This window comes from Pongo abelii, chromosome 4 (genome assembly GCF_028885655.2).
Source record: "Pongo abelii isolate AG06213 chromosome 4, NHGRI_mPonAbe1-v2.0_pri, whole genome shotgun sequence".
Classification (NCBI taxonomy): domain Eukaryota; kingdom Metazoa; phylum Chordata; class Mammalia; order Primates; family Hominidae; genus Pongo; species Pongo abelii.
In genome coordinates, this window is record NC_071989.2 from 157,977,315 (window position 1) to 158,119,095 (window position 141,781).

The following is a 141,781-nucleotide window of genomic DNA, read 5'->3' on the forward strand; positions in this document are numbered from 1 at the left end:
TAAACATGTAAAGCCTTTGTCACATGTTCCCTGTCAACCTAAAATAATTTAAAAGGTCAGAATCTAGTTTAAAGAGAGTTTATTCAAGCACAAAGGTTGAGGATAGCCTGCCCAGGAAGCACAGAATGGAAAAATATGTCTGTCTTATAAAGGATGGAAGTCAGTGTTCCAAAGTGTAAAAGTTTCGGTTCAGTGAGGTTTAACAGAATTTCAACATATTCCTCTGCAAGGCTTAATGCATAGTTACAACGATCTGAGTAGTTAAGGTGGTCTTTTTGCTTCAAGAAAGGTATATTTAACATCACACCCTGCAGATGTAACTGTCATGGGGTCAGTTCAGTTCAGGGCACCATCTGGTCTGAGTTAGGTACAGGACAGTAAAGGAGGCCGTCTATTACAAACATCAGTAATTGAGAGGGAAGAAATCTGGTCTCTGCTGTTTCCTAGTCATTACAGAACAAGAACAATGAGGAAGAGAGTTAAGCTATAATTCTAAGAAGCAGAACTACAAAACATGCTACATGGACTCAAACCACAGCCACATCTGTCTCAAAGCTTAAAGTATTTGGGAGGTTCCAACAGCTTTGAGGTTTTATTTATTTTCACATTCCATTGCAATCAGAATCAGACTAAATTGCATTCAGCAAAAAAGTTTTTTGAAGCTGGGGGCGGTGGCTTATGCCTGTAATCCCAGCACTTTGGAAGGCTGAGGAAGGCAGATCACCTGAGGTCAGGAGTTCAAGCCCAGCCTAACCAACATGGTGAAACCCCGTCTCTGCTAAAAACACAAAAATTAGCCGGGCGTAGTGGGCGCCTGTAATCCCAGCTACTGAGGAGGCTGAGGCAGGAGAATCACTTGAACCTGGGAGGCAGAGGTTGCAGTGAGCCGAGATGGTGCCACTGCACTCCAGCCTGGGTGACAGAGTGAAACTCCATCTCAAAAAAATAATTTTGAACACCTACATTAGGGCACTGCTCAATGGGAATGAATAGACAATGTCTCTGCCTTAAAAGAGCTTAGATTTTAGTGAGAGAAAATGAGAAAATACACACCATTTAAAAAACAAGTCGATAAGAAGGACATTAGAGAAAAAGACTGGGAGGAGTGATGGGCAATGGTTCAGGCTGCAATGTTTTAAACCGCTCACGTGATCTAGCCCTGCCTAACCACTAGTCCTGTTGCCCTCCCGCCTCTGTATATTTCAGTCCCTTACATGCAATACTCTTCTCTCTTTATTAGGCTTCTGCAGATGTTTCCCTCTGCCTGAACCCTTTCCTCAGCTCAGCTCAAATACCCCCTTCCTCTGGGAAAACTTCCCACACGGCTAGATTTCTATTCTAGGCTTCCGCAACACCTGCCCCTCACCTTTAAACACCGCTCATATTCTGACTTTACATCCCGCTTGTATCTGTTTATCGCTCATAACATCAAGTAAGCTCCATGCGGGCACAGCTATGATCTGCTTTGTTTGCTGCCGACCCTGCGCCCAGCACGGAGACTCCGTAGTTACTACTAGGACCTCGCCTACCCGCGGAACACACTGAGAGCCGGAAGTGTTGCGTTCGCTCCGGACGACCGGATGGGGAACTGCGCGGCCCACCGGGCAACCGGAAGCATAGCGTTCCTGTCCGGAAGTCCTGAAAGGGAAACGCCCGCAAAGGCTAGTTTTTAAGCGGGAGCGTCTCTTCACTCGCAGCAAGTGCGCGTGCGCTGCCTCTCTCATCCCAAATCGGGAACATGGCCGTAAGGTCGCTGTGGGCCTGCCGGCTGCGGGTGCAGCGCCTACTGGCCTGGAGTGCCGCGTGGGAGAGCAAGTAAGCATTGCAGGCGGGGGGTCGGGAGCGTGAGGACTCTGCGGGGCTAGCGAGCCAGCCGGGGTGGTTGTGGGCTGGAAGGCGAGAGCTATCTGAGCGTAGGCAAGGGGACCAAGCTTCTCGGCCTTTACGACCATGCACTCACGGCCCCATTTTACAGACGAGGAAACTGAGGCCCCCAGCCGTGCCTCTTTCTTAGGCCGAGGAAGGTAGGGAAATCCGAGGTCATGCATGGCCTGGAAGGTGAGAAGTCTCTTAAGCCCCCAAGGAAGGGATGTACCTCTCTCCCGGCCTCTTCTCCCAGCCTGTGGTACATGTGGGTAAATTTGGGTTCTCTCCCCTCACTCCGTGTGACCTTAGGCCAGTCCTTTCTCCGTTATCCGGGCACTGTTGTACCTGTCAGTAAAAGGAGGCCGCTGAACTTGTTTCTCCAAACGGCCATTGCATCAGCCTTCGGAAGACAAGTTCCATCGGCAGCTTTTATTGGTCGCTTACGAGGCCGACTGCAGAATTATGGGTGGTTCTTTTTATTATTCCCCATTTAGCAGTTAAGGAAACTGAGGTTTAGAAAAGTTGAGTAACTTCCAAACTTAAATATTTGGGAAGTGGTGGAACCCGGGCTGGAAACCAGTCAGGGCGTTAGAATCGGCGCTTTTATTTAATGAGCGATGTTAGTTAATTTTCTCAGAGACTGTTGCCCCTACACTGTTTCTTCCTGGGATAGAGAATAAAAATAGTTGAGTACGAGGTAGGGTTGGACCTCTGAATTGTAAAGTAAGCTACGGGAGAATCTGGTAAATGTGCTTATCTACATATGTCACCCTTTTTATCTTAACACACCTGACCCAACATCCTACCCTAGCACCTAAGTGAGAGGTTGCATTCAGGGTTTCGGGACTTGGTTTTGCTTACCTTTCTCAAGTCTTTTTGGCAGCTTGTTGGTGATGTAAGGAAATGACCAGAAGAAAAATGGTTCCTTCTGATAAGCTGTCTCCCTACTCCAGTTCTGAAGCAATAGGAATTGAGATTGGCCACAACTCCTCACCCCTATTTCTTGGTCTAAGCTTTGGCCATTTTCCCTTTGAACTGGCCCTGAGAATTTTTTTTTTTTTTTTTTTTTTTTGAGACGGAGTCTCGCCCTGTCGCCCAGGCTGGAGTGCAGTGGCGCAATCTCGGCTCACAAGCTCCGCCTCCCGGGTTCATGCCATTCTCCTGCCTCAGCCTCCCGAGTAGCTGGGACTACAGGCGCCCGCCACTACGCCCAGCTAATTTTTTGTATTTTTAGTAGAGACGCGGTTTCACCGTGGTCTCTATCTCCTGACCTCGTGATCCGCCCGCCTCGGCCTCCCAAAATGCTGGGATTACAGGCGTGAGCCACCGCGCCCGGCCCCTGAGAATATTTTGACCTGCTTTTTCAGGTGGATAAATGTGGTTTTTTTAGGGAGAAGATGTTTCACCGTGTGTGATTAGCCCCAGATCTACGGTGACCATATTTTCTGACCCCAAAATGTGGAACTGTCTATAAAATCACACACCAGATTATAATAATTGAATTTAAGATCAGCTTGGAAAGTAGGAGAGATAAAAGTCCTCTTGCTTACTTACACCTTTAAACTAGCTATTTGCTCTGCCCAAGATGCTCTTCCCTTTTTTAAAGCTGATTCCTTTACCCTCTTTAAGCCTTTGCTCAGCTGTCTCCGTGAGGACCACTACGGTATATGCCAGTCCATATAAATTGTTTTAAAGAACTCGTGTATTCACAGATTGATTTTCAGGATAATTTTACTTAAAGTCAAATTACAAAGATCCAGGAGTTGCAATGGAAACTTCCTTGAACTGGGGGGTCAGGACTGCCACAGCCCAAGATTTGCTGTAAACTAGCCCCTAGTCTAAATTTATTTCTGTGTAAACTGAACTAAATGTCAAAACAGTTTAGCTGTACAAAATTCTAGATTACATAACTAGTTGAATGCAAAGATCTATTTTCACCTGTGTCTATAGTTCATCAGCAGTAACATATAGTATTGTATAAGTATTTCATTGAATTGATCTTATACATAGGTGGGAATTTCTTTCTCAGCACAGGTCTCCTAAAAGCCTTATAGCTTGTGGTGAGGAAGGCTTAGAATTCTAAGCCTTAAGGTCCCTTTACTGGACTTAATTTCCCTCATCTGTAAGTTAGAAGGTTGAACCAGAACTATATGACTTTTTGAATGCCCGCTTCTGATAATGCTCCTCTGGTTCTGGGTACTAGCATTTGGTTTCCTTCTGCTGACTTTTGTATACCTAGTTCTGGCTATTTCTGCCGCCTGGTTCTTAGTGTCCTGACCCAGCGGAATACCAAGTATGTGATCTTGAGCAGGCCATTATGCCTTAAGCCTCTCAGCATCAGTTTTCTCATCTGTAAAATAGGGATAATGATAGGACTTATCTCACATATTGTTGTGAGAGGAAAAGATGACTCAAGTAAAACAGTGTCTGGTACATGGTAAGGACTTCATAAGTGTTCATTTGTTACTATAACTGAAAACGCTTTCTCCAGAGATTCCATCTGGGAAGATCTCTGGTCTCTAAACTTGGTTGTAATTTTGGCTTATGAAGGCATTTCTTCATTATGCGCCACCTCCTTCCTGTTTTAGGGGATGGCCGCTTCCATTCAGCACTGCCACCCAGAGAACTGCTGGTGAGGACTGCCGTTCTGAGGACCCTCCTGATGAGCTTGGGCCCCCTCTTGCTGAACGAGCCTTAAGGGTAAAAGCTGTCAAACTGGAGAAAGAAGTCCAGGATTTAACAGTGAGTCGATTTTATATTTCTTCTTCATCTCTCTCGTTTAAATATCCACATAAAGTTTTTTATGTCAATTTTTAAAATGAAGTTTTCTTTAATTGGCTCTTTATCTGCTACCCCTCATCCCTCCTCCACTCCTTGCTAGGTATACTGGGCAGAAAAAAACGGTAGTAGTTCAAAAACACCACTGGCTAAAGATAGTCATCTCTTTTCGGTTTCCTATTATGTCACAGCACTTAGATATCTGATGTTTCGGCAGATTAAAGAAGGGGTACAGTGCCTGGAATATAGTAGACAATAAATATTTGTTGAATGAGTGAGGTCAGTGACCATTGTTCTTTGCTGATGAGACCATGTCTGGCATACCGGACCCAGTCCTGGGTTGATAGACATACTTAGAGGGAGATAGATGAACTAGAGGAATTCCAAAGCAAAACCACCTAGATAGAATGGTGAGGAGGCTGGAAAGCATACCTTATGACAGCAATTGAAAGAACCAAGAATTGTCTTAAGAATGAGAGAGAAAAGGACTAAAGAGGGTAAAATAACTGCCTCCAAATAGATGACATACTTTTTTTTTTTTTTTTAATGAGACGTAGTTTCACTCTTGTTGTCCAGGCTGGATTACAATGGCATGATCTCAGCTCACTGCAACGTCTGCCTCCCGGGTTCAAGTGCTTCTTCTGCCTCCCGAATAGCTGGGATTACAGGTGCCTGACACCATGCCAGGTTGATTTTTGTATTTTTAGTAGAGACAGGGTTTTACCATGTTGGCCAGGCTGGTCTCAAACTCCTGACCTCAGGTGATTCGCCCATCTCAGCCTCCCAAAGTGCTAGGATTACAGGCGTGAGCCACCGCACCCTGCCTAGATGGCATACTTTTAAAACTTATTCTCAGTTATCCTTAAGTTCAAGTCAATGAAAGAAGTTGGAGGTTGGCAGTGTTGGCTGAATATGAAAAAGAAAGCTTTTTCTGAAGATAATGAACTTGAAACTGTTAGGAGTTTGAACTGTCAGGCTAAATGACTACCTAGCAGTGCTGCTAAAGAGTGGGTTTCTGCGTTGACTGGGAATTTGGAGTAGCTGATCTAAGATTTCTGTAACTCCTAGTTTGTTTTATAAAAACGTATCAAAAGGGTGAAATTTGTAAAGTAAGCAAAAACATTCTCTTCCACCAATAAGTATTTGTTTTCTCATCCTTTTGATTTTGCTTTTGATATTCAGGTGAGATACCAGAGAGCTGTAGCTGATTGTGAAAACATAAGGAGGCGAACCCAGAGATGTGTGGAAGACGCCAAGATATTTGGTGAGAGATTTATTTACAATAAAAATGTCTTTGGCTGGGCGCAGTGGCTTATGCCTGTAATCCCAGCACTTTGAGAGTCTAAGGCTGTCAGATCACATGAGATCAGGATTCAAGACCAGTCTGGCCAACATGACACCTTGTCTCTACTGAAAATACAAACTAGCTAGGCATGGTGGCGGGCGCCTGTAATCCCAGCCACTCTGGAGGCTGAGGCACGAGAATCACTTGAACCCAGGAGGCAGAGGTTGCAGTAAGCCAGGATCATGCCCCTACACTCCAGCCTGGTCAACAGAATGAGACTCAGTCTCAAAAAAAAAAAAGAAAAAAAAGTCTTTGACTTCAAAGACTTCAAAGTCAAAGACCTAGCCTGTTTTGACACAAGGCCTTAAGCCTGTCCCTGGATTAAAGTCAGATTAACAAAGTCCTTGCCTCTCACCAGCCCCCACTGGAGCTTTGGTATTGTCATAGACCTCTCTAATGATGACTTTCTTGTCCTCATTTCCGTAAGAAAAATCAAGTTTTAGAATTGAGTGTAATGGGATTTCTCAGCAACTGAATTTACTTTTGTCTTGCAACAGTTCATATGACTCTTTTAAAAAATCAGACAAGTTTTGTGGGTCCATCTCTGGCAACTTCATAGCCACCTTAACCTCATCTATGGCTGTGTCTTACTTTCGTGTTCCTATTTAGCCAGTCCTCAAGAATAAACCATTCATGACACCCCTTAGCATAGTGTTGTTGACTTTCTTTTTTTATTGTTACTGCCCTTATGAAATATTAATGTCTTGTCCCTGTTGAGAATGTATGCCCTAGCACAACTGGGACAGGCAGGAATTTTCAAAATGTACATAATACTACAAGCAAATAGCAACAAAAATTCATGTACATAAAAATAGTTGTTTTTAAAGAACAGGTTTAAGCCTGTTGTGTATAGTCTTACCTAGTTCTTGGGTTCTGTCTTTTCCATTTCCTAGTCAGGTTCCTAGTCATATATGCCTTCTGAGAGAGACACTGACTTGTCAGTTGGGTTGGGGTGGTAATCAGTGATGATCTCTGAGTCCTGTGTGGCAACCTTTCTACTTGCTGGACTACTCAGCACACTAGCCGTCTATCTAGGCCTTAACCAAACTCTATGCCCAAGGGCAGAGTGATTTCCTCACAAACAATAAAAATATCTGGCTTCTCTGCAGGAATCCAGAGTTTCTGTAAGGACTTGGTGGAGGTGGCTGACATTTTGGAGAAGACTACAGAGTGCATTTCTGAAGAATCAGAGCCTGAGGACCAAAAGCTCACTCTGGAGAAGGTCTTCCGAGGGTTGTTGCTTTTAGAAGCAAAGCTGAAAAGTGTATTTGCCAAGCATGGTCTGGAGAAGCTGACACCCATTGGTGACAAATATGACCCCCATGAGCATGAACTCATCTGTCATGTGCCAGCTGGTGTTGGGGTGCAGCCTGGCACTGTGGCATTAGTAAGACAAGATGGCTACAAACTTCATGGCCGCACCATTAGGCTTGCCCGAGTGGAAGTGGCAGTGGAGTCTCAGAGAAGACTGTGAAGAGGCCATCAGGAACTGGATGTTCTCCCAGAGCACAGTCACCTATGTTTCTTTTATTTATTAAACTAGGTTTGTATTGTACATGAGGTACTTCATGTGATATGTTTTGGATTTAGTCATATTGGCTTTATTTCTAAGATATTCTATTGATTTAATGTGACCTGTTTGGTCTCATCAGAAGTCTTACCATTGGGCATTTGAACAGTGTGACAGGTGTTCCAATGGCCTTTATCAAAACATGTTTAGGAAAATTGGTACTGTGATAAATTTGAATCCAAAATCCTTTTAACTATGGGTTTTCAACTACATGTTTCTTCCTAGTGGTCCCTATAGCAGGAATTGTGTAGTATCTTGTATTTTGTGGAAAAAGGAGATGGTAGAGATTGGTTCAACATTTGGGTACTTAGAGGATAAAGCTTCATGGTTGTATAAATTTAGATCATTTGATTGATTTTTATACACATAGATTTTCAGGACTTTACCTTTTGTTTTGTTTTTTCCTTTTAGCCATCTTTTGTTCTTGTAATCCCAACTAGATAGGCTTTATGCTCACATCATTGTCCCATACCACCCCTTTCTCATCCCCATTTGCAGGGGTTAGAGGTCTAGATGAGACTTGGAAGGCAGGGAGCATCGAAATTTGAGATACCCAGGACCCTTTCAAGCAAGAATGGCCAAAAAGCCTTGTGCTGTCTTTGCTCTTCAAATTATTTTCAGCCTCCCTGTCATATAATCATTTCAGGCAAACTGAGGCAGCACTAACAGCTAATGACCCAGATGGCTCTATTTGGGTAATTTACCTACAACTTATTCCACCAGCCTTTACTCCTCTGCCCCTTTGCCAATTTTACCTTATAATCCTTTATTAAATGATGGGAGGTGGTGATCAGGACAAAAGTGTTAGGTTCCCATGATTTCTCATTTCATTTATTAATAGTTATGCTGAATTTTTTTTTAAGTTTCCTCCGGCTCTATTTATGGTATTTTTTCTGATAAGAACACTTAACATAAGTATTCTCTCCTCTTAGCAATTTTTTTTTTCCTGTGTTGCCCAGGCTGACCTCCAACTCCTGGGCCCAAGCAATCCTGCCTCAGCCTGCCAAGTAGCTAGGACTACAGGTGTTCACCACTGCACCCGCAAAGTTTTTTTTTTTTTTTTTTAAGTTGGTACTCACAAATCACTACCTCTGTTATATTGACAAGCTTTATTTCCTATTCTTTGTATCTGTTAAGTCACATTTGTGTAAACATTGAGCTCACCTTTTATATATTAGCCTCTAGAATTAATGGGCCTGTGTGGTTTTTTTCAGTCTTATAGCTGGTATTCTGTAAAAGATTTGTCCAATAAATGACTTAATGAATGATACATCAGTCAGATTTTAGGAAGGCAGTCAGTTATGGATATTTTAATGTTGGAAGAGGCCTTAATGATCAAATCTCACCCTTTCTGCTTCTGAAGTATGAAAATCTAGTCTTTTTAGGACCGGACACAAGGAAAATAATCTCTAAACTATTGACTAAATTCCAGTGAGAATATGAATGAAGAACAACTAGATATTAATGTTAATCATTTAAGATTAATGGGCATGCAATTAAGTCTCCAGCAGACAATCAGATGTTGTTGGATGTCTAGATTATATAGGTTTAGGTTGAAGTTATAAAATAAATCCATTTTCCACTGGAACTCTCTGACATTCAGTGGAGTGGTGGAAAGTTATCCTCTTATACATTAGGATAATTCTAAGACAGCACACAAACTTATCAATAAAGCCATCTCCTTGTGGGTCCTACCATCTTCATCAGATTTAGACCCTTAAAAAACAAGTAAATATGCACTTTTAAAATGCAATCAAAAGACTGGTGGTTAAGCTTGTAAAACCAGAACATCTTTTGGCATTCCGCTAAGTGTATATTGTAAATTTAATGAACAATCAAGGTTCACAATAGGAAGTTGTCTTTTTTTGCCTTCCATTCTATGAGATTGACAGATGGTGACAATAAGAAAATGAGCTGATTGTAATTACTCTCTGTATGTTTTTTTATTGCTAGCTATCATCACCAGTTAGAATTAACATTAATTACAATTAACAATAATTTTAGGTATGGAATGTTATGATTACCTAAAGAGATGTCTCTACCTAACGAGCTCAAGTGATCCTCCCACCTCAGCCTACCAAGTAGCCAGGACTACAGGCAAGTGCACCACCATGCCTGGCTAGTTGTTTTTTTTTTTCTTTTTTTTTTGGTTGGTGGTTTGTTTTTTACAGGCGGGGTCTCACTATATTGCCCAGTCTAGAAGAATTTTCTAATGCTCTATTACATCTCCCATTTTGGCAAGTAAATTGAGAATAATTTTAGGTTCTTTTGTTATTCAGTAGTTTTGCAGACTTAAAAGTGTAAATTTAGAATTAGAAGATGAAGCTATAGTAGTAAGAATCTCAAGTTGAAGGGCTTTGGGGAGCCAAAGCAGCATATTAGAGCATAGGCTTGAACTTAAATCCCAGCTCAGTCACCTGCATGACTTTAGGCACCAGTGATTTCACCCTTCTGAGCCTGTTTCTTTATTCGTAAAATGATTATAATAGTTCTTTCACAGCATTGTGAGGATTAAGTGAAATGTGTTAAATGCCTACTACAGTAGGTGCTCAGCTATTTATTTTTATTTTTTTATTATGCACATTGTTTTTCCTGCCTTTTTATGGCTGTCTAAAGTCTAGGGAAAAGGGAAGACTGGTTAATGATGAGTAGAAAAAACTTGTAAGCTAATCATTCACTGACTTATTTTCCTTCCATTTTCTGGTTTTTAAAATTAGCCACACCACAAGAAACCCACATTTTTAGATGGAAAGAGCAAGAAAATTGTGTCAGTGCTCTTAGTTATTTTCATCTTAATGGTATACTGAAAAGACATTGGCTTGAGGTGATACTAAGGAAGCTTTGGCTCACTCTCACTTGAAGAGGGGATCTTGGTGTTTTAGTACTTGGATTGTACAAATGTTTTACTGACTTTTACTGCTGTAAAGGAATCAGGCAGTTGGGTATTGATATGTTATTTGGTGCTCTCATTCATGGCAAAGGATTTGATAAATAAAAGTTCTTAAAACACTAAAGCAAAATCAAATGAGCAAAACTAAGGATGAAATGTAATATTCATCAGAACAAGGGTCACTGAGAAAAAATATTCAGAAACAACTTTAATAAAACCTGAATTGAAATAACTGCAGCTCAGGTGTTTAGAGTTTTTGTCTGCCTATTCATATGGTATATGGAACATTATGGTCACTTCATGACTGCTGACCTGCCTCGTTGATGCTCTGGAGAGGTACCTTGAGATCTCATAGCAGCATAGTCAAGTGGATGCAGTGTGGGCTTTCCCCACCCTGCCTCCGTGTTGAAGTCTTGTCTGTTTTATTCCTCCTTGACTTGCCTCTTTCTGATTGTTATGTATGTCTTAGATCTGGATTCCTATTTCTGCCTTTTTTTTTTTTTTTTTTTTTTTTGAGATGGAGTTTTGCTCTTGTTGCCCAGGCTGGAGTGCAACGGCGCGATCTCAGCTCAGTGCAACCTCCACCTCCCAGGTTCAAGCAATTCTCCTGCCTCAGCCTCAGCTGGGACTACAGGCACCTGCCACCACGCCTAATTTTTTGTATTTTTAGTAGAGACAGTTTCACCACGTCGGCCAGGCTAGTCTCGAACTCCTGACCTCAGGCGATCCACCTGCCTCGGCTTCCCAAAGTGCTGGGATCACAGGCCTGAGCCACTGCTCCCAGCCCTATTTCTGCCTTCTTTTCTGGCATTGACTTGTTTTCTTGGGTTCGCCTTTTGGTTCTAGGTGTCTTATTTCCTTTGACTACTGCTGACTATTCTCCTAACCAGATTACAGACACTTGGCCTTGTTCTGACCTTCAGCTTCCCCATGTCCTTCCCACCTTGTGACTGCCTGGCCTTGTCTTTACCTCTGCTTCTCAGCTAGCTTCCATATACCTAGACTCCTGGCTGAATGGCCCTCTGTTGGGCCAGCCTTCCCTGGGATTTGGTCTTGCATTTTCATTATCTTTCCAATCCTGTCTGTACACTGTAGCTCCATAAACCATTTGTCCCATATTCCCAGTGCTAGTCAATGAGTATATTCTTATTCCTATCCACTCAGATGTCCATGCTCTCAAGTTCACTGTGGTTTTAAAACATGGCTCCAGAATTTCTTGACACCTTTATTGAGTAGGGCCCATGTCCATTCTTGAGTTTCCTTGGAGCTTTGTGATTGCTTGACCAATAGAATACAGTGGAAGTGACACTGCCATTTTCTGGACCCAGATCTTAAGAAACTGGTATCCCCACTTCCTGTCTTGGGATGCTCACCCTTGGAACCTTACCATCGTGCCAAGAGCAAGCTGAAGTAGCCTGTGGAATGGAACTGAGGGCCCTGGTTGAGCTTTCAGCTGAGCCAGCACTGTCTTGCCAGCCAGTGAGCCATCTTGAAGGTGGATCCTCCCACACCCAGTGGAGCAGCCCCAAATGATACCACATGGAACAGATGAGCTGATCTCACTGAGTCCTGCCTAAGGTGCAGTGTGAGCAAAATAGATGACTGTTACTTTAAGCCACTAAATTTTTTAATGGTTACACAACAGCAGATAAAATGATACAGTCACCCCACTGCATTCCCAGTCTGGCACCTTTGTGCCACAAGAATTGTGCCTACTTGCTTTTCCCTTATCAGCTCTTTCGAACCTCTCTTTTAATGTTGATGAGCGCACACATTGTCAATGGGCTAGTAGGGTTGGAAGGGCTTCCTAACAGAAGAAAACAGCTCTAGATTTAAGAGTTACAAAAGACCCTAAAATTACAAGCAAAGTATAGTCAAGAAGATGAATTTGAACACTAACATGATTTACCCTACAAAAAAATGACAAGAATCAGAATAAGTTCATAAGAGAATTTGGCACATAGTGGTCAATGAGTGCTTGTTTTAAAAACTGCTTAAGGGAGTATCTTGAATCTCTGGAAACGAACTTAAAAGGTGTTGCATCCTGACACAAACATTGCCAAAAAAAAAGTTTAAGATTATGACAAATGCATGATTATTCATCTACCAGTTTACTAGCAGTAATCCAGTTTGGCTCAAGTAGATTAAGTCTCAGTGCTGACTTAGAACCCCAGCTATAAGCTCTTTGACCATTCTCTGAATCACTTCAGTTTTTTTTGTTTTTGTCTGAGTCAGAGTCTCGCTCTGTCACCCAGGCTGGAGTGCAGTGGTACGATCTCGGCTCACTGCAACATCTGCCTCCCAGGTTCAAGCGATTCTCCTGCCCCAGCCTTCCGAGTAGCTGGGATTACAGGCGCACACCACCAAGCCCAGCTAATTTTTGCATTTTAGCAGAGATGAGGTTTCACCATGATGGCCAAGCTGGTCTCGAACTCCTGACCTCAAGTGATCTGCCCACCTCGGCCTCCCAAACTGCTGGGATTACAGACATGAGCCACTGTGCCTGGCCCAGTTTCTTATTTTAGCCATAATCTCACTGAGTAAATACGGATTTCATTTATTTTTATATATTTATTTATTTTTAAAGACAGGGACTCTGTCACTCGGGCTGGAGTGCAGTGGCACAATCATAGAACACTGTAACCTCAAACTACCGGTCTCAAGCCTCCCACCTCTGCCTCCTGAATAGCTAGGACTACAGGTGTGCACCACCACTCCTGGCGAATTTTTTTTTTTTAAGAGGCGGGGTCTCAGAGTCTCACTATGTTGCCCAGGCTGGTCTCAAACTCCTGGCCTAAGCAATCCTCCCGCCTGACCTTCCAAAATGCTGGGATTACAGGCTTGAGCCACCCCCAGCCTCCGGATTTTATTCTGAAACTCATTCCTAACTTTATTTTCTGCCAGAGGAAATCTGTTTTTCACAGCGTGATAAACTAGCAAGTCTGAGCTGCTGCTCTTGTCTTCTTAGAGGATGAAAATGGGAGTTTATCCCTCCTTTTCTCCTTTCTGAAAAGAGAGTAGATGAAACCCTCCCCCGCCTTTTGGTTTTTAGGAAGCAGAAAGCAGAGATATTAACTATATAAAAACTGCAAACACATAAATAACAGCAGTATCGAAAGCATAGGGCTTGTGTCAGCATATGAATAGGGTAGCGTCTTACCACCCTGGCCGCATGCTTAGTCAGCAATTTCCAGCACTTGCAGACGCTGCAAACGGCTTCCCTTATCTCATAAGATGGTTACAACCACCTAGAAAGGTGGAGCAGGATTCTTCGTCTGTGTTATAAAAGAGGGAACAGTGAGACACAGAGAAGATATAGAACTAATAACGCAGAGGCTGGACATAACCGAGGTCTTCAAAGCTTCACTTTGGTCTCTTTCATCCGTCTCCCGCAGCTGGGCCCTGGTCCTGATGCTGAGGACCCGAGACGGGCACACCTGCGCCGGGCAAGAATGAACCCAGCCAATGAGGAGCCCGCATGCAGGGGGCGGAACGGGGAAGCTGCCAATGAGAGAGCCTACCCCGAGAGAGATGGAGCTAATGAGGGCCTCGTGCTGGAGAGGGACGGCGGCTCGGCCAATGCGGGGCTGGGTCTGGCGCGGCAGGAAGGCGGGACTGCCAGTGGGGAGCCGGGGCGGGGCGGAGAGCCGAGCGCCAACCCGCTAGCGCCCGAACCCGGCGTGCTGCCCGCTCGCCGCCCGCCATGGCCCGCGTATCCCCGCTGCTCGCCGCGTTGACCGCGCTCCTCGCCGCCGCCGCTGCTGGCGGAGATGCCCCGCCGGGCAAAATCGGTGCGGGAAGGACGCGGTGGGGTTCCCAGCTGGGGAGGGCCGGCGGGTAAAGGGTTCTCAGTTCTCAGCTAGGTGGGGGTAGAGGAGGGCAGCTGGGTGAGGGAGGGGTCCTCGGGAAAAGAGCTGGGTGGAGGAGAGGCGCCGAAGGGGACGCGGCAGGGAAGGTCCTGATGGGGCCGGGGCATGGCATGTGAAGAGGGCCACCTAGGACGGGAAAGAGGCCTGGGCAGGACTGGCCGCGGATCTCACCGGGAGGTCCAGGGTCGTTGAGCATCTGCCGTGGTCCTGGCTGTTGGCTAGGCGCCCGGGTGACAGAGGACAGAGAGGCTGGGCGATGGCATTCACAGAGGTTGGTTGAGGGCTGTCTGTGTAGCAGACGTGGTGCTGTAGTTCCTGCTGGGGGGAGAGCCCTCACAGTACAGGGAAGTCCGTGCTGAGCTGAGGAAGTACGGTGCATGCAGAGGAGGGGCGCTTCACCCTGTCTTTGCGGCCCTGGGAGGGCTTCCTGGAAGTAACATCTAAGCCAAACCACCCCCAGGTCGATAGGAGACAGTCCTGGCAGAGACAGAACACTAGATCTGCTGGAGATTTGCTGACAGAACGGGGAACTTTTAACAACAGTCTTTTTGTTTATTGTGTGTGGTTTCCCCAATACTTTATTTTGAAAATGTTCAGATGTACAGCAAGAATTTTATAGTGGTCATCTGTATACCCACCACCTACATTCTGCCATTAACTGCTGCTATACTTGCTGTGTCACATAACTATCACGCACTGTTCTAGACATCCACGAATCCAGCCTACATTTTGATGCATCTCCAAATAAATTGCAGACATCAGGACACCTCACTAAATACTTCATCGTGCATATCATTGACTAGAGTTTCATGTGTGTTTACAGTTGCTTTTTTTTTCCTCCCTCAACAACTGTCACTTTAACTACATGACTCGTGAAGATTTTCAAGTCCCTCACACATGATATTCCCACAGGCAGAGATCCTGGGCTTCGGGGTGGGAGGACAAAGACCCTATTCCACTAGGCCACTCTCCATGCACCCCAGTTGGCAGGAGTGCCTGGAACATCTGATAGAAGCATCACAAACTTACAGGGTCCAGTGCAATGCTAAAGCTTCTTGTGTAGCAGAACCACAGCCCAGGCCATACAGGGTTAAGAAGACTGAAGCATGCCAGAAACCAGTTTGAGGCTGAGAGTTTAGTGCTTGCCAAGAAAAGAGAATCCTGAGGCTAGAGTAGCCAGAGAAGCCCTCATGGAGAAGGTGGAGTTTGAGCCAGGATTTGAAGGATGTGGAAGAGTTAGGCAGGCAGTATCCATGAGTGACCATGTGTTCTCTCTCTGTCCTTAAATCATTTGAATACGGTGTGGCTAGGAGTAAGCAGAGTGTGCTGTGGGAATATGCAGGGCACTCCCCGTTTTCTTAGCAACAGGCAACAGGACAGGACATTTCTCACCATTGGGGAAGGAGCAGGACCTCCACCCAGCAGAATTGCTGCATTGTGGCAACATGGAGCTCTCTGCCTGCTTCCTCCCAGCTGGCCCTTCTGGCCCCACCCAAGAGCCATCCAGAACAGGACACTTGGCAATGCCACACTGCCCTTCAGCTTTCTAGATTTTCCTCAGCCCTCTGACAGGAGCCTCTGTTCATCCTTGGTGGTTTGGACTCTACCCACAACAAGAATGCGGATTCCTGTTAGGATGGCTTAATCCTTGTGCTTCTGCAGGATCAAATCTGAGAACCCCCATGTGGCATCAGGACCCTCTAAACCCACCCATATAGTTCCATATGCAGCCCTTCTCATGCTGGTCTCTTTGCAGAGTGTGCATGTCCTCTCACTGACATAGCTGATTGTCCTCCAGCATCTTGCATGAAATCTTATTTCCCCAAGAAGGCTGTGTCCCCACACCCTCTGGGGAAGAATTCACTGCTTCCCCTTCAGGACTCCCTGGAACCCTGTTGTACTTCATCATGGGTTGTCATTGCTAATTGTGCAGGAGTCTGTCTGCCCATTCCATGCTGGGGTCCTGGGGGACAGAAGCCTGTTTGATTTTTCTTTGTGCCCCAGGACATCTTACTGTAAATTAGAGAATTGGTGTCCGTTGTGTTAAATGAGCTGGTTCACAATGAAGTGGTGTCTTCTGCTTCCTGATCTTGGGCAGCTTCTAGGCCTTAATATCAGTTTCTCTGGAAAAATGGGTAATTTGTGACTCTTCACACATGGAGGGGATGGGAGCACAGTGGTTAAAATAAAATCCAAAGCTGTCTTGGAAGTGGCTTTGTAAGTACTGAGAGAGGAAATGGTTTATTCTTTCAACACAGAAAAAATACTTACTTCATGAACTCTACTGTCCGCCAGGATCTGGGGACATAGTGACCATGGGTTCTCTGTCCTTAAATAACTTGACTACAGTACGGCTAAGCAGAGTGTGCTGTGGGAATATGCAGGAAGAACACCTGACTCACCTCAGGTGGATCAGTCAAGCCAAGTTATAGGTGACATCTGAGGGCTGTTGAAGCCAGTGAGACACAGGGTGATGGCACTCCTATCAAAGGGAACAGCTCTGGCAAAGGCCCAGGCATGAGAGAACAAAGCTATGCGCCCACAATAAGAGAAGCCTAGACAGACAAGAAGGTGACATCTTGGGAGGGTAAAGCAGGAAGTGGAATAAGTAAGCAGAGGCCAGATCATAGAGAACCTGGTGCTGTCTGAGGATTGCCTGTGACTTCCTGGCAGGAGCTGGTACTCTGTGGGTCCAAATGGGTCCAGTAAGGACAAATTACACCAGATTTATTTCATTTTCTTTTTGGGTAAGGCCTCTGGACTGTCTGATGAGAGGAGAGTGGTGTTTCAGATACATGGTGGGCAAAAATTATAGGTAGAGTGGTAGTCCAGTTCAGTAGCTTCATTGCTGGTTTACGGTTCTCTCACAGGACTGTTTAATGATTAGTGTCAGGCCAGGCACAGTGGCTAATGCCTGTAATTCCAGCACTTGGGGAGGCCAAGGCGGGAGGATCACTTGAGCTCAGGAGTTCAAGACCAGCCTGGGCAACATGGTGAAACCTCATCTCTACAAAAAATATGTCGGGCATGGTGGCATGTGCCTGTAGTCTCAGCTACTTGGGAGCCTGGGAGATTTGCAGTGAGCCGATATCACGCCACTGCACTCCAGCCTGGACAACAGAGCCAGATCCTGTTTCAAAAAAAAAATGATTGATGTCTGTCCAGGCAGTGGTTTCCTAGCAGCACCTCCAAGCCCTGTCCCAGGAAACATTCTTATCAGTGACGGATGAGAATACTAATGGCATGTAAACCAAGTTTACAAATAACAGGAAGGCAGGAGGTACAGTAAAGACAGTGTATGATAAGACCCAAAAAAGCTGAAACTTTGTAACAAGATTTCAAACTGGAATATAGTGTCCTGTAGGGTAATGAGCAATCCATCATAGGGTACATTCCAGTCTTTTTTTTTTTTTGAGATGGAGTTTTGCTCTTGTTTCCCAGGCTAGAGTGCAATGGCACGATCTCGGCTCACCACAACCTCCGCCTGCCAGGTTCAAGCGATTCTCCTGCCTCAGCCTCCTGAGTAGCTGGGACTGCAGACATGCGCCACCACACCCAGCTAATTTTGTATTTTTAGTAGAGACAGAGTTTCACCATGTTGGTCAGGCTGGTCTCGAACTCCTGACTTCAGGTGATCTGCCCCACCTAGGCCTCCCAAAGTGTTGTGATTACAGGTGTGAGCCACCACGCCTGGCAGATACATTCCAGTCTTGACAAACACAGACATAGGGATGATTTAGGTGTCCGATAGTAGGTTGGACTAGACCAGGAGTTGGCATACTTTTTCTGTAAATGGCCAGAAAGTAAATATTTTAGGCTTTTCAGGCCATGCAGTCTTTGTTGCAGCTACTCAACTCTGCCTAAAATGAAAACAGTCATAGACAATAATTGAAAGAAAGGCTGTGTTTCAATAAAACTCTAGTTTGCAAAAACAGACATCTGTCTGGATTTGGCCTGCAGGCTGTAGTTTGCCAATCCCTGGATTAAGGCATGGTTTCCAAACGCTGATCACTGAACAGAACTGGTCAGTAACTTTTAACAATTCATAGTGAAATAAGAAAATTAGAAGCAAGGTAGTGAGTTTTATATAAAACTAAATTTATTCTCTTTAATTGATCATCCCGACTTTCAGTATTCTTTCCTGGTCTTTTGCTACTAAAATACCTTTTTCTTTATGAAATGAAGGTATAGTAGGCGGCAGTTTTCAGGTTTGCCTTTGCTTATTGATAGCTCTACTGACAACTCAGTCTGCAGATTTCCTTTTGGAAATGTTATAAGCCTATGAAATTTAAGCACCTGGGAACCACCAGCGCAGGAGGATACAAAGTGTGAACTGCAGCCTCTCACTCTCATGTTCTGTCTCGCTTCTTCCCTACCTCCCGGGCCTGCTGACAGCGGTGGTTGGGGCCGGGATTGGGGGCTCTGCTGTGGCCCATTTTCTCCAGCAGCACTTTGGACCTCGGGTGCAGATCGACGTGTACGAGAAGGGAACCGTGGGTGGCCGCCTGGCCACCATCTCAGTCAACAAGCAGCACTACGAGAGCGGGGCTGCCTCCTTCCACTCCCTGAGCCTGCACATGCAGGACTTCGTCAAGCTGCTGGGTGAGTGGTCTGTCCTGGGGCTCCAGTGCCCAGTGCCCTGGGGCTGGTGACAGCAGTGGGCCCTTCTCAGACTTCCCAGACCGTCAAGGCCGGAAGGTCATGTGGCCCAATCTCATTTTACAGATGGAGCAACGGAGACAAGAGAGGGGAAGGAACTTGCCTAAGGTTACACAGTGAGTTAGTTGCAGAGCCGGGATTAGAACTCAGGTTTGACTCCTAGGCCAGTTTCTTTCCCTTTCAATTTGCTGCCTCTAAACAGTCGTGATTATATCACCTTCCACATGCTGGTGCTTGCCAGGCACCTTCTGGGTGGTATGTAGGCATTACCTCAGCTCCCCTCTACCAACCTGCAAGATGAGTGTTATATCTCCTCTTAAGGCAACTGAGGCTCAGAAAATGTATAGATTTAAGCTAAAGCCATTACAGCGAGAGGTGGGATTCAAACCCAGCAGCATCTGTCCCATACACATTCTGTTTGATGCAGAAACTCCACTTCTCAGAAGTGATGCTACAGGTGGTCTTACAGATGTGCAAAGTAGCATGGATACCAAATTATTCATTACAGCATTGTTTGTAATAGCAAAAGGCTGAAAGTATCCTAGCTGCCTATCCACTAGGACCTGGGGTTAAACAAATTATTGTATAACTACACAATAGGCTGTTCAGCAGTCAGAATGGGGAAGTCTTTATGCCCAGATATAGGACAATCTCCAAGATACAGTGTATTGTTAAAGTGGAGAGCAGTGTGTGTAGTATGTGGGGGTGGGGAAGGAACAAGTCATAGCAGCTCTATCTGTATTTAGGAGTCCACTGCTCTGTCAAGTTGCAGAGTGCAGGATGGCTGTAAGGAGCTAGGATAACTTCGAAGTGATCTCAGTGCCCAAGGCCACCATCTCCAAACAAGCCCAGTGGCTCCCACCCCCTGGATATTCTGGGATGAAATCTGAATTTCCCTCACTTGTGGATCCTCCTGGGGAAAAAAAAACGTAAAATGTTACATTATTTTCATTTTCATTTTTTTATTGACTAGGTAGTCCAAACATTTTCCCAGTGCATCTGTTTACTGTTTATAAACAAGCAGCACAAATGAACAAACCATAGCATTTGTGTTTCCTTTAATGGACCAGTCCATTTGCATCAAGAGGGCCCCAAGTCTTGGAGGGGACCTGAGGGGCTCCTCTTTGTCTCTGCAGGGCTGAGGCACCGGCGCGAGGTTGTGGGCAGGAGCGCCATCTTCGGTGGGGAGCACTTCGTGCTGGAGGAGACTGACTGGTACCTGCTGAATCTTTTCCGCCTCTGGTGGCACTACGGCATCAGCTTCCTGAGGCTGCAGATGTGGGTGGAGGAGGTCATGGAGAAGTTCATGAGGTAGGGCTGGCGGAGCTGTGGGGATGGCGTTCCAGGGGGACCAAGAAGAGGTGGAGGAGGAACCAGCTTGACTGTACATTGTGAAAAAGGAAAAGGTCCTTGCTGAATTGAGCCAGCACAATTCAGTGCAGGCTCAGAGCAAGCCCCTGCCACGAGGAATGGCCATATTTGGTCCAGTAATGGTCTCCCTAGTATTGTCACATTGACACTCATTTTCTTACCCTCTACTACACTGATGCTAATAAAAGCATGGGTCGCAAACTCAGTCGCTTAACAAAGGCTGAACTGGGGTGTGAGTCAGTGAATCAGCAGGTGGAAGAGAGCAGAACAAGGCCCCCTCTGAAGGAAGCAGCCAGCCCTCCACCGCAGCCATCTGCAGCCAGCCGTGTACAATGCCCACCTCATGTGGCTAGATCTACTCGCTTTTCAGAAGAAGCTAGAAATCCAGAGTCGTGTGTGAAATCTTTCAGTTTTTCAACATTTGCAACCAATTCCTCTTGTAAGCCAAATGAAACACTTCTGTAGGGCAGATGCAGCCTGTGGACCACTCATTTGTGAACTTTGTTGTCCTCATTTTTCCATCTAGAATAAACACCTTTCTTCACTACTCCTCCTATCGTTGGGCTCCAGCCCCCTCCCCATCACCTTTGGTCCCAGATATGGAGGGCAAGTGGTCTGTTCCCTCCCTATTCACCAAGCTGTCACTCCACCTTTCCCCAAAGTCCCTCCCGATGGTGCTCCTTGCTTCCAGCCTAAGGCGCAGGGGCTGCTCCCCGGACCCCATCACTGTCTGCCTCCCTTCAGTGTCACTCAGATGTGGCCTATGCCCTCCTGCCCTGGTTCCTGGCACTTCTCCACTCCCTTCCCATTCTGTAACTCTGCTGTTTATAGCACTTCTTCCTTATATTCTCCAGATGTCACCCAAAGCTTATTTCCTTACCTCTCTTTCTGATATTTTTCTCCCTTATCAATTATATCCAAACCAATAATGTTGACTTCTACATTTTATGGGAAATGACTTCTCCCTCTCAGCCCTCGTTTCCTCTTCACTTCCAGACCCACATTTCTACTTTCTGGACACCTCCATCTGGTGTCCTATTGATAACCAAACTCAACATGTTTACAAAAGAAGCCCTAGAATGGGCAACATTTCAAAGGCCAGCCAGTCGGGAAATCCATCAATGGTTCCAATCCATGCTGGTGAGATTGCATGAGTGATAGAGCGACAGGACATGAGCCTGGGGGTGAGTGGGAGCCCTGTCAGATCAAGCCAGAGGAGAGGACAGGCTGGACTGGCAGAGAAGGTGACAGTATCAGCATGAAGTTGCAGCGTGCCATCAGGTCCTAGAAGCTGTGGCAGAGCTGACACTGTTGAAGAAGGAGATGTGTCAGCAGGGGTGGGCTGTAGCCCCAGCTGGGTGAAGAAAGGGTTATGAACTATGACCTCAGGCAGGGAGTGGCTCAGAGCAGTGATACAGTTGTTATTCAGCACAGCCGTGATGTGAAGCCAGGCCTAGAAGGATTCCATACCTTCACTCTCCCTTTAGGTGGAACAGACCCACCACAGTCAGAGAACAGGTGCCAGGGAACATAACCAGCCTCCTCTCCCACCACTCCATGTAGAGGAAGTGATGGGTTCCTGGTGGGCCTCCCAGGCACTATAACCCAGGGGCAGGTGGTCAGGCAAAAAGCCTTCCTGCACAAGGACTCCAGCTCTATGTGTCTTCTAGGATCTACAAGTACCAGGCCCACGGCTATGCCTTCTCGGGTGTGGAGGAGCTGCTCTACTCACTGGGGGAGTCCACCTTTGTTAACATGACCCAGCACTCTGTGGCCGAGTCCCTGCTGCAGGTGGGCGTCACGCAGCGCTTTATTGATGACGTCGTTTCTGCTGTCCTGCGGGCCAGCTATGGCCAGTCAGCAGCGATGCCCGCCTTTGCAGGTGAGCGTCCAGCCCTTGGCCTGCCCACCTGCCCCTCCTCCACCCAAGGTGCTCAGAATGGGCTGGGGGTCCCCACAATAACCTCACCTTTATCCAGCTCATTACAGTCACATAGGCACTCTGCTGCCCCATCCTGCCTGATTCTGGCACTGGCCATGAGTTGGCAGGAGATAGTATCACCCCACTTCACAGACAGTGAAAGCAAGGCTCAGATCACAGGTCCACTGTGTTTCTACCACTCCCATTTGCCTCATAATCCCTTGCATGTGTATAAATGTTAGAGCTGAGATAATGCTCTGCTCTCTACACTTTGGTTTCAAGAACTGCCCTGTTGAGGCCTTTGAGCCACTCTTAGAGCACCTCCTCTTCCCAGCTCTTCATGGGGGTGGCTGGGCCTGTGTGTAGCTCACTGTCTGCTAGCACAGACCACAGGAGTGGAGAATGTAGGCTTCACAAGAGCAGGAATCCTTGTCTATTGTTCCCTGATACATTGCAAACACAGAACAGTGCCTAGGTCATACTAGGCACTCGGTATATTTTTGTTAAATAAATGAATGCAAAGGTTTACAATAACAAGCACCTCCCTTGTACCCTCGATACTGTTCATCTGGCTCTGCACATGCTGGCTCCTTCGCAGCCTTCAGGCCCTGCCTCAGTGTCCCCTCATTGTTCCCTGCTCACTCTTTCAGTATCTTGTGTGTCACCTTCATAGCATTTTTGTGTAGAGATATATAGAATTCACATACCATATAATTCACCCATTTAAATTGCACAATTCAGTGGTTTTTAGCACATTCAGAGTTCTGAAACCATCACCACAATCAATTTTAGGACATTTTTATCACCCCAGAAAGAAACCCCTTGCCCTTTAGCCCTCACCTCCCCAACACCCCCCAGCCTCCCAGCCCTGGGTGGCTACAGATCTGCTTTCTGGTTCTGTGGATTTGCCTAGTCTGGGCATTCTGCATAATATAGACCTCACAATATGTGGTCTCTGGGAGCTGGCCCTTTTGTTGAGCACAGTGTCTTCCCCGCATAGCGTTGTGCACTTTGTTGTACTTACTTATATGTTTGCCATCTCCCCATGCCCATGGTTGGGAGAGTTTTGCTCGGGCAGGGAGGCCCAGTCGAATAGTACTGGACTCTGCAGCCCTCCTGCCCCACGGCCCTGACAACCTGTCAGCACCCACTTCCCGCTTTGCCCAGGAGCCATGTCACTAGCCGGGGCCCAAGGCAGCCTATGGTCTGTGGAAGGAGGCAATAAGCTGGTTTGTTCCGGTTTGCTGAAGCTCACCAAGGCCAATGTGATCCATGCCACAGTGACCTCTGTGACCCTGCACAGCACAGGTGAGTAGACAGGGCGGGAGTGGGCAGGCATGCCATTCCCAGCCAGTGGACAGACACTTCCTCCTTTGTACCTCAGCCCTGGTCTGCGATCCCCCTGGGGAGTATTTCCGAAAAAGCATTGAGAAGCCCCAACCCTGCCAGGTGACACTAGAGGGTGCTGTTTCCCCAATTCACATGTCAGCCAGAAAGCTGAGACTTCTATCAACCCAGCCTTTTTCTGTTGACCGATGAGGACTTTGAATGACATCCTTGCCCACGCTCCCCCAACTGGCCAGCGGCGGACGCAGAGCAGAAACTGAGTCTCCTGACTCCATGCCCCTTGCTTCATCTGCAGCCGCATGAAGAGGCCAGAACCCACCATTTAGACGGCCCTGCTGCACCCTGAGCACCAGGGTCTCGTTGTACCTCAGTGCTGGACCCCAGTAGGGAGTTCAGTGGGTAGAAGCCGAGGGAAAGTTGACTTTTCTGCTCTTTTCTTTCCAGAGGGGAAAGCCCTGTACCAGGTGGCATATGAGAATGAGGTAGGCAACAGCTCTGACTTATATGACATCGTGGTCATCGCCACCCCCCTGCACCTGGACAACAGCAGCAGCAACTTAACCTTTGCAGGCTTCCACCCGCCCATTGATGACGTGCAGGGCTCTTTCCAGCCCACCGTCGTCTCCTTGGTCCACGGCTACCTCAACTCTTCCTACTTCGGTTTCCCAGACCCTAAGCTTTTCCCCTTTGCCAACATCCTCACCACAGATTTCCCCAGCTTCTTCTGCACTCTGGACAACATCTGCCCTGTCAACATCTCTGCCAGCTTCCGGCGAAAGCAGCCCCAGGAGGCAGCTGTTTGGCGAGTCCAGTCCCCCAAGCCCCTCTTTCGGACCCAGCTAAAGACCCTCTTCCGTTCCTATTACTCAGTGCAGACAGCTGAGTGGCAGGCCCATCCCCTCTATGGCTCCCGCCCCACGCTCCCGAGATTTGCACTCCATGACCAGCTCTTCTACCTCAATGCCCTGGAGTGGGCGGCCAGCTCTGTGGAGGTGATGGCCGTGGCTGCCAAGAATGTGGCCTTGCTGGCTTACAACCGCTGGTACCAGGACCTAGACAAGATTGATCAAAAAGATTTGATGCACAAGGTCAAGACTGAACTATGAGGGCTCTGGGGAGAGCCCGGGAACTTTCATCCCCCACTGAAGATGGATCACCCCACAGCAGCCCAGGACTGAATAAGCCATGCTCGCCCACCAGGCTTCTTTCTGACCCCTCATGTATCAAGCATCTCCAGGTGACCTACTGTCTGCCTATATTAAGGGTCCACACAGTGGCTGCTGCTTTTTTTTTAAGGGGGAAAGTAAGAAAAGAGAAGGAAATCCAAGCCAGTATATTTGTTTTATTTATTTTTTTTAAGAAGAAAAAAGTTCATCTTCACAAGGTGCTTCAGACTTGGTTTCTTAGCTAGAAACCAGAAGACTACAGGAGGGAATATAAGGCAGAGAACTATGAGTCCTATTTTATTACTGTTTTTCACTACCTACTCCCACAATGGACAATCAATTGAGGCAACCTACAAGAAAACATTTACAACCGGATGGTTACAAATAAAGTAGAAGGGAAGATCAGAAAACCTAAGAAATGATCATAGCTCCTGGTTACTGTGGACTTGCTAGGTTTGAGGTACCTAGTTCAGAACTCCCTAGTCACCATCTCCAGGCCTGTCAACATCACTGCATATTGGAGGAGATGACTGTGGTAGGACCCAAGGAAGAGATGTGTGCCTGAACAGTCGTCACCATATCTCCAAGCTTCCTGGCAACCAGTGGGAAAAGAGAAACATGCGAGGCTGTAGGAAGAGGGAAGCTTTTCCTTGGCACCTAGAGGAATTAGCCATTCTCTTCCTTATGCAAAGATTGAGAAATGCAACGATATAAAGAAGAGAAGTCCCCAGATGGTAGAGAGCAGTCATATCTCACCCCTAGATGTTCATCCCAGCAGAAGAAAAAGAAAAGAAGGTGTTGGGGTAGGATTCTTCAGAGGTTAGCCTGGTACCTTCTCATCAGACACTAGCTTGAAGTAAGAGGAGAATTATGCTTTTCTTTGCTTTTTCTACAAACCCTTAAAAATCACTTGTTTTAAAAAGAAAGTAAAAGCCCTTTTCATTCCTTTTGGACCTGTTCTTTTCTGTAATGGAAGAACTAAGTCTTAGGTGCCCAGGGACCAACCACTACATTAGTATCTCCTGGGGAAGGGGAGGGAGCCTTGAGGAAGATGCAGATGCCAAAGCCCTACCAGCCTTGCTAAATCAGGCTTTAGGGAAAGGGCCTGGGTGCCCAGAGTAACAACACTGCCAAATGCATGGGCAAAATACCCTTCCAGTTGGTGGAGGCCCAAACTGGCTCTGAGGTGGTTTTTACTGTGCCAGGGTGATGGTAATGGCAGTGAAAGAAAGTACAAGTAGCATGCACTTATAGATAACTATAGAAATTATGAAACTGACACATCAGTAAGAAGGCTTTTTTTTTTTTTTAAGCGTTTCATTCTTGTTGCCCAGGCCATAGTGCAATGGTGTGATCTTGGCTCACTGCAGTCTTCGCCTCCTGGGTTCAAGCAATTCTTGTGCCTCAGCCTCCCAAGTAGCTGGGATTACAGGCACCTGCCACCATGCCTGGCTAGTTTTTTGTATTTTTAGTAGAGATGGGGTTTCGCCATGTTGGCTGGGCTGGTCTCAAACTCCTAGCCTCGGTGGTCCACGCGCCTTGGCCTCCCAAAGTGCTGGGATTAAAAACCCAAGGTGGTGAGCCACCACCCCCAGCCAAGTAAGAAGGCTTTTGATGAAGCAGTAGAAAACCAAATTCAAATTGACTTAAGCAATAAAAAGTTTTTATTAGTTATCGTGGCTTTAAAGTCTAGGCATAGAGCACTATGCAATCTTACAGTTCCATGATTTCTCTCGTGGTCAAAGATGGCTGCCAACAGCTCCCAGGAAGAGAAGGTCTTCTCTCATAAGCACTGAACCAAATTTTGGGCTCTGGGCCAGTTGGACCACCCCTGAACCAATTCCTGTGGTTCAAGGGAATGCCACATGCTGATTGGCTTGGGATTCAGATACGAGACCAGTAACCATGATGCAGGCAGGGAGGGTGTGAGATTACGCTGATTGGCTTAGAGCAGTCAGGTCCTATCCCTGGAGCAGAAGTGGTCTCATCCAAACTTCAAGGTCAAAGGGGGAAAGGGTATTGGAGAGAGAGTCACAATGTTAGCCACACGCAAATGGGGCTCTCAAGTCCAGTGAACTCGAAGTGTGTAATAGCATCTTTTCATGGTCTGTTTGAAATGAAGATGGCATGCGCTGTCATGGTGTAATTAATAATTGGTATTGGCCCAGCACTGGACAATACAAAACTTATCCCTGGTAACCACCCCTCCCTTGCATCCCTGCAGAGAATTTGTGCACAGAAGACACAAACCAAGGCATTTACATTTGATCCTCAGTCCTTGTCTGGGCTTTGGCTCCATGCCCAAGCATGACTGCATTGGAACTGGCTATGTCCTTCAGAAACCTTCTTTACCTGGGTAGGCCCAAACAGCTCAGAACCAAAGCCAGCCAAAATGCCCACAATCCCTGCCTCCCCAAGCCCAAACCTGATTCCTTGGAGGCAGGGAGGAAAGGACAGATTCCAGAAATAAGAACCAACAGGACGCCTTTGCCCCAGGGCTCACCCCAACCTTCTCAGGCCTGGACAGAAGCCCCCAGCAGCTCACGGAGCCCTGGAAGAAGAGGGCATTTGCAAAGACAGCCAAACAAAACAGGAAAAGGGCCACACATCCTCAGTCCTGGATGCAGTGTAGTAGACATTTAATACCCTTCGTGGGAACTCTGCCTCCTGGAGCAGGTGACCCAAGCAAAATTTAAGGACTTTGGGGGATAAGCGGCAGCTGTAGAGGGTAGAATAGGGGTGGGTGATTGGCAGTGGGGGACCGGGGAGGTTGGTAAGGAATTCTTTGTTCTGACCCACCTATGAAGGCATAATAGAGGGAGGCAGGAGGCAGATCTTGGGCTCCCCCTAGAGGCGTCTCTGCACTCATTCACCAAACATGGCGCCCCTATCCGCTCTGGACACTGACAGGTGCTGGAGGTGCAGTGCTGAACAAGGGATGAGGCCCCTGTCTCATGGAGTGCGAGCTTCTCGCTAGAGGAGGCAAACATGAAACACACTTAGACTCAGACCAAAGGAAGTTCCAGGATGCTGTGTAGAGCCAGCTCTCCAAAGGACCTGAGCTCCCTGCTGGTGCCTTTAAACTGGGAGCCTGGGAAGAGCCAGCTGGGACTCGGAGCTACGCCAGTGGTCAGCCCAGCCACCAAGGCCAAGCTTCTAAGTCACAGAATGGTAAGCCTGGAAAAGACCCTAGAGATCCCCAAATCCCATTTGTTCATTTCACAGATGAGGAATCTAAAGCCCAGAAAGAGGAAAAGGCATCATCCGTATGAAACTAGCTGGTGTTTATGGAGCATCTGGGGGGCTCCTGATGCTTGGGTAGAAGTAAGACACCCCCCTCCTACCACAATGAGGGGTTTCCCCACCAGCCCGTATGCCCCAGAGCACCTAGGGTCTCCCAGGACTACAAGCAACCCTCTTGCAGCTCAATTCTTCCCACACCCTCACCCCACAGAAAGGGCTTGGAAGCTGTGGGCCCTTCATGGGGGGCTGAAGTCTTAAGACCTGGAGAGTAGCCCCAAGGGTGGAGAAGCGGCTGCTGAAGGGATCAGCATGCGCTGGCACAGGAAGTCTGTTTTCCATGTGTCTGGAACCCAGCCGAAGCTTCCTGGGGTAATTTTAACCAGTATCCACTCTAGAACAATACCAAAAAAGGTAAGTTACTTACCACCCCAGGCAGGCACATACCTAATCACTGGCCTTTCATGAATTAGACCCTTAAGACATTCAGAGCTAAAGCTGCTTTAAGCACTAAAGTTAGAGCAGCCAAGCCAAATATTCCTGTCCTGGGCGGTTGGCCCTTTTATTAAAATTAACTCTAAAGTGCTAGCTATTCTTACCCTCAGAATATAGTCTGAGCCCCTCAGCTGTCTTGTGGGAGGGAAGGTATTTTTAGACCCTAGAGCAGCTGATTTGGGATTTGCTGCAGGGGTTAGAGGGCCCAACGGGAGGATTGAATTGCTAGGGGACAAAGGGAGAAGTGGGGAGTTACATCCAGGGGTCAAGAGTCAGCATGGACTTTAGGATATATTAGTCCACACTGCTGTTTTTGGCTTTTTTTTTTGACAGTCTCCCTCTGTCACCTAGGGTGGAGTGCAGTGGCACAGTCATGGCTAACTGCAGCCTTAACCTCCCTAGGCTCAAGTGATCCTTCCACCTCAGCCTCTCTAACACCTGGGATTACAGGCGCGTGCCACCATGCTGGGCTATTTTTTGTATTTTTTTTTTCTTTTTTTTGTAGAAATGAGGTTTTGCCATATTTCTCAGACTGGTCTCAAATTCCTGAGGCTCAAGAAATCTGCCTGCCTCAGCTTCCCAAAGTGCTGGTATTACAGGAGTAAGCCAACACACTGCCATTTTTGATCAGCAAAGTATCTTAATATAAGCCAGTGGTTCTCAAAGTGCAGTGCCCAGACCAGCAGCACCAGCATCACCTGGGAACAACTGTTTATATATTAGAAATGCAAGAAAAACACTGCAAAAAAAATGCAAAGTATCAGCCTCCACCTGAATCAGAACCTCTAGATGTGGGGCCCCGCAAGCTGTTTTAACAATCCGTCCAGGAGATTCTGATGCTCACTAAAGTTTGAGAATCACTGATATCAGCAAACCATCTAATAAGATCCCCTTTTGGACAGGGCTGGAAGAAAGAATGATCTACATTGACACTTCTCAACTTATGAGTGTCTGTTCAAAACCAGGAATCCTCAGCTCAGAAAAAGTACATACATAAAAATTTCAGGGATGCACTATCCCAAGTTAAAAGCACCTGCTCTTTGGCAACCTGGAGGCCTTTCTTTGGGTCTAAGTCTGCTCTGCAGAGAATCTCAGAGCTGAAAAAGACTTTTTAGATCATCTACTCCAACCAGAGCAGGGGTCTGCTCCATAATACCTTTGAGAAGCCTGGCTTTAAGTTAACACTTTCAGAGATGGGGAGCTCCCCGCCTCAAAAGAGCTTGTTTCCAGTGACCCTTAAGTGGGTAGCGTTAACTCTTGTTAACGCCTATGTTGGTTTATAGCAACCAAGCTACATTAACATGGCTGAAATATAGACTTATAAACCCAAATTAAAGGAAACACATGGGCCAGGTGTGGCGGCTCACACCTGTAATCCCAACACTTCGGGAGGCCGAGGTGGGCAGAAGTCTGATCTGCAGAGAGGCCCAGGAGTTGAAGATCAGCCTAGGCAACATGGTGAAACCCCGTATCTACAAAAAATACAAAAATTAGCTTGGTGTAGTGGCGTGTGCCACTACACCTGTAGTCCCAGCTACTTGAGTGGCTGAGGCGGGAGTATCACTTGAGCCTGGGGAGGCTGATGCTGCAGTAAGCTGTGACTGGGCCACTTCCACCCTGGGCGACAGAGTGAGACCCTGTCTCAAAATAAATAAAGGAAACACATGATGGCCCTAGGTGGTAGAGGTGAACACATTATTTTCTAATAGGCCACCTCAGTGTTGGAGAACTCAGAGTGATGAAAAATCCTCCTTTATATTAATCTGAAATCTACCTCCCAGGAACCTCCTACCCTTCCCCTGTTTTGACTTCGAAGCCACAGAAAGCAAACCCAAAGTCTTGCTTTCAAAAGTCAGTGTTTACTTTTGATAGGCCTTTCTTGGCACAAAGGTGCAGGGAGGATGGTCTCGGGCTGCTGGCCTGGCTTCTGGGCCAGGTGGTTCAGAAGATGCAGGTGCAGCCCACAGCGATGGTCTCCATGACCGCGCGCCGGCGGCAAGGCCCTGTGCGGGGCGGTGGCGGGCAGAGGCGGCGGCGCACAGGCACCTGGCTGAACACTGGCACGCTCACCATGCTGCGGTCCTCCTGCATGGTGAAGGGGTTCACACAGCCCAGACACAGGCACCGTGCCTCCGGCAGGTCCGCAGGGATACGGCTGGGGTCGTGGTTTATGCTACAGGGAGCAGGAGAAAGAGCAGAGCGGAAGGTGATCAGGAAAGGGCCAGTCAGCACCCATACCCCACACCCCTGCCTTTCCTAATCGGAGTTTTAATTTCTGCAGCAAGACTGTGTTGGGCTAGAGGAAAGGCAGTAATCAACTCCGTGTTCCACGTGAGGAAACAAGATCATAGAAGGCAAGTCGAGAGCCCCAAGGTTATCCAGCTTCAAGGTCACCAGTCACCTAGCTTCCTTCTTTCCTGCAGCCAGATGCCCATCCCAGTACCAGGTTGCGCTGTGGGGATCGTGGAGTAGCTTAAGGCCTCCCTCTGCCTGCCCCACCCCCACTGTGTTTATATTGTTGGGAAACTTAATCCACGGAAATAAAGTGTGGATTATTTTTATTGATGTCTAATTTCCACTGGCAAAGAAGTCAGGAGGTCTGGGTTCTATTTTGACTTAATCTCCATTCATTCAACACTTACATGCTCACCACATGAGCAGTTCTGTCCTAGATTTTAGGTGTTCATTGATGAACAAAGCAGACAAGTTCCCTCCTGGTGCTCTCATGGAGCCTTGCATACAGGGACTTGCTCTGTGACCTCTCCTTTTCTGCACCTCGGTTTCCCCATCTGCTAAATACGGGACAAGGAAGTGGGTGAACTGGACCTGTGGACATGTAGAATTAGCATCACCTTATGCTTGGGAGCTTGCTAGAAATGCAGAACCTAAATCTGAAGCTGCATTTTTATCAGATCCCTGAGTGATTCATTGGCACAATCAGATGTGAAAAGCTCCAATCTGGAGGATCTTTACCGACCCTTCCAATGGTCACATTCTGGAGCTGCACTGTCCAATGCAGTAGCCACTAGGTTCATGTGTCAAATTAATCAGGCTGAGCATGGTGGCTTACGCCTGTAATCTCAGCACTTTGTGAGGGGCCAAGGCAGGTGGATTGCTTGAGCTTAGCAGTCTGAGCTTAGGAGTGTGAGACCAGCCTGGGCAACATATTAAGATCCTGTCTCTACAAAAAAATATAAAAAATTAGCCAGGTATGCCTGTGGTCCCAGCTACTTGGGAGGCTGAGGTAGAAAGATTGCTTGAGCCCAGGAGGCAGAGGCTGCAGTGAGCCGAGACCATGCCACTGTACTCCAGCCTGGGTAACAGAGTGAGACCCTGTCTCAATCAAAAAATAAACAAATTAATCAAAGTTAATCCCTCAGTCACAGTAGCCACATGTCAAGTGCTCAGTAGCTGCATGAGGCTAGTGGCTACCATACTGGACTTTACATCATCACAGAAAGTTCTGGTGAACAGTGCTATTCTAGAGTATCAGGGTATATGTCATGTGGCTGAAAAATCTCTGGCCTGGGTTTGTGAGTGAGGACCTCAGGGTCAGCCCTTTCCTTCATCTTTGATCCTTACTATGGGTTAGGCACTGAGCAAGGAAGTGGAGCTACAACCAAGAGAGGACGCTGCTGCCATCGTTATCCAGGGCAATGGGTCTTGATTCCCATTGCCTGCTGTGCGCCCTGATCACGTGGAGCTATAGGAAATAGCACTTCCCGTGCCTCACCGCTGGAGGTTTGGATTGGGCATGGGAATCCCTAGGTGATTCTGATGCTGGCACTGGGAAGGCGCAGGTCCAGCATGAGAGACAGACTGGGACACCGCATGGAAGCACCACACCTGAGAAGGGCGTCCGAGGCCCACAGAGCAGAGGAAGTGACATCTGGGGAAAGCCTTGCAGGCACTTCCACGGAGACTCGAAGAACAATAAGGGCAGTGCTCTGCATGGATATCTCATTTAACAAGACTCTGAAGTAGGTACTACTATTGTCTCCATTTACATTGAGGAAACTGAGGCCCAGAAAGGCTAATCCATTTGCCCAAAGCCTCACAGGCAAGTAAGAGGCAGAGATAGGATTCAAACCCAAGCACCTAGACCTCTGAATCTGAGATCTTAACCATTACAATGACTGGGGCATGGGAAAGGTCCCCACACCCCAAAGACAGCTTGCCACCACTGCCCAGCCTACCTGTAGCCCCAGGGAGACAGGCTCCTCTTGTTGGACATCCACAGCTGCAAGTTGACCTCACACTTTCTCTGGGCCAGCTCTGAGCTGTTCCTCAGCTGGGCCACCATCTCCTCGATGTTCCTCTCATACTCCTCCATGCGGGCATACGGTTTCATCCGTGACACCAGGTCCAGTGGCACCTGGTGAGGGCCAGGGGCCAGGGGCCCAGGCCGCCCTTGTCCCTTCCTCTTGCTTTTGGGGCTCCTGGGCTGGCCCAGCGCCAGGAAGATGGAAATGGTAAGAAGAAACAGCTGGGGAGGAAAGCCACAGGTCAAAGGTGGGAGAGCCAAGTCTCTTTCTGGGCCAAGACTTGGGGTCCATGGTCCTTTCCCATTGCTTTTAGGGGTCTCCCAGGCTTAGGTCTGACTCTGCCCACCATCCCCCAGCTCTCCCTCCTCAAATTACCCCGTTTCCTCTCTCTTGTGTGCTCCAGCCTCTGGTCTTCTCTCAGTCTTACTCTCAGCATGCTCCTTCCTGCCACAGGGACTTTGCACAGCCTCTGCCTGCAGCATTCTGCCTCTTCACCTCCTGGACACCTTCCCACCCCTCATGTCAGCTTTAGCGTCGCTTTCTTCGGGATGCCTCTGGACTTTCTTGGGCTCTCACAACCCACACACCTCTTGCATGACTTCAATCTTAAAAGTTTGTGTGTACAATTATTTTATGTGTCTGCCCCCAACTCAGCATGGACTCCGTGGGGGCACGTGTCAGTTCCCACACACTGTCATATCTCCCGTGTCTGCGTGGTGCATTCAGTGAACACTCGCTGAGTAAATGAATGGCTGTCCCCATCGCTGCCCTTCTGTCATTTATGTCTAAGAAGGAAGACAGTGAACAAGAAGACAAACACCCAAGTCTCCCTAGTGACAAGTCCAGGATGGGCCCATTCAGGGTGTGGCTGGAGAAGAGTGGGGCCTCCTGCTTAGCTGTGCTGGGACAATGGCCTGGGAAACTTTTCTGGGGAAGGGACATGTCAGGTGAGGCATGGCAGGCATGGGCTGAGGGAGTTGAAGTCTTGCAGGTGTGGGACGGGTGGGTTGGGGGAAGATGATAGAGGAGGTTTGAACTGGTTAAGAACTTTGCTGAGGCCGGGCGCGGTGGCTCACACCTGTAATGCCAGCACTTTGGGAGGCCGAGGCAGGCGGATCACAAGGTCAGGAGATCGAGACCATCCTGGCTAACACTGTGAAACCCCATCTCTACTAAAAATACAAAAAAATTAGCCGGGCGTGGTGGCGGGTGCCTGTAGTCCTAGCTACTTGGGAGGCTGAGGCAGGAGAATGGCCTGAACCCGGGAGGCGGAGCTTGCAGTGAGCCGAGATCACACCACTGCACTCCAGCCTGGGTGACAGAGCGAGACTCCTCTCAAAAAAAAGAAAAAAGAACTTTGCTGAATGGAATGAAATGTTGATTAAGAGTGGGTGGGAGGAAGAGGGGATGAGATGAAGTTGGGGAGATGGGCAAGTTGTGGGCTAAGGATGTGCTGTCCGCCTGCACTGCCCTTCTCCCCTGAGCCTTCCCTCTTCCAGCCATCCCCCAAGCCCTCCTCACACACACACACCCTCACCCATTGCCATCCACTTCTCCTTCCCAGCACCAGAGTATCAGGAAAGCCTTTGGCTCACAAGGAAGAGGACTCAGGCCTGGCAGAAGCCAGACTCCCCAGGAATCCAGAGAGAGAAGGGACAGTGCCTGCGTGTGAGGCAGAGCTCCCAGGATGGAGGCACCTCTGACTCCTCTTAAATTGAGATAGGCTCCATATATTCCCTGTATGCCTCACCTCACAGCCCCACAGCCCCATGGCCCATGCCTGCTTTATCCAGGCTACCCAGCAAGTCTTGACCCTAGGAAACAAGTTTCAGCAGAGCCCCTCTTGGCAGAGGTATTCGCTGGCACAAAATCTGCAACAGAGATTCAAGTTGCTAAATTCTTCCTTTTTGGTCCTAGATTCTAGTGCAGAAAAAATGTCTCCCTAACAATAGGCTCTCTCTTCAGAGTTTCTCCCAGGGCATTCTTAAACTCTGGCTCTCCACTTGGAGAAACATAGAATTGAATCAAAGTCCCCCTCCCTCACTCTCCAGATGGGACACTGAGAAACAGAAGGACTTGCCCAAGGTCAGACAGCCAGGACCTCAGAAGCTGGGTCTCTTTGGAAAAACCCCAATGGCTGAGTTTGCCGGGATCTCCCCAGATGCCTCTGGTCTGAAAAGACTTCAGTGTGCCCCGGCTGAGCCCTGTTCAGGAGGCTGCACTGCTGCCCATGGCTACAGTGACCAGTCTCTGTTTCTTTCTAGTCCTGGGGGAGAAGACAGAGAAGTTGCCTCTGTAGATTCCAAACCAAACAGAGGCAGCCATTAATCAATAGGAAAGAAAAACTGACATATTTGGGCTCTAAAAAGGGGTGGGGGTGCGGCAGGGAAGCGCCACGTACCAGGTTGTGAGGCCAGTCCATTCCGCCAAGCTGCAAGGTCAGCCTGCAGCTGCTGCCCGCCTGGAACCCCAGATGCCGCCGAGAGAATGGCAGCAACAGGATGGAGCGAAGCAATTATAGCTCAACTGGGGGTTGCTGGGGGAGTGAGTGGGTGGGCTCGTCATCAGCAGGGAGCCTTGGGCCCCCAGCTGGCTGAGCCTAGCGCAGTGGCAGGCGGTGAGGGGCGTGGGGGCAGGCCAGGAGCGGGGCTGAGGTGCCCAGGGGCTGTTGACCGAGGGACAATGCCTTGTGTGTCTGGTGGGGCTCTGGCCGGTGGCATCTCCGCCTGTGGCCTGCGGCCGGCCGCCCAGCCAGCACCCACAGGGCCAGCTAAGACAATCAGCTTCGTTTGCTTTGGGGATGGCAAGGGGTTGAGGGTGGAGGAGGGATGGGCCGTTGGTTGGTCGGGAGAGCAAATGTTCTCAGATTGTGCTGGCCAGGAGTGGGACACAGGCCCCATCTCCCAGGGAAACAGCCTCAGGCACTCCAGCCTCTGCCGGCCTCAGGTGAGTTCAGCAGCCCTAGGAGACCAAAGCCCCACCCTTCTAGATCACAGTCAAGGAAACTGAGCCTGGAGCCAGAAAGGGACTTGTCATTATTAACAGTGAGTTAGAGGTGTCAGAGCTGCTATTCCCACCCTGTCCCCATCCAGGGCTCTATCCACCACCCCATGTTGTTTTTCTTGGGATATTTTCCGCACAATTTCAGCCTGCTGTGAACATATTTCTGAAGCTGTATGCCCTCACTCTGGCCAAGTTTCAGATCCATGAGGACTTACGGCTGATTGTCCTGGCCTTCCTGACACAGCACTCTCCCTCCTGGGGTGGTCTCCGCTCTCAGAGACTGTGTGGCTGCATGTGAGCTTTACTGTCAGCCTCAGTTCCCTCCTCTGTAAAATGGTGGGTGTATCCAGAAATAGACGGTGGCCTGGCCCATTCCCTCCTGAAATCTTTCTGAGCCTCAGTTCCCACATCTCTAGAATGGGAAGAATCATGGCACCCTCTTAAAACTGCTATAAGGAATACAGGAAATCACCTATGTTAAATAGCTGGCAACAGTACCTGGCACATAGTAAGTGCTCAATAAACACTTAGCTATTTATTATAGAGATTATTATAAAATAATTGTATAATGATTATTATAAACTTTAGCTGTTCTAATTAGCATTAGAGGTGGCACTGTTCTCATTTCTCTACTGACTCTCCCTTCAACCCCCTCAGGCCCACCCTCCCGGCTGCTGAGAGAGGTCTAGGCCTCCAAGACTCAGGCCTCAAGTTTGTGAGGTCAGATGACCTCAGGGTCCAAAGGTCCTGGAATCACACGCTCAACTGACCAGCTCCTCTGGCCAATGTCTCTCACCTCAGGTGAACAGCCCAGCCCAATGTGAGCGGGCACATCCACCCAGGGAGGCAGGATGTGAGGGAATGTGAGGAGGACAGAGGAGGGGCATTGTGAACAGATACTGAGGACGGCCTTGTCGTGCTGAGGGCCGGTCTTGGCCATTTACAGGAATCGTCCGAGGGGAAGAACGCAGGGTGAGAGGCGCTCCTGAATGTCACAAGATTAATCTGTCCGGGGCAGGCTTCCACAGCATAACTGAGACGCTGGCTGGGGCTCGAGCATGAGAGATGCCACCATATTTGGTCAAATACTAGACAGGGCTCTATTCTACCGTTGGAAACTCCAGAGGGAGGGGCACTCTGAAAATACCTCCTCAGGCAACAAGGGCCCCGCCCCCACCGCAGGCTGTCCCGGCCCCAGCCCCACTGGCCGGGCGGCCTGGCTGGGTTCTGTGCTGGTTCTCTGCACACACTCTGCTGCTGCTAGCAGTGGGGTCCCACGGACATGCAACTGGGGTGACCCTCCCATATCCACAGAACAGTGGCAAACTAAAAGATGGATACTGGGGTATGGGGGACCCCTGAAACCAACACATTCTCCTTATCTGCTGGCAATACACACCCCTCACTTCTGCCTCCCCAAGCCAGGACTGACTTGTCAGCTTCCCCTACTCCAGCTGCAGTGCTTGCTACTTTAGATTTCAGGGTCCCAGCCCCAGAGATGCTGAAGTAGCGGCGCAAAAATCTGCATCTTAGCACGAGCCCAGTTTGGGAGCTACACGGGTCCTCACCCATCATCTGGCCCCCTCCTCCCACCCATTTTACTACAAGGAGACTTGGATAAGGGAGGGTCCTACCCCAGCTCACACAGTGCGTTTGTGCCAGAGCTGGGAGCAGAACTCTGTCTCCTAAGTCATTCATTGTTCTTCCCTCAGACTTTATACAAACAGCCCTGGGCCAGGCTGGGCCTCCTTGCTGGTCTGGCGGAGACCAAAGAGCCAGGCCAGTCCTTGTGGGGGCCCCAGATCCTTCACAGTGGGGAGGGGAGCTTTAGGTTCCCCTGGCAGGTGCTGTGAGGAGTCAGGCATGGGCCCAGCAACGGTCATTTGGGTTTCCCATTCCTGGACCATCTCAGACCAGGAGGGAGACCCCTTCTTCCAGTCTTGGTTTCTAGAAACCCCTGGAGGGTCATCTGTCCTTTTTGATGTCCTGAGTGCAAACCCAGGTAGGCTTGTGGGACCCAGCCCCAGGACTCAGTGCCGGGCCTGAGAGGGAGGTGCAGGAACTGGGCTTCCAGGGCTCCCACCCCACAAGCGAGGCTGGGATCCTTGGGTCTTAACACGCAGAGGGTGGTCAGCACGCGTGAATGAAGGACTGGGCAGATGAGCTACAGGGGAAGGGGCAGTGGGTGGCCGCGGTCCCGCTCAGAGCCCTCTGCAGCAGGCCCCACCAGGAGCAGTGCTGCACTCACCAGCAGATGGCGCCACTAGAAAGCCAGCCAACCCCGAAAAATGTGCCGACCCTGAGGGAACTTGCACTCTGCCACCTCTTTCTCCAGGAGCGGCCTGGGACTGAGAATGAGGGGATGGGGCGAGTGGGTGGGGCCCTGCGCCTGTGCCTGGCTTCCAGAGTGACCCTATTGTTGATGAGGACCAGAGCCTAGGAGACATCAGAGCCGGCCAGGAATGACACAGCTGGCCAGGGGTCGGGTGGGGGCTTCTGTCTGCTGAGTGAGTGATTGCCTTTACTTTGAGCACCTGCTGTGTGCCAGGCCTCAGGCATTTGGCACCTGGACACCTTAATTCACAGAAAATAACAGTAACAATAATAGCTGCTGCTTAATATCCACTTACTGACTGCCAGGCCATAAGCTAAATGCTTCATGAAATCCTCCAAATAACACTGGGTGAGGTCCTAGTTTTATTCTGAATTACAGATGGGGAAACTGAGGCTCAGAGTGGTCAGCCACTTGCCCGAAGTCACAGAAGATTCACAGCCAGTTTGTCTGACTCTTGCACACGCTGCTCCCTGCGGTGGACTAAGGAGAGGGGCGGCAGCCAGGGGTGGAGGGGGAATGTCCAGGTGGTCAGCTGGTCATTGAGCACAGTCTGTGATGGCCTCAGCCTTGACCCGCAGCCTCAAACAACCTGAACCCAGTAGGTTCGGGTGCTCACTAAACCCACGCCCAAGCCCAAGTCATCAAGGGGATCCGAGAGCTCCCAGGGTGCTCTTGGGGCACCCTACAGCATTCCTGGTATGTGAACTAAAATATTGATACATTGAATCAAACTGACTATAATACAGGGAGGCCATGCTGGGACAGAGGAGGAGGCCAGAGCAGAGGGACCTGGAGAAGGAAGTGCAGCCGGGAGGGCAGAGGTCAGACACCACAGATGGGCTGGCCTGAGTTTCAGCCCTGCCTCTGCCCCTTCACCGCTGTGTCATCATGGGAATGTTGATTGACTTCTCTGAGCCTTAGTTTCTTCTGCAAAGTGAAGATAATAATAACTTGGCTCTCAGTGGATTGTTGTGAGGATCAAATGAGATAATGCACGTTAAAGCGCTTAGCACAGTCCCTGGCAAAAGTAAGTACCCCATTAATGGTAGCTGCAACTGTCATTCCTACAGTTAAAATGAGTTTTGAGTTGGGCCTTCAAGAATGTTTCTAGTATGTTCCTAGGTAGGAAGGGCATTACGAAGTGGGGACAAGGCTAGAACCAGCAGAAGAACGCAAAGGTGCCTATTTCCAGTGGGCCCACCCTAGAGCGTTGGCAAGACCAGGGGGACCTGAAGGCTTTGGTCTAAGAACTTGCCCAAGTGGACCCAGTGAGGTCAGGGAAGGTGGGAAGAGGCTAGCCGGCGCCTTTGCTGGCTGCGACCAGGAGGGTGCAGCCCCCTGGGGAGGTCCTGGCTCTCCTGCCATGCTGCCCTCCCCTCCCTCCCTGGTAGGAGTCCTTCTCCCAGGCCCATATTTGCACAAATGCTTGCCTCGCTGCTCACTCCAGAGCCCCAGCCAAGAGGTGCTATTTTAAGATCCCTGGACGGGAACATTGTTGGTGGGAACAGCCCCAGCCAGCAAGCTCCCAGTTCTCAAAAAAGGGAAAGGCCTGGGTGAATGGGCGGCCCCTGGGGTGTGCAGAGGGGCTGCCATGTCAACATGACCCTCTGCCCAGGCCAGGTGCCAGCATCTCCTCCCCACAGGGGGAAGTCAAAGAAATGTGAGTTGGGGTAGGACTCTAAGAGGTGGTCTTGTTCACTGGAGACTAGGTCGCCTAGGCCTCTCTTCTGCACAGCATCCAGACTTGAAAACACCAAGTTTGTGTTTCTGGGTTGCAAATTGACTCTACACTGTACCAAGTCTCTTGTTAGCACTCACCACCCCAGGCCGTTGGAGGTAGAGGATACCTCATCCAGCCCTTACCAAAGCGGGAACCCTTTCAAAGTGCCTTTGCTGGGTACCATCTCTCTAGGAATATCATTTCTCTCTGAGGATGCACAGTTCATTTTTTAAAACTCTGGTTGTTGAAAATAATTATAATTATAAAAGCTTTCTTTTTTATTTTGCAGAAGCCCTCCTCCTGTGGGGAAAAGATGGCAGACTTCAGGCAATGGTGGTTGGACATTTGCCCTGCCCCTTATTATATGGTCATGTCCACCCCCCTCACTTCACTGGGCCTTCGTTTCCTCACGGGGTTGTTAAAATGCATTAATCATTAAAATTATTGTGTGCCTGGCACATAATGGTACTTAATATTTGGCAAGTTCGGGCTGATATTTTGTAATGTGGTTTGGTTTTATATGTGCCTGAGTTTGATGTATAGTGTGTTTGTAGGTGTATGTGCTATTTTTGCTTTTTGATTATGAAGAGCCAGTATAGATTAATATTTAAAGCACAGACGTTGAACCAGAGTGCTCTGAACCTCATCCCTGCTATGTAGCAGCTAAGTCACCTTGGGCAAGTGACCTAACCTCCCTGAGCCTATGTCCTTGAAAGGGAGGTGGGGGGTTAACAAGATTATATGTGGCAAGTGCCTGGCACAGGGAACGGCCCTGCTATTATTTTGTTGTATGCATTGTCCTTAGTTCTTCCGACTCAGGTGGCACAGAGCAATTCTAGTCAGCTCAATTCTAGCACTTTCTAACTGCCAGAGAGTCCCAGAAATAAAATGGACTGCCCTGGAAAAGAGTGATCTCTCTATCAGCAGAGAGCAGAACACTAGCCAGGAGATTCTAGAAGAGGAAGGAGTGGCCCAGGTGTGTGTTGCGGGGTGGAGGGGTTGTTGAGCTTTTCTTTTTTTCTTTTTTTTTTTTTTTTTTGAGATGGAGTCTCGCTCTGTAGCCCAGGCTGGAGTGCAGTGGCATGATCTCAGCTCACTGCAGCCTCCGCCTCCCAGGTCCCTGTTAGGCAATTCTCCTGCCTTAGCCTCCCAAGTAGCTAGGATTACAGGCATGCGCCACCATGCCCAGCTAATTTTTGTATTTTTAGTAGAAACAGGGTTTCACCATGTTGGACAGACTGGTCTTAAATTCCTGACCTCGAGTTCAAGACCAGCCTGACCAACGTGGAGAAACCCCGTCTCTACTAAAAATACAAAATTAGCCAGACGTGGTGGCGCATGCCTGTAATCCCAGCTACTCAGGAGGCTGAGGCAGGAGAATCGCTTGAACCTGGGAGGCAGAGGTTGCAGTGAGCCAAGATCGTGCCATTGCACTCCAGCCTGGGCAACAAGAATGAAACTCCATCTCAAAAAAAACAAAAAAAATTCCTGACCTCGTGATCCGCCTCGGCCTCCCAAAGTGCTGGGATTACAGGCTTGAGCCACCGTACGCGGCCAGTTTTTGAGCTTTGAAAGTTCCCTTCTAGCCTTGAGAGGTCCAGATCTGATGTCCAAGGCCTCAGGCCCCCACGTGGGGCTGTCAGGCCTGCTGTAACTCACCCAGACCTGGGGCAGGAAGGAGTGCAAGAGAGCCTGTGGGGGATGTGGAATAAACAGCCTGTCTCTAGGGCAGACAGAGGCGCCAGGCCCCCTGCCCACTGGAGTGTCCTCCCCTCAGTCCCGGGGGATGTTTATCCTCTGCTCAGAGTTTACAGGACGTCTGGATTCACAAGATCTGGAATTCTGACTTTTCCCCCAAAGCTGTCAGCGTCTCCTCTGGCTGGGTGGGTCTGGGTCTGTTTTGGGTAGAAGGCCCCAACCCTGCCCTCAGCAGAAGCAGGAAATGGGTACAGAACAAGAAATGTCCTCTTCAGCCCCCAAGAGCCGCTTCTGGCAGAGGAAGAGGCCACATCTGTGGGGACGTGAGAAGAAAACGTCAACATCTCCCAGCAGCTGCATAGGGAGAGGAGTCCTGGGGGCTCATGGGTAGGACAGAAAGGACTTCTTTTGCAGGTTGGGTTCAAAGGCTTGCACCCCGAACATTAAGCTACAAACCGATGGTACTTATCAAAGTCTGCCTTGCGTATTGGCTTCTGTTATTGGGTCAGAGAGTGCTGTTTTTATTGTGGTTGTTTTGGTGTATTGTGTGAGTGCAAATTTGTGGGTGGTGTCTTGTATGTGTTTTGTTATTGTTTTAAGAGCCATCAGGTAGGAGCTGTTCACAGACAGCAAGCATGTCTCACTCACAGATGCGGCTCTCAGCACCTGGCTCAGGGAGCTTGGGGCCAGCTTGCTGATTAGGGCAGGATTAGCAGAGGAATGTCCTAAGAGCTGCACACAACACAATGCTTACAGCACAGGCAGCAACTCTGAGACACATCACATCACCCTTGATGGCCATAGCCAAGGCCTCTATCCTCATCCTCCTGACCCCTAGAAAACTCACAAGCTCGAATCTCCCCCTGGCCTCCCTGCAGAAGCTTATCTCTGTGGCCTGAACTGTTAGGAGGCAATGTTGAGAAGCTGCTTCTGGTGGAGGTTTAAATATCTTGCCTAGGATGTTCTGTAAGTTTCTATGAGCTGTGACCTTCAAGGAATTAGCCTATAGACGATGAAGGGCCTTTGAGAGTTATTGAGGAGGGTTCATTCCGTTCATTTCACAAATATATATTGAACACCTACTATGTGCCAGGCACTGGGGATATAGTGGTGAACAACTAAAACAGTTCTTGTGTCACCAGGCTGGAGTGCACGGTGGTGCAACCTTGGCTCACTGCAACCTCTGCCTCCCGGGTTCAAGCGATGCTCATGCCTCAGCCTCCCGAGTAGCTGAGGTTACAGGCATGCACCACCATGCCTGGCTAATTTTTGAATTTTTAGTACAGATAGGGTTTCATCATGTTGGCCAGGCTGGTCTTGAACTCCTGAACTCAAGTGATCTACCCGCCTCAGCGTCCCAAAGTGCTGGGATTACAGACATGAGCCACTGTGCCTGGCCTATTCCTGAGCTTAGGTTCTAATGCAGGATGGGGAATCTAACAGTATCGATATTTTAGGACCAGCCCACAGCTCAGGGGCTCTTGCTGGGCCCCTCTCCTCTCAGTCCTGTGCACCTCCTGCATGCATGGGAACTGCTGGATCTTCTGGGAAGCCCACGACCTCAGCCCTCAGGGCATGTGGAGGAAGGTACAATGTCTCCAGAATGTGAAATCTTGCCAAATTTCCATTGGAAGGTCAGTTCTCATAAATATTGTGAGGAAAGAGGAAGAAATGGCTAGTGTGGAATCTGACCATTTCCAAAGTCTGGTTCCCAGGAAAGAAGCCTCGGTAATTGCTCTAATGTGAGAAGGCAGCTTCAAGGTTTATGGCTGTGGGAGATGGAAGGTGTCCAGCCAAGGACCCACGCAGATGCTGATGACAATTGCGTGATGGTAAAAGGGTTACCCCTGAAGCACTCTACAATTTGAAAAACACTTTTAGCTCAGGCGCCGTGGCTTATGCCTGTCATTTCAACACTTTGAGAGGCTGAGGCAGGAGAATTGCTTGAGGTCAGGAGTTCAAGATGAGTTCTGGCAACATAGCGAGATCCTCCTCTCTATAAAAAATAATTTAAAAATTAGCCAGGCGTGGTGGCATGCATCTGTAGTCCCAGCTACTCAGGAGGCTGAGAGGTGAGAGGATCACTTGATCCCGATAGGTGAAGGCTGCAGTGAGCCGAGATCACACCACAGCACTCCAGCCTGGGTGACAAAGCATGACCCTGTCTCAAAAAAAAAAAAAAAAAGAAAAAAAAAGGAAAGAAAAAGAACACTTTTACATCCATGACTTTATTTACTTCCTGCATCAACACGTGAATGTAAATATTTTACAAAAAAAGAAATTGAGGCCATACAGTGAAGAGAAAAGGGACAGAGCTTGGGATGTAAGTTGGGCCCCTGAGGTCCCTTTAACGGTCAGCTACCCTAACCTTCGCCCCAGCTTAGGGAAAGTGAATGAGCACTGGAACCAGAAGCAGTTAGAGGTGGGTGCCTGTCATTAGGCAGCAGACACAGAGCACCAAAGGCTATCCAAGTTATTTCTGCCATGGTCAGCTGTGCTTTATGGACAAATCTACATTGGAGAGAAATGTGTCTGGTGAGAGGGCTCCATGCCAGAGGGATAAGTTTTCTGAGTCAGCTCTGGAGAGAATTCAGGGGTCAGGCTGACCCTGATCTTTCTCTCCCCAGTAGTGTACTCTTAGAAAAACCTAGGATTGTTTGGCCTTTCAGTCTGGCCAGCACATGGCTATGTTCATAAATTCTTGTCTTCCATATTGGGATTCCCTTGTATTCTATCCCATTATCTCAACCACAGAGCTAGCTCTGACCCTGGCATTCCAGAATCACCTACAAATCTTCTCATTTTTTAGTCAATTTCTTAGACTCTCAAGCTCAACAGGACCATCAGGATCATTGTGCTGGCTTCTCAATGATACTATCGTATATGCTCCCCAGCCTTTTATTAGTTGTTTTAAATGTCTGTCTCCCTGCTTCTTCCATCTGCTGACTGCAAACTGGCTCTTTGCGAATATACAGAGCAAAACTGTTCCCTCGGCCCCAAGGCAAGCAGTATCAGTCAGTATAGGCCAAGTTGCACTGCAGTAACAAGCAACCCCCAAATCTAAGAGGCTTGGCCCAGCAAAAGTGTCCTTATCACCTATGCTAAATAGCCTGTGCAGGCTAGCAGGGCATGCTGTGCTTATCAGAATCATGCAGAGACATGGTGATGGAAACTTCATCACAACACTTGCTTCCACAAGTGCAAAAACAGAGTCAGAGGTCTGTGGACAACAGATCTGCAGAGGTCAAAAATCAGGTTCTGGGGTCTCTGCCCCAGCCACATATTTCCTTGGAGCAAATTCATCTCCTTAATTGTCAGTTCCTCATCTGTTAAATGAGGACAATGAGAAAGTACTGCCTTCACAGGTTTGCTATGAGGCTGAGAGGATGGATGTAAGCCCATAACATAAAGTCTAGTTCACAGGAAGAACTCAATAAATGTCAGCTGATAGGAAGTTGGCAGAATATTCTGTTCACTTAATTGTGGCTACCATCTCCAGAGAGAACAACCCTGGTTCTTTCCACTGTTCCTTGCTTTAACCAGTTTAATTTCTTTGAAGAGTTAAGGAATTGTCTCTTCCTAATTGTCATTGTCGTATTATTTTTGACGCATTTTTATCCCATCAGAGAGATTCAAAGCTGAGGCAGAAAAAGGTCTATGTGTCTTGCTAACCCCAAACTAGATTTATCCAGTTCAACTTTCATTACCAAGTCTTTTTGAGAAGTCCAAAGAAGGAAGATCAAATTTGGAAAAGAATCTTTGCTTGATATAAAACTCAATGGCCGAGAGACAGAGAAATCAAACTGGAATGTCAGAATTGGAGGGGACTTTTAGAACAAGACCCATCATCTCCTCTCTTTTACAGATGGGAAAACAGAAGTCCAGAGAGGAAAAGAGACTGATACAGTGTCACAGAGCAATTCAGTGTCAGAGTTGGGACCAGAATCTACTTCCTTTAATCTGACTCATGAGGCTTTTCATGTACTACATAAGGGGACAACATTCTTCAGCACTGGGATGGGGAGGAGGGGATCTCCTGGAATTATGGCTTGTCCTCATTTCACAGAGTTGTACTCCAGCAGAGCTGTAAAGTTAAGAGTCCTATAAACATTACCTTATTAAGGCTTCTTGGAAACCCAAGGTCACAAATCCTCTGGATCATGGGACATGAGCTGAGCATCCAGTGAACAAACAGATGTTAATGTTACATTTTTCACTTCGTTAATGCAACCTGGCTTCTAATTATAGGATTTGTTTAACGGTCCTGGGTGGTTTACAAAGGCTTGGAGTCAGCCTGCAGCCCTGAGCGTGGCTGAGGAGTATCAGACCGGGAGACACAGGCAGGGGTTGGGGCCTCAAGGCAGGGAGGGGAGACGAGGACAAACAGAGTCAACTTCAGCCAAGGCCTGGAAGGGGATATATAAGTAATTTTCCCTAATCCCACTAACCGAGTTGCTCCCAGTTGGAAATCATTTCTGATAACATCTCTGGTGCCATAACCCTTTCATACATGGGTGGCGAATATGAATTTGTTCTACGAGAAGCAGCTGAAATAATTATCATATTACTCTAGTCATTCATGTCAAATTGAATTCCCCTGCAATGGTGGTATTAGTGACCCCCTCCCTGTCCCTGGGGAAAGATGGGTCAGGGGCCTGTCTCCATCTCTTTGTCCATCACTATAGGTAAGCTCATGATCTAAGGAGGCAACAGGTGGGGAATGGTCGGGGGCAGAATGGGATCATTATGAAGATGAAAGGCTCCCAGTCTCATGCAGCCCATCTGGGATACAAGGGTCTTGTGAAGACTCTCCCACACCCAGATGCTTAAGGTCCAGCCCAGCTACCACGTAGTCACACCCCACTCTTCATTCAGGGCTCTGTTGCAAGCTCAGCCTGGGCCCCCACCACTTAAGGAAACCCCCCCAAACCCTCATCATGTCCCAAGTTTTCCAAATCTCACAGCACCTCCATCCCTGAGTTACACACACACACACACACACACACACACACACACATACACACACAGAGATACACAAGGCCCTCCAAGTTCCTTCGCCAACCCAGCTCTGTAAACGCTTAAAGCTAGGTAAGTGATTTGCAAAGTAGGGTGTCATTTGAGGCTTAGGAAGACTATCAGGTCTTCTATTTTTACCTCTGTCTTTTCTCATTTCTATCTTTTATTTGTGTTAAAGGAACATATTAGTATAATAGCTCTTTATCGAATTTATAAATAAAGATTTATTTTTAAAAATAACTTTAAATTAAATTTTTTTTTAATAAACTGTTATTTATTGTTAGGCATTTATGATCAAAAAGGGTTGGGACCCCTGGACCAGGATTTTGGTTTCTTGTGGGGAGTTTTTTCTTTGTGTTTTTTTTTTTGGTTGGTTTGGTTTTGAGAGACTCTGATTCTGTCACCCAGGCTGGAGTACAATGGCACTATCTCAGCTCACTGCAATCTCCACCTCCCGGGTTCAAGCCTCCCACCTCAGCCTCCTGAGTAGCTGGGTTTACAGGCACCTGCCATCATCCCCGCCTAATTTTTGTATTTTTGTAGAGATGAGATTTCACCATGTTGGCCAGACTGGTCTTGAACTCCTGACCTCGGGTGATCTGCTCGTCTTGGCCTCCCAAACTGCTGGGATTACAGACGTGAGTCACTGTGCCCAGCGTTGGACCAGGATTTTGAACACAAAGCCTCTTAACTCTGGGTGGGATGGTCCCAGCCTGTCGGGACTGGGAAGAGCAGGGAGAAAGACACCCAGGCTTAGAGGCATGGAGAACCTCAGCCACGGGGGTGTCACCAAGCGACTGTCTGCCCCAGGCCCAAAGTCTCTTTCCTTCAACACCAGGATAAAATGGCTTCAGTTCCCAACCCACACAATCAGAGAATGCAGGGAATTCTTCCCAATTTTCGAGTTTTAGGGGGCTTAAGTTTCTCCTAAATTAGTCCTTGGCACAGCCTACTGTTTCACAGTGCTGGCTCCTGATTGGGGCTCCTGTCTCTGAGGCTACTACCCATTCCTCCACCCACTGGGCCCCCTAAGCACCTCTCGTTCATCTCTCAAGTGTCATTCCTGGGAATGCAATGCTGGAAGCATGGCAGGCCCATCACTGAGCTGTCAGTGGAGGAGGGTGATTGACCGGTGTGCAATAGAGGAGGGCGACTGGCCGGTGTGCACGACTTCACCATTGGCTATAAGCTCTATAAGCCTAAAGGTCACTGTCATGACCCCAGGAACTTCTCCTCGGCTTTGTCTCACATTAGTCCTCAGCCTCCTACAGTTCCCAGGCCTCCTCCTTCAAAGGATGTCTTCCTTTCTCCCCATGCCCTGCCCTCTTCCCCAGCTTCTCATCTCCTTACTCTCTCTCCCAGGCTGCCTGGAGAAACTCAAAATTTCTGTGACACAGGCCTCTTGTACATTGCAAGTGGGAGTACACAATGGTTACAACCTCCATGAAGGAGGTGGGTAACAGGGGATAGAGCAATATCTATAAGAATCACAAATGCACAAGGACTTTGATGCAACAATCGCTCTTCTACGCCTTTGTCCAACAGAGGAAGCCCCATGTGGAAACGACACAAAGACCAGGACAGGCTTTGCAGCATTGTTTGTAATCGCAAAGGACTTTTACTTCTATCTTTTCTAATTCTATCTTTTATTTGTGTTAAAGGAATCTATTAGCACAATAGCATCCTCAAAGTGCTCATGAGGCAGCCCGCTGTAGAATGATACACTCCAATAGCCAATAGCTGTTATTAAGCAAATGAAGTAAGGTGCATAAGAATGTGAATAGTACACTCCAATCTGTACCCCAAAAATGCAGGGACTGTACATATGGGTACTTGTAAGGGTATGTGCTTGCATTTGCATAGACTCTCTGGAAGTCTATATAAAAAGTTTAGAGTGATTTTCTCTGGGGAGGGGAATTGGGTTGATAAGGGAGTGGGGATAGAAGGGAAGTTACTCTTCACAGAACACCCTTTGTACCTCTGTGATGCTGACAGTGTATAGATATTATCTATTCAAACAATAAATACTATTTTTAGATGAAAACATAAATTGCTGTTACTGTATGCTGTGGATCATTTCATTCTCTCACTTTCTCTCCCTCTGGAGGCTGGGCCCAAGAGGCCTTACCTTTGAGTCAATAAGGTCACCTAGAAGTGAGTCGTGTCTTACCCCTCTAAGGCTGAAACAACCACAGTCTCTGCATCTGTGTACGTGTGTGTACGTGTGTGTGCACGTGTGTGTGCGTGTGTGTGTGTCTGTGTGTGTGTCTGCGTGTGTGTGCATGTGTGTCTGCGTGTGTGTGTGCATGTGTGTGCTGCGTGTGTGCGTGAGCGTGTGTGTGTGCGTGTGTGTCTGCGTGCGTGAGAGATTGTTTTCCCCTTTCCTTCCTCAGCAGCAAGTTACCTAACCCCTTTATTGTACAAATAGAAAAACTGAGGCCCAATCATCCACCCAATGTCACCCAGTAAGTCATCCTCTGCGTGGCTCTGAATCCAGCCTCTGGGCTTTGACTTATGCTGTTCCCTTTGCTTCAATGCCCTTCTCTGCCGTTTTTACTCTTCAGGTCGCAGTGCACGCGTCCAAGAAGCTTCCCAGATCCCTCAGTAGGAAATGAGCTTTCAGTGTGCCCTGTGCATCCCTGTGGCTCCGTACAAATTAGCAATTGGCTCTTTACCTACCTGCCTTCCCCAACAGAGGGTGGACATTCCCTGAAAGCAAGGACTTGGTCTTCATCTCTGGAGCCCCAGGCCTAGTTCAGTGTGAAGCTTAGAACTTCAGTGTTTAAGACCTGAATAAATAAATGAATAAACACATGAGTGCATTAATTCCTCCATCTTCCAAAAACCTCGTTTCACTGAGCCCTCTCATATCACTTAACACTGTCTTCCTTATAGTGTAATTATTTCTGGGCATATCTGCAGTGGACACCTTCTTCCTACCTCCCTCCCTCTCTTCCTCCTTTCCTTCCTTCCTTCTTTTTTTCCTTCCTTCCTCCAGAACGTATCCTCAGACAGACAGATTCTGAGAACGTTATTTGAGCCCCTGGATCCAGCCATACCTAAAACTGAACTACCCATGGACTTTTCAGTCACATGAGCCAATGAACTCCCTTTTGTTTTGAAGCCACTAAGAGTTGAGTTTCCATTCTTCTCTGAAAAAGAATGTTGAGGAATGTAGTGAATTGGGAACTAATCATAATCCTGCAAGACACAACACCAAATGCCATAACTCGGAATGTTGAAATCCTGAAAAATCAAAATCCTGAAAATAGAATTCTGAAAAAATCATTTTAAAATTCGTTAAAAGACATTTATTTATAGATTTAGAGGGAGTTTAATTGAGAGACATATCAAAACATGTCAGGACACTTTACAGGTCACTTTCCACAGTAAGATAGGCAATAAAAATGTACACATTTTTGCAGGGATTACCAACCCGACTGTACAGGTGCAGAAAACAGGGCTCCCAGACCTCTATTAATAGAGTGGGGTAAATGATAGAGCCGAGATTTAGCTAGAAATTCTGCTGACTCCAAGCCCCATGCTTTTCCAACCGCCTTGGTGATGTTTCACATTTGTGGCAAAGCCATCACCTGTAGAAAAGTGTTCTCTGTCTGAGACATTTGTGAAAATGATGTTTTGTTCTCAGAAAAAAAAAAATGTACACATTTTTGCAAGCATAAACACTCAGGTACACTAACGACAGTCGCGCGAGTGTAACAGTTGTGCGCAGATGAACTGCATTCATGAAGAAATAGGTCAAAAAGGGAAATGTACAAATGCATATCACTAGGTTGTTAATTGTGTGCACCCAGCTTTCTAACTGCAGCCATCTGAAATACCACGACAGACAATCTGACTCTTTTGACAAGATCAATAGAAACTGCAATGGGTCACCACTGCATATACGGTCACCCAAAGAACCGAGATCTTGAGAAATTTTATCTTTCACAGATGCACATGTACAAAAAGGACTTCTCTTCATTTATTGAGGAAGTTTCAATGCTTTTACATACACGCATTATGCTTACAAAGTCCACGTTGTGATAATGCACTTTTGTGGAGTCAGATTTGCAAAAACGCATGAAACTAATTAGGACTCTCTAAAAGTCTCCACACAATTCCAGTATTGGAAATGATGTGAAGATGATATGAAAACTGTATTACAGGGATAGATTATGGGCAATTACACAGAGATAGTCCGTAAGAGCTGGCCAACTTTCACAATCATTCACTATATTTTGACGTCTTGCGTGAAAATGAAAAGCTGTTTTTTTCTTTCTTTTAGCGTATGGCTCTGCTTGGAGAATACATCACACTCATTTCCTATGTGGCACTGCTCTTTCTGAAACTCTTCTGTGATTCTATATACATGGCTATGAACCTTCCCTATTAAATGTTCCCATCTTTTTTTAACTTTTATTTTAGGTTTAGGGGTACCTGTGCAGGTTTGTTATACAGGTAAATTTCGTGTCACAGGGGTCTGGTGTGCACATTATTTCATCACCCAGGTAACAATCATAATACCTGATAGATACATTTTTTACCCTCTCGCTCCTCCCTCAGGCAGGCCCCAGTGTTTATTGTTCCCTTCTTTGTGTCCATGTGTTCTCAGTGTTTAGCTCCCACTTATAAGTGAGAACATGTGGTATTTGATTTTCTATTCCTGCATTGGTTCACTTAAGATAACAACCTCCAGCTCCATCCATGATGCTGCAAAGGACATGATCTCTTTTTTTTTTTAAATGGCTGTATAGTATTCCGTGGTGTATATGTGCTACATCTCCTTTATCCAGTCTGCCATTGATGGGCATTTAGGTTGATACCATGTCCTTGCTATTGTGAATAGTGCTGCAATGACACTGCAATGACACGTGCATGTGTCTTTATGGTAGAACTATTTATATTCCAAATTTTCCCATCTTCTCTGCCATGTTTTTTTGGGGTTTTGGACTCACAGAAATTCATTCCACACCCACTCATATACAGACCACAGATCTGGTAGAAATAATGCTGGTGATTAAACAGCAACACCATTGTGTAAGTGTCTTCTTATCCTACTGTGCACATAATTACTTTTGAACAGGTCAGTGATTTCACTGGCTTCTTCAGGCAAATGCAACTTTAATTCATGAAACGCTCCTAAAATGTCATCAACTGGAAGGAATGCCAATGCAGTCAAATGATGCTTTTTTATTTTTTTATTATTTTTTATTTTTATTCTTTTGAGAAGGAGTCTTGCTCTGTTGCCCAGGCTGGAATGCAATGGTGCAATCTCGGCTCACTGCAACTTCTGCCTCCCAGGTTCAAGCAATTCTCGTACCTCAGCCTCCTGAGTAGCTGGGACGACAGGTACATGCCACCATGCCCAGCTAATTTTTGATTTTTACCATAGATGGGGTTTCACCTTGTTGGCCAGGCTGGTCTTGAACTCCTGGCCTCAAGTGATCCACCCACCTCGGCTTCCCCAGAGTACTCGGATTACAAGTACTGGGATTACTGGGCCACCACACCTGGCCCGCATTTTTAAACTGAAGTTGTCGTTGTTGCCATATCTTGTGGCCAATCCACTCATCTGAATTTTCTGCCAAATGCAGTGGGCTGAATGAAAAAAATAAACTATATTGCTAATACCTTGAAATTCACTTTTAGAAGCTTGATCACACCTAATTCCAAATCTGTCAGTATGGTTTGAGGATTCAGTTGAAATCCATTTTCTTTTGCAAAGTCCACTGAATCTTCAAATCAGCATTGATAAAGTGCTTCACTTTTTCCAGTCATTAATGTACACATAAGTAGATACATTCTAGAAATTTCAGATCTAACAGGGACATGAATTGTATATAGTTTATCTTTTTTAAAAAACAGTCAGGACATTTTGAAAGTGCCATTCATTGGCGAAAGTAAAGCATGTGCTAGTTTTTCTGTTCGATTTAGAGTTAATGTAAGAAGTCTATCTTCTTTGACAGTCAAACCCCTTATCGAGAATAGCTCAGCTGGGTGCAGTGGCTCTGTCATTTCAGCAGTTTAGGAGGCGAGGCAGGTGGAATGCTTGAGTCCAGGAGTTTGAGACCAGCCTGGGCAACATGGAGAAGTCCCATCTCTACAAAAAATACAAAAAATACAGCCAGGCGCAGTGGTGTACGCTTATACTTCCAGCCTATAGTCCCGGAAGGCAGAGGCGGGAGGATCACCTGAGCCTGGGAAGTTGAGACTGCAGTGTGCCATGATCGCACCATTGAACTCCAGCCTGAGCGACAGAGCGAAACCCTGACTCAAAAAAAAAATAAAAATAAAAGAAAGAATAGTTCACCATGTAATGTGTTTTATAACACTGGAGGAAAAGACATCTCAATATCAGCAAGTGCCTTTGGTTCAGAAGGTCGCTGAACTGGTCGAACTCTTCTCATTCTCTGACGAAGGGCGTTTTTTTAAGGCAAGCATGGCGCTATATGGGAAGGGGCAGAAGTTGTACACAATTGAATAATTTGGCAGGAGAGCGTTCTTGTATTTTTTGCCTGTGTCTTCACTTCTTTGATATTTGAAATACTCTCTGCACTTGTACTTGGAGAGTGGTTGTGGTCTACACATTCTGCAAGTATATGTTGTCCATTTGAGTGGTTATTGCCCAGCCATTGCAATTAAGTGATATTCTGCTTTTGCAGCACCAATAATAACTCATTTTTAATCTTTTTTTTTTCTTTTGAGATGGAGTTTTGCTCTTTCACCCAGGCTGGAGTGAAGTAGTGCGATCTCTGTTCATTGCAACCTCCACCCCTTGGGTTCAAGCAATTCTCCCACCTCAGCCTCCCGAGTAGCTAGGATTATAGATGCCTGCCATCAGGCCCAGCTAATTTTTGTATTTTTAGTAGAGACAGGGTTTTGCCATGTTGGCCAGGCTGGTTTCAAACTCCTGACCTCAGGTGATCCGCCCACCTTGGCCTCCCAAAGTGGTAGGATTACAGGCGTGAACCACCGCAGCTGGCCCATTTTTAAACTTTTATCTTTTACCTTAAGTAGCCTTATACACTTCACTACCACGGCCTTTTTGAGAGGGAACAATTTCACAGATCCCTTCCACTGTGTTGTAAGAAACACAATAAAAACAAATGCTATTCTGTTTCCCTAATACCAAATCTGTATTAGTCAGCATTCTCTAGAGAGATAGAATCCATTGGATGCGCATGTAGACATATGAGAGATTTGTTAGGGGGATCGACTCACATGACTACGGTGGCTGAGAAGTCTTGCAACAGGCCGTCTACAAGCTGGAGACCCTGGGAGGCTGGTGCCATGACTCAGGCAGAAAGACCCAGGACCCAGGGGCCACTGGTGTAAGTCCTAGAGTCCAAAGGCTGGCAAGCCTGGAGTTCTGATGCTCAAGGCAGCAGAAAACTCTGTTCCAGCTCTCAGAGAGAGACCAATTGCCTTCTGTATTTGTTTTCTCCTGGCCCCCTGCCTATTAGATGATGCCCACCAACATTGAGGGCAGATCTTCCCCACCTATTCCACTCAGACCCACACACAGATCTCCTCTAGAAACATCCTCACATATACACACCCAAAATAATGCTGTACTAGGTTTCTAGATAGCCCTTCATCCAGTCAAGTCGATACCTAAAATTAAGTCCATAAGTCCACCCCTTGTCAACTTGGCACCAAGACACATCTCCAGAAACCATACCTAATTTCCAAATAAAGACAACAACAAGGTAATAGTTTTGTCTAACATCATGCAACCATCCCGTGATTGTGATTTTAGGGACTTTAGATATTAGAGATTTAGACTTCAGGGATTTTAATCTTTTGGGACTTTAACATTCAGGATTATCATGTTTGAGATTGTATCTTGCAAGATGATGATCCAAACTCCAGTGAATGAACACTTCCCCTTAACTGTATCGGAAAGGGTCTGATTTCCCTTCCTAGCCACCACGGTGCTGAGCACAGCATTTTGTACACAATAAACACTCATACGTTTTTGAAAAAAGAGAGCGGCAGACGCAGACACAGCCCTTACAGAGCTAGTGATGGAGGTGGGCAGACCCAAGCAGCACAATTCTTTACTGTATTAGTCCATTTTCATGCTGTGATAAAGACATACCCGAGACTGGGCAATTTACAAAACAAAGAGGTTATTGGGGCTGGGCCCAGTGGCTCACACCTGTAATCCCAGCACTTTGGGAGGTCGAGGTGGGCAGTTCATCTGAGGTCAGGAGTTCGAGACCAGCATGGCCAACATGGAGAAACCCCATCTCTACTAAAAATACAAAAATTAGCCGGGCATGATGGCAGGCACCTGTAATCCCAGCTACTCAGGAGGCTGAGGCAGGAGAATCTCTTGAACCAGGGAGGCAGAGTTTGCAGCCCAGATGTCGCCACTATACTCCAGCCTGGGTGACAGAGCAAAACTCTCCCTCAAAAAAGAAGTTATTGGACTCACAGTTCCACATGGCTGGGGAGGCCTCACAATCATGGCAGAAGGTGAAAGGCACTTCTTACATGGCAGCAGCAAGAGAGAAGAGTGCTTGTGCAGGGAAACTCCCCTTTTTAAAACTAACAGATCTCGCAAGACTCATTTGCTATCATGAGAACAGCATGGGAAAGACCTGGCCCCATGATTCAATTATCTCCCACCAGGTCCTTCCCACAACACATGGGAACTATGTGAGCTACAAGACGAGATTTGCGTGGGGACGCAGCCAAACCATATCACTCCGCTAACATTTTCCAGGGCCCTGCCCGGGTGCTGTCAGGTGGGCAGAGAGTAGCAACCCTGTTCACAGCTGGGGCATCAGGGATCTCAGCCACACAGCAAGTTAGTGGCACAACCTCGCCAAAAGCTTGGCCTCCTGGTTCAGTTCCCTTCTAAATCCTTTACCTATCATCCAGGAAGAACGCTGGGTTTGGACTGAGCATGCACACAATTGCACACAATACTCTGGACATAAACAAGAAAAATGGTAGTGGCGGGAAGTTGGTCATGGTTGGGAGAAGACAATTATCTTTTTTTTTAATCTCTGTAAGAAATAATAAAGAAACAAATTTGGATGGGTGGGACAGCCTTGTGGAACAAATTTACGAAGTTAGTTCCCAGCATGTGGCACAAGGTTCCTGAGTGTGTTAATGACTGTGAGCACTGCTGTGTTTGTTGAGTGAATTTTGGATGGTGGGATTTTGTGTCAGGGGTTTGATTAGCTGTGGCTGTCACCCTGTGAGTTAATAATAGGGCCGGGGCTCCCCCAGTCCTCACCTCCTGGTTTCTGAGGACAGTGTTGTTTCTGATACCCCAGGTGCATGTGCTCAGTGGCAGGAATTTTTGCCAGCTGTAAAATGACCAGGGTTGGGTGGCAGACAGAGGATGTTGGATTTAGGTCAGGGATTTGGTGGATTGGTGCTGCATCCATTCCAACCTTCATTACTGCAGAGCCTTGTAAGCTAAAAACTATATTTCCCAGACTTCCAGTGGTTCTGGAGGGAGGTTACCTTCCTGTTTCTTCACAGTAGCTACTGGCAAGCACCCCTGTATGGGTTTGTCTACAACAGTGGTCCCTTACAAATGTTAAGGGTTGAACTATGTCCCCCCTCCCCAAATTTCTATGTTTAATTCCCAATCCTCAACACCTAAGAATTTGACCTTATTTGGAAACGGGGTTGCCACAGATATAATTAGTTAATATGAGGTCAGACTGGATTAGGGTGGGCCCCTAATCAAATATGACTTATAAAAAGAGTACATTTGGAAACAGCACACACAGGGAAAACACCATGAGAAGATGAAGGCAGATATTAGGGTGATACATCTACAAGCCAAGAAATGCCAAAGAATGCCAGCAAGCCACTAGAATCTAGGAGGCCTGGAACAGATTCTCTCTCACAGCCTTAGAAGGAGCCAGTTCTGCCGACACTTACCTCAGACTTCTAGCCCCCAGAACTGTGAGATAAATTCCCATCATTTAAGCCACCCTGTCTGGAGTACTTGGTTACAGCAGCCCTGCCTGACTGACACAACTGGTCGCTGGCTTTGTGGGTGTGGCAGAGGCAGGAGTGGCCCTGGACGCAGCAGCAGCAGTGTGTTCTTCACATGACAGTGGAGCTCCCCCTCCAGAGTCCACTGCAGTCAGAGTTATCCAGCTAAACAGAGCCAACGGGATATATAGAGACATAGAAGAGGAGAGTTATCTCGGAAATTGGCTCACATGATTATAAAGGCCGGCAAGTCCCACGTTTTGCCATCTGCAAGCTGGAGGACCAGGAAAGCTGCTGGTATGACTTAGCCCAAGTTCAAAGGGCTGGAGCCAGGGGTGCCACTGGTGTAAGTCCCAGAGTCCCAAGGAGCAAGAACCAGGAGCTCTGATGTCTGAAGCCAGAAGAAGACAGATGTTCCAGCTCAAGAAGAGAGAATTCACCCCTCCTCCACCCTGTTGTTCTAGTCAGGCTCTCAATGGACTAGATGCTGCCCCTCTGCATTGGCAAAAAGCGATCTGCATTGAAAAGCGAATCTCTTCCAGAAACACCCCAACAGACACATCCAGGAGCAATGCTTTACCAGCTATCTGGGCATCCCATAGCCCAATCAAATTGATACATAAAATTAACCATCACTTCACTTCTGATGGCAGTAGAGGTAGCATCTGCCCTGACAGGACAATTTTGTGGTTTTCAAAGTCATTCCCAAGGGTCCTTTCTAGGGCCCGCTTCTCTAATTTTCCTAATTGCATAAGCTTCCAATTCCCTGTAGTAAATCCCTTTCTGCTCAAATGAGCAGGAATAGTTGCTTTCCTACACATGGACCCTGACTGGTAAGACTTGATTAGACAATGGACACTGAATTAAATTTTCAATTTTTCACAGTTGCCATACATAAATTCTAAAACAAAGTAAGCTGTCAAGGCCTTGTTGTGTGCCTTTTTAAAAGTGATAATTGGACTGGGCATGGTGGCTCACGCCTGTAATCCCAGCACTTTGGGAGGCTGAGGCGGGTGGATCACCTGAGGTCAGGGGTTCAGGACCAGCCTGGCCAACATGGTGAAACCCCACCTCTACTAACAATACAAAGCTAGCTGGGTGTGGCACCACATCTCTACTAACAATACAAAATTAACCAGGTGTGGTAGCATATGCCTGTAATTCCAGCTACTTAGGGGGCTGAGGAAGGCTGAGGGAGGAGAATCGCTGGAACCCAGAAGGCGGAAGTTACAGTGAGCCGAGATTGCACCACTGCACTCCAGCCTGGGTGACAGAGCAAGAAACTCTCTCAAATAAATAAACAAATGTGATAATTGCCTTTTCTTCTAATCGTTAAAAACAAGAAATGCTAAATGAAAATCAAGACAAAAATCAAATACAGAAAACTATAGTGAAGTAAGCCCAAATCACCCCAAATTCCCACCACCCAGAGATAATTTCTCTTCTTATTTTGTTGAACATTCTTTCACACATTGAACAGTGCATTTTACACACACAGTCACATGTGTTACCCTGCACAGTTCAGGGTGCAATTAGTGTGGCCCGGTTTTCCTCGAAACTTCAAGTGTTCAAGCCCCATGTGCTGGTGATAGCAGGAAGTCCAACATGCAGCCCAGCTGCTCTCTACAGGGTTTTCACTGCCTCCCTCTTACACACAGAGGATTCCCACACAGGCGTCTTGGAAGGAGGTGTCCAGACCCACGTGGTCCTGTATCAGTGCACTGACCATGGTGGAAGGACATGAATAACTGAGCAGGAGCTAATCTTGGTGAGTAATATTCGAGTTGTCAATCAGGTTCACTACTCCCAAAGCAGCCACAGTGGTGGAAGCCAGTGCTCCCCCTAGACCAGAGAAGGGCTCCAAGCCAACCACCCAGGGCCCTTCAATGCAAGCCTTTCCCACAAAGATTTGGGAGGACTAGGCTACACCATTGTTCCCCTTCCCGTAATCATTCTTCCCTGGCGATCAACACAAAAGGTGTGTTACATCCTTCTCTCAGGACAATGAGACAACTCACCCTCCCCTGCCATTCCCAGATATACTACCCTTTGGGCACTCCACAGTGACTTCCTGTCCTAGCCTATGTGTGAAGTAGATTAGGGAAGAGACAACACACAAATTCAACCTCCAGCAGGGCGCCTTGCTACTCTCACACTTACCCTCTCCTGACACACACATACATACACATCATTTGACTTAAAAGGGATTATACAATTTATCTTCTTCAATACCATGCTTTTTTTTTTAAAAAAAAAAAAAAAGAACAAAAACTCGGGCCGGGCACGGTGGCTCATGCCTGTAATCTCAGCACTTTGAGAGGCCGAGGCAGGCGGATCACAAGGTCAGGAGATCAAGACCATCCTGGGTAACACGGTGAAACCCCATCTCTATTAAAAATACAAAAAATTAGCCGGGCGTGGTGGCACGTACCTATAGTCCCAGCTACTCGGCAGGCTGAGGTGGGAGAATCGCTTGAACCCGGGAGGCAGAGGTTGCAGTGAGCCGAGATCACACCATTGCACTCCAGCCTGGGCTACACAGCAAGACTCTATCTCAAAAAAAAAAAAAAAAAAAAACTCAACTGCAAGTTGTAGACAGTTTTTTGTTTGTTTTGTTCTGTTTTGTTTTGTTTTGTTTTGTTTTGAGACAAAGTCTCATTCTATAGCCCAGACTGGAATGCAATGATGCAATCTCGGCTTACTGTAGCCTCTGCCTCCCAGGATCAAGTGATCCTCCCACTTCAGCCTCCCAAGGAGCTGGGATTACAGGCACACTCCACCATGCCCAGCTAATTTTTTGTATTTTTTATAGAGACGGGGTTTCACCATGTTGCCCAGGATGGTCTCAAACTCCTGGGCTCAAAAGATCCTCCTGCCTCAGCCTCCCAAAGTGCTGGGATTACAGGTGTGAGCCACCACGCCTAGCCATGTGAACAGCTTTCCATGATATGATGCTTTTGAGAAAATGGTTGGATTGCAAAGCAAATAATTATAGGCATTTCATCACTAATTGTCCATGTTCCCACCTCCCGCATACCAACTCTACCAACAAAAAAAAAAGTTTTATGTTCATTGAAGAGAACATATGGAGCTTGACTTTTAACTCAGGAGTTATGGGCCTTTTCAATATAAAATTGTTTCCCAACCAGCCACCTCTGAGCTGAGGCTCCTGGGTAGAATTAGTGTGAATTCAGGATTGGAGATTAGGGACAGGTTGGGAGGTGAGAAAAGAAAGGGTGAAGTAAAGTCCATAGGATCTCAGGGCTGGAAGGGTCTTGCCAAGTTGTCCAGCCTCTGCTTGCATTCCCTTAGTAACAGGGAACTCACCACTTTACCAAGACAGCTTGTTAGCCCACTTCATCCTTGGTTAGTTCCACTGGCTTAAAAAATATTTCCCATGTGGATCTAGATTCCATCTTCCTAAAGGTTCCAACTGTACCAATTCAAGGTCTTCCTTGATCACTCTGTAGAGAAGTAGAGCCGGCTCTCCCAGGGCCCATGAGTCCTCTATTCTCCTGGACAGTGTCCCCCTCCCCCTGACTAAACACACCATCTGAAAACACAGGACTCACCGATGCAAACTCACTCTCATACTCAGCTCCTAACAGGAACCTCTCTTCACCGCCCAAGAAGCCTTACTCATACATACCAAGCCGCAGTCTGTCGACCTGTTTTCTCCAGGAATGGAGGGATTTCAAGGCTGCCTCTCCCAGTCTGGAAAGAAAAGCCACTTCACAGAATGAGTGGTTCATAATGTAAAGTGTTCATAACTCCCAAGAGACAGTATGGGCGGGAAATAGAAACAGCTTCCAAATATTTGAGACAGATTTACGGACATTGAGTCACAAATGGCTGCCGTATACTTGGCCTTTTGAGCTAGTTTGGTGCCAGAACACCTCTCTCCTGATGTTCAAGGACCTGTCTCCAGGTCGCTTCAGTTCCTTGTCTTGACCTCTCGCAATGGCCTTTCTGCTGACCAAGCCCGTTGACTCATGGGTGTAGCCGACCAAAGCACTCGACCAGGTGCAGAGTTTTGGGGCATTTCAATGGTGGGGGTCTCTCCGTAGCTTGCACCGCTAGTTTTTCTGTTTGTTCTTGATGATGAACTCTCTACTGTTTATACAGTAGCAGAACTCACAGAAGCATAACTTACATTTCACAGCCTCCAGAGTGGACTTTACATAAACACGATGTTTCCGTTAGGCCGGCTTTATTTTCCCTCTAGAATCTGTCAGTGGTGCTTTGGAGTATTCGACTGGGCCACTGTGCAGGGGTGGGGAGTGGTGTCACAAGCCTTCCCTAACCCACCATCTCTGACCTGCACCCCAGGGCATGCACATGAATGGAATTCATCTTCTTGGTTTGGAAAAGAAGGGGATGACATTAGTGGTGAAACCTCCGTGTAGGGCTCTTGCACCGCAACTCTGAGTCATAGCTTACATCGATCAAGCACTCACTCTGAAGCAGGCTCGGGGCTAAACCTTCACAACCATTGACTCTGTGCTACAGAGGAGACAGTGATCTTCACAGAAGTTAGTTCCCAGAGGGCTTTCCCCAGCCCTACCGTTGGGAGCAGAGGGGCAGGGCTGAGCCCAGTCTGACCCGAGTCCTGCTCACACCTTCCTCCAGGACTGCACGGGCTACCTCGCCCAGCCCTCATGGCAATGCTGAAGGCAGGTGTGATTCTCGCCATTTTACCCAAAGGGAAAGGGAGGCACCAGGGGGAAAGGGAGGCTGGAAGCAGCAGACCTCACAGCCTGGAAGTGGCCAAGGCAGGAAGAAGCCCACCAGCCTTTCAACACCAACAGAATTCTTTCCTCAGAAGGAATGAGGGAGGGTGGAGGGGTAAGGACATGGCATTTTTAATCCTCCTGTTGGACTGGGAGCCTCTTAAGGTCAGGCACAGTGTCTGATTCAGCACCCCACTCCCTCGGGCCCTCAACTGGCCCCACTCAGGATGTCACAAGGCCCTGTGTGCTGCTGGAGGGGGTCCCAGGGTCAGTGACAGGCAGACCACAGCCTCTGGCCTGGAAGGAGGAGAGAGGGGTTGGCAGGCCCATCCAGGCTGGGGGTCTGTGGAACTGTGAACGAGGCCGTGAACAGAGACCGCTGGGGTCCAGCAGGCCTGGTCGCAGAAGGAAAGCTCTGCGCAGTGGAAGGCAGGACCGGGTAGCAGCCCCGGGAGCAGGCCCCGCTGGCCCCTGGGAGGAGCCCTCCATGGGCCTCAGCACGACACTCCTAGGCTGGGAGCTGAGGCCTGGTTCACGTGATCCCTTGATTTGTCTTTTCTGACCTTTCTTCACAGACACTCTAGGAAGCCTGGGGACACAGAGCCTGCCAGGGGAAGTCACACTCTCATGAAAGAGCTAGCCAGCAAGAAACTAGAACCGTGGACATGTAAGATAGGCACATGCGTGGCGAGTCCTAAGCGGGAAGCAAGCAGAGGGTGTGACAGAATACTGAGGGGGCCAGGGAATAGCTCTTCCAGAGGGGACTTCTGAGTCGGAGACAGGAGCAGGGGAAGGAGTGGCATAAGAAGCTCTGGGAAGAAGGTATTTTTGGCAGCGAGCAATGCAAGTGCAAAAGCCCTGAGGCATGAAAAACACTAAAGAATCTGTAGGAGGCCAAGGTGGCCAAGCAAAAGGAGAAAGAGGGACTCAGGCAAGAGATGGGCATTTCTCAGGACTGCGGTGGCAGGGAAAAGAGAGCCCCCGAAGGACATTCCAGACTCAAGCCCCTGCCCTGTGGCGACCCTGCCAGGTGGCTGGGTCAGGATCTTCCCTGTCAGGCCCAGGCCTCATTTGCATGATGATGGGAGTAGCTTCCCACAGCCCGGGCTCTCCTTCCCCATGTTCTCCTGTTCCCCTCAGTTCCCATCACCCAGATTCCAGGAGCCAGGACTGGTGTCTCCCCCACTAGAGGTTCCCAGAAAGTCTCAGAACTCCCGCTGCAGTCCTGGGACACGGGCTGGGGGAGAGGAAGGAAATTCTCACACAGCTTTCTCCCAGGGAGTTTGCTCTTGTTCCCAGGCTGACAACTGGCAACCCTCAGAACTCTGTTCCCCACCCCCTTCCTCCTCCTCCTCCTCCTCTCCCTGCCTCCCTCTCTCCCCTGCCCCCCTTTTCAGGCTTAATGACTTCCACATGGGCCTCTGGCAGCTGGAGCCAAGGCTCCCAGCATTGTCTGAAATCTCCAAATTTAGAAGAAATATGAAAATTGTCAACCACTCCTTCCTTAGGGGGTAAAAGCAACATTCAGCACCGGGGGCAGGTCAAGGCGAGGTAGTCACGTGGGGGGTGCCTGGGCCAATGGGGGGCCCTGGCAGGGCTCAGCACCCGCCTCGCCCCAATACGGGGCTCGCCTCTTCAGCTCATATAAGGTAAAAGGTAGAGTGGCCTCTGTGGCCAGGGAGCTGCAGGCAAGGGACTAAGGGGAGGGGGGCTCAGTGCCAGCTGCTTAAAAATGCCCCTGTGGCAGCGAGGGGCACCAGAGGCTGGGTCTAATTAGTTGAGAAGCAGTGACACCCCCAACCACTCCCCAAACAGGCTGGCTCCCATCTCCAGGCCCCAAGGAGCCACACCTGGACCAGACCCCAGGAAAGGTAAGCACCAGCGACGGACCTGGGATCCGTGGGTGGGGGCCTCTGGGAATTTCCCCAGGGGGATGCTGTATCTGGGGGTCTTGCTGTCTTGCTAACTGGCTCTGTCCCTTTCTGGACACAGATTCTCTGGGTCTCAGTTTCCCCATCTGTACAGGGGCTGGAGTTGATGATCTCTAAGCATCCATCCAGCTGATCGGCTCTAATTCTATGGTCCTGTTGGCTTCTAGGATTCCTTGTTGTTGTAGTCAATGGGGGGAAGAAGGGGCTGAGGAAGTGGACGGAGTTAACATCCTATCAGCCCGAGCTTCACCACAGCGCCCGAGTCTCAGGCAGTCTCCCTGGCTTCTACATAGGCAGTGCTTCTTCCTCATTGTATGGGGCTTTAATTTTGCAATTCCAAGAGCCTGGGGCTCCTGGCAAGGAAAATGGTTTTCAAATAATGGTTTTGAGAAACAAAGCTAGGAAAGAGGCAAGGTAAGCTCAGGCTCTGGCAGGCAGGCAGAGATCCTGGGAAGGCTGGGTGCTGACTGCACATGGAGCAATGGGAAGGGATGCTGGTGAGAGGAGACGGGGGCACTTAAGCTCCGGCCCCAGCTCTGCTCTCAGTGTCTGGCTGTGTGGTCTTGGGCTGGCCCCCTCCCTTCTCTGGGCCATAGTTTCCCCATCTGTATAGCAAGGCCATTGGACAAAATGGTCCCTCTGCAGATGTGGCTTCTGAGTTGTTTGTGCCTGAGGGGCAGCCAGTGTTGGGAAGTTCCCCCAGGAGGTCCCTGAGCCGAGTCTGCACTTTGACCACAAGCTTGGAGTCCAAGCAGATGAAGCCCTGTGGGAGCTTTTGGAGGTTGAGCCTGAGTGAGGGAGAGTAGTTGAAGGTTCTGTGACTGAAGCCTTGGCCAGAAGGGTTCCCTGAGCCCACCAGATGAACTTGGCTGCAACCAGCCTCTGGTGGGGAAAGGACTGATCTCTGGATTCAACCACACAGGAGTGCGGGACATGGAAGTAGGAAAGGGATGGAAAAGACAGCAGAGGGCTTCGGGGGATGAAGCAGTGGGGCCAGGGGACTTAGAGAAATGCAGGAGGCTTGTGATGGGAGGCAGGGCTGGGTAGAAGCAGAGGCTTAGGATTGGAACCTGAAGACGTACAGACAGCGTGGAGTCGGGCTCCTCTGAAAACGCTCTGGCCACTTCCGGAGCCCAGAACAGAACAGTCCTCTAGCACCGGCCTCTGTCTGGTACCCTCACCTTCCCGCTTCTTGTCACACAAGGCCCAAGGCCATCATGGTTCAGAAGGAGGCTCTGAATTCAACTGCCTGGGTCTAATTCTGGCTTGTTTACTTACTGGACAAGTGACCCTGGGCAAGTTGCTTGCTGTTTGAGCTTCAGCTTCCTCCTCTGTAAAATGGGTACAATTCTGAGCTTACATGGTCGTCATGACGAGTGAGGGATGTAGGCACATAGAGCAGGATGAATGGGGCTGATGTTACATCACAGTCAGAGCCCACACCTCCTGCTTTCGGGCAAGATACCCTGAGCTATGTTGAGGGAGAAGTGGGAATGAAACCCAGCCAGGGAATGTCCAGAGTTGCTGAAGGGCTCTGGAACAGGCTCTGGAAAGAGGCAGGAGGAATCGAAAGTCAGAGGCTGTGGGACACAGGAAAGTGATCAGCTTGAGATGCCTGAAGGACTAGGGGGGCCTCCTTTCCTGCCTTTCTAGGGCATTGTGTGGGCAATGTATCTGAACCACTGCGCACTCACCCGCTGACAGGGGACCCCAAGTGAGGCCTAGGAATCTGCATTACAAGCTCCCCATGAATTCCCATGCACGTGGAAGTTTGCGAAATGCCAGGCTGTAGGGCAGCCTAGGACTCTCACAAACAGCTGAGGCAACGGAATCCACAGAGAGAAAGCACTGCTTTAGGTTATTTAGTGAGCTGATGGCAGAGCTGGAACAGAACCTGCCTCTCTGCCCAGCCAGGGATTCCATAAGGTGGTGCAAATCAGGAGAAATAGATGACACTATTTGTGGAGTTCTTATGAGGTCCAGGCACTACCTAAGATCTTCACATGAACTAATTCATTTAATCCTCCCAAGAGCCAGTGAGGAAAGGGCAATTATTATCCCCACTCCACCGATGAGGTACCTGAGGCAAAGAGAGGTTAGGTGGCTTGCCTGAGGTCACACAGCCCATGAGTTGTTGTGTGTGCCAGCTGCCCCTGGGGGTGCTAACTCCCCCAGGAGTCTCCCACCTCCTGCCCTGCCTCTTAGCTACCTCAAAACTTCCTGGAGACCCTTCAACAGACCTCACGGAATGGGGCAGAATATGTATAGGAGACTTCTGGGAGTCAGACACTGTGCTGAACAGCTTACATTATCATTTAATCCTCCCAGGATTCCTGTGAGGCAGGAATCAGCATCATTCCATCACCCTCACTTTCTAGAGAAGGAAACCACTGCAACTTACCCAATGTCACGCAATTAAAAAGTGGTGAAGGGGATTTGAACCTAGTCTATGCATCTGCAGAACCCACACTCTTGGGCTGCCCACCCCGACACCTCTGAGGGCAGTGATGAAGAATCCCACCTCACAGAGGAGACGGAGGCCAGGAGTGAGGCCCTGCCGGAGCCTGAGCCCAAGCCTTCTAGCTCTGAGGCCACTGCTCTCCCTTCAACCTTGTTGCTGCCCCGCAACAGAAAGTTTGTCATTGGTCCCTCACAGCCACACCACAGCCCTTTGGGCAAAATCAGCCCCTTCCCAGCCTGGCCAGTTCTGGGGGAAAATGACATCTGACACCTGATACCTATCCTTTTTTTTTTTTTTTTTTTTTTGAAATGAGGTCTCCCTCTGTCAACCAGGCTGGAGTGCAGTGATGCTTCTCAGCTGACTGCAACCTCTGCTTCCCAGGCTCAAGTGATCCTTCCACCTCAGCTTCCCAAGTAGCTGGGATTACAGATGTGTGCCACCACATCTGGCTAATTTTTGTATTTTTTGTAGAGACAGGGTTTCGCCATGTTATCCAGGCTGGCCTCAAACTCCTGGGCTCAAGTGATCCCCCAGCCTCAGCCTCCCAAAGTGCTAGGATTACAGGCATGGGCCACTGCACCCAGCCAACACCTATCCTTGAGGAATAGAAAGACCCAGGCTCCACACCACACACCATCACTGACTCAAGCAGCTGTGTCTGATTCCCAGCTGAGCCTGAGGGGTTCGGGGAGGTAATCTCTGAGGTCCTCACTGCTGGGCCATGCCTGGGCATGGCCTCTTCCTGCAATTTTCCAACTAAACTCTCTGGGGGGCTCAGCGCCATGGGGTGGTTCAAAGAACGGTGATGAAGGCTGGTTTGAATTGTGATGACCATTTTTGTCCACATTTCCTAGGACCCATAAGCCAGAGTTTCTCTGGAGCTTATACCTAGAAGGGGTTCTGGGTCCTGGAGTGCAGGCCTGTCAACTTTACAGGAGCGCACTAGATTGCTTTCCGAAGTGGCTGAACCAGGTTATGCTCCCATCAGCTTTGTATGAGCGCCCCCATCTTCTTGACCACACTTGAAGTCATCAGATTCCTTGAAGCATATGGGTTGCACACTTCATTTTGCATGTATCAAATTTATATAATAAAAAATGTAAGGAAGCCATGGAAATAAAAACATAGGTGTGCCTTCTGTAGGCTGCTATGCTCCTGTGCACGAGGGCATCTAGAACTTTGCCCTCCATGCACAAGTTGTAGAGCACCCTCATCAGGACATTTACGAAGGCCCTGGGGTGGGATGGGCACTGCCTATGTGGCCCTCCCCCAGCCCAGCAGTATGCAGTGGCCCGGGTCCAATCAAAGGTCGCCTGGGAGGGTGAGTTACAGGAATTTGGGGAAAAGAGCCCAAGGTGGCTGCAGCCTGCTAACAGCTTGTCTAGACAGGCCCCATGGGGCTTCACCGCACATTGCGAGAGCCCTGGCCAGCCCCCTGCCCACTTGCAAAAGAGGCTGTTGGCAGCAACACTTCACCACCAGAAACCTTTACTCCAATTTGAAACATGCCTTAATGCACAGTGTGAATTACCCACTCTCGTGGCCCACAGAGGTTGACTCATTCAGGCCCCATTTTGTTCAGATGAGGAAACTGAGGCTGACTCTGAAGCCTGGGGGCTTTCAGATGTGGAGTGGGTCCCTGTGCCCAGGTGATGAGGGGAGCAGGCGGGTCTGGAGCAGGGCTGGAGTGGGGCTCAGATGTAGTAGGCTGGCAGTTAAAGGTGCCAGATGTGAGCCAGGCTGCTGGGTTTGAATCCTGGATCTGCCTCATAGCAGCAGTAGGACTTTGGGCCACTTACATAGGTGCTCTATGCCTCAGTGACCTCATCTGTAATATAGAGATGATAAGAGTACCTGTCTCATTGGTCTATTGAGTTGTCTGGATTAACTCATTAAATGAGTTAAAACTCATGAAGCCCTTGGAACTGTGACTGACACATAGTAAGTACTCAATGAAAAATAACTGCTAAGACCAGCCACCGTGGCTCACACCTGTAATCTGAGCATTCTGGGAGGCCAAGGCAGAAGAATCCCTTGAGCCCAGTATTTCGAGACCAGCCTAAAGATCAACATAGGCAGACTCTGTCTCTACTATAAATTTTTAAATTAAATTTTTATAATAATAATAACCACTAAAATGTGATTACTAAAGACAGCTTCTTCACAGTACAAAGAGATGCTCTTCTGAGTACCAACTCTTTGGGGGATAAACTGCCCTTATACCTTCAAAAATAACACCTGCCATATATCAAGTCCTTTCAAGTACCTGGACCTTTACCCAGCACTCTGAGATAAATACCATTATCCCTCTGGGCACACAAAGGCTCAGAGAGGTTTAGTCATTTGCTCAAAGTCACACAGCCTGTACGAGGCCAAGCTGCGACGCAAACTCAGTTCTGACTGATTCTAAAATCATGTGTTTAACTGCTGCACTCTAGGACCACCCGCAATGGATCTGTGAACCAGAACCAGCTCTGGTTCTGACCTGCCGAGTAGGGCCTTTGGCATTTGAGGGAGGAGGCCTTTGGAAGTCCGAAGCCCCCTTCCAGATTAGGCATGATTGCAGTAAGAAAAGAGACAGACCCTTAAGCCCCCCACCCCTACTCAGGCTCAAAAATGCAGACCCTGCCAAAACAGTCCTTCTCACCCAGAAGCACCCCATAGGGTGGGCTGAGTAACCTTGGGGGCCTCGTCAGTCTTGGGCTGCCCCATGCCCTGCACAGCCCACCTGAGGTTTGGCTAGGCCAAACTGGAGAAAGCCATCCCACCGTGGCTCCTCTGCAAGAACCCCCAGCCAGCCACAAGACTAAGCCCCCTCCTTAAAGGCTCCTCCTCTGACCTTAGCTGTGCATCAAGGGAGAAAAGAAAGCTCCAGGCCGGGCGCGGTGGCTCACACCTGCAATCCCAGCACTTTGGGAGACCAAGGCTGGCAGATCATTAGGTCAGGAGTTCGAGACCAGCCTGGCCAGCAAGGTGAAACCCCATCTCTACTAAAATTACAAAAAATTAGTCGGGCATGGTGGCGCGTGCCTGTAGTCCCAGCTACTCTGGAGGCTGAGGCAGGAGAATTGCTTGAACCCAGGAGGCGGAGGTTGCAGTAAACCGAGATCACGCCACTATACTCCAGCCTGGGCGACAGAGCAAGACTCTGTCTCAAAAATAAAAAAAAAAAGAAAGCTCCAAACTGCTCTGCTGCCACATACTCTACTCCTCCTCTCCCTCCAAGGAGGCAGGGATGGGGGTGGAGTGTCTGGAGGGAGGCTGCCTGCTGGCCTGGGGATGGCATCCACGGAGGCTATGACACCACCCCTGGCTGGGCTGCTGGGCTCAGAGGCCCCTGGTCAGCCTGCCCAGAGCCTGCCAGCCACCAGGCAAGTGACCCAACAACCCCGATGAGTCTCAGAGCATCTGCCCAGATGAGCTGAGCAAGGCGGGGTGAAGGAGAAAGAGCCCGGCTAGGACCAGGCCCTGGCTCTGCAGCCAGCACATCTGGGTAAGTGTCCCGCTCCTCTGGGGCCTCAGGCCGTAATGTTCCCCGGTTTGGGACAGAGGGGACAGTTGAGGTCATTCCATGTGTGACAGTAGACACCTGGATTCTCAGAGAGGGAACATCTAAGGAGCTGGGGGCGCACCCTGGATAGACAGAGAACAAGACGGCATTCCAGGTGGAGAGCTCTGTGTACAAAGGTATGGAGGCAGGATTGCAGAGGCATTTTCAGACAACAGCAGAGAAGCCCAGTTGGCTGGAACCAAGAATTGGTCTGAAGCTCAGTGAGGCTGGAGGTTGGCGAAACAGGGAAGGCCTAGAGTGTGCCGTGGCTTTGGTAACAGAAACCAAAGCCTCAGAGCTTGGGAAAAGTTCTCCTTGGTATCTGTCTGTCCCTGGGAGGGAGTGCCTTTCTTTAGCCTATTTGTCCCCCTCCCCAAAATACCATCAGCCAAGAACCCCAGTGCAGGGCAGAGACCTAGGAATTTGGATAATGGGCAACTCTGAGATGTCAGGCAATGGGGAAAGGAGAGCTCAGGTGGGACTAGGAGGGGTAGGAAGCCCGAGGGCTGCAGTCACCATCTTCAGACAGCTCCAGAGCTTCCTGGGGAGCAGGAACAGAGGACAGGGCATGAAGCCCAGAAAGGCAGATGGCAGCAGAATACTAGCAAGACACCTCCAATAGTCTGTCCAAAGAGGGTGAGGGGATTAGGAAGTACAGACATATCCTGAGTTACAATTTTCTATTTTAAAATGCTATGAAAGCTATATGCATTTGGTACCCTCCTCAACTTATGATGCAGTTGTGATGGGGTTATAAGGTTACTTCGGATAAACCAATTCTATATTGAAAATATCGCAAGTCAAAAATACACGTTCGGGCCAGGTGCGGTGGCTCACACCTGTCATCCCAGCAGTTTGGGAGGCCGAGGCGAGCAGATCAGGAGTTGAGGAGTTCAGGAGTTCAAGACCAGCCTGGCCAACGTGGCAAATACCCATCTCTACCAAAAAAAAAAAAAAAAAAAAAAAATACGAAAATTAGCCGTGCGTAGTGGCGCACGCCTGTAATCCCAGCTACTTGGGAGGCTGAGACATGAAAATTGCTTGAACCTGGGAGGTGGAGGTTGCAGTGAACCGAGATTGCACCACTGCACCCCAGCCTGGGCAACAGGGCAAAACTCCGTCTCAAAAAATAAACAGAAAAAACACGTTCAACTTACAATATTTTCCGTTGACGATGAGTTTATCAGGAAGTAGTCCCATCATAACTTAAGGACATCTGTAGTGAGCTCCTCATCACCAGAGGTATGTAAGCTTAGTACGGACACCATAGAGAGAAGCCAAACATCAGAAGAGGTTGGGCATCATGGCCTTTCCTACCACCAGCCTCAGATTTCACATGCCAGCTCTAGCTGCTTTGGGACAATCATGAGCTGAGCCTTCCTGCAGCCTGGATGTCAGATTCCCAGCCAGACATGACATCAGTTCTGCCCTGACTTTGCACAAGGGCCTCTTGGACCTCCTACCTCCTACCTCCCACTTCCTTTCCACTGCTGCCTCCTGCCTTCCCAGGGGACACCAGGCCTGACCAAAGAGACTTGGAGCCTGGTTGTGAGATGGAGGTCCCCGGGGAACATTCAGCTGATGGCCTTCCGCCCGGCAGGAATGAGACAAAGTGGGCCAGGGACCCTGGGAGCCCTGTTCACATGCTCCAGAGAGTCTGCGTGGAAATTCCAGGAGGGTCACAGGAAAGCTTCAAATTTAGAACCACAGTGCTTTATTTTTTTCCCCTTTTCTCTTCTGTTCCATCCTTCCCCTCATGGTCGGTGGGGGTGTCATAGGAGTCTGGGAAAGGAAAGCAAGCATCCTCTTGGGCTGAGTCACAGAAAGAGCATGGAGAGACAGAGGGTGTGGAGTAGATTGGGAAGCCCACCAGACAGGGCTTGGGGCAGTGGACAGCAGTGCAGGAGAGGATGGAGAGGACCAAGAAGTCAAGGGCATGGCCAAACGCCTGTGAGGGTCCTGGAGCAGTGGGCAACTACATCGCCCGGGCCAGCGGCCTTCCCTAGATACTCAAGACCAGAGCTGCCAGAACCTGGGTTCAAGCTGGGGTCAGAGAGTCAGCCCAGGGGTTTCTAGAATAAAGACAGAAGGATCTTGGAAATTGGGCTTCCAGGAATCTCAGGCAATGTGCCCCCACCTCACACTGACTGCAGAGCTCAGAGTCGTACAATATCCATCTCATTCCCTCTGGCGCCCCTGGTAGATGCTTAATAAATATTCCTGGTATTGAATCCCATACTCATTGCATCATAGTCCTTTTAGAGCTGAGGGACCTTAAAGAGCATCAGGGCCTATCTCCTCATGTTATAGATGCAGAAACTGAGGCCCAATGACAGTGAGAGACATGCCAAAATCATGCTGCCAGAGTGACCACATCCTTTGCTTCTTCTCTGCCTTCTAGCCAAAGATGGAGACTATGGTACATTCTTCACAGCCAAGGGCAGGGGACAGAGGAGAGGCGGTGCCCAGGCAGGATGCAACTATCTCCAAGAGATAGTTAGAGGATGGCAGCCTATCTTGAGTTCTGGCTGCTCTGCCCAAGAAGTCCCTTTGAATGGCAAGAGATGGTCCCCAATGCTGTTGGCCTCCTGCAGAGGAAAGAGCCCAAGGCTGGGAATGGAAACCCTTGGTTCTATTCCTGGCTCTGCCCTAACTCTTCATATGACCTTCAACGTGACCTTGAACATGCAGCTTCCTCTGGCCTCAGTGTGTCCAGTGAGAGGCTAGACCTGGCCAGGGACGGTGGTTCACTCCTATAATCCCAGCACTTTGGGAGGCCAAGGCAGGCAGATCATGAGGTCAGGAGTTTGAGACCAGCCTGACCAACTTGGTGAAACCCCCTCTACTAAAAATACAAAAAATTAGCTGGGTGTGGTGGTGCATGCCTGTAATCCCAGCTACTCAGGAGGCTAAGGCAGGAGAATCACTTGAACCCGGGAGGTGGAAGTTGCAGTGAGCTAAGATCGCGCCACTGCACTCCAGCCTGGGTGACAGAGCAAGACTCTTTCCAAAAAAAAAGAGTTCAGACCCAACCAGCTGGGCAGTAGGGGATTCCAGCCATGATCTCCTGTCTCCTGCAAGGACTCCTCTCCATCAGTCTTGGTCCATCCTAGATTTTACCTGCCCAGCTCAGCACAGGAAGTGAGCCAGGCACAGAAAGAAAATTAGCAGCTCTTGGATTCCCCTTCACCTCATAGCAGCATCTTCTATGCCCAGGCTTTGCTTTCTAGCTATGAAATTCCCAGAGAGATAAAAAGCTAAGAAAACCCTTAAGATCACCGCAGTAAGGAAAGCTGAGACCAGAGAGGGTTCACAGATGGCTCAAGGTCACACAGCAAACTGGGAATGGGCCTTGGGTTTCCTGGCTCCCAACAGAGTTCTTGCCACTGACCACACCGCTGTCCAGAATAACAGGCACATAAGCTGTCCTCGTTTGGACCCTGGCATCGATTTAGCTTGGTGGCTTACACCCCCACACAGGGAGCTATAATCTCTTCCCCTGGCTGGGACTCAGTTTCTTCTTCTATAAAACAGAGACAGCCAGGTGCGGTGGCTCATGCTTGTAATCCCAGCACTTTGGGAGGCCAAGGAGGGCGGATCACCTGAGGTCAGGAGTTCAAGACCAGCCTGGCCAACATGGCAAAACCCTGTCTGTACTAAAATTAGCCAGGTGTGGTGGCAGGCACCCGTAATGCCAACTACTCAGGAGACTGAGGCAAGAGAATTGCTAGAACCTGAGAGGCGGAAGTTGCAGTGAGCTGAGATCGCGCCACTGCACTCCAGCCTGGGGGACAAAGTGAGACTCCATCTCGAAAACAAAACAAAACAAATAAAAACAAAAAAACAGAGACACAGGGTGGACCAGATGTCTCTAGGAGACTTTCTGCCATAACACTAAGGATCTACCAGGACCCCCCCAGTACTTTCCTGGGAGGCCCCTGCCAACACCTACCTCAGCGCTATCTTCCCCAAGGGTAGGGCCACCCAGGCCAGGAAATCCCACCAAGTCTTCCCCCGCTATTCAGCCCTGTCCCACCCCAGACCCTGAGGCTGGACTTCATCCAGAATTACAGGCTCCAGCCCTGCTCCCCCTCTGAGGATCTGGACTTTTTCTTACCATAAAAGGGCAAGCGTGCCTCTCTTGGTCCCTGCTGCCAACCCTGCTAGGGGAAAGACTGAGCTATTTTTAGAAAACTCAAGGGTTTGCTCCTGAACTCAAGAGGGGCGTCTCTGCGCCTGCACCCTGAGAGCCCCCTCCCCATCTTTCTTCCTCCTCCTTCTTCTCCCATCGCTCTCTCCTTTCTCTTTCTCTTCCTCTCTGTCTTGCTGTCAGTCTCACTCCATCCATCTCTCTTCCATTTCCGCTCCCTCTCCTCCCATCTCGCATCGCTGTTCTGTCTTCCTTCCCCCTCACTTCTTCCTTCTCTCAAAATCTTTTCATAGTCAGCTTCCCTCCCCCACTTCTCTCCCTCAGATCTCGTTTCTGGTGGTGGAAGAAAGTAACACATCTGCACTCCCACCCCTTCTTAAACACTATTTACAACATAAATTCCAAACATCCGCCATCTGGTTCTAGGAAGGGCCAAAAGATATTTGGAGAAGGAAGTCATGATTATTCCATCTTCAAAGCAAAAGGAACTTAAAGGCTCTCTTCTCTCTACCTTCCTCCCGAGGCCCCTTTGTTTAATATTTGGCCGATCAGGATCCCCCAGTGAGCAGAAGAGGTCAGGACGTTTGCTGGAGTCCCAGCTGGACCTGTGACTGGCTAAATCACTTTGAGTTCCTTGCTTCTCCTCTCCATGCCTCAGTTTCCTCATCTGAACAATGGGTGTAAGACTAGAGTGCTTCCAGCACTGATGTTCCAAGACTTCAAGTCCTGGTGCAGAAAATCCATCTGGTCCAGGTGACTGGGGCCTACTTTGGGGCTGAGCAATGGAGGGTAGGATGGAGGCAAGGGAGTGGGAGGCATTGAGGTAGTGCCATCCTCATTCCTTGATGGACCAGTTTCTCTCTCGCTCCGTGGAGATCTATGCTGGCCATTCACCTGCATTCACACCCACACTCACACCGGGGAATGGGGTGGGGTCAGACTATCCCTCCGTGTCTGATCTAGAAGGACTCTGGACACTCTAGAGTCCAGTCCTGTCCCCACCACATCATGTAGATGTGGGCCCTTGAGGCTCAGAGAGGGGAATACCCTTGTCCACAATCACACAGCAGAAAACCTGGTACCTAGCCTGCTGCTCCTCCCACCCAACACATTCCAGAAGAAACCAACATTTGTATTTTCTAGAAAGCATTGCCTTAATCCCAGCGAAGCCCCTGGAACCCTGGAGGTCCATGCTCTTTGCAAAGCTTATAGGACAGAGAGAGAACCAATGCCTTTTTTTTTTTTTTTTTTTTTTGAGACAGAGTCTCATTCTGTCACCCAGGCTGTAGTCCAGTGGTGTGATCTCGGCTCACTGCAACTTCCGTAACCTGGGAATTCAAGCAATTCTCCTGCCTCAGCCTCCCGAGTAGCTGGGATTACAGGTACGCACCACTGCGCCCAGCTAATTTTTGTATTTTTAGTAGAGATAGGGTTAAGCTGTGTTGCCCAGGCTGGTCTCGAACTTCTGACCTCAGGTGATCCACCCACCTTGGCCTCCCAAAGTGCTGGGATTACAGGTGTGAGCCACTGCACCCCGCCGAGAACCAATGCCTTTAACATGATGTGAATTTCTTTTAACAAGCAGCACAGAAGAGAAAAATACCACGGGAAAGAGGCAGAACACCACCACCACAAGGAGAAGCCCCCTTGCTTCTGGAGACAGATGGCTTTCCAGGGTTCAGATGGTCTTCACTTATACTAACAATGCTTTCTCTGTTCACAAACCCCTCTCCAGAAAGACTAACACACACCTAAATATTGCCAAGAGATATTGATTCTGGTTATCACTCTGTGAAAATGATACGATGAGCAGTTGGTCTTACAAGGGAGCTGTGAGAATGTGTGTGGGGCTGCCTGGAGTCAATCTTTACTAGCTGTGTAACCAGGAGGGAGGGCTGTGACCACTGGAGCCTCAGTAAAGTGGAGATAAGAATGGTACCTAATTCTTCAAAACAAGGATCTCTGAGTAAAGAAAAGAAAAATTAAAAGGGTACCTAATTCAGCCAGGCACAGTGGCTCACGCCTCTAATCCCAGTGCTTCAGGAGGACAAGGTAGGAGGATCACTTGAAGCCAGGAGTTCAAGACCAGGCTGGGCAACATAGCAAGACCCCATCTCTACAAAAAATTAAAAAATAAAAAATTAGCTGGGCATGGTGGCATGTGACTGCGGTCCCAGCTACTCAGGAGGCTGAGGCAGGAGGATCGCTTGAGTCAGGAGTTCAAGGTTACGGTGAGATGGCTATGCCACTGCACTCCAGCCTGGGCAATAGGTGTTGCCCTGGAAAGCAAGATCCTGGAGAGTGAGACCCTGTCTCTTTAAAAAAAAAAAGAAAAGAAAATGATTGGTACTTAACTCATAAGTGACTTTGAGGATCAGATGAGAAAAGCTGTGTAAAATAAAGCACTTGACAAGTGTGGGGTGCATCAGAAGCACCCAATGACATGTGAGCTCTCATTATGATTACAGCGTGTCCCAACGTGCCTACTGCAGTCAGCCGGACAGGTGATGGTTCTTACCTTTGTCACTCTTTTCCCAGTTTCTGCCCTCACCGAGGGGCCAAGTGACAGAGATTCACAGGGATCCTGGTGTCTATGCCCCACCTGCCCCCAGGGCCTGAGCTGCTCAAGGCAAGGCTTGGGATTCTAGGCTGGGCAGGTCTTTTTTTTTTTCCTCTCTTCCCTTTTCCCTGCAATGCTCTTGTTTCAGCTTCAAACTGCGTTCCCAGGGCTTACTCAAAACTCCCCAGAGCGACCCTCCCTGGGGAGGAAGCGGGGAGCGTGTGAGGCTGGTGAACTCAGCTGGGGTGGCAAGGGGGTGGGAGGGCGCTCTGGGAACAGAGGCCCAGGGAAGCTGTGCGACAAAGGGGACATGGAAAGGGCCACGCAGGGGCTCCCACAGCTTCCCCAGATGCCTCTTCAGACCTTTGCTCTCTCCCTGCTTCTGCTGTTCCTCCCATGGCTGGGCTTTGCTATGGCCCCAGCCCCATGCTAATAATAGAAATGGCAGCCATTTATCATAGGCTTATGATGTGCCTGGAAATATGCTCGCACTTGACATCTGCCTCATCTGACCTTCACAAACAAGCCTGTGAGGTCGGAAACAGGCTCAGAGAGGTGAAGACACCGGCTTTAGATCACACAGCCAGGAAGTGCTAGAGGCGAGATTCAAACGCAGGTCTGCATGACTCCAAGGCCTGTGTCTTTTCTTTCCAGACATGTGGTGGAAACCCTAGGGCCCTGGATCCCAAGGAGAGCAAGGGCTGTAACAAGTGCACAGATGTGAGTGCGCTGAGGCAGGGGAACTGTGGGCAAAGAGGTCCCTCCAGAAAGAGCTGGGTGTGAGCATGGGTTCGTGAGCTTGCCTGGAGCCCCAGCCTCAGCCCTCTCTCACTGAGGTGCCATCTGGCTCACAGATGTGGCCCATTCCCAGCCCCTCGTGTTTCTTGGAAATGAGAAAGGCCAGGAAAGGGCACAGGGGCTTTCGCAATGACAGTGGTGATGACAGCTTTGACGTGTGGTCATCCAGTCGGCCACTGCCCACACCCAAGAGAAAGCTGGATTGAGCATCAGGAGCCTGGGTTCAAGTCTGCCTCTCAAGCTGTTCCACAGGTGACCCTGAGCAAATCGCACAGGCTCCTGGAACTTTAGAAAGGGGAAGAATTATTCCTGCCTCTGGTAACATCAGTGAATGTGCCTTGAGTTATGGGAGTGTTTTGCAGGCTGAAAGCTTTGTGTACATGGAAGGGGTCAAAGACAGCCACAAGCCTGTCCCTTTGGTCTTGGTCATCATGTTAACCCCAGGTTTTGATTTAACCCTACATGCTCCTTTCTTATGTGTGAGGCTGAGGTGGGGACATTGGTCAGAGGAGACCCTGGGAAATTTCATTTCAGGACAGTTCTTTTGTTAAGGGGCCTGGGTGTGCTGAGAAGGGAAGGTGGCTCCTTCTACTCCTGGAGCTTAAAGTTTCTCACAAGCTCTCCCTTAAAAGCCAAGCAGGCCAAGAAGGGATAATGGCTGCTCAGGACCCGAGGGGCAGGATCTCTGAGGCCCAGAAGATCTCAGTAGGTTTAGTCCAAGAGTATCCAGAAGTGGCCCAGGCCCATTCTTCAGCCCTCAGAGCCTGGCAGCCTGGTCAGGACCCTCAAAGGCCATGACCGTACCCGTAGGGCACCCTGGTGTCCTTCTGACAGGTGGGATCTTTTTTTCTTACAGGCAAGGGCACTAGCTAGTGGGAGCCACCCCTGCTACGCTGATGCTGGAGAAGCAAGAACTCTGGAGAAGCAGCCTCCTGGGACCAGAGGGGGGCCAGCAGCAGGCAGCTCGGCTACAGAACTGTGAGCCCACCCCACCTCCACCCCTCCGGTACCCACATCCGCTCCCCACTCCAGCCCACCTGCAGGCAGCTCTTGGAGTATCCTGGGTCCCTCAGGATAAACTCCCCACCCTAACCTCAGAATGACCAAGAAACTGGGCCTCAGGATGACGAGAGGCAGAATGGGCCTTGGTAAAGGAAGACCCCCCACTGATTGGTGGCAGTGCGGGCAGTTCAGGGCTGTCAGGGTCTGGGTTGTAGGTAAAAAGAAATGGAACCCAAGAAGGGAAATCCAACTAGGAGCCAAGAATCCGGTCTACCCCATCCTCCTTACAAAATAGCAATGCAAAGCCTGTGTGATTTGGACATAAAGCCTCTGTTACTCAGCTTGATTTGGTGAATAACAGACTTGAAAGAAATGTGGAAAATAATAGTAATCTTCCCTAGAAAGGAGTAAACAGGGTTGAGCTCCCAAAGCAGGAAGACCTGGGGCTGTGTGATCTTGGAGGAGTCACTCAACCTCTCTGAGCCTAGTGATAAAGAGCCAGCTCATAGGGCTTTGAGAGGGTTTGTGAGGTTGGGCTGGTGTCCCCAGGCACAGCCCTTGGCACATAGTGAAACTCAAGAATACAGAGCAGTTTTTACCACTCATCACATTATTCCCACACTTGCCAATTTTTTAATTTCTTGCTCATGGTGGAACAGGTAGGGTGAGGTGCCAGCTCCATAAGGCAAGTGGAGAAACTGAGGCCTGGGGAGGTGAAAGCATTCACTCAGAGTTGCACGTAGAGTCAGTTGCAAAGGAGAATTCTGGCACCAGTTCTCATGTGGATGGAAAAAGTGCAGGAAGATTTGGAGGTGAGCAGAGGAGAAGGGAGGAGGAGGCAGGGTTCCAGGAAAGGAGTTGACACTCAGGGACGTGGGACAAGGCCCAGGCCTGTCTTACATAACATGGTCCACCTGTTCACCCCTGCATGCCCCACAAATGTGTGCAAACGTGCACCCCGGCACAGCGCACACGCAGTCCTCCCTCACTAGCAAATAAGCCACAGAGACTGGGTTTAAACAAATTGGATTAGGAGGGCTGCAGGCGCCTCCTCCCCCCGGCTGTCTGGCTCTGACACTAAACAGACCTGCAGAACCGCCAGCTGTGGTCTCTCGGACACACTGACAGTCGGTCCTTGGCTCCCTCACCCCACCCGTGGGCCTCAGGAAGGGGGTTGGGGTCCGAGAGGATGCCACAATGATGGATGGGGTGAGGGAGGTTCCGGGGCTAGCTCAACAGCGCACAGGATGTTAGTGCTTTTTCGAGGCACATTTCCGAGCTGTTCCCAGACCCACCCCCACTTCCCCCCTCACCCTCCTCTCCGGCAGCCTCTCCCATGGCCACTGCTGCCGGCTGGGACTTGGGCCCAGCCTGAGGCTTCAACCAGAGCCCAGAGCCCCGTCCTTGAGCAGATTCACCTCATCTTTCAGTCCTGCAGCTGGGCTGAGCGGGGAGTGGTCAGCTCAGAAGACACTGGCCTGGGGATGAGACACGGGGGATGCTTCAGAGGGAAGAAAGAGCTTCTGAACAGACAGTGCTGTCTTAAAGGTGGCATCTTGGTGCTTTCTCATGCCTTGTTTTCTTTCATCCTCAGAATGTGTCTGGGGGTGAGGGGACGGGTGTGACTACCGAAAATTCCTTTCTTGGTGATTCCACATCACCCCTTTCTGATCCCTGAGCCTGTGCCACGCCCTGTGTGATGTGCTGGGGACACCAGGGTGAATACTTACAGGCCCTGTTCCCCTTCCTTCACGAAACAGCCTCCTTCGGGCTGGGTCACTGGGCACTGGGGCCTCCCTGGTCTTCCAGGATTGCAACTTCACAGAATCCCTTTTCCATAAGGCACATGAAAGTGACTGTGACCCGCAACAGGAGCCCTGACAACCAGCCAATTCAGAACACACACCTTGACATCGGAAGTCCCCGAGTTCAAATCCTGCCTTGCTCCCTTTCAGCTGGAAAGCTGCGGTCAAATTACTTAGCCTCTCCAAGCCAGTTTTCCCTTCTGCAAAGTGAGGTTACACAAGCTGCCACCTCACAGAATGAGTGTGAGAATTAATTCTTATTTTCCACACCCTCATTTGACAGGGGGAGAAACAGAAGCCTAGAGAAGGAAAGGGCTTGGTTAGGATCACACCATGAGTCGGGGGTTAAGTCAGGATGGGGTAGGTCCCCTCTTTCTCTGGGTGTTCCTCTCCGCCATCCCTTATCTCAACATAAATCCTCCCCAGTTGCCCAGGTTGTCCAGGCTATTCCTGGCACACGTCCTGGGGCCTGCCCTCCACCTTCAGCCCTGCTCTGGCCTCTGCAGCAGCAGAGTCCTGGGTGACCAGCAGTGGCCCCCGGCCCTCTGAGTGGTGGTGGAGGGTGGGGGAGCACTGCATCAAGCTCCCAGCCCAGAGCAGCCTGGCCATATAAGGGAAGGAGCCCAGGGAGGCCTCCTGGCTCAGGCCTGGCGAGAAAACCCAGACAGCCACTGTTTATTTTCTCCTCCCCAGCTCACCCACGCCTCTCCAAGCCTCCCGACAGAAGACAGAGGTCCCCCACAGCCCAGAGACATTTCCTGAAGACATGGGGACCACAGAGGCAGAAACAGCCCATCCACCCAGGAGCTGCCCCCCACGCTGCCGGGAGCCAGCACCCAGAGCCGCCAGATAAAACTGAGGCCACCTGGTTCAACATTGCCTTTCACAGAAGGGGAAACAGCCACAGAAAGAAGGGCCTGGTAAGAAGTGGAACCTGGGACCCCCAAGCGGTGTCTCTCATCCTGACTGGGGATCCAGAGTAGGAGGGAGCCTTTGGTGGGGTAAGTGGAATGGGGGAGGGGTAGCCATAGACCCCTCTTCTCAGTAAGGCCCTCATGTGAAGGAGGCAGGGGTTGGGACAAGTGCTAAGTATGCAAGACTCAAGGGAAGAACTGCTGGAGCCAGGAGAAGCACCTCCCTCCCGGCCCTTCTGCCCCTCCTCACAGCCCAGCTGCACTGACTCCTCCTCCAGGAAGCCTTCTCAGCTTCCCCAGGGGTGGGAACCTTTTTGTCCTCCAAGTGTGCTTGGCTGTCCTTTCTTGGGCTCTCTCTCTCTCTCTTTCTCTCTCTCATCCCACTTGAGTCTGCCCCCTATTCACCTTGTGAGGGGAATTTTCCTTCTACTCAATCTGACTGAGGTCCTCCAGGTCAAGGACAGCGTGGCTCTCAGTCCCACTTCCCCTTGGCGCATAGAAGAGGCAGTGTGCTGAATGGACAGGTGAAATGATTAGACCCTGCCCCCAAACCAAAGGCCTGGCCAATCGGACAGGGCATGAGACATTCAGCGTAGAGGTTAAAATGAGGGCCCTGGGTTAGGAACCCCAGCTCAGTTCTCAGCTCTGTACTCTTGGAAAATTACCTTCCCATGGAGCTTTGTGGATGCACAGGGACTTGCACAAAGAAAACATTCAATATCCGGGACTATAAAATTCCACAAATGACCATGCTTATTACATTAATTATCACGATGATTATTCCAGACACAAAGGAACAGAACGAAGCACCAACAGCAAGGGGCAAGCAGATTCAAGGGCCACAGAGGAGATGGAGGCAAACACCTTCCCCTGGTCAGAGGCTGAGCCTCAGCCCTTCTCCCTGCACCAGTTTCTCCTTCAGAAGCATGGGACTACCTCCCATCTAGTTCTCGTTTCTAAACCCAGGGGAGATGCTATCTTTGCTGCAATAATCTTAGCCTACATCTTGGAATGGAAATGGCCTTGGTGGAAATGGTCTTCAACTCCCCTGGTCCAAGCTCAGGCCCTGTGACACTGGAACAATCCCCTTCCTGGTCCTCCATGTAGGAGCAATAACATTCCCTTGCCGGCGGCACCAGCCGTTCTGATGATTAAATGGTATCAGACGCTGTTTCCCAAACTCAGTCATTCAGATGCCCCCTATTTTATTTCTTCCATGTCTGCAAATGACTATAATATTTTTAAATGTAAGATGAGTCCTTTTTAATACAAATAGAAATAGCTACTGTAAATAGAAAACTCTAACACTGTGCCTAATTAGGAAATAAAGGTAACCATAAATACAGTAAAAATGAAACAATGTTATTACGCTTTAACCTGATAATGTGGCTTGCAAGGCCCTGGGCCTGAAGCCTGGGCAATAAGTGAGAGTTAGAAAGGTGTCAAAGACATGATAGCAGCAAACTGAGGCTTTCTACCCCACGGTAAATAGGACTGAAAGCAAATTGACAGGGAGCAACTGGTCCATTCCACAACAGAATGCTCCCTGTCAATTTACTTTCCATTGTGTTGTGTCCTGTCTCCCAGCAGAGGCTACAAACTCCCCAGAATCACTTACTCACCTGCTGCACGTGAGAAGCCAAAGGTAGTTTATGTGAAAGGGCTTTGGAAATAATCACGCACCAAGTGAAGGCAGAGGACACACCTTGTCAGCCTAGTTCTCGGCAGCAAATCATCTCTTTTTCAGGATAACCCTGCCTGATTCTTACTGAAATCTCCTTGCTGATCATGCTAAGCTCTTCTCTCTCGGGGGCAGTGGGAGCCGTGGAGAGTGGAGTAGACCAGCTGTCTGTGACCTGCAAGGCAGTCCAATGTTGGAATCACTCCCCAGCCAAATGCAGGGTTTTTAAAAATCTATTTATTTATTTATGTAGAGACCAGGCTATGAGACTGGCTAATTTTTTGTATTTTTGGATAGAGACAGGATTTCATCATGTTCCCCAGGCTGGTCTTGAACTCCTGGGCTCAAGCGATCCACCTGCCTTGGCTTCCCAAAGTGTTCGGGATTACAGGCGTGAGCCACTGTGCCCAGCCACCAAATGCAGTTGAAAAGAGTTTCTGCAAGAGAATTCCACAGAAGAGGAAAGCAGTTATCCGGCTGGGAATACCTTAGACAGAGGCTGTCCTCTACACAGGCTGTCAGAACTGACCTACTGACCTGCCTGGCATGATAGACCAGAGGGAAACACTCTTTCCACTCTTCCCAGAGTGAGGCCTGACTTCAGATTTCCGCTAGAGGTGTAAAAGACAGACTTTATTTTCATTTATTTTTTTTTTCAGACAGAGTCTTACTCTGTCGCCCAGGCTGGAGTGCAATGGCAAGATCTTGGCTCACTGCAACCTCTGCTTCCCCGGGTTCAAACAATTCTCCTGCCTCAGCCTCCCAAGTAGCTGGGATTACAGGCTCCCGCCACCACGCTTGGCTAATTTTTGTATTTTTAGTAGAGACAGGGTTTCATCATGTTGGCCAGGCTGGTCTTGAACTCCTGACCTCGGGTAATCCGCCCGCTTTGGCCTCCCAAAGTGTTGGGACTACAGGCGTGAGCCACTGCGCCCAGCTTTTTTTTTTTTTTTTTTTTTTTTAGAGACAAGGGCTCCCCATGTTGCCCAGGCTGGTCTTGAACTCTAGGCTCAAGCGATCCTCCTGTCTGAGCCTCTCAAAGTGCTAGGATTACAGATGTGAGCCACTGCTCCCAGCTCTGTTTTTGTTTTTTTAAGGAGGTATATTTTTTCTGTTCTCTCTCAGTCCTGAAGAAAGGCTACCCACCCCCTTCAGACATTCCTGAAAATATATGTCATCCAACATCAAGGCTACCACAGTGACCACTAAGCAATGCAAGAAGGTCCTCTGGGGTGCCCTGAGATCTTGGCAGGGCAGGAAGAGTGAGAAGGGGCTTTGCCTGCTCACCTGAAAGTTCCCACCCAAGCCAGGCCCAGAAAACAAAATGAATTATCTACATGGTCATCCAATCAGCCACCAAATGGCATTACCTGGGTCCATCATCATGTACCAAGCCACAGGTCAGACCCAGGGCCCCCCAAATTAACAAGACACAGGCACTGTCCTCAGGAAGTGGAGATCTAGCCAGGTCAGACCCACACACAAATAACACTGATACTAGAGATAATGAGATCGGGAATTATGATTCAGCCGTTCAACCTGGGCTTATGTGGCATCTACACCACCTGGCCCTGATTTCAGTAGTGAGCACAGTTGACAGGGTCCCTTCCCCTTGCAGGTGAGCCATGTAGTCCACAAGTGGAGGTGGTCGTAAGTGAAAACCACATTACCAGCATGGTAAAGAGTTAGAAACAGGGCACAGCATGGGCGAGAACATGGAGCAGGGGGTGCTGATGGCTAAAGAAGTCAAGGAGGGGCTGGGCACTGTGGCTCATGCCTATAATCCCAGCACTTTGGGAGACCGAGGTGGGTGGATCGCCTGAGGTCAGGAGTTCTAGACCAGCCTGGGCAACATGGTGAAACCCTGTCTCTACTAAAAATACAAAAATTAGCCGGGCATGGTGGTGCACACCTGTAGTCCCAGCTACTTGGGAGGCTGAGGCATGAGAATCACTTTAACCTGGGAGGTGGAGGTTGCAGTGAGCCGAGGTCGTGTCTCTGCACCCCAGCCTGGGCGACAGAGGGAGACTGTCTCAAAAAAAAAAAAAAAAAAAAAAAAAGTCAAGGAGGGTTTCCCAGAGTGGCCACTTGATAGAGACCTAGCACAGGAGGAAGAGATGGGCAGGGAGAGTGATGGGGAGCAGCACAGTCCCTGGGAGCCCGAAGTGGGTGAGCACAGGGCTCCCTAGGAGAATGGAAGGACATCTATGAGCTGTAGCCCAAGAGGAATTGGTCACTGGGGCCAGATGCGGCAGGCCCTCACAGGCCTTGGGGAGAGCTTCAGAATTCAGCCTGAGGGCAATGGGGAGCCCTTTTGGGATATTAAACTTGAGAAAGATATGACCATATTTGCATCTTGAAAACTCATTATGGGAAGATGGCTGGGAAGAGAGGAGGAGTGGCAGAAGAAAGATAGGTTGGAGACAATTGATTGTTCGGTGATATAAAATGTTAATTACCATGAATGATGCTGTTTGGCTGGAATGCACCAAGCATAAAAGTGGGGCATGGCGTCAAAAGGTAGGTCAACATATTAAATAATTCCATCTATTGAAATATCCAGAATAGACAGATCTATAGAGATAGAAACTGGTCTGCCCAGGACTAGGGGTTGTCTAAGGATAAGAAGCTTGTTTTTTGGGTGGTGAATTAACCTAAAATGTATTGTGCCATTGTTTGCACAACTTTGTGAATGTATTAAAAACCACTTAATTGTACTCACTAAATGTTCTCCTTCTAAATTAAGCTGTTCTTGACAAGAAAAGGAAAGAAACAAAGAAAAGAAAGAAAAGAAAAAAGGTCAAGGTTTGGTCCTGGGTGCTCAAATGACAGGCCACAGACAGGAAACACAGCTGTGAGGAATTACAACAGCCTCCCCACCAGAGCTGGAGGGGTGGAGCCCAGGTCCCCTCTAACACCCTTCTCCTGGCCAGGTTGGAGTCCCGCCACAGGCCACCAGAGCGGAGCAGCGCAGCGCCCTGTCTCCCAGCCTGAGGTGCAGTGCTGCATCTCTGGTCAGTTGGGAGTCTGAGATGAAGCACTGTAGCTCAGGAAGAGAGAAGTTGTTCTGCAGCCATCAGCCTGGAAGTGGTAAGTGCTAGGGGGTTGTGGGGGGCCATACCAGGAAGGACAGAGTGTTTCCAGACTCCATACTATCAGCCACTTGTGATGCTGGGGAAGTTCCTCTACACAAGTTCCCCTGGTGCCACGATCTGCTTCACGAGTCTGGGCATGTCCTGACTCCTCTGTGTACCCCAGTGTGTCCATCTTAGCATGAGGCGTTAGCATTTCCCCAGCATCGTGCCTCCGCTTTCTCTTTCTGAGCCCATGGCAGACACAGCTAGTCAGTAAAGGCATACATTCTTTTCTTTGAGACACAGTCTCACTCCATCACCCAGGCTGGAGTGCAATGGCATAATCTCAGCTCACTGCAACCTCCTCCTCCCAGGGTCAAGCAATTCTCGTGCCTCAGCCTCCCAAGTAGCTGAGATTACAGGTGTGAGCCACCACACCTGGCTAATTTTTGTATTTTTAGTAGAGATGGGGTTTCACTATGTTGGCCAGGCTGGTCTCAAACTCCTGACTTCAGGTGATCTGCCCGCCTCGGCCTCCCAAAGTGCTGGGATTACAGGCATGAGCCTCTACGCCCCGCCAGGCATCCATTCTTGAAATGCTCAGATGCAGCTTCAGAATCCTCAACAATGAGCCCTGGAAAGCCACTAGTACTGATTCACAGCTGAAACTCATTCATCATGTGTGGATCAAACAATTCCTAAAAACCCTTTCAGCCCTGAAGATAAAAATTCTGGCCTTTTGAGTCAGGGTCTTCACTCTGTACTTCTAACCTTGGCTCCAGGGTATTGCCAAAACCAGTCCAGGCACGTCAAAAATGTCTGACTTCTCCCAGAGGCTTCAGATGCACAATGAGCAGCAGAGGAGAGCCATGGAGCCAAGCACAGTTTCATTTAACCTCCCCAAAAGCTTGGGAAGTGGGTGGTGTTATAGCCCCATTTTACAGATGTGAAAAACTGAGGCTTATTTAAGCAGCTCACCTAAAGTCACATATTGATTGTGCTGAGCTGAGATTGTACCTTAATCTGCCTTCAAATCCATGTTTTTACCCATTGCATATGATTATGGAACCTGGGACCGAGGAGCAGGAGGAGAACATTCTAACTTCTGCTCCCATCTTGTCTTTACATCTCAGGTCACTTCTAGCAAAGACAGACCCGGACACTTGCCATTAATACTGCAGGCTTCCTTCCTCCTACCCCCTTCCCCCAATCTTATTCATCTCACCTCTCCAGTAGGTCTTAGACTCATGCATTTTATAATTAAAGAAGGCCAAGGCTCAGGGGTTAAGTGACTCACTGGAGGTTATCAGAGAGGAAGTTGCCAAACCCAGGCTAGGAACTGAATGGTTGGTTTAAATCCACCCCTCTGGCAGGAGACTGGGGAATACACATGAGCCATGCAACCAGCAGAGGGCAGTCCTGGGGGTGGGGGCGCCAGAGGGTTTCTGGTACTTTTCAGGGCAATTGAAGTTCCAGTCACTACTCCCCCCCAGAGCAATGAGCCACATCCGGCGACGTGTGGTACCCTACCCTGGCTGCTACAGATGGGGCTGGATGCAGAAGAGAACTCCAGCTGGTCCTTAGGGACACGGCGGCCTTGGCACTGAAGGCCACTCACTCCCACCTTGTCCTCACGGTCCAGTTTTCCCAGGAATCCCTTAGATGCTAAGATGGGGATTCCTGGAAATACTGTTCTTGAGGTCATGGTTTCACAGCTGGATTCGCCTCCTTCCCACCCCACAGTTGCCCCCCCATGGGGCCTCGGCTGGCGCACAGGATGAGGGTTCAAGAAGAAGGCTGTCCCTGGAGGTAAGAGGGCTTATGAACCATGTTCCAAACCTTTGCGTTGCTTTTCTTTCCATCGTGTCTATTTTGTAACATCCCGTGAGGCTGGATGTGGGAACTTCAGCACTGCCCTACTCTTGGGAAATTTGTCCAAGGCCACCCGGCTGAGCAGCGGTTGAACCAGGACCCATCAGGCATGCGTTTCTTGTCTCCACCACACCCTCAACCCACTTCCCAATGTGCCTTGCGACAGGGGCTGTGGTATTGCATCCACATGACTGATAAACTAGTAAACACACATGAATTCATTTTAAAAGTGTATTCAATCCGTTAGGTAAACTAAAAACCGTTAAGTCTTCGTTCGATTTGGAATTGATCCAGAGAACAAATGGAAAATTTTTCAAGGTAGAGAAGACGAAAACTCAGAACGCCCTCTTGTGGTGCCTCTACCCACCCCAGGAACACTATGGCTCTTCCCCTACACATGGTGATTGCTAACGTTGCTACAAGACGTTGGACACATACACACACACACACACACACACACGCACTGAGGTTCCTTTTGCCCCCTCGCTTTTGAGCCAGTGACTACTGAAACCCTCTCCATTGTTGCACCACCAGCAATGCCCCCATCACTTCCTCTCGTTTAGTTCCACAGGCTGGTTCATCCTCAAAGCCCTCCTTACGTAGATCCGTGGGATCAGTGAGGCTCAGAGAGGTAAGTGGCCAGCCCAAGGCCGCCCAGACAGCAAAAGGCAGGGCCAGCGCTGATTTCAAGTCCAATGGCCTATGGCAATTTCTTAGCCAAAAGCAAAATCTACAAAAATAAAAAGCCAGGCACAGTGGTGAGTGCCTACAGCCCCAGCTACTGAGGAGGCCGACGGGGGAGGACCACTTGAGCTTGGGAGTTCCTGGCTGCTGAGAGCTATGATTGTGTCTGTGAATAGCCAATGCACTCCAGCCTGAGCAACATAGGGAGACCCTGTCTCTAAAAAATACCCAAATAATTTTAAAAGTCAGCCTCCCTGACTGCCTATAGAGAATGCTAACTGACTGAATGACAAAAGACCTAATGTAATCCAGGTGCAAAATCAGAACTTTCTGGCCGGGCGCGGTGGCTCATGCCTGTAATCCCAACACTTTGGGAGGCCGAGGCGGGTGGATCACGAGGTCAGGAGTTCAAGACCGGCCTGCCCAACATGGCAAAACCCCGTCTCTACTAAAAATACAAAAAATTAACTGGGCGTGGTGGCAGGCGTCTATAATCTCAGCTACTCAGGAGGCTGAGGCAGGAGAATTGCTTGGACCCTGGAGGCAGAGGTTGCAGTGAGCTGAGATCGCGCCACTGCACTCCAGCCTGGGCGACAAAAGCGAAACTCCTTCTCAAAAAAAAAAAAAAAAAATTAGAACTTTCCCCATACTCTTGCTAGGGCTTTTCATGGAGTTGTAGAAACGGTAGTAAGTGCCAAGGCCCCAGAACCCTCATGTTTGGGTCCGACTCCCACATTGCCAGGGACTAGGCAGCTCACACAGGTGTCCCAAGCTGTCTTTCTCACAGGCCACATTGAAGACATTTATGAAATGAGACCCCCTCTTCCTCATCCATAGCAACGGAGCTGGCCTGACCGTGGAGAAATCAGATTTGATCATGATAGCTTCCACTCAGTGACTGGTCACGATCTGCCAGGCGCTGTGCTAAACACTTTCATAGACCTTGTCTCCCTCCATCCTGATAACACCCCAGTGAAGCAGGCCCTGCTATTCACTCCACTCCACAAAGCCAAGGCTGAGAGAGGTTAACAAACTTACCTAAGGTCACACAGCTAAGAAGTTGTGAAGCTGGGATCGAATCAAGTCTGTGTTTATGGGTTTAACTATCATGTTGTGGCCCCAACCCCATTTGAACTAGCCTGGCTGGTGGGCCTTCTTGCAGTAGCTTCCCCTGGAAAAGAGGAAAAGCAAACCTTCACTGAGACCCAAGTGGTCTCTCCTGTGCTCTGTGACAATAATAAAGTTCTGGCCCTTGGCTCCTGTCCTGTTTCTTTCTGGGAATGTGGGGAAGGGGGCAGGAGGAGAAGGCAGGGAAAGAACCTGACAGGCCCAGCTGAAGCACCCCCAAGTGGCTCCACACTGCCAGACACTTTCAGAGGCCGCATAAATAGCAGTCAGGACCCACATCCTGGCAGTTGGAGGCCCCAGCAGCAGCCTGGCAGTTGGAGGCCCCAGGAAGAAGCCATGCTTCCCTGGTGTGGAGGGTTAGGGGATGGAGAGTGTCCCTTGAAGCTCAGTGAGGGCTTCTTGGGGCACTTGGGGTCTAGCCATGTGGCAACCCCTCTCTGTCAGTCACAATGGTGTGGTTGACCAGGTCAAATAAGAAAGACAGAGTGTGAAATGTAAGGCCAGTTCACATCTCACACAGGTGTTTGGATTCACAGTGGCCTCTGGACATTAGCCAGGCCCTGCAGTAACACTGGACATTAGCTGTGCCATAGGCAGCATGGCCAGCACATGAGGACACTTTTCACATGGTTATCCGCCTTGGCACGATCCTCCAAACTCTGCCATATTTTCAGGGGGAAAGAAAACCACCACCCGAAAAACCACTGTGTTAGTCCGTTTTCACACTGCTGTAAAGAATACCACCTGAGACGGGGTAATTTATAAAGAAAGGAGGTTTAATGGACTCACAGTTCTGCATGGCTGGGGAGGCCTCAGGAAACTTGCAGTCATGGCAGAAGGGGAAGGGAAAGCAAGGCACGTCTTATATGGCGGCGGTGGAGAGAGAGAGCGAGGAAGTGCCACACTTTAAAACCATCAGCTCTCATGAGAACTCACTCTCATCAGCTCTCACGAGAACAGCCTGGGGGAAACTGCCCTCATGATCCAATCACCTCCCACCAGGCCCCTCCCTTGACACCTGGGGATTACAATTCAAGATGAGATTTGGGTGGGGCCACAGAGACAAACCATAACATCTGCCTCTCACCTGATGATCCCCAAATGCAAAGGGCGTCCCCGCATCTCTCTTGTGCATCCCAGAAGGAGCTGAGAGGAGGCCTGGGTAGCAGCACTTCCCTACTGAGGGGCCTGAGATTCCGCAAGGCCACAGGCCACTAAGGAGCCCAGGGAGGGAGTGCAGGGACAGAGTGGGGCACTCCAGGCCCCATCCACCGGCCGCTGCACCTCTTCCTTTTTCAGCTTTGAAACAGGACCCAACCAGACACTGGGGCTTTCTCAAAGCTCACAGTCCTTGTCCTTGACATGGTTCCTTCCAGAACTCCCTTTCCACATGCCTGGGGAATGGATCACCAGGTCAGATGGGGCTTCTCGAATCCCACAGACAGGTGGCACGCTGTGGTTTGAGATTCCTGGGGGTCTCGGGGTTGGGAGTGGGCAGGATAACGGTAAATATCCAGGTAAAGGAGCAGCCTCTTTACTCACCCAGTGCCACTAAAGCACTTACACGTGCCTACCTGTGCTTGAGGCTGGAGAGACAGCTGTGAAAAAGACAGCCAGAGAACTCCTGTGTTGAAGAAGAAACTCCATCATTGCATATAAATATGAGATCCTGCACCCCACGTGCAGAAATGCAGGGTTGAGACCATTTCTGAGCACAGCTCTATAAGTAGTAACACTTTCAAACACATCCCTCAATGCCAACCCATGGGCCTCCATTCTATAGAGAAGGAATGGGCACCCCATGTGACAAGTCTGGCAAAAATCCCCAGGACAGAGCCTTGGGCCCAGGCTCCTCCCAGATGGAGGGGCTGTACCTCCTTTTACTTACAGGGAGGGGTGGACCAGGCCCTCCTGGAGTAGTGGGTGAGGAGGCATGGCACTGGCAGGGGGAGAGGGTGCCCTCTTGTGGCTTTCCCTGAAAGGACACGTTTCCTTGCTTACAAAGACTTTCCATGATTAATGTTATCAGGGACTATTATCTAACACATTTCTGTAGGATTTTGCATTTCAAAATGAACTTTCAATTAATTTTTTTTGAGACAGGGTCTCACTCTGTCACCCAGGCTGGAGTGCAGTGACACAATCACGGCTCACTGCAGCCTCCACACCCTGGGCTTAAGCAATCCTTCCACCTCAGCCTCCCAAGTAGCTAGGACTACAGGCGCCACCACACCCAGCCAATTTTTTAAGTATTTTGTAGAGATGGGGTTTCACTGTGTTGCCCAGGCTGGTCTCAAACTCCTGGGCAATCAAGCAATCCTCCCACCTCGACCTCCCAAAGTGCTGGGATTGCAGGTGTGAGCCACCAAACCCAGCACAAAATGCACTTTCCATCCCATGACCTCATTTGATCCTTGCTATGAGAGGCATATTGTCATTACGCTTTTACAAGAGCCAGAGAGGTTAGACAATACTTGTTATTAAGATAATAATGGCCAGGTGCGGCGGCTCACACCTCTAATTCCAACACTTTGAGAGGCCGAGGCGGTGGATCACTTGAGCCCGGTAGTTCGAGACCAGCTTGGGCAACACGGCCAAACCCTGTCTGTGCAAAAAAATGAAAAAATTAGCAGAGTGTGGTGGTGTGCACCTGTGGTCCCAGCTACTCTAGAGGCTGAGGCAGGAAGGCTGCTTGAGCCTGGGAGACGGAGGCTGCAGTGAGCTGTGATCACACCACTGCACTCCAGCCTGGCCAACAGAATGAGACCCTGTCTCAAAAAATAATAATAATAATAACAAAAGTACCTATAATTTGTTGGGCCCTTAACTCTGTGCCCAGCTCTGTTAATTTATTTTACACATATTATCTCATTTGTGATATCAACCTGTGAGGTAGCTATTCCGGTCCTTATAGAACAACAAACAACCTGTGAGGTATATATTCTGGTCCTTATAGATGGAGGACAAGTTCAAAGTGTTAGAAGCATGCCCAGGGCCCCCTAACTGGTAAGTAGCTACATCAGGAAGCAAACCCAGGGTACCACCTTCCATACCAGCTTGGTAAGAGCAGTGTTCAATCTGGTCCTCCAGCCTATGGGAGATCCCCCAGCTGCCTCTGGCCAAGAAGAAGGCCCTGGGAGATGTCACCCACCAGAATTGACTCAGGGTTCCCAACAAGTATCCCAAGACGCCATTGGCCTTGGAACTAGCAGCCCCTCTGGAGGCACCATCTTCCACCTCCTTCTGTGTCCTGAAGAAGCTGGCTCAGGAGAGAGACTTTTTTCTGCTTCAGAAAGAAAGGTTCCCAAGGCTCCCTGAGAGCTGCCTCTCTGAGAAGGGGACAGCAGGAAGGGCACCCTGAAATGGCTGCACGGTATGGCTCAGTGGCCCACACAAAGGAGGTGAAATAGGATGCTGTGGTCCTGAATAATGAATGCATGGACACACAAAATGCTGCCCGCTATTTGAGAGCTATTTTAGGGAAACCCTAAGAACTCTTTCTTTAGTGTATGTCACGGTTTCTAGAAAGTACTTGGCCTTCAGTATTCGTTTATGTATTTGTCAAATGTTTATGGAGGGCCTGCTATGTTCCAGGCACCGTTTCCGGCACCCAGGATGGAGGGGTGAGCAAAACAGATTCCAGTTCAATTTACAGTCTAGAGCAGGGTTGGGGGAAGAGGAATAAACAAAGAGACAGATATATTTATAGTATTAGGTAGAAGGAAAAATACATAATACATCATCAAGACAATTTTATATTGGCATACATTCAGTGAAATGCAAGAATTCACACTTTGTAAACAGGGTGGTATGATAAGAAGAGCCAAAAACAAAGGAGCTATTTTAAATTGGGAGTTCAGGGAGGCCTTCTCGGGGGAGATGAAATTTCAGTAGGAATTACAGGAAGACAGTGGGGACTGAAGGGTCTGGGGGGTCCAGGCAGGAGCAAGGATGGCACCGAGACCTGGCAGAAGGAGGATGGGACTGGCCCGGTACAGTGGCTCACACCTGTAATTCCAGCACTTTGGGAGGCTGAGGCAAGCAGATAACCTGAGGTCAGGAGTTCGAGACCAGCCTGGCCAACATGGTGAAACCCCATCTCTACTAAAAATACAAAAATTAGCAGGGCGTGGTGGCAGGCACCTGTAATCCCAGCTACTTGGGAGGCTGAGGCAGGAGAATTGCTTGAACCCGGGAGGCAGAGGTTGCAGTGAGCCGAGATTACGCCACTGCACTCCAGCCTGGGTAACAGAGTGAGACTCCATCTCAAAAAAAAAAAAAAAAAAGAAGAAGAAGAAGGGTGGGATCTTCATGCAGGAGGACAGTAGGGCTGGAGCCTAGAGGACAAGAGGAGACCGTGGGATGGGGTCAGATGGGCACAGAGGCCAGGCTGAGTGGAGCCCTGTAGCCCACTTGAGGAGTCTGGATCTCATCTAAGTGCGTGACTGACAGCATCAGATACACATTTTAAAAGATCACTCCTGGCCAGACACAGTGGCTCACACCCGTAATCCCAACACTTTGGGAGGCTGAGGCAGGTGGATCACTTGAGATCAGGAGTTTAAGACCAACATGGCAAAACCCCGTCTCTACTAAAAATACAAAAATTAGCCAGGCAGGGTGGCACACACCTGTAATCTCAGCTACTTGGGAGGTTGCAGTGAGCCAAGATTGTTCCACTGCACTCCAGCCTGGGCAACAGAACAAGACTCTGTCTCAAAAAAAAAAAGTAAAATTAAAAGATCACTCCTAAACGGGGCAGGGAAAGCAAATGTATTCCTCTTGTATACTTTTTTATATCTATATAAAGAAACCCAGGAAAAATACAAAAGGACCTAATAAAAGTGTTTACCTATAAAAGCAAACTTCTCAATACCCACTCTTGCATCATTTTGACATCTTAACCATATGTAGATATCGTCTGTATTCCTTTCTTGTGGCTGCCATAACAAACTGTCACAAACTGGGTGGCTTCAGACAATAGCGGTTTATTCTCTCACATTTCCAGACGCCAGAAGTTCAAATCCGGGCGTGGGCAGGGCCACATTTCCTCCCAAGGCTGTGGGGGAGCTTCTGTTCCCTGCCTCTTCCACCTTCTGGGGCTCCACGCATTCCTTGGTGTATCGAGGACATTGCTCCAATCTCTGTCTGTGTGGTTACAGGGCCTCCTCTCCTTCTCTCTGTCTTTTTTTTTTTTTTTTTTTTTGAGACAGGTTCTGGCTCTATCGCCCAGGCTGGAGTGCAGTGGTGCAATCTCAGATCACTCCAACCTTCACCTCCTGGGTTCAAGCAATTCTCATGCCTCAGCCACCTGAGCAGCTGGGGTTACAGGCACACCACCATGCCCAACTTTTATATGTATATATTTTATATATTTTTATTTTTTTTATATTTATATTTTTTTGTAGAGACAAAGTCCTCCCATGTTGCCTCAGCTGGTCTCAAACTCCTGGGCTCAAGCAAAGCCCCCCAGAATGTTGGGATTACAGGCATGAGCCACCACACCTGGCCCCTTTTCTCTGTCAAATCTTCCCCATGTGACTCTGATTAGGACACTTGTCAGTGAATTTAGGACCCACTCAAATAATCCAGGATGATCTCTTCATCTCAAGATTCTTAACTTAATTACATCTGCAAAGATTCTTTTTTCCAAACAAGGTCGCAGTCCCACAGATTCTGGGAATCCAGCTTTGGACATATCCTTTGGGATGCCACCATTCAACCCATCATGCTACCTACTCAAAAAGACCGAAGTAAACTGAAACATTTGTTCTAGCTGTGGGGCGGGGAAGGAAATGCAGGGTGGTGGGATGGAGGTGGAGTGGGCACTTGTGGGAGGAAAGGCCAAGAGAACGTGATCTGTGGGAGGGAAAAGTCAGAATACAGCATTCCTCACCCCTCCCCTGTCTGGTTTAAGCAAATGGCACATTTTGATGCCTCTGCTGTGGCTGGGGAGATTGGAGGACAAAGGGGGTTTGCAGGAGGTGGGGATTGGGAAGGGAGGAAAGTTTTAGAAGTTTCCAAATGTTTCAAAGCACCAGGTAGGTAGTCGGAAGTCCGCATGGCAAGGGAGGGGGAATGGAAGCCTCAGATGACTGAGCAGCCCAGGCTACAGAAGCCCCATCACCTCCCTCCTTGGAGAGCTCAGCATCTGGGGATGCAGCCGCCTGGCAGAGTTGGCCACGATTCAGCTTGTGAAATCCAGGTTTCTCCCAGCCTACATTTGCACAACCAATTCTGTGAATCTAAACGCAAGACTTCTCATCTCCAATGTAAATTTCAGGATCCCTATGACTAATCTTTCCCCGTAATTCTGCCTCCAAACCAAGCAGGAGCGTATGCATAGTATGATCCCATTTTTGCAGGAGGAAAAGACTCTTTGTGTGGGCCTATAACAATAGCTAATCCTGGCTGAGCCAGACATTATGCTGAACTCAGCATACTTTATCTCATTTCATTTTCTCAGCCACACTCTAAAGAAGGTGGAATTCTCATCTTCCGAGGAAGAAAATGAGACTCAGAGAGGTCACTCGCCCAAGCTAGTGACCTACTGGGAGTTGTACCTTGGCGTCTTGGCCTTTGTGTCTATAATCATTAATGCCTCCCCCCACCTTTATGCCCATTTTTAGATACAAATGCATATAAAACGTTCAAGCATATACCTGCAAAGCTGTTAACAGTGGTTAGTTCTGAGATGGTGGTGGGAGACTACCCATTACACAGTTCTGCCTCGCTTTAAATTATCTTCAAAGGGCTGGGCACAGTGGCTCAGGTCTGTAATCCTAGCACTTCAGGAGGCCAAGGTGGGCAGATCACCTGAGGTCAGGAGTTCGAGACCAGCTTGGCCAACATGGCAAAACCCCTTCTCTACTAAAAATACAAAAACTAGCTGGGTGTGGCAACACATGCCTGTAATCCCAGCTACTTAGGAGGCTGAGGCAGAAGAATCACTTGAACCCAGGAGATGGAGTTTGCAGTGAGCTGAGATCGTGCCACTGCACTCCAGTCTGGGCAACAGAGTGAGACTCCATCTCAATAAATAAATAAATAAATAAAATAAAATAAAATAATCTTCAAGGAATCTGCTTCTCTAATTAGTAAATAGTAAAATTTCTCTGTTCATCCAGAGAAAAATCTGGAAGAACATACACCAAAATGTCAACTGTGGTTCCATCTGGGGAGCACAAGCATGGGAAATGAACTACCTTCCACACTGTATATTTTGATGTTGTTTGAACTTTATACAAAGAGCATGTGCCGCTTTTGTAAGCACAAAAAAGTAATTAAGACTTTTTTTTTTTTTAACGTAAAAGGAAGAATAAAGAGGAGGGTGACTCAGCAGCTGGCAACAGAGGCCCTACCTTCCTTCCTGTGCTCCTTTCCACCTCTCCCCACCCACTTACACACCCTAACTGGAAAAGCCTGGGCTCCTGCCGGCTGCGTCTGTCCTTCCCGTCTCTCCTCCTAGTGGTTGAACTGGGCCACTGCTAATCCCAGGGCAATAATATCTCCCCCTCACCTTTATTAGTGGCTTGTGATTTATGGGATGCCTCCAGTGCCAGCTCATGTTTAATCCTCCCCATGATGCTGTGAGGTAGCTATTCTCATGCCCATTCTACAGACATGAAAACTGAGGCTCAGCAAAGCTAAGCTCCCTGCCAGAGGCCACATAGCATGTCTGCGATTGTGCCTGGGCCCAAATTCCCAGGCCAGGCATCTCGAATGCTGCATCAGTTCAAGCTCATTTCAGGAACCTGAGGTTTGCTGCCTAAAATCGGCCTGTTGGATCTTGTTCAGCCACATGAAACAGCAGATGTGCTCCTGTTCTCTGAAGAGCCCATCCCTGGCAGCCTCAGGCACTCAGCCCCTCCTTGCACTGCCTTGGCCCTGGGGCTGAGCCTGAGAGGAATGGAAGGGCCCTTTGGGTCCTGACAGAGAAGGGTGGGTAAAAGAGAGACAAACAGGGGGCAGACCCCTAGCATGCGCACAGGTGGGCACAGTCAGGCAAACCCTACAGTCTAGGAAAGTGGGTAGGGGCCAGGCAAGGTGGCTTACTCCTGTAATCCCAGCACTTTAGGAGGCCGAGGTGGGAGGATCACCTGAGGTCAGGAGTTTGAGACCAGCCCAGCTAACATGGTGAAACCCTGTCTCTACTAAAAATACAAAAATTAGCCAGACATGGTGGCAAGCACCTGTATTCCCAGCTACTTGGGAGGCTGAGGCAGGAGAATCGCTTGAGCCCGGCAGGCAGAGGTTGCAGTGAGCCAAGACTGTGCCACTGCACTCCAGCCTGGGCAACCAGAGTGAAACTCCATCTCAAAAAAAAAAAGGGGGGGTATGGGCTGGATCAGAATCCTGGATATGGCTTTGATCAAATCACTTAGTATCTATGGGCCTCAGTTCCCTCATCTGGAAAATGGGCATTACAGTAGCACCACTTTATAGAGCAGTTCCGAGGACTCAGTGGGGAATCCTTAGAGTGCATTTAGCACAATACCTGGACATAATGCCTGCTGAATAAGTGCTGCTTCTTGTTATTAACAAGCTGAATTGATCTGATCAAAGCAGCTCCCTTTGGTTTCAGCAAACATTTACTAAGTGCCTACTATGTGCAGGCCTGGGGTAAGCCCTGGGGATATTGTGATAAAGTAGATGGAGCTCTGCTCTCACGCAGCTCCCAAACGATCAAGGGAGGCCAACCCAGAAAGAGGCTGACCATTCCTGGAGGCCACCAGGGTGGAGGAGGCCATGTGAGGTGAGGCCTTGAATGCCAGACTAAGCTATCTGAACCTTCTCCTGTTGGCCTGGGAGCCACAGAAGGTCTTAGAGCAGGGGTCGCTGACCAAGTCATCTCATGTAGAAGTGGGATCTCGGTCCCTGTGGCCCACCGGCTTCCTGAGCCATCGTTGAGGACGGTGTGGTGGGAGAAGGGGAAGCTTAAGAGGGTCAGGCACTGGGCCTGTGAGGCCAGAATGGGGGCGTCTTGGCTCAGACAGGGTTGAAGTTGGACTTCCGGAGGCCACACAGAGAGGTTAGGGAGGGGATTCGGTCCTGGAGGCAGTAGCAGGGGAATAATCCATTTAAACTCAACCAAGGGCAGGGCTAACGAGCTTATCTGGGGGTGCGGCTGATCATTGCGGGGGCGTCTCAGGTGATTTTGTTTTCTTTCTGCATGTCTGTGTCTTCCGTTTTTCTACGTGGAGTGACCAGAAGAGATGAGGCCAGCTATTGTTTGGGAGCCCCGGGATGAGACTCAAGGGGTCGCATCTCAGCGCAGGGCACGGAGGAGCTCCTGTGCAGCTGGAGGAAGGAAGCAGGACTCACTGGAAAGTCCCGGGATCCAGGGAGAGAGGCTTGGACATGCCGGGGCTGGGGCTTTGGGCAACGCCAGCCTCTATGAACCTTGACATCCTCCTCTGTTGGGGGATAATGATGACGTGGCAGAGGGGGTAGGCCCAGAGGAGGATCTGGGGCACCCCCACACCCTCCGGCTCCCGGGCGTGTCTGCGTCCGTGTCATCTTCCGCCCAGGCGTGGGCCAACTCAGCACAATCTGGCAGGGCGAGCCTGGGCACCGGCTGAGGGAGGCTGGGCTCCAGCCCCTCGCTGCCCAGCCTGACCCAGTTGCCCCAACAGGAGGGCCTCCAATTTCTCCTGGGGCAGCCCAGTCACCTGGGAAAGTCTGCTCATAGCAAGCAGGAAAAGGCCAGGACTCACGCCCCAATGACGCCACAGCTGAGCAAGCCCTGGGGACCCGGAGGGCCTGGTTCCAGTCCCGCCTGTGGAACAGACTCAAAGTTTCCTTCTCTGGGGCTCAGTTTCCCCTCTGATTACCACCTCAACCAATCCGTGTGTTCATTTTCCCTTTGTGGGGGCATCTACCAAGTGTCAGACCTGCAATAAGCGTCAAGCATCAGTGAACCCCTATCCTGAGCCTTGGGAAGCACCCAGCCTGGCTCGTCGGCAGCCCTGTGCCCACGCACAAAACTAGAAGCTGCTCTGCAGGGCCAGTGGGCTTGGCTTCCCTCTGCATCCGCAAGGCGGCAGGCGCCCAGAAGAGGGCAGCAGAGAGCGCGTCTCCAGCCTCCCAGGCTGAAAAGGGAGTCTGTGACCTTGGCAGTCGTGGAAGACCAAGGCCTGGGGATTTTTCAGCCTCACTGTTGTCAGGACAAAGTTTCAGGAACACCTCTGGCACATTAGCATTCTCTTTGTCCTGGACCCCTGGGCGGCTGACACTCCCACATTCTCCAGTCCCAGAGCATCCGGCCCTGACACCCTGGCCTGTGCACTGCTCCCCAGGAAGAGTTGCCAGCTGTGGCCAGCTCCGGGGAAGGGAAGGAGGGCACTGAGGACTGAGGAAGGCTGGGGAGGAGATGCCCCATCAGCCACGGCAAGTCTCCGCCACCAGGGGCATGGGCTGGTCCTAGGAGCAGTGGGCACCCTGCAGCGCCTTCCACTAGGTAGTGAACGATACCAGTATGTTTTCTAAAGATCACCGTGGTGCCATGAGGAGGACAGACTAGCACTCACACTCAGACACACGCTCATGTTCTCATTCTCACACATGCACACTCTCATGCACACTCATGCTAACATGTTTCACACAAATCACCCCAAACTAACACACTCAGATACACTCACACTAACTCACATGCTAACACAGACATATACACATTCATGCTCACAGTCATACCCTTTCACACCAACACGCTCATACAAACCAGAGCTCACCCATTTCCACACAGCTTGCACACTCGCAAACACTCTCGCACACACTTATGTATACACACAACACTCACACACTCATACTCTCATACACTAACACACATTCATTTTTCACACAGCTCTTACAAGTGTTCGCGTACACACGCTTACATATGTTCACACAGTCACACACACACCCCTCCATATGCTCACACACTCACACACACTCATGCACTCACACTCGAGGCCTTCCCGGGGTGGGTCAGGTGCAGCCCGAGGGGGCACTGTCAGCTCCGCTCCCTCCTGCCGGGGTTCCAGGAATAATCCCAGCTCTCAGGCATCTGACGTGCCTCCCACCCACTTCTGAAAAGGATTTCAGATGGTTTAGAAAGGCAAATCCCAATTGAAGCAGGATAATGAAAAAGAAAAACAGAGGAGGGTAGAGACGTTAAAATCTTAACCCCAGTTTCTCCTGGCCCAGGGCCTTCTAAGCCCATAAGCACTCGGTGGTCTGTGGTTTCAGAGCCCCTGCCCCAGGCCACCTTTTCCTGGCTTTCTGTCCACTGCACTTCAGCCCTTGTGGGCCTCTCTACTTGTCCCAAGGCGGGCTGTGAGAGGGCTTCTCCCCTGCCACAATGCCCACCACTGCCTGAGGGGTTAGGGCAGCCAGTCTCTGCTCTCCCTTCAGCTGCCTGAAAGAGGGCTGGGCTGAAGGCAGTTCAAATGACTGCCTCACAAACGGTGTTCCCTGACATCGGTCAGGCTGCCGAGCAAACATCTTGGCTCTACCTCTGTCTTTCCTCGAGATGAACTCACAGCAACCCAGGACCCTCCAGTGCTGAAGCAGAGTTCCTTCTCCCATTGTTCCAGAGTCCTAGGCTTGATGCTCTACCCATCTGACCCTCAGTCCCAACACAGCCCAGCACAGTTTCTCAGTGAGGGCCTCATTCAGATAAGACACCCAGGGAGTGATGATATGGTTTGGATCTGTGTCCCCACCCAAATCTAACCCCCAGTGTCAGAGGTGGGGCCTGGTGGGAGGTGATTGGATCATGCACGGAGATTTCTCATGCATGGTTTAGCACTATCCCCCTTGGTGCTGTTCTCATGAGAGTAAGTGAGTTCTCATGAGATCGGGTTGTTCAAGAGTATGTAGCACCTCCCCTCTCTCTCTTGCTCCTGTTCCTGCCATGTAAAACGTGCTGGCTTCCCCTTCCCCTTCTGCCATGCTTGTAAGTTTCCTGAGGCCTCCCCAGAAGCTGAACAGATGCCAGCACCATGCTTCCTGTACAGCCTGCAGAACCGTGAGCCAATTAAACCTCTTTTTCTTTATAAATTACCCAGTCTCAGGTATTTCTTTACAGCTATGCAAGAACCAACTAATACAGTGACACATCCTGATATTCCAAAGTTGCTCAAGTGGGTGTTTCAGTCAGCTGATGCAGTAACATTTGGTTTGCTGCAACACAAACCAACCCAAAAACTAATGGCTTAAAATAGCTTTTTTTTTTTTTTTTTTTTTTTTGAGACAGGGTCTTGCTCTGTCACCCATGCTGGAGTGCAGTGGCACAATAACAATTCACTGCAGCCTCAACCTCCTGGGTTCAAGCAATCCTCCCACCTCAGCCTCCCAAGTAGCTGGGATCATAGGCATGCACCACCATACCTGGCTAATTTATTTTTTGCAGAGACAAGGTCTCACTATGTTGCCTAGTCTGGCTTCAAATTCCTGGGCTCAAGCAATCCTCCCACCTCGGCCTCCCAAAGTGCTGGAATTACTTGGCCTAAAATATCACGTTATTATTTCTCATGATTTCCATGTGTTAAGAATAACGCTCAAAATCCTAAGGAAATTGTACACTCGAACAAAGGATTCTTAGCAAAGCAATTTTACTTCTGCACAGAGGGGTGCCTTCTTGGCTAGTTGCCATGAGAGCACACTTGAACAAAGGTCACGAAAGCTTTTATTCTTGACGCAAGTCCTGCCTTTGTACCCTTTCCCCATTGGCCAGGGTGGGGTCTTACAATCTAAACTAATCTTGGTTGGCTAAACGTTGGTTTTTTTTTTAGATAGGGTGGGCACATAAAAGAAAGTAAAAAAGAAGGGGAAGGGGTGTCTGTAATGAGCTAGAAAGTTAGTCCTCTTTCCAAATAAGGAACGAATGTGAGCTGGTACGGATAATGCCTGGTACTGAGGTGTGCCTGGGCATCTAACAAAGGCAAAAAGGAAAAAGAGGAAAAAGGAGAAAAAGGAGTGGGGGGATACTATGAATTAAAGAATAAAAGATTGATCAGATTATTTGAAGAGAAACCTCATCATATCCCACACATTGGTTGGCTGAGCTCACCTGGGTGGTTCTTCTGCTATGCATGGTGTTGGCTGGGGTTACAATGTTCGAGATAACTTCCCTCACAGGTCATATGCCTTCACTGTGGTGGCTGAAACATCGGGTGCCTGCCCAGGCCTCATCTCTCCCATGGCCTCATAATCTTTCCCACAGTGTAGCTGGACTTCTTTACATGGCAGCTCAGAGCTCTAAGGGAGTAAAAGCACAAGCCTCTAGGTCTCGTAAGGCCTCAGCCTGGAACTAGCACACCATCACATAAGCCACACTCTATTGGTCAAAGCAAGTCATAAAACAAGCTATGAGTCATGACTTAAGGGGAGGGGGAATGGATTTCACCTCCCACTGGGAGGCAGCACACACGCACAGGGTTGAATCATTGGCAACCATTTCACAGACACTCTGCCACAGTGTCCAAGCTCATTAGACTCCCAACATGTTGTCTATAGAAGAAGCAGAACAGCAGATATGTCATCGGGCTGAGATGACTCAGCCCTTTTTTTTTTTCTTTTTTTTTTTGGAGACAGAGTCTTGCTCTGTTGCCCAGGCTGGAGTGCAGTGGCAGGATCTCAGCTCACTGCAGCCTCTGCCTCCCAGGTTCAAACAATTCTCATGCCTCAGCCTCCTGAGTAGCTGGGATTACAGGCAAGTGACACCATGTCCAGCTAATTTTTGTATTTTTAGTTAGAGAAGGAGTTTCGCCATGTTGGCCAGACTGGTCTTGAACTCCTGGCCTCAAGCAATCTACTGGCCTTGGCCTCCGAAAGTGCTAGGATTACAGGTGTGAGCTACTGCGCCCGGCCAGACTTAGCATTCTTAATCACAAAATTCTTATCTCCATTTCCTGGCAGAATTATGTTTTAGTTAATGTATTATTGGGGATAATTTCATTTGCATGTGATGGAAACTCAGTTCAAACCAGCTTATGCAAAAAAGAACATTGACTCATATACTATGAAATTCAGAAGTAGGCTGGGCGCAGTGCTCATGCCTGTAATCCCAGCACTTTGGGAGGCTGAGGTGGGTGGATCGCCTGAGGTCGGGAGTTTGAGACCAGCCTGACCAACATGGAGAAACCCTTTCTCTATTAAAAATAAAAAATTAGCTGGGTGTGGTGGCGCGCACCTGTAATCCCAGCTACTAGGGAGGATGAGGCAGGAGAATCACTTGAACCCAGGAGGCAGATGTTGCGGTGAGCCGAAATGGCACCATTGCACTCCAGCCTGGGCAACAAGAGCGAAACTCCATCTCAAAAAAAAAAAAAAAAAAAGAGAAAGAAAGAAATTCAGGGGTATAACAGTTTCAGGTATGGCTGGTTCCAGGGACCCAGTAATGTCATTGGTAATGTGTCACACTCTCCATTCTCTGCTCTGCTGTCCTGTGTATTGATTTTATTCCCTCATTCCCAAGAAAACTCTTTCTATAAGGTGCAAAGATAGCCACCAGCAACTCCAGATTTACATCTTATCAGCTTAGCACCCACACTGGAAAAGATGTGTTTCCCCTCACCCCTCCCCACCGCCCCACCAATTATGTTAGCAAAAGTCCCAAGTCTGTCTCTTAATGGCCTAAGCTGGACCATGAACAAATCCAGATTCATCACCATGACTCCAATTAGACAGGCCTGAGTATTGTGCTCACCCTCTGGAGGAGAAGAAAGGATGGAGTCAGCCCCATCAGAACCACATGGACTGAAAGCTGAGGTGGGGAGGGGATGGGTTGTACAGAAGAAAAGCAGGTGATGTTACCAAAAGGAGGAGAAAGGCATAATGCTAAGAAACAAACACAACAGAGGGCCACTGCACTATCTGATGTGTTGGCAGACTAGGAAAGTCATATGAGCTCAGCTGGAGATAAGCATTTTCCTGATTCTGAATTCCAGAATGAATCCCTTCACAGAAGCAGTTAAATCCAGGGCACTTCCTGACACAGTGAACAATAGCTTCACCTCCATTTTTGTACAAATATGGAAACATCCTTCAAGTACCCATTTCACAACTTGCCCAGCTTTGAAAGCCAAGGACAGAACACCTTTTGCCCCAAGGGAAGGCAATTTTTCAGGTTGCTCAGCTCACATCTTCCCAGGGACAGACTTCCAAACGTTGGGAAGATGCTTAGTCAGCAAGAAGAATGGAGAGGCTGCCCTTCTCTAATACCCGGCATCTCTCTGAGCTTTCCTGCCCTCCCTCACCTGTCTCACCATTCCATGTCACTCAGATCCCTGCTTTGGGCCAACGGCAAGTGTTCAGACCTTGGCTACAGTGATAGAGAATTGAGAACAACAAACGCACGGACTTGACTTTTAGAATGGAAAGAGATCAGGAATATCATCTAGGGAAGAGACTGCTGATTGTCCCTCAACATTCGTTCTCCCCTTCCACAAAGATGGACTTGCTAGCCGCAACCATGGCCACCCAGAATGAAGACAACATTTCCCGTCCTCCTTTGCCACTGGCCATGGCCGTGTGACTAAGTCTAGCCAATGAGATGAGAGCATCAACACCCCTAGCAGCTTCTGAGAATCTTCCTTTGCCTTTTCCACCTTTGCCCCTTCATACTTCTGACACCACTGTCCCTTCTTTCATCTTGCTCCCTGGAAAGTGGATATGCTGGCCACCATTTTGGACCATGAGGATGAAGACCACATGATAGGGAATGTGATTTGAAAGACAGGAGCCATGACCCCCCTCCCACTCTCTTATCCCTGCAATCAGGCAGAGAAGAGCTGCCACACCAGCCCAGATCACCCATCCTCAGACTTTCATGGGAGAAAGACGTAAGTAAGAAAGAAAAGCATCCATGTTATATAAGCCATTACTGTTTTGGGTTTCTGTTTCCTGCAGTCAGATCTAATCCTAATTGATGACACATTTTCCCATAGCCTTCACCCTCCCATCGCCCACCCCCAATACACACATCTTCCACCCAACGCTTGAATCCTCTCCAAACCACTGTATTAATAGAAAGAGTAACTGTACATTTCACACAGCTAGAGTGACAGGGTGCTTGCTACTTCTCAGGTCACTTTGTCTTTGGAATAGATTTGCTGGAAAAGTGTTAGAAAATTCTGCCTCATATTCATTCATTCACTCTGCATACGAACCCAGTTCTCTCCCTCAGGAGGGCCACCCACTCTTTCAGACAGTGCTCTGGGCTCCCAGAGCTTCTCTTCCCAGTTTCCTCAGCCTTTCCCACAGGACTTGTCTCCTTTTGGGACATACTTCACTCCGGTCCCTAAAGCCACATGGGGAAAAATGCCTCATGTTTGCCTCTCCCTGGCACAGGGCTGAGGCTGCAGGTTTGCAGGGAGTTTTTGATTCCGTGATGCAATATGTTATATATCAGTGCAGCTCCAAGACAATTTGGGTATGTGATAAGAATTCCTCACATTTGCACAGCAGCTTACACACTTGGAAGCATTCTCCCACAATTCCATTTTCCGCTTGTAAGAGTCTCATGGAAAATAATAATAATAGCAGTAATAATAATATTAATAATATCACCTTAACAGAATTGTAAAGGAATGCATAAAATGTAACACGAAAGTACAAATTAAAAAAACAGGAGCAAAAGAATAAAAAAACAAATATCTTAAATCAAGCTCCAGAGACCAGAAAAAATGAACAAGCAAAGGGAAGCGGGTTATAAAATATAAGCAGACTAATAGAAATCACACCTGCACACAGCATAACTAGACACTTCGCTGCCATTTTAGTGCTTCTTCTTCCTAAGGCCCTGAAGCAAGCAGGGGGCGCTACATGATTAAATCCTCGGGATACTATCACTGATTTACAGATGGTGAAAATGACACTGGGGAGGTTAAGGGCCCTTTCTCAAGTCCCCCAGGCTGTAAATGTTGGAACCATTTCCTTGACCCCCATACTCTCCACTCAGTCTTTGCCCCTCATTCCACTGGACGAACTGGCCTTCAGCCTGGAGCACTCTCCCCCACCCCTTTCTTGACACTGGTACCGTCTCTCCTCCACATCTCAACCCAGATGTCACCTCCCTAGCCAGCCCTTCCCTGACCCCCATCTAGAGCAGGCTCTTCCCTCTCTCATAACTGGTTAATCACGAGTCTTCTCTGGAACATGCACCCAGTTTACAATGAAGTATTTGTTCAACATGGCCCCTCTCGCTGAGGATGGGACTGCACCTGTCTCATTTGCTGCTGTGTCTGCAGTACCTGGAATGGAGCCTGGCATCTCCACGTGCTGGAGCCTCCCGGCAAATGGCAGCCGGTGCTCACAACTGTCAGATGATCCTGCCTTCCCAGGAGGCGTCGCTGAGGCACTGACTCCTGGGACTGAAGGAGCCTTCAGAGCCGACTTCCCCCATCCCCTCATAATAGAAAGGGGAAAATGAGGCTGGAGCAGGCAAGGGACTTGTCAGGGCCTCACAGGGGTTAGATACAGAGCTGGCGGGGAGGGCCCCAGGTCCTGGGTCCAGGCCAAGAGCCTGACACCAATGGGTTACCCCAGCTGTGTCAGGGTTTATATCCATGGAGGGGTAAAATGAGGCAAGAGGGTCCCAGAAATGTAGCTTGTAAGAGGGGTTGCCTAGAACAATGGGGCCATCTTGGGAAGGAGGTGGAGAGGCCCGCAGGCCTGGCTGGGAAGGAATCCAGCAGGGGCCTTGCTCAGTTTCCTTCCAGCACATGAGGGAAGTAAACACATTCCTTGGCTATGCAAGCGTCCCCGCCTCCAGCCACCCTCCCAGCTGTCAGAGCCTTGGGTCCCAGCCAGTGGCTAGCTGTACCATGGAGGAAAGGACCCAGAGAGAGTGTATATGATTTTCCCAGGGTCACAGAGCACTGTGTGTCTCATACCCTTTGCCCAGGCACAGAGAGGAGAGAAGGACACCAGTGTCTCTCCTCCCTGCAATCCCGGATTGGGCCGGGCAGAGGCCCAGGAAATGCAGAGTTCCAGGCGAGGCTGGGCCTCTCCGAAGATCACTATCTGAGTCCCCTGCACTCGCCAGGAAAGTGAGGAGAAGGGTACTAGGGAACCCTGACAAAGCATCCAGCCCTGCCTGCCTACTGTACCAATGGGGAAACTGAGGCCCAGAAGGACAGGGACTTGCTCCGAGCATCCCAGCAAGCTCATAGCTAAACTAAGACTACAGCCCAGGTCTTGTGAGCAATGGCTTCGCGTGTCTCTGCTGCCTCCCGGCCCCTTCAGCCCCCTTCCATCCTCTCTTCCTTCTGCTTGGTCTGGTCCTCGCTGTTGCTGATTTTTCTGCCCAGAATTCCCTCCTTGAACTTTTTCATACAGGCAAACTCCTACTTGTACTTCAAAACAATTTTGAGCTTCCTGACTAAAGAGGTCACACAGCCCGGGGACAGGGCGGGTCCTGCAACAGGAGCAGCTGTCCTCGGACCCCAGTGCCAGGGCTGCAATTGCAGCAGCTGTGAAACCTGGCTGTTGGTAGCAGCCAGGAGTGATTCACAGTGAGGGGGAAGGCAGGAAGGTTTGGGTGTCACCCCTGTGTAAAAAGTCCCAGTGTCGCTGGGTGTGGTGGCTCACGCCTGTAATCCCAGCACTTTGGGAGGCTGAGGCAGGTGGATCACTAGGTCAGGAGTTCAACACCAGCCTGGCCAAGATGGTAAAACCCCATCTCTACTAAAAATACAAAAATTAGCCAGGCATGGTGGCAGGCACCTGTAATCCCTGCTACTCAGGAGGCTGAGGCGGAGAATTGCTAACCCAGGAGGCAGAGGTTGCAGTGAGCCAAGATCGTGCCACTGTACTCCAGCTTGGGTAACAGAGAGAGACTCCGTCTCAAAAAGAAAAAAAGTGCCAGTGTCATGAAACAGTGCCTGAACTCTAGATGGGGAGACCTGGTCCCAACCTGCCTCTCTCATCCGGCCGTGGGACCTCTCTGGGCCTCGGTATACTGCGAGATGCCACCAAGGCTCAGACTTCTGGGTCTGGAATTAGAACCACAGGGTAATTTTTAACTCTTGCGCCAGCTCCAACTGACTGATAGTAGCTGTCTGAAGAGCTGTGTTGAGGAGGATTCTTTTATTGATTGACTTATTGATTGATTGATTGATTGATTTAGAGACAGGGTCTCACTCTGTCGCCCAGGCCGGAGTGCAATGATGCGATCATAGCTCACTGTAATCTTGAACTCGGGGCCTCCAGTGATCCTCCCACCTTGACTTCCTAAAGTGCTGGGATGACAGGTGTGCACCCCTCACCTGGTCCTGAGGATTCTGAGGTAGGGAGTCTGATGTTCGATTATTTGTACAATGTCTCTAAGGGCCCCCCTGCCCTGAGGAATATACCCCTCTGATTCCAGTCAGCAGCTCTGAGCTAATGCAGGGCCTCTGGCCAGGCCACAGGGCTGGGCCTCACCACTCTGAGCTTCCGTGTCCCCGATACGTGAAAGAGCCCAGCCTCTCAGAGGAGATAAAGGCCTTTCCCTGGCAATGGGCCTCTGGCTGCAGGCTGTCGCCCTCTCCCCTCTGCTTGACCCCAGATACACATTCTTTCCAGCTTGTTCCAGCCAGTGCTTTTCCTCCTGAGTTGCTGCTGCCTCTGCAGGCTAATTTGGGCCAGATCAGCACAAAACAGGACTCAGCAGAGCGCTAAGCTGAGCCAATTCCTGCCTGCCTCAGGGAAGCGCTGGGGTCTGTAGAGAAAGAGGGGAGAAAGGACGAGAGGCTGAAGTCCAGTCCCTGCACTGATAAGCAGACTTGGATGCTGCCCTGTAAAGGAATTTCCCGTTGCTGCCTCCTTCTTCCTCTTGAGTGAGGCTTATGTACTCCTCCAGCACCATAGTGTCTGGTTAGGGACAAGGCAGCCCTTTGTAGGTCAGAGAGCTGGGTTTGCGTCAGCTTGCTGTGTGACGTTGGGCTGGCCTGTGCCTTAGTTTTCTCATCTGTAAAGTGGGATAAATTAACAGCAGTAAATTCATTCTGATCAAGTGATGACTAAGGGGTTTGTGGGGAATAGTGTCCCCTAAAAACTTAACGTCCATCAGAACCTGTGAATGTGACGTCATTTGGAAACGGAGTTTTGTGGATGTAATCCAATTAAAATTAGTTCATACTGGATTAGGGTGGGCCCTAAATCCAATGTGACTGGTGTCCTTACAAAAAGAGGGAAATTTGGTCGGATGTGGTGGCTCATGCCTGTAATCCCAACACTTTGGGAAGCCGAGGCTGGTGGATGGCTTGAGCCCAGGAGTTCAAGACTAGCCTGAGCAACATAGAGAGACTCCATCTCAATAAAAAATAACAATAAATTAAAAACATAAAAGCAGAGGGAAATTTGGACACAGAGATGAAACACAAATATGCACAAAGAGAATTCCATGTAAAGATAGACTGAGATTGAGATAGGCAGATTGGAGTTCGCTGCCACAAACCAAGGAATGCCAGAAGCCACCAGCAGTTGGAAGAGACCAGGAATGATTCTCCCCAGAGCCTCTCGGGGGAGCGTGTCCCAGCTGACACCTTGATTTGGGACTTCTGGCCTCTGGAGTTGTGAAAGATATAAGTTTCTGTCTTAAGCCACCCATTTGAAGGTGATTTGCTATAGCAATGCCAGCACACAAAAACGGGGGTATCCATAAAGCACAGGACTTGACGCCAGGCACAGCAGGACCTCAACAGAGGGAGCTGCCGCTGCTGCCTCTGGGGTTGCTATTGTTTCCCTCCGTCCTCCATCCCTGCCTCCCCCGAGACATACCAGTCTTCCTGACTCACAGCCCTAACGCGTCCCTCCTCTCAGCCACTGGCCGGCACACGCCAGCTGTGGAATCAGACAGTAGGACTAGACATGTGGGGCAGATGGCAGTCTCACAAAGGCTGGCTGAGACCAAGCCCAGAAAACAGCAGTTTCCCCACAGTGTGAAAGACAAGGTGCAGCAGGACCTGTAGCCACTGCTGAATGCTAGACTATAAGCTCTGCGAGGGCAGGGGCCGGATCCACTTTGCACCCTCAGCAGCTGGCACAGGGCACAAGGCCTGACACTTAGCAGGACAAACTAAGTGCCCCGCACTGTTGTAAATGTTCACATTTATCCCTCCCAGTGACCCCGTGAGGGGCCATTACTAACCCCATTTTACAGCTGAGGAAACTGAGGCACAGAGCGCTCATATAACTTATCCAAGGTCACACCACTGCTAGGATTCATATCTGGGTGGCCTGGCTCCCAAGCCCAGGCTTTTACCTATTCACTGTCAATATTTATTGAAGTAATGAAAAGGCAAACTAGACTGCAGCTGTGAGAAATGTACGTGTTTTCTTAAGGTCAAAGTCCTACCCCCAAGACTAAGACCTGTTCCTAGACCTGGCACCTGAAGACAGGTGTCACAGGGAAGATGCCATGCTCTACCCACAGTGGCTGGTCCCTGGCCCTCCATGGCCCAGGAAATGCTCCCAGCATGAGTTCTAACCGAAGTCAGCTGTCACAGGAGGGACCCCACTCCATGATCTCACAGGGAGCCAGTGTGGACTTGCCATCCCCACCTGGAAGCTGAGGCCCAGTAGGTCTAGAGAGCAGGCCCCAGCCCTCGGCACAGGAAAAACCCCTTTGGCCAGAAATAGATTCAAGTGGCCGGGTGCTGTGACTCAAACCTGTATTCCTGGCTATTTGGGAGGCTGAGTCAGGAGGATCCCTTGAGCCCAGGAGTTTGAGACCAGCCTAGGCAAAATAGCAAAACCCCTGTCTCTACAACAAGTAGAGTGTGGTGTTGTGGCACAAGACCATAGTCCTAGCTACCTGGGAGGCTGAGGCAGGAGGATCACTTAAGCCCAGGAGTTCAAGGCTGTAATCAGCTGCGATTTCGCCACCGTACTCCAGTCTGGGCGACATAGTGAGAACTTGTCTTTAAAAAAGTAAATAAGGCCGGGTGCAGTGGCTCACGCCTATAATCTCAGCTCTTTGGGAGGCTGAGGCAGGCAGATCATGAGGTCCAAAGATCGAGAACATCCTGGCGAACATGGTGAAACCCTGTCTCTACTAAAAATACAAAAAATTAGCCAGGCGTGGTGGCACGAGCCTGTAGTCCCAGCTACTCAGGAGGCTGAGGCAAGGCAGGAGAATCACTTAAACCCAGGAGGCAGAGGTTGCAGTGAGCCGAGATGGTGCCACTGCACTCCAGCCTGGGCGACAGAGCAAGACTCCGTCTCAAAAAATAAATAAATAAATAAATAAATGAGCCTGGGTGCAGTGGTTCATGCCTGTTATCCCAGCACTTTGGGAGGCCGAGGCAGGTGGATCACTTGAGGCCAGGAGCTCAAGACCAGCCTGGCCAACATGGTGAAAGCCCATCTCTACTAAAAATACAAAAATTAGCCAGGCATGGTGGTGGGCGCCTGTAATCCCAGCTGCTTGGGAGGCTAAGGCAAGGGAATTGCTTGAACCCGGGAGGTGGAGATTGCAGTGAGCCGAGATCTTGCCATTGCACTCCAGCCTGGATGACAGAGTGAGACTCTGTCTCAAAAAATATAATAATAAAAACTAAAAAGTAAATAAATAAATAAGGTTTTTTTAACAAAAAGAAATAGATTCAATGGGTAATGGGGAACCAATTATTGGTAAACAAGCCTATATTTCTTGCCTCCCACACCCTCACCCAAGTTGACTCCAGGGAGCTGGTCATGTCAGCTTCAGGAACTGGGGTGGGAGCCTCATCACTCTAGGGTGTATCATTACCCCCACTCAGCCTCTCTCCTCACTCTCTCCATTTTCATCTTACAGCTTCAGTTCTTGCTGCCAACTGTTCCACTCTTTGCCTTGAATTCACATTCCCGAAAAGAGGATCTACTTGTCCAGTTAATTTTCCACCAGGCTGCCTCAAAGCCTGGTGAATCAGCCTATAGATGGGGTTCCCACCCACGTCCAATCAGCTGTAGCTGGAGGTGGTGGGGGTGGGCTCTGTGGCACCAGCCTGGCAGCCTCTGAGAAGGGGGCTGTGGGACTGGCAGGCACACTGAGGCTGGCTTGGCCTGTGTGTAGCCTGAGGGTCATGCCTTCAACTGTCTCCTTCATGTTTCAGCTCCCTTTATAAAAACTGTAGAGCCTAGTTCTCTCTCATGAGCTCCCCTCAACCCCATGAAGGGCCTCTGACCCACAGGCTAGATCCAGGATGTCAATTCAAGACACAGGCCCCCACTGCTTGCTTCCCAGCCCGCAGTCAGCATCACCAGTCGACAGTAGTACTCCATCCCCTTCACTGAGTACAGATGCAGAATCGCTCTCAACAGCGCACTCCAGAAGCCGCTGCCAAGCTACTCCAGCTGACATGAAAGACCTAGGCAGAGGGAATGATCTCTAGGTTGTTTTGGCCACTGGCGTGGCCTGGGTGTGAGTCAGCGTTCCCCACCTGAGCAGAACACGCAGCCAGGGAGGATCTGTAACCAGTGGTCAGTGTCCTCAGTGACAGGTTTTAATTACGTATAACCCTCAGGATATGGTGAGGGGATGCCTGAGCCAAGGGCAAGGCTTGGGGTTAAATGCTGACTCACTGGCTTAGATTTTGAAGTTGGTCACTTGATCTCCTTTTATCTCTGTCTCTTCTGTGAGTCAAACAGGCAGCTTCCCCCACATCACAGAGGGACTCCTCACTCACCTAACTGAGACCTGATCAGTGCTCTGAGAAGGTACCAAAACATCAGCCCTAGGGAGGCACCCACTGTATCAAATGGGAACCACTATGCTTTAAGAAACAGCAGGGAGCTGGGCATGGTGGCATGCACCAGTAGTCCCAGCTATTCAGGAGAAGGAGGCAAGAGGCCACCTCAGGAGGATCACCCAGGAGGAGTTCAAGGCTCCAGTAAGCTGTGATCACACCACTGTACTCCAGCCTGGGTGACAGAATAAGACCGCATTTAAGAAAGAAAGAGAGAGTTGGGGGGTGAGAAAGAAAGAGAGAGAGAGAAAGAACGAAAGAAGAAAGAAAGAGAGCGGGAAAGAAAAGAATAAGGAGAAAGAAGGAAAGAAAGAAAGAGAGAGAGAAAGAAAGGGGGGAGGCAGGGAAGGAGGGAGGAAAAAAAGAAGAAAGGAAGGGAGGCAGGGAGGATGGAAAGAAGGAAAAAAGGAAGGAAAGAAGGAAGCAAAAAAGGAAGGAAGGAAGGAAGGAAGCAAGGAAGGAAGGAAGGAATGAAGGGACTTCTCAGAGCCTCAATGTGTTCAAGTGGTCAATCAACAAGAGCAGGACATAGTGAGCAGAGCTTCCCTTGAATTATTTGACTGATTTTGACATACAGACTACATAGGAGTAAAAAAAAATCACCCACCTCTGGAAGCGGGCAGACAAGAGAAATGAGGACAGAGATGAGGCAAGGGGACTGGAGATAAGAGGCGCTCTGAGAAGGAGCACAGGGCTAAGTCAGGCCAAGGGCCCGCAGTTCCCACTGAATTTTTCCATGAGCAAACACAGGCCTGGTACTGCCAGATTTTTCCATTTTTCTTTTTCTTCTTCTTCTTCTTTTTTTTTTTCTCGAGACGCAATCTTGCTCTGTCACCCTGTCACCCAGGCTGGAGTGCAGTGGTGTGATCACAGCTGATTGCACCCTTGACCTCCCAGGGCTCAGGTGATCCTCCCACCTCAGCCTCCTGGGTAGCTGTGACCACAGGCACTTGTCATCACATCTGGCTAATTTTTATGTATTTTTAGTAGAGATGGGCTCTTGCTATGCTGTCCAGGCTGGTCTTGGACTCCTGGGCTCAAGCAGTCAACCCGCCTGAGCCTCCCAAAGTGCTGGGATTACAGGGGTGAGCCACTACGCCCAGCCTAGCATTTTCAATAAATCAGAATGTAAGCCAAGCAGCCACCAGAGGCTGACAAGCATGTCTGTGGACTGGGAAACCTGCCTTAGAGACTGACCAGTGCAGGGCTTGGGGAGCTAGGGTCCCGGCGCCAGACACACATCCCCCAGGCTGGGCAGGCCTTCAGTAAAGCCCATACCTGAGCACGTCAGAGAGTCTCAGGAGGGCCTGGTGACAGGCGGAAGACACTGGCCAGGTAAGCACACGGCATCAGGCAACGGAGTGGAGGAGGTGTCAACTGCCAGGGACCCACGACCTGGGGGGCCTCACAGGGCTGGGGCAATGCATTCTTCTTTTTTTTTTTTTCTCTGAGACGGAGTCTCACTCTGTCGCCCAGGCTGGAGTGCAGTGGCATGATCTCAGCTCCCTGCAACCTCCACCTCCCAGGTTCAAGCAATTCTCCTGCCTCAGCCTCCTGAGCAGCTAGGATTACAGGCATGCGCCACCACGCCCAGCTAATTTTTGTATTTTTAGTAGAGACAGAATTTCACCATGTTGGCCAAGCTGGTCTCAAACTCCTGACCTTGTGATCCACCTGCCTCGGCCTCCCAAAGAGCTAGGATTACAAACGTGAGCCACTGCACCTGGCTAATGCATTCTTAAAACTACAAAAGCATAAATTCCATCTTTGTCACTTGCCAATAGTAGCTACCTCTTAGAGGTGTAAGGATTAAATTGATAAAAGTGTATAGTGGTTGTTTGGTGTGGTGGCAGGTGCCTGTAGTCCCAGCTATTCAGGAGGCTGAGGCAAAAGGATCACTTGAGCCTGGGAGTTCAAATCCACCCTGGGCAACATAGCCAGGCCCTCATCTCAGAAAACAAACAAAGTGTATGGAGGCTTCCCCCCACCATACCCAGAAATCACTCAATAAATGCCTCTTGTAATTAGAGGTGGGAAAGAGAATTCAGAATTTTACCACTGGACAGAAATAATATCTTAGTTTATACGTGGGGGGACTGAAGCCTAGAGAGGCAGAGGGTTCCATTTGAGTCCTGGATGAGCAAGGAGCAGGGCCCAGGTCTTCTGTTGAGTCCAGCCTCTCCCACCACACCCCATCTAAGGAATAAGCCAAAACACAGGAACAATGAGTCCTGGAAACCTCCATCTTTCTGGCACCCAGAAGGGCTTTGCTCCACATCCAGTGGGCAGATAAGTAGCTATTCAGAGCCCTGGGCATCCTCATAGCCCTGGCACTGGATTACACCTTTGAGAAGAGACAGAGGCCCTGCCCTCCCACGCATGAGGTATCACCTCCCAAGGTGGTCACTGGGGGCAGGGACGGAGCTGAGAGGAGGGCAGGGCTCCCAGGCTGCCTCTGCCCTCTGGGTGCTGCCTCTGTTTCCCAGGAGCCTGTTTGGCCGCATCAGCATCTGCCCACAGCCTCCTCGCACCTCTTCTGATTTACAGAGCAGTTTCATTCACATCTGTGGTCTCTCTGCTCCGTGTGGCTGTTTCTCAGAGCTGCAAATTGAGGCCGGGACTTAGAGAGCTGCTGGTCAGCGGATTCCAGACACAAGCCCAGAGCTACCAGGCCAGAGGAAGACACTCTGCCTATTAGAAACGTGACTGTTGGCTGGGCGTGGTGGGACGCCTAAAATCCCAGCACTTTGGGAGGCCGAGGCAGGTGGATCACCTGAGGTCAGGAGATCAATACCAGACTGGCCAACATGGCGAAACTCTATCTCTACTAAAAATACAAAAATTAGCTGGGTGTGGTGGTGCATGCCTGTAATCCCAGCTACTCGGGAGGCTGAGGCAGGAGAATTGCTTGAACCCAGGAGGCAGAGGTTGCAGTAAACTGAGATTGCACCACTACACTCCAGGCTGGGCAACAGAGTGAGACTCTGTCTCAGAAAAAAAAAAAAAAAGAAAGAAAGACAAAGAAAAAGAAACATGAGTGTTTAGGAGCTGGTGCTATGGCGACTCATTTGCTACCTGAGGGCTGAACCTAATCCACACAAAGGCAGACACCAGAGAGGTTAAAGATCTGAGTAGGAGGCCGGTTATGGTGGCTCACGCCTGTAATCCCAGCACTTTGGGAGGCTGAGGTGGGTGGGTCACCTGAGGTCAGGAGTTTGAGACCACCCTGGCCAACATGGTGAAACCCCTTCTCTACTAAAAATAGAAAGATTAGCCAGGTGTGGTGGCGTGTGCCTGTAATCCCGGCTACTCAGGAGGCTGAGGCAGGAGAATCACTTGAACCCAGGAGGTGGAAGTTGCAGTGACCCAAGATAGCACCATTGCACTCCAGCCTGGGCGACAGAGCGAGATTCCATCTCAAAAAAAAAAAAAAAAAAAAAAAAAAAAAATCTGAGTGGGAAGGCAAAGTTGCGAAGTTAGAAGAGTAAAATGGAGATTATCTTTGTGACTCTGGGGCAGAAAATAACTCCTTAAACAACTCAAGATAGACCATCAACTGGACCACCCTTTTCCGGCTGCCTTCTGAGAGTTGATGGATTGTAGCTGCCTTATTGCTCTCTGAGATTGCTTCCAGCAAGGTGTCCAGGGCAGGGAGGAATCACAGGAATAAAGGAAAAGTAAAACCCTCTGAAGGGCCACTTTCTCTTGGTATTCTGCAATTCCTATGAGACTGCGAGAGGAAAAAAAAAAAAATCAAAGCACAACCTTGCCACAGAGATGAAGCAAGCCTGATGGCTCTGGTTTCCAGTGGGCCTCAGAACAGAAGCCACTGCCCAACAGTCCTCTCATACGAAGTGTTCTGCTGCTGCTAACATGAAAAGGAAAAGAAAAGAAAAGACCAAATGAAGAAAGACAGCCGCTGGGCCGGGCACGGTGGCTCACACCTATAATCCCAGCACTTTGAGAGGCCAAGGCGGGTGAATCACCTGAGGTCAGGAGTTCGAGACCAGCCTGGCCAACATGATGAAACCCCATCTCTACTAAAAATACAAAAATTAGCCAGGCGTTGTGGTGCACGTTTGTAGTCCCAGCTACTCGGGAGGCTGAGGCAGGAGAATTGTTTGAACCCAGGAGGCGGAGGTTGCAGTGAGTCAAGATTGCACCACTGCACTCCAGCCTGGGTGACAGAGTGAGACTCCATCTCAAAAAAAAATTTTTTTTTGCCTATAATTATACATATATATATATATTTTTTTTTGAGACGGAGTTTCGCTCTTGTTGCCCAGGTTGGAGTGTAGTGACACAATCTTGGCTCACTGCAACCTCTGCCTCCCAGGTTCAAGCAATTCTCCTGCCTCAGCCTCCCAAGTAGCTGGCATTACAGGTGCCTGTCACCACACCCATCTAATTTTTTGTATTTTTAGTAGAGACAGGTTTCACCATGTTGGCCAGGCTGGTCTCAAACTCCTGAACTGAGGTGATCTGCACACCTCGGCCTCCCAAAGTGTTGGATTGCAGGCGTGAGCCACTGCACCTGGCCAAATTCTTGTTAATTATAGTAGCTCTACTGTGCTGTGGAACACTAGAGCTTACTCCTTCTATCTAATTGTATTTTTGTACCCATTAACTAACCTCTATTTATCTCCCTCTTCCTCCAACTCTTCCTTCCAGTGTCTCTGGTAATCACCATTCCACTCTCTACCTTCATGAGATCAATTTTTTTAGCTCCCACATATGGGTAAGAACATGCAATATTTGTCTTTCTGTGCCTGGCATTATGTTCCCTTAACATAACGTCCTCCAGTTCCATCCACGTTGCTGCAAATGACAGGATTTTCTTAATTTTTAAGGCTGAATAATATTCCATCGTAGGTATATACTATATTTTATTTATCTGTCTATCCATTGATTGGCATTAAAGTTGATTCCATATTTTGGCTATTGTGAATAGTACTGCAATAAATGCCAGAGTGCAGGTATCTCTTCAATATACTCATTTCTTTTATTTTGGTTGTATACCCAGTAGTGGAACTGCTGGATCACATGGTAGTTCTATTTTTAGTTTTTTGAGGACTGTCCATACTGTTTTCCATAGTCTCTGTATTAATTTACATTCCTGGCCAGGCGCAGTGGCTCACGCCTGCAATCCCAGCACTTTGGGAGGTCGAGGTGGGCAGATCACCTGAGGTCAGGAGTTCGAGACCAGCCTGGCCAATATGGTGAAACCCCCTCTACTAAAAATACAAAAATTAGCCAGGTGTTGTGGCACATGCCTGTAATCCCAGCTACTTGGGAGGCTGAGGCAGGAGAATCTCTGGAACTCAGGAGGTGGAGGTTGCAGTGAGCCGAGATCACACCACCGTACTCCAGCCTGGGCGACAGAGCGAGACTGTTTCAAAATAATAATTTACATTCCCACCAGCAGTGTAAAAGCACTTCCCCTTTCTCCACATCCTCGCTAGCTTCTGTTATTTTCTTTCTTTTTTCTTTTTTTTTTAAGACAGAGTCTCGCTCTGTCACCCAGGCTAGAGTGCAGTGGTACAATCTCTGCTCACTGCAACATCCAACTCCCAGGTTCAAGCGATTCTTGTACCTCAGCCCCCTGAGTCGCTGGGATTACAGGCACCCAACACCACACCCGGCTAATTTTTGTGTCTTAGTAGAGACAGGGTTTCACCATGTTGGCCAGGCTGGTCTCAAACTCTTGAGCCCAAGTGATCCACCCACCTTGGCCTCCCAAAATGCTGGAATTACAGGCATGAGCAGCGACACCTGGCCTGTTATTTTCTTTCTTTCTTTTCTTCTTCTTTTTTTTTTTTTTTTTTTTTGAGACAGAGTTTCACTCTTGTTCCCCAGGCTAGAGTGCAATGGTGCGATCTTGGCTCACCACAACCTCTGCCTCCCGGGTTCAAGCGATTCTCCTGCCTCAGCCTCCCAAGTAGCTGGGATTACAAGTACGCGCTAATTTTTTGTATTTTTGATAGAGATGAGGTTTCACCATGTTGCCCAGGCTGGTCTCAAACTTCTGAGCTCAAGTGAACCACCTGCCTCAGCTTCCCAAAGTGCTGGGATTACAGGCATGAGCCTCTGCTACCAGCCTGCTATTTTCTTTTTAATAAAGGCCATTTTACCATTTTAACTGGGGTGAGATAATATTTCATTGTGGTTTTGATTTGCATTTCCCTAGTGTTATTGATCATTTTCTCATGTACCTGTTTGTCATTTGTATGTCTTCTTTTGAGAAATGTCTATTCAGATGTTTTGTCCATTTTTTCATCAGATTATGTTTTCGTGCTATTAAGTTGTTTGAGCTCCTTGTATATTCTGCTTATCAATCCCTTGTTGGATGTACAGTTTGCAGATATTTTCTCCTATTCCGTAGGTGTCACTTCCCTTTGTTGATTGTTTCCTTTGCTGTGAGAAAATGTTTAGCTTGATATAATCCCATTTGTCTATTTTTACTTTTGTTGCCCATGCATTTGAGGTCTTACTCAAAAAATCTTTGCTCAGACCAATCTCCTGAAGCATTTCCCCAATGCCTTCTTCTAGTAGTTTCATAGTTTCGGATCTTACATTCAAGTCTTTAAACCATTTTGATTTGATTTTTCGTGTATGGTGAGTGAGAGGGGCCTAATTTCAGTCTTCTGCATGTGGATATCTAGTTTTTCCAGCATCATTTATTGAATAGGCTGCCCCTTCCCCAGTGTATGTTCTTGGCACCTTTGTGGAAAATGAGTTGGCTGTAAATATGTGAATTTATTTCCGGATTCTGTTCCACTGGTCTATGTGTCTGGTTTTTTGTAGTTGTCGTTTTGGAGTTTTTTCTTTCCCCTTTTTTTTTTTTTGAGACGGAGTCTCACTCTGTCGCCCAGGCTGGAGTGCAGTGGCACGATCTCGGCTCACTGCAAACTCCACCTCCTGGGTCCACGCCATTCTCCTGCCTCAGCCTCCTGAGTAGCTGGGACTACAGGCGCCTGCCACCACGCCCAGCTAATTTTTTGTATTTTTAGTAGAGACAGGATTTCACCATGTTAGCCAGGATGGTCTCGATCTCCTGACCTCATGATCCTCCCACCTCGGCCTCCCAAAGTGCTGGGATTACAGGCGTGAGCCACAGTGCCCGGCCTTCTTTCCCTTTTTGAAACGGCCTCACTCTGTCACCCAGCCTGGAGCACAGTGGTGTGATCTCTGCTCACTGCAACCTTTACCTCCTGGGCTCAAGCAATCCTCCCTCCTCAGCCTCCCGAGTAGCTGGGACCACAGGCATGTACCCCCACACCTGGCTAATTTTTTGTATTTTCAGTAGTGACAGGGTTTTGCCATGTTGCCCAGCCTGGTCTCGAACTCCTGGGCTTAAGTGATCCATCCGTCTTGACCTCCTATAGTGCTGGGATTACAGGAGTGAGCCACTGTGTCCCGCCTTACATGTCTGTTTCTTGTTTTTTGAGAGGGGGGTCTCAACTCCTGTCACCCAGGCTGAAATGCAGTGGTGTGATCTCAGCTCACTGCAACCTCCACCTCCTGGGGTCAAGTGATCCTCCCACCTCAGCCTCCCGAGTAGCTGGGGTCACAGGCACAGGCCACCACACCTGGCTAATTTTTTATTTTTTATTTTTTGTATTTTTGGTAGAGATGTCACCCAGCCTGGTCTTGAACTCCTAAGCTCAAGTGATCCACCCTCCTCAGCCTCCCAAGTAGCTGGGACCATTGGTATACACCAGCATACCTGGCTAATTATTTTTTGTCCAGACAAGTTCTCACTATGTTGCCTAGGCTGGTCTCAAACTTCTGGGCTCAAGAGATCCTCCCACCTCAGCCTCCCAAAGTGCTGGGATTACAGGAGTGAGCCATGGTGCCAGGCCACATGTCTGTTTTTATGTCAGTACCACACATTTTACATATGGGGAGACTAGGCCAAGGGAGGTCAAACCAAATTCAGCAAGCTGGTGAATAAAGAAAACAGGGTTTGAACCCAAGTACACCCAAGTCCAGAGCCCTTGCTCTCTGTCCACCTGTCTTCAGACCCTCCACCGATGGCTATGCTTTCCTGCCCTGGCTGTGCCCAAGCTGTTCTTCTCTGTGCCCCTAGCAGAGTTCCCACCTCCATCCAAGGCCCATTCAGGACTCTGAGGTTGAGAGAGCCCAAGAGGGAAGGAAGGCACCACTTGCAGGCCCTTCCAGCACAGGCCAATCTGGTGCTGCCACCATCTTCCAGCCAGACCCTCACCCCTGGGAGTCAGCCCCCGCCCTTCATCCCAGCAGCCTGCCCAGCAGCCTTTGGCCTGTGTCTGTTTATGGCTCTTTTCCCCAACCACTGACTCAGCCCTTCCTTCTTTGGGCCTTCAAGGACTGGACGGGGGCAGGGAGAAGCCATCAGGCTGAGCTTCAGACTGCAAAACTCCCCATTGCTGCGGTGGGAGTAAAAGCCCACAGCCAGGCCAAACCAGGAGGATCACTCGAGCCAAGGAGTTTAGGACCAGCCTGGGCAACATGGCAACACCCCGTCTGTATAAAAAGAAAAAAAAAATGACCACAACCAAGCAGGAGCTGGTAGAACAAACAGCCCCTCCTGAACTTCCTGTCCACTTCAGTGCTTCCATCATCAGATTCTCTCTACAGCCAGGACAGAGTCAAGCTTCAGCTTCCTTGCCTGTAAACTGTGGGTAATAATAACACCCGCCTATAGTAGTTCGCTAGGGCTATCATACATAGCAAAGTAACACAAACTGGGTGGCTTTAACTACAGAAATATATTGCCTCTCATTTCTGGAGGCTGGCAGGCCCAGATCAAGGTATTACTAGGGCTGAGTCTTTCTAAGGCTGTGAGGGAAGTCTCTGTTCGAGACCTCTCCTAGCTTCTGGTGCTTTTCTCGCAGTCTTTGATGTTCCTTGACTTATGCATGTATTAACCAGACCTCTGCTTTCACATTCACATTCACATTTCACATTTCACATTCACCTCTGCTTTCACGAGAACATGGTTCTCGCCTGTGTGTGCCTCTGTGTCCACATTTCTCTTTTTATAAGGACAACAGTCATACTGGATCAGGGCCCTAATGACCTCAGCTTAACTTGATCATCTGCAAAGACCCTATTTCCAAAATAAGGTTACATTCACAAGTACTGGGGTTAGGACTTCTGCATCTCTTTTTTTTTTTTTTTTTTTGAGACAGAGTCTCGCTTTGTTACCCAGGCTGGAGTGCAGTGGCACGATCTTGGCTCACTGCACTCTCCGCCTCCCAGGTTCAAGCAATTCTCTGCCTCAGCCTCCTGAGTAGCTGGGATTACAGGTGCCTGCCACCACGCCTGGCTAATTTTTTGTATTTTTAGTAGAGACAGGGTTTCACCATCTTGGCCAGGCTGATCTTGAACTTCTGACCTTGTGATCCACTCACCTCGGCCTCCCAAAGTGCTGGGGTTACAGACATGAGCCGTCACGCCCGGCCAACTCCTGCATCTTTTAGGGCAGGGAGATGTTCAAGCCATAACACCGCCTCACAGGACTGTCGAATGGGTGAAATGAGCTAACGCATGCTGTGCCAGGCACAAAGTCATCACTCAGTGAATGATCTTTATTATCATATTGTTATTATTTCTCTGCACAGTGGCTGCCAGTGTGCTGCACTGGGTCCTATGGGGTGGCCATCCCAGGGTAGTGCAAGTGCCCCACAAATCCCTGAAATGTGACCAGCAGTGGCTCCAGAATTTCACAGTAAGGAGGAATTTGGGGGCGTGGGAGGGAGATCAGGTTGGAAGGGGCTCAGCACGCTCACTGATGGATCTAAGCTCTCATGTCACATGACAAAGACAGCAGTGCTTCCTGAAGATGCTCTGAGTCCCACTCGATGCGTGACTGAGAAACCGCACAGCTGTCCACCTGTGTCAGATCCTATCGCAGCTGTTGTAAATCCTTAGCGAAGCTTGTAGGGGAAGTGACAGTCATTGCTGGTGGTGAGTCGGGTGACTGATGTGCTCCCAAGGCTCTCCTTGATACAGGCACTTCATGTACCACGTCACCATGCTAGGCTGGTAGTCCCAGGAGGCTGAGTCATGGGGTGATGTCGGGATGCTCCCCTCCGTGGGGCTGTGTCTTGTGAGTGGTCGCGTTGGTGGGGATGGCAGCTCTCTAGCTGGGAGGCAACAGACCTCCGTGCATGGGCGTGAGGTGGCACAGGCTTCTCATCTGGGAGACCAGATTGAATCTCAAATTGCTGCCTGCCTTCCGCACTTAAAACTGCTTCCTCACCCAGCACTTTGTGAAGCTCAAGTTCAAAGTCCTGAATGAAAGCCTTGATAATGAATCTGACCTGACGATGATACAAAGCTTCAATTATGGAGCTTGTAAAATGATCCTGATATATGTGTGCTTCCTTGCATTTCTTCTGGGTTTCAGTCATTCCTCTGTGCCCTTTTATAAAAGTGTTTTGAGGCCAGGCATGGTGGCTTATGCCTGTAATCTCAGTACTTTAGGAGGCCAAGGTGGGTGGATCACCTGAGGTCAGGGGTTCGAGACGAGCCTGACCTACATGAAGAAACCCTGTGCCTACTAAAAATACAAAATTAGCTGGGCATGGTGGTGCATGCCTGCAATCCCAGCTACTCGGTGGGCTGAGGCAGGAGAATTGCTTGAATCCAGGAGGTGGAGGTTGTGGTGAGCAGAGATCGCACCATTGCACTCCAGCCTGGGCAACAAGAGTGAAACTCCATCTCCAAAAAATAAATTAATAAAAATAAAAAATAAAAGAGTTTTGAAAGTTGCAAAAACAGAGGCTTGAGCAGGGAGACTGGTAGATGCATGGGGAGAGGTGGCCAAGAAATAGCTGTGGATCAGCCTGTTGGGTAAAGATCCTGGAACTCCAGTTTTGGAGGAGTGTCTGGTGGTCTAAGGCATAATAATAATTAGCTTTTCGAAGCATCGTCTATGCCTGAGTACCAGACTTATGGCTCTTTTTTTTTTTTTTTTTCTTTTTTAAGACAGGGTATTGCTCTGTTACCCAGGCTGGAAGGCAGTGGTGCAATCATAGCTCACTGCAGTCTCAAATTATTCCTGGGCTCAAGCTATCCTCACTTCAGCCTCCTGAGCAGCTGGAACTACAGGTGTGTACCACCCAGTCTTGCTAATTTTTGTATTTTTAGACACAGAGTCTCACTATGTTGCCCAGGCTGGACATGGCTCATTTTATTAAACCTTTGCAGCAATGCCATGTGGCCAGTAGTATAATTACATCTGCATTTTATAGATGAAGAAAAGAAATGAAGGCTTAGTGACTTGCTGAAGGTCACCAAGCCAAGAAGTGGCAGATGAGCAATGTGAACACAGACCTGATTCTAGGGCCAAAGCACTTGTCCATGGTGCCGGTCTGCTGTGGGCTACTATGAGGTCCCCAAGGCTGAAGCACAGCAACCAAGTGTCTCTCTAGCTTGTGTGGCCATGTAAATAAAGCAAGAGACCTAAGAGCAAATAGAGGGGCAGGGTTCACCGTGTCCTCTATTAGGCTGGACGAAAGAACTGGTCCAGATCATACAACCGTACACTCAAGATGTGAAGAGGAGGCTGAGGCAGGTGGGTCACTTGAGCTCTGGAGTTCGAGACCAGCCTAGCCAACATGGTGAAACCGCATCTCTTCCAAAAACACAAAAAATTAGCTAGGTGTGGTGGTGCACGCCTGTAATCCCAGCTACTTGGGAGACTGAAGTGGGAGAATCACTTGAACCCAGGAAGCGGAGGTTGCAGTGAGCCGAGATCGCGCCACTGCACTCCAGCCTGGGGGACAGAATGGGATTCTGTCTCAAAAAAAAAAAAAAACAAAAAAACAAAAAAAGTGAAGAGGACTACTATACAGCAACAACAACAAAAAAAAACTACTGTGATACACAACAATGTGGGCAAACCTCACAGATACAACGTTAGGCAGAAGAAAGCCAGACTCTATGCTGCGAGGTTTACATGCCTGTAATCCCAGCACTTTGGGATGCTTAGGCAGGAGAATTGCTTGAGCTGAGGAGTTTGAGACCAGACTGGGCAAGATGGTAAAACCCCGTCTCTGCAAAAAGTATAAAAAATTAGCCAGGTGTGGGCTGGGCCTGTGGCATGGACGGGTGCGGTGGCTCACGCCTGTAACCCCAGCACTTTCAGAGGCTGAGGGGGGCAAATCACCTGAGGTCAGAGCTCGAGACCAGCCTGGCCAACATGGCAAAACCCTAAACTAAACCCTCTACTAAACCCTCTACTAAAAATACAAAAAATAGCCAAATGTGGTAGTGGGCGCCTGTAATCCCAGCTATTCGGGAGGCTGAGGCAGGAGAATTGCTTGAACCTGGGAGGCGAGTTGCAGTGAGCCGAGATCGCGCCATTGCACTCCAGCCTAGGCAACAGAGTGAGACTCCATCTCAAAAAATAATTAGCCAGGTGTAGTGGTGTGTGCCTGTAGTCCCAACTACTTGGGGGTGCTGAGGCAGGAGAATTGCTTGAGGCCAGGAGGTTAAGGCTACAGTGAGCCACATTTGTGCCACTGCACTCCAGGCTGGATGACAAAGTGGAACCCTGCCTCAAAAAAAAAAAAAAAAAAAAAAAGCCAGATGCAGAAGAGCACATGCTGTTTGGATCTATTTAGGTGAAGTTCTAAAACAGGCAAAGCCAATCCTATGATGATAAAGTCAAGATGACAGTTGCCTTTTGGGGAGCCTCCTTGGGTGATAGAAATGGCTCACATCTTGAACTGGGTGGTGGGTAGCCAAGTGGACAGATATGTAAGAATTCATCAAGGTGTTTACTTCAGATGTGTGCCCTTTATCATATCTAACTTATACCTCAATTACATTAAAAAGGTGTAAAGAGGGGGCCAGGCGCGGCGGCTCACGCCTGTAATCCCAGCACTTTGGGAGGCTAAGGGGGGTGGATCACTTGAGGTCAGGAGTTTGAGACCAGCCTGGCCAATATGGTGAAACCCCATCTCTACTGAAAATACAAAAAATGGCCTGGCACGGTGGCTCACACCTATAATCCCAGCACTTTGGGAGGCCGAGGCAGATGGATCACCTAAGGTCAAGAGTTCAAGACCAGCCTGACCAACATGGTGAAACCCCGTCTCTACTAAAAATACAGAAATTATCCAGGTGTGGTGGTGCACGCCTGTAATCCCAGCTACTCAGGAGACTGAGGCAGGAGAATCGCTTGCACCCCAGAAGCGGAGTTTGCAGTGAGCCAAGATCCCGCCACTGCACTCCAGCCTGGGCAACAGAGCAAGACTATGTCTCAAAAACAAAACAAAACAAAAAGAAAGAAAGAATTAGATTGAGGTCTGTTTAAAAAATAAAAATTTAGCTGGGTGTGGTGGCACATAGTCCTAGCTACTTGAGAGGCTGGGGTGGGAGGATCAAGTGAGCCCAAGAGGTTGAGGCTTCAGTGAGCCATAATGGCACCATTGCACTCTAGCCTGGGTGACAGGGTGAGAACCTGCCTCAAAATAATAATAATAAAGCCAGGCGCAGTGGCTCATGCCTGTAATCCCAGCACTTTGGGAGGCCGAGGCAGGTGGATCACCTGAGGTCGGGAGTTCGAGACCACCCTGGTCAACGTGGTGAAACCCCGTCTCTACTAAAAATACAAAAATTAGCCGGGCATGGTGGCAGGCACCTGTAATCCCAGCTACTCGGGAGGCTGAGGCAGGAGAATCGCCTGAACCCGGGAGGTGGAGGTTGCAGTGAACCAAGATCACACCATTGTACTCCAGCCTGGGAGACAAGAGCAAGATTTGTCTCAAAAAATAATAACAATAAAATAAATATTAAAAATTAAAGTATGCTTGGGGTAAGGAGTGGAGGTGGTGCTCATCCCTGGTAGTTTTTTTGTTTTATTTTTTGTTTTTTTTTTATACAGAGTCTTGCTCTGTCACCCAGGCTGGAGTGCAGTGGCATGATCTCAGCTCATTGCAACTTCTGCCTCTTGGGTTCAAGCGATTCTCCTGCCTCAGCCTTCCGAGTACCTGGGATTACATGCATGTGCCACCACGCCCAGCTAATTTTGTGTTTTTAGTAGAGACGGGGTTTCACCATGTTGGTCAGGCTTGTCTCGAACCCCTGGCCTCAAACAATCCGCGTGCCTTGGCCTCCCAAAGTGCTGGGATTACAGGCGTGAGCCACCATGCCCGGCCATCCCTGGTAGTTTTAACATCCAAGATCCTGACCCATGGTTTGGTCCATTCTCTCCTGTAGGAGTCCATCTGTTGCACTTTTCAGGATGTCCACAGCTGGGAGGGAACTTCCCTTGCTCAGGAGGGCAAAACAGCTTTCGTCACTCTCTTATTTATGCATTCACTCATCTATTCTTTCAATATTCAAAGATGTTTGTAGAGAGCCTGCTGTGTGCCAGGCATTGTGCTGAGCAAACAGACCAACAAAACATCTGTTCTTGTGTTGCTGTCGTCCTAGTGGGGGCTGAGATTATTGCTACTCTAAAATACGAAGTAAAGTATACAGTATGTGAGCTGGAGAAAAATAAAACACGGAAAGGAGTGAGGCGTGAAGCATAGGTTGCATCTTCACATTTGAGGTGGCCTAGGAAGGGCGCACGGAGAAGGTGGCATTTCAGAAAAGCTGGGAAGGAGAGTCTAGGCTGACTGCAAGTACAAATGCTCTGGGGCCAGCCTCAGTCTCCGTGAGGGAGGCAGGCAGATCAGGTTGGCTCGAGAGGGTGGTGGAGGGAGAGCCGCAGGAATAGGGTATGGGGAGTGATGGAGCGCTAGAAGGGAAAAGGCCTTGTACCAGTCAGGGCCTTACTCGACTGAGATGGGGTTTTCACAGTCAGGCTACCATGAGCTGGGAAATATTGCAAACGATCACCGGCCACTGCTGCGCGCTAGGCAGAGACCACGAGAGGGCTACGATGGAAGGGAGAGGAGAGTTTCCAGGCTCACTGGCTCCACAGTGCCTGGCTCTCCACCTTTGCTTTTCCCATCCAGTGACTAGCATGGACCTCGACCCGCCAGGGCACTAGAGAGAAGAGGAGGGAGGGCCTATGTCCTCCACTGTGGAGGCACCAGGAGAGGCTGGAAGCAGATGAACAGCAGCCCAAGTCTCTCTGGACACAGAGTAAGAAATCTTTGCGAGTGCGGCATGTGGAACGGACCCTGTGTCCCTGTATTTCTTCTGGAGGTTTTCCAAGGAAGCAAAAGTTGCCCAGGAAGCAAAAGTTGCCCAGGAAGCAAGGTTCACAAGAAACTTCTGACTGTAGGCAGAGTGGGAAAGATGAGGTGGAGACAGTGAAGTCATCTCAGGCAGGGCGGCACCCTCCTCTCCTGGCTGCTGGAACTGCTGACCTCACCTCCTTCCCACACCCAGGAACCCAGGAGGGAGCCGATCACTGTGGGGGAAGGACTACTGGGACTGCGACAAGTTCCGGGAACCACGCTCTGGCAGGACAAAGCAGTCTTTACCTGCAGCATGGCACTTTCTCGGGGGTGCCGGCCCGGGTGATGTCCATTCACAGGGAGAAGGCTGGAGGGGAGGGAGTCCCTGTATTTGTGGCCTGGCTCTGTCAGCACCTGCTGTGTGGCTCCTGCACATCAAATGCCCACTCAGGGCTGTTCTCCCTCCTGTAAAGCAGGGAGCTGAGCTAGAGGCTTCTTTTTTATTTTTATTTATTTATTTATTTTTGAGACAGAGTCTCACTCACTTTGTCACCCAGACTGGAGTGTGCATTGGCAAAATCTTGGCTCACTGCAATCTCTGCTTCCCAGGTTCAAGCAATTCTCCTGCCTCAGCCTCCCGAGTAGCTGGGGTTACAGGTGTGCCCCACCACACCGCCTGGCTAATTTTTTGTATATTTAGTAGAGATGGGTTTTCGCCATGTTGGCCAGGCTGGTCTCAAATTCCTGACCTCAAGTGATCCACCCACCTCGGCCTCCCAAAGTGCTGAATTACAGACAGGCATGAGCCACTGTGCCAGGCCCTTGCCCTTTCTTTCATTCTACAGCTGCGTCCAGAGAGTGCACTGCGTGCCTGGTCTCCACACTGGGGGCCTTGGCCTCAAGGAGCTCAGTCCAGAAGGCTCCTAGGGCCAAGCCTATGGGTTCCCTACTGGCTTCTTATCTCTGCAAGGGGTGAAGTGCAAGGCTGTTACTTGCTTATGGGCACATCCCAAGTGAGCTGATGTTTCCTCCCTTGTCCTCATTGTCGATGTCACCTCCCCAAGGAAACATGCTAGGCCTTACATTTGAAAATACAGTCAAGCTGGGCATGGTGGCTCACACCTGTAATCCCAACACTTTGGGAGGCTGAGGCGTGTGGATCGCCTGAGGTCAGGAGTTTGAGACCAGCCTGCCTAACATAGTGAAATCCGGTCTCTACTAAAAATACAAAAAATTAGCTGGGCGTGGTGGCAGACACCTGTAATCCCAGCTACTAGGGAGGCTGAGGCAGGAGAATTGCTTGAACCCAGGAGGCGGAGATTGCAGTGAGCTGAGATCGCGCCATTGCACTCCAGCCTGGGCAACAAGAGCGAAACTCTGTCTCAAAAAAAAAAAGAAAAGAAAAGAAAAAGAAAATACAGTCTATAGGCCGGGTGCTGTGGCTTATGCCTGTAATCCCAGAACTTTGGGAGGCAGAGGCGGGTGGATCACGAGGTCAGGAGTTCAAGACCAACCTGGCCAACATGGTGAAACCCTGTCTCTACCAAACAAAAATTAGCTGGGCATGGTGGCACGTGCCTGTAGTCCCAGCTACTTGGGAGGCTGAGGCGGGAGAATCACTTGAACCCAGGAGGCAGAGCTTGTAGTGAGCTGAGATCGTGCCACTGCACTCCAGCCTGGGCAACAGAGCAAGACTCTCTCAAAAATAAAAAAGAAAAGAAAATACATTCTACGGCCATACCACCCTGAACACACCCGATCTTGTCTGAAAATACAGAGCCCTGAAGTCATCTCCTACCCCCTCACAGGCACATTCACAGGCTCCCAATGGCCTACAGAATCGAAGCCTGTCTCTGTGCCTGGCATTCATGATGTCCACAGTCTAGGGATTCGACTTCCCTTCTGCTGCCTTTTCACACCCCACACTCCAGCCCTTTGGACTCTGTAACCTCCTCAATCCTCATAAGGACATCACTTCTCAGCCTCAGGCCTTTGACATGCAAAGCCCTCTTCCTACAACTCCACCAGCTAGATGTTTACATAGTCCTTTATATTTACCTGTATTTTATGAAACATTGCTGAATTCTCATAAAAACCTTGTGGGGGCCGGGCGCAGTGGCTCACGCCTGTAATCCCAGCACTTTGGGAGGCCAAGGCAGGCAGATCACGAGGTCAGGAGATTGAGACCATCCTGGCTAACATGGTGAAACACCATCTCTACTAAAAATACAAAAAATTAGCCGGGCTTGGTGGCGGGCGCCTGTAGTCCCAGCTACTCAGGAGGCTGAGACAGGAGAATGGCGTGAACCTGGGAGGCGGAGCTTGCAGTTAGCGGAGATCGTGCCACTGCACTCCAGCCTGGGTGCAGAGCGAGACTCCGTCTCAAAAAAAAAAAAAAAAACACACACAGCTGGTAAACAGAGGGGCCAGAATTCACACCTTAGGCTTCAGTGTTGAGCTCTCCACCCCTCACAGTGCCTCTCCCAGCTCCTGAGTAGACATGGGGCCTCTTCTCTGGATGGACCACAGTTGTCTGAGGGCAGGAGCTGAGCCTCCCCGGCCTCCTCCGTGTGAGCCATCGATGTCCAGCACATGCTGTTTCTCCTGCTCCCCTGGACTTTGGCCATCATCCCGCGCAGGCTTGGGGAGAACAGGCTCTTCTGGCAGCCACCCTGGGACAAGCCTGGCTCTCCCAGGTGGCTCCAGCATTCCCTCCACTAGGCAGGTAGGGCCAGCTGCTGTGCAGACATGCAGCTACCATGACTCATCCACAGCCTGGGCATGGCCCGCCTGTGCCCTGAGCAGAGCTGTGGAAACCAGTTGGGTGGGTCCAAATTGACAAAGCAGCCCATCCACCCACTTCTTCTAGGAGCCCAGGCCCCAGCAATGTGGCCCTTGCTTTTTCCACTTGGACAATGGACTTAAGGAGATAATGCTTTAACCCTCTAGATCTGCCCACCAGTCAGAGCTGTGTCTTCCTATATCAAAACCCACCTTATCCAACCATGTTCCCTGAGATCATGAGAAAGAGTTCTTTGTGAACTCGGCCTCAAATTCTGGGAATAACTTCCACTTGGATGTGAATAATGAATAATGGCTCTTCACATTCATCAACAGCTATGTGCTTGGCACTATTTTTTTTTTTTTTTTTTGAAACAGAGTCTCAGTCTGTCACCTGGGCTAGAGTACAGTGGTATGATCTCTGCTCACTGCAACCTCCGCCTCCCAAGTTCAAAAAATTCTCCTGTCTCAGCCTCCCAAGTAGCTGGGATTACAGGAGCGTGCCAGCACACCCAGCTAATTTTTTGTGTGTTTTTAGTAGAGACAGGGTTTCACCATGTTGGCCAGGCTGGTCTCGTACTCCTGGCCTCAAGTGATCTGCCTGCCTCGGTGTCCCAAAATGCTGGGATTACAGGCGAGAGTCACTGTACCTGGCCGTGCTTGGCACTAGTCTAAACTCAACAGGCCAGGTGCGGCGGCTTACACCTATAATCTCAACACTTTGGGAGGCCGAGGCAGGTGGATCACCTTAGGTCAGGAGTTCGAGACCAGCCTGGGCAACATGGTGAAACCCCATCTCTACTAAAAATGCAAACATTGGCTGGGTGTGGTGGTGGACGCCTGTAATCCCAGCTACTAAGGAGGCTGAGGTGGGAGAATCACTTGAACCCAGGAGGTAGAGACTGCAGTGAGCCGAGATCAGGCCACTGCACTCCAGCCTGGGAAACAGAGCGAGACTCTGTCTCAAAAAAGCGTTATACTCAACAAAGCTTTGGCCTTTGATCCCTGATGGTGGGAGGATAAGACAGTAGGAAAATTTTTATCCAATTGTCTAGATCAAGAACTGAAAATCAGCGTAGAGAAGAAAGTTAACCTGGGTCATTGTCAGTGTCAGAGTGAAATCTAGTAACTTGGTCTTCTATCTCCCCCAGCTTCAGTGTTATTTCCAAGGCATCAAGCTGCCTTCCAGGAGCAAGGAGGATGCTGCTTCTATTTTAGAGCAAGAGTTAATGCAAAAGAAAGTTAGCAATGTATGCAGCTTTGATATTGTGACTTCACCTTTATTAGAAATGGGAACAAGCCAAGGAAAAGGTCCCAGTGAAACCTGAGATAATTAATGTGGTCAGAAAGAGGCAAGAATCCATTAGATCCAGATACAAAAGCAAAGTTAATGGCCTGAACTAAAATGCTAACAGAGGCGAGTTAGGGGCCAGCACCCCCACACAATTTTCCAGAGTGCTTTAGCGAATTGAGTAGAGGCTGCTAGTTCTCTGTATTGTGTAAGAGCTGACTGTAAATGGCTCAAACAGCTGACACTGAAAGCTTTCAGCAAACTTGTCTTTTTGAAGCTGGAGGTAAATATGGTAGGCCAGCTTTCCCAGGCTACCTCTGTCGATTATGTTGTTTTTTGTTTGTTTTTTTCTTTATTACATTGTTTTTTAAATCAGCATTTTAGATTATGGATTGATTTGCTAATTATAGAGGGTAAATCTTTGTTTGAAAGAGATAGTCACCTCACGGGGAGGAATTATTACAGTGGGAGCTAACTTTCAGCTCAAAGGAGTTTCAGGAATCAGATCTGGAGATTCAAACCTGGAGAGGAAAAGGAATAAGGTGAGAGCTGGAAGAAAACTATTGAGACCCCTTGCTTAGGGTCCTGGGCCTGTGGGCAGCCAGGCTCAAGAAGCTCCTACTCTTGGGCCAGACGCGGTGGCTCATACTTGTAACCCCAAAACTTTGGGAGGCCAAGACAGGTGGATCACTTGAGCCCAGGAGCTTCAGACCAGCCTGGGCAACATGGCAAAACCTCATCTCTACAAAAAGTACAAAAATTATTAGGGCGTAGTGGCATGCGCCTATAGTTCCAGCTTCTCCAGAGGCTGAGGTGGCATCATCACTTGAGCCTGGGAGGTCAAGGCTGCAGTGAGCTGTGATTGTGCCATTGCACTCCAGCCTGGAGTGCTGTGACAAAGTGAGACCTTGTCTCAAAAAAAAAAAAAAAAAAGCTCCTGCTCTCATGGTCCCCCAACCAGTGGGCATATTGTAAAACTTATTCTAGAAGCTTGTCCTGGCTAGGCACAGTGGCTCATGCCTATAACCCCAGCACTTTGAGAGGCTAAGGTGAGAGGACTGCTTGAGTGCAGGAATTCTAAACCAGCCTGGGCAACATAGTGAGGACCCCACCTCTACAACATTTAAAAATAAAAAATTGGCCTGGCGCAGTGGCTCAAGCCTGTAATCCCAGCACTTTGGGAGGCAGAGGTGGGCAGATCACAAGGTCAAGAGATCGAAACCATCCTGGCCGACATGGTGAAACCCCATCTCTATTAAAAATACCCAAATTAGCTGGGTGTACTGGCATGCACCTGTAATCCCAGCTACTTGGGAGGCTGAGACAGGAGAACTGCTTGAACCCAGGAGATGGAGGTTGCAGTGAGCTGAGATCACGCCACTGCACTCCAGCCTGGTGACACAACAAGACTCCATCTCAAAATAAATAAATAAAATAAAATAAAATATTAGGCCAGGCACAGTGGCTCATGCCTGTAATCCTAGCACTTTGGGAGGCCAAGGCAGGCAGATCACCTGAGGTCAGGAGTTTGAGACCAGCCTGGCCAACATGGTGAAATCTCATCTCTACTAGAAATAGAAAAAAATTAGCTGGGCTTGGTGGTGGGAGCCTGTAATCCCAGCTACTCTGGAGGCTGAGGCAGGGGAATTGCTTGAACTCGGGAGGCAGAGGTTGCAATGACCCGAGATTGCACCACTGCATTCCAGCCTGAAGCGACAGAGTGAGACTCCATCTCAAAAAAATGAAATAAAGTAAAAAATAAAAAATTAGCCAAGTGTGGTGGCTCATACCTGTAATCCCAGCTACTTGCGGGGCTGAGGTAGGAGGATCATTTGAGCCCAGGAGGCAGAGGTTACAGTGAGCCATGATCATACCCCTGCACTCCAGCCTGAGTGACAGAGCGAAGCTCTGTCAAAAAAAACAACAACAACAACAACAAGAAGAACCTTGTCTTGATCCATTTTAGTGCTGCTAAAACATAATACCTGACACAATGGGTAATTTATGAAGAACAGAAATTTATTGGCTCATGGTTCTGGTGACTGGCAAGTCCAAGATCGAGGGGCTACATCAGGTGAGGGCCTTCCTGTTGCGTTATAACATGGTAGAAGGCATCACATGGCAAGGGGCTGTGCACAGAAGAGCAAGAGGAAGCCAAACTCACTTTTTTTTTTTTTTAAGAGACAAGGTCTAGGCTGGGCGCGGTGGCTCATGCCTGTGATCCCAGCACTTTGGGAGGCCAAGGTGAGTGGATCACAAGGTCAGGAGTTCAAGACCAGCCTGGCCAAGATGATGAAACCCCGTCTCTACTAAAAATACAAAAATTAGCCAGGCTTGGTGGTGGGCGCCTATAATCCCAGCTACTCGGGAGACTGAGGCAGAGAATTGCTTGAACCGGGAGGCGGAGGTTGCAATGAGCTGAGATCGAGCCACTGCACTCTAGCCTGGGTGACACAGCGAGACTCCATCTCAAAAAAAAAAAAGAGAAGAGGTCTAGCTCTGTCACCCAGCCCAGGCTGGTGTGGAGTGACACGATTACAGCTCACTGCAGCCTTGACCTCCTAGGCTCAAGCAATCCTCCTGCCTCCAAATTCACTTTTATAACAAACCTACTCCCATGATAATGGAATTAATCCATTCGTGAGAGAAGAGTCCTCATGACCTAATTACCCCTTAAAGATCCCACCTTTTTTTTTTTTTTTTTTTAAGACAGGGTCTCACTCTGTCACCCAGGTTGGTGTGTAGTGGCACAGTCACAGCTCACTGTGGCCTCACCCACACCGGCTGAAGCAACTCTCCCACCTCAGCCTAAAGAATAGCTGAGACTACAGGCATGTGCTACCATGCTCAGTTAATTTAGTTTTTTGTTTTTGTTTGTAGAGACAGGGTCTCACTATGTTGTTACCCAGTATAGTCTTAAACTCCTGGGCTCAAGTGACCCTCCCACCTCAACTTCCCAAAGTTCTGGGATTACAGATGTGAGCCACCATGCCTGGCTAGGTCCCACCTCTCAAAACAGTTGCACTGGATATTAAGTTTCCAACATATGAGCTTTGGGGGACATATTCAAATCACAGCAAAGCTCCTTCAGGGGAACAGCCTTAGAGAAAAGGCGTTGCCATGATACAACACTGAAGGAGGAACTGATGGAGCTGTTCACTGATTTTCGATAAAAGAGCTCCAAGTGATTTTTGCCAAGCATCTTGGAAAGAATCCAAAGAATTGAGTGACACTGTAATAACAAAACTCTTTCCAGTTCCACATAATTTTGTGAAAAAGGCTTCTAAACTCATATATGGATTAAAATAAAGAAATAAGGATAGTGTTGATAGTGACTCCTGTTCCAATCTAGGAATCAATAATATTTATCAATGTAAACATGAACATACATTTTAAAAATCCATCTCAATAAATAAAATGTAACTCTCCATATGCAAACTGTTGTCAAATTTGTATTGTACTTATGTGGTTTCAATCAGTTAGGTCTAATAACGCTAATGGTAATTCTAGCCAGAAGAAGTAACACTTCAAGGTTTATGGTCACAAGAAATTAAAAATTAAAATTGGAATTCAAGTGCCTATTTCTGTTACAAAGAAATGCTGTATGGCAATCATTAAAAGACAGTATAGCATAGAAATGAATGGCATGTATGACTTAATACTGTGGGGAAAGTGAAATGGAAATAGGAGTTCAAGAAGAAAAAAGAGCAATGTGAAGTTTCTGACTGAAATTTGTCCATGTGTTTTCCAAGGATGATAGTAAGTAGAGCTGCCCCAGAATGGTGTGACTCAAGTTCCTCAATAAGTGTCACCAGCCCAAGATAATCACACTTGAAAGGCGGCCATGGGCCAGGCACGGTGGCCCACATCTGTAATCCAGCACTTAGAGAGGCTGAGGCAGGAGGATCACTTGAAGTCAGGAGTTTGAAACCAGCCTGGCCAACATGGTAAAACCCCATCTCTACTAAAAATGCAAAAAATTAGCCGGGCGTGGTGGCAGGCACCTGTAGTCTCAGCCACTTAAGAGGCTGAGGCAGGACAATCGCTTGAACCCAGGAGGCAGAAGTTGCAGTCACTCGAGATCCCACCACTGTATTCCAGCCTGGGCAACAAAGCGAGACTCCGTATCAAAAAAGAAAAGAGGAAAAAAAGAAAGGAAGTCATAGCTGGGCGCACTGGCGCATGCCTGTAATCTCAGCACTTTGGAAGGCCGAGGTAGGCAGATTGCATGAGCCCAGGGGTTCTAGGCTAGCCTGGGCAACATGGCAAAACCCTATCTCTTAAAAAAAAAAATTAGCCAGGCGTGGTGGCATATGCCTGTGGTCCCAGCTACTTGAGAGGCTGAGGCAGGAGGATTGCTTAAGCCTGGGAGGTTGAGACTGCAGTGAGTTATGATTGCACCACTGCACGCCAGCCTAGGCAACAGAGTGAGATTCTGTCTTGAATAAATAAATAAAAAATAAATAAATAAACAAAGAAAGGAGGTAATACTGTGGATATCTTTGATTGACCTCTCTTGGGATATAATTAAAAACAGAAATTTCAAATTTGAGTTCAAATGGTGCTCAGAAAAGTACAACCTCCTATAGAAAACCTCCAACCACAAGTTTTGCAACTACCTAAAGTTATGATTTAAAAAACTAGATGTCAGGTGCGGTGGCTCATGCCTGTAATCCCAGCACTTTGGGAGGCCAAGGCGGGCGGATCACAAGGTCAGGAGATTGAGACCATCCTGGCTAACACGGTGAAACCCCGTCTCTACTAAAAAATACAAAACAAAATTAGCTGGGCATGGTGGCGGGTGCCTGTAGTCCCAGCTACAAGAGAATGGCGTGAACCCGGGAGGTGGAGCTTGCAGTGAGCTGAGAATGCGCCACTGCACTCCAGCCTGGGCAACAGAGCGAGACTCTGTCTCAAAAAACACAAAAAAAATCCCAAAAAACTAGATGTCAAAAATTAGCTTGGCATGGTGGCAGATGCCTGTAATCCCAGCTACTAGGGAGGCTGAGGCAGGAGAATTGATTGAACCTGGGGGGCAGAGGTTGCAGTGAGCCAAGAACACGCCACTGCACTCTGGCCTGGCTGACAGAGTGAGACTCCATCTCAAAAAATAAAAATAAATAAATAATTAAAAACTAGATGTCAACTTAAAAGTGTGCAAATAGATACACTATTTTCAAATTTCTTTTAGGGACATGTGAACAAAAGTGTTTGAAAAGTCTAAACCAGCAGTGACAGCCAACAAGATGACCATCCACATTTCACTTTTCTCAAAAGACTTAATTTCCAGCCCCTTATCTTGGGAGAACTGAAAACCATTTTCTCCCTGCTTTCTGATCTAAATCCCAATTAACATGAGAAATATGAAGACAATAGGGTTAAGAGTCTCACAGCAGCTGACACCTGAAATCCCAGCATGTTGGGAGGCCGAGGCAGGGGAGGATGGCTGAGCCCAGGTGTTTGAGATCAGCCAGGGCAACATAGGGAGACCTCTGTCTCTACATTTAAAAATTTTAAAAACTAGCCAGGCATGGGGGCGCACACCTGTAGTCCCAGCTACTTGGGAGGCTGAGGTGGGAAGATTAACTTGAGCCCAGGACGTCAAGGCTGCAGTGAGCTGTGATTGTGCTACTGCACTCCAGCCTGGGCAACAAAGTGAGACCCTGTCTTTTAGGGAAAAAAAAGAGTGAAGAAACCACTAAATTGTTTTATGGCCTTAATGCAGTCAGTTCCGCCTTTCTGGGCCAGTTTCCTCAACGGCAGAGTGTTGAAGTATATTTTAAAATGTACATTTAAAAGGTACAGTCTTGTCCTAAAGGTTTATGATCTTGAATGTCCCTTCTAGCAATAACATTTTTAGACTCTTTGCTATTTTTCAATACCAGAATCTTGTGTCCTCCACGCTTCTCTCACCCCCAGCTATGTCCCCCTGGAGAGAGATGAACACACCTTTGGGTGAAACACACGCTCAGTTTATGACCTATGTCTATAGATTTACAAGTTCTTTTCTGGTTGGAAGTCACCTCACCGCCCCCACCTCCACACCCCAAGGCTGTCTTAGCTATAGCTGAGCTGCCTTCCCCCATGAGTCTATCACTAAAAAAATAGTCACTAAGCATCTGCAACTCATGTGCCCTTCCTCAAGCATTAGGAGTAAAGATGAATGAAGTCCGGCCTTGGGGAGCTTTGTCCGGTCAGAAGGAAACGCATGTTTGAGTAATTGCAGAAATACGATTGCAGAATCTGGCTAGGAAAGCGCGGCAGTGAAGGCGCAGAGGAGGCACGGACCAGCTTTTCTCATGGTGTGGGAAACTTCCCAAAGACGTTTGAATTGGCTTTTGAACAAAGAGGCAGATTGGAGAAAGTGGAAGGCATTTCTAGCACAGAGAAACATATGAAGGAAAGATGGCACAATGAATCCTGGGAATTGCGAGTGTATCTGGAGTGTACAGTGTGGGATGGAAATTGGGGCTGGGAATAGAAGCCAAGAGATAAATTTGGATAGCTTGGTAAACAGGGAACAGATCACGGAATTTGGTCATTATCCTGAAAGCAGTGGGGGTGGGAAGGGGCACATTCAAGAATCATATGGAGAATGAAGCTTAGATAAGAGCTACTTCAAGTGTTCAGGCAGCCGGGCGCAGTGGCTCACGCCTGTAATCCCAGCACTTTGGGAGGCCAAAATGACCAGATCACCTGAGGTCAGGAGTTCAAGACCAGCCTGGGCAACATGGCAAAACCCCATCTCTGCTAAAAATACAAAAATTAGCCGGGCATGGTGGTGGGCACCTGTAATCCCAGCTACTCGGGCAGCTGAGGCAGGAGAATCACTTGAACCTGGAGGTTGCAGTGAGCCGAGATGATGCCACTGCATTCCAGCCTGGGTGACGAGTGAGACTCTGTTTCAAACAAACAAAAAAAGAGTTCAGGCAAGCGATAGTAAAGGGCAAATTCAAGGAAACAGTGAGATGGACTTGATAGAGGAGTCAAGGGTGGCTCCCTGGTTTCCTGCTTGTCCATGCATAGAAGGAAGGGCAGGTTTAGAGAGGCAAGATAGTAGATTCATCTGTAGACATAGTGAGTCAACTGGGATAATTAGCTAGCCATTTCAAAGCATGGATTTGGAATTCAAGTTGCACAAGAGCCTGAGGTGAAAGTTTATGTGTCAAATAACTAGAGCACACAGTGTAACCAACGTGACAACCACCTTAAGGGTGGGCTGTATTCTAGAGCCAGCTGTTAAACAGACCCAAATAAATTCTTGAGTTATCTTCCATGTTCTTTTGGGAAGCAGAAGAGATGGCAAGTCCTTGAGCAACAGACAAGCCTAAGAAAACACTGCAGTTTTAAAGTCTGCACGAGTAGGGAGCAGTGGCTCTCGCCTGAAATTCCAGCGTTTTGGGAAGCTGAGGTGGGTAGATCACCTGAGGCCAGGAGTTCGAGACCAGCCTAGCCAACATGGCGAAACCCCATCTCTACTAAAAATACACAAAAAAACTAGCTGGGCGTGGTGGCGGGTGCCTGTAATCCCAGCTACTCGGGAGGCTGAGGCAGGAGAATCGCTTGAACTGGGGAGGCAGAGACTGCAGTGAGCCGAGATCACACCATTGCACTCCAGCCTGGGCAGCAAGAGTGAAACTCTACCTCAAATAATAATAATAATAATAATACTAAAGTCTGCATGAAGGTCAGCAAGAATTAGAGAAAAAAGGAAAGTTGGGCTGGGCGTGATGGCTCAAGCCTGGAATCCCCGTGCTTTGGAAGGCCAGCAGTTCAAGACCAGCCTGGGTAACACGGCAAGACCATCTTAAAAAAAAAAAAAAAAAAAAAGAAGAAGAAGAAGAAAAAATTACCCAGGCATGGTGTTGCATACCTGAGGCAGGATTGGTTGAGGCCAGGGGTTAGAGACTGCAGGGAGCTCTGATGGTGCTACTACACTCCAGCATGGGTGATAGAGCAAGACCCCGTCTCCAAAAATAATTGAAGTTGTTAGATTTAGGCCTGAAACACTGGGCTTTTGAAAACATACTTTTAAAACAAAATAAGAACTGTGTTCAGTGGTGTGTGCCTGTAGTCCCAGCTACTTGGGATGCTGAGGCAAGAGGATCACTTGAGGTCAGGAGGTGCAGGCTTCAGTGCATTGTTATGATCACACCTGTGAACAGCCACTGCACTCCAGTCTGGGCAATATAGTGAGACCCCATCTCTTAAAAAAAAAAAAAAAAGAAAAGAAAAAAGGCCGGGCGCGGTGGCTCATGCTTGTAATCCCAGCACTCTGGGAGGCCGAGGCAGGCAGATCACCTGAGGTCGGGAGTTCGAGACCAGCCTGGTGACCAACATGGTGAAACCCCATCTCTACTAAAAGTACAAAATTAGCTGGGCGTGGTGGCTCATGCCTGTAATCCCAGCTACTCGGGAGGCTGAGGCAGGAGAATCGCTTGAACCCGGGAGGCGGAGAGTGTGGTGAGCCGAGATCACACCATTGCACTCCAGCCTGGGCAAGAAGAGTGAAATTCCTTCTCAAAAAAAAAGCCCTAGACCAAGTATTAATAAAATTCCTTTTACAGTTAAGATGAGGATTACAGTTCTATTTTCAAGAAAGTGAATCTGGGAGACTTTTGCTGATTCCTTTTGGGGTTATACCGGTTAATAGGCCACTTTAAAGCTCTGAATCTATGGCCCGGCACAGTGGCTCATCCCTGTAATCCCAGCACTTTGGGAGGCCGAGGCAGGTGGATCACGAGGTCAGGAGATCGAGACCACCCTGGCTAAAACAGTGAAACCCCGTCTCTACTAAAAATACAAAAATATTAGCTGGCTATGGTGGCACGCGACTGTAATCCCAGCTACTCGGGAGGCTGAGGAAGGAGAATCACTTGAACCCTGGAGGCAGAGGTTGCAGTGAGCTGAGATCACACCACTGCACTCCAGCCTGGGTGACAGAGCAGCAAGATTCAGTCTCAAAAATAAAATAAAATAAAAAGCTCTGAATCTACAATTGGCAGGTGGGTAAAACAAAACAATTTTTTTTTTTTTTTTTTTTTTTTTTGCATAGGTTCAAGATAGATGTGATCTGACAACAGATCTTGAATAAGAGACAGCAGGGGTTTTTTGTTTGTTTTTTGAGATGGAGTCTCACCGCTCTGTTGCCCAGGCTGGAGTTCAGTGGCACCATCTTGGCTCACTGCAACCTCTGCCTCCCAGGTTCAAGTGATTCTCCTGCCTCCCTCCACCTTCTGGGTAGCTGGGATTTCAGGCGCCCACCACCATACCCGGCTAATTTTTGTATTTTTAGAAGAGACAGGTTTCACCATGTTGGCCTGGCTGGTCTCAAACTCCTGGCCTCAAGCAATCCACCTGCCTTGGCCTCCCAAAGTGCTGGGATTACAGGCCTGAGCCACCATGCCTGGCCAATAGTAGGGTTTTAACTGACCACAAATCTGGGTCAAAACTGCTGAAAGCCTTGGGATGCTGTTGATCTATGGCCTTTCCCCCAGCCCCGTGCTCTCTGAAACATGTGCTGTGTCAACTCAGGGTTAAATGGATTAAGGGTGGTGCAAGATGTGCTTTGTTAAACAGATGCTTGAAGGCAGCATGCTCTTTAAGAGTCATCACCACTCCCTAATCTCAAGTACCCAGAGACACAAACACTGCGGAAGGCCACAGGGACCTCTGCCTAGGAAAACCAGAGACCTTTGTTCATGTGTTTGTCTCCTGACCTTCTCTCCACTATTATCCTATGACCCTCCCATATCCCCCTCTCCGAGAAACACCCAAGAATGATCAATAAATACTTAAAATAAAATAAAATAAAAAATAAAAAAACTGCTGAAAGAAAGCGAATGCTATCCTGATGTATATTAATATTCAACAGCAGTTTTACTGGTCACTTTTTTACGCTAGACTCTATGAGTACAAGGGGAAAGGGAGATATAGCCTTTGCCTTAAAAAACAAAACAAACAAAAAAAAACTTACTCTCTTCTCCTTATTTTTCGAGACAGGGTCTTACTCTGTTGCCCAGGCT

The 141,781-nt window shown here is 49.0% G+C and overlaps 3 protein-coding genes and 2 long non-coding RNA genes across 13 annotated transcripts; 4 read left to right on the top strand and 1 right to left on the bottom strand.

The window, feature by feature from the left end:
• The first annotated feature begins 1,722 nt into the window (after positions 1-1,722).
• Positions 1,723-10,686, top strand: GRPEL2 (GrpE like 2, mitochondrial). Its single transcript, NM_001133568.1, is given in 4 exon segments — positions 1,723-1,815; positions 4,455-4,608; positions 5,827-5,908; positions 7,099-10,686. Coding segments are annotated over 4 exon segments (678 nt in total). The 5' UTR covers positions 1,723-1,738; the 3' UTR covers positions 7,464-10,686.
• Positions 10,687-14,075: 3,389 nt separating this feature from the next.
• On the top strand, positions 14,076-25,727 carry PCYOX1L (prenylcysteine oxidase 1 like). Of its 3 annotated transcripts, XM_054556045.2 has the most exons (7): positions 14,116-14,240; positions 18,714-18,920; positions 19,044-19,093; positions 20,114-20,288; positions 22,019-22,230; positions 23,437-23,577; positions 24,061-25,727. In XM_054556045.2, the coding sequence occupies exons 4-7, from the start codon at positions 20,254-20,256 to the stop codon at positions 24,720-24,722; spliced, it is 1,050 nt and encodes a 349-aa protein (XP_054412020.1). In that variant the 5' UTR covers positions 14,116-14,240; positions 18,714-18,920; positions 19,044-19,093; positions 20,114-20,253; the 3' UTR covers positions 24,723-25,727. The 3 variants fall into 3 exon arrangements, with proteins under 3 accessions (XP_002816109.2, XP_054412020.1, XP_024103412.2); XM_002816063.4 differs by lacking the exon at positions 19,044-19,093 and having other exon boundaries at positions 14,076-14,240; XM_024247644.3 differs by lacking the exon at positions 14,116-14,240 and having other exon boundaries at positions 14,283-18,920.
• Positions 25,728-26,064: 337 nt separating this feature from the next.
• LOC134761441 (uncharacterized) lies at positions 26,065-31,071 on the top strand. Its single transcript, XR_010140052.1, has 3 exons — positions 26,065-27,458; positions 27,693-28,436; positions 30,799-31,071. It is a non-coding gene; the product is annotated as an uncharacterized LOC134761441 (long non-coding RNA).
• Positions 30,255-64,614, bottom strand: IL17B (interleukin 17B). Of its 6 annotated transcripts, none has more exons than XM_054556047.2 (4): positions 64,463-64,614; positions 49,234-49,343; positions 32,714-33,003; positions 30,255-30,690 (listed from the first exon to the last, which is right to left on the bottom strand). In XM_054556047.2, the coding sequence occupies exons 2-4, from the start codon at positions 49,258-49,260 to the stop codon at positions 30,459-30,461; spliced, it is 549 nt and encodes a 182-aa protein (XP_054412022.1). In that variant the 5' UTR covers positions 49,261-49,343; positions 64,463-64,614; the 3' UTR covers positions 30,255-30,458. The 6 variants fall into 6 exon arrangements, with proteins under 6 accessions (XP_054412022.1, XP_054412023.1, XP_054412021.1 ...); XM_054556048.2 differs by having other exon boundaries at positions 64,267-64,614; XM_054556046.2 differs by lacking the exon at positions 64,463-64,614 and adding an exon at positions 60,096-60,249.
• LOC100457443 (uncharacterized) lies at positions 62,880-85,086 on the top strand. Of its 2 annotated transcripts, XR_655050.4 has the most exons (4): positions 62,880-63,124; positions 77,560-77,681; positions 80,204-80,430; positions 81,211-85,085. It is a non-coding gene; the product is annotated as an uncharacterized LOC100457443 (long non-coding RNA). The 2 variants fall into 2 exon arrangements; XR_008525553.2 differs by having other exon boundaries at positions 80,204-85,086.
• Positions 85,087-141,781: the final 56,695 nt, after the last annotated feature.

Excerpts from the sequence above, each read along its gene's own strand:
- PCYOX1L (XM_024247644.3), top strand. The coding sequence starts at position 18,670 with ATGTTCTGTCTCGCTTCTTCCCTACCTCCCGGGCCTGCTGACAGCGGT. Across the intron at positions 20,289-22,018 it reads GTCATGGAGAAGTTCATGAG|GATCTACAAGTACCAGGCCC; the intron begins GTAGGGCTGGCG and ends TGTGTCTTCTAG. Across the intron at positions 23,578-24,060 it reads TGTGACCCTGCACAGCACAG|AGGGGAAAGCCCTGTACCAG; the intron begins GTGAGTAGACAG and ends TTTTCTTTCCAG.
- IL17B (XM_054556047.2), bottom strand. The coding sequence starts at position 49,260 with ATGTCCACCCTCTGTTGGGGAAGGCAG. Across the intron at positions 33,004-49,233 it reads CCCTCTGTTGGGGAAGGCAG|CTGTTTCTTCTTACCATTTC; the intron begins GTAGGTAAAGAG and ends TTTCCTCCCCAG. Across the intron at positions 30,691-32,713 it reads CTGTCTCCCTGGGGCTACAG|CATAAACCACGACCCCAGCC; the intron begins GTAGGCTGGGCA and ends TGCTCCCTGTAG.